The sequence below is a fragment of the Cherax quadricarinatus genome, chromosome 8 (assembly GCF_038502225.1).
Source record: "Cherax quadricarinatus isolate ZL_2023a chromosome 8, ASM3850222v1, whole genome shotgun sequence".
Classification (NCBI taxonomy): Eukaryota; Metazoa; Arthropoda; class Malacostraca; order Decapoda; family Parastacidae; genus Cherax; species Cherax quadricarinatus.
In genome coordinates this window covers 24,979,963-25,124,141 of record NC_091299.1, presented here as the reverse complement: position 1 = coordinate 25,124,141, position 144,179 = coordinate 24,979,963, and the positions used below count along the sequence as shown (strand labels likewise).

Below are 144,179 nucleotides of genomic sequence, written 5' to 3'. Positions count from 1 at the left end.
GGACTCCAATAGCAATAGTGAGGATAAATTACCAAAAACAACTGGTGGGAGCTCCATTGTTGGTGCTAGGGAGGATAGAAGTAAGACAGGGAAACATGCACCAACAGGGAATACAGTCACAGAAACCCAAGGCAAGCGGAAACCAAGCCTGTGCACATACTATGCACTTGGTATCTGCTGGCATGGGAAATCTGGAAAAACAGATGGGACATGCAACTATGACCACCCTAGAAAATGCCATGCCCATATGACAACAGGAAAATGCAAACTCCCTTCCTGTAAGCTTTTTCACCCTGAAATGTGTACCTCTTCAGTACAGGAAAGACTGTGCTATAACTTAAATTGCCAGGCATACCATCTAAAGGGGACAAAAAGATACAAAACATCCAGGCCATGGGAAAACCTGGGTAGCCACAGCCACTCAAGAGGGAGAGGTTTTTTAGTGCCAGGAAGGAAAAAAAACTGGCAGGAAATGGCAGAAATCGTACACCAAATCCAGTCATTCCTGGAGTGGAACCACAGTCGATGGCCTCCACTCCAAACCAACAGATACAGATACTAATGCCGGAAAAAAAATCCCCCCCCCAGTACCAACAATACCACCAGTCCGATAACATTCTTCTTTGCAAATATACAGGGTCTAAAGCCAGCAACAAACAACAAAATACCTTTCATCCGTGGACTGCTTGCAGAGGTAAAGGCAATGTTCGCGGCTTTCACTGAGACCCACATAAAGGATCACTTGGACAACGAAATATGGATCCCAGGTTACAACCTATACAGATGTGACAGAGTGAACAGGCAAAAGGGGGGGGTTGGCCTGTACATTGCAGAGTCACTTGTTTGCACAGAACTGCTTAATGCCTCAAATGACGTAGTGGAAGTTTTAGCAGTAAAGGTCGAGAACCAAAACCTAGTCATTGTGGTAGTCTACAAGCCTCCGGATGCAACATCCCAGCAATTCCAGGAACAGCTGTTAAAAATTGACCACTGTCTGGAAAATCTTCCAGCTCCTGCACCCAACATCTTGCTCCTGGGGGAGTTCAACTTAAGGCACCTAAAATGGAGGAATATAGCAAATAATATTGTTGCAGTAATAACACCAGGAGGCAGCTCTGATGAAAACTCACACTCACACGAGCTTTTAAATCTCTGCACAAAATTCAATTTAAACCAGCAAATAATAGAGCCTACTAGACTGGAGAATACACTAGACCTCATCTTCACTAACAATGATGATCTGATAAGAAATGTCACCATATCAAAAACAATATACTCAGATCACAACATAATTGAGGTTCAGACATGTATGCGTGGAGCCCCAGACCGACAAAATGAGACTAGTCACGAGGGAGCATTCACCAAATTCAACTTCAATAACAAAAACATAAAGTGGGACCAAGTAAACCAAGTCCTAACCGATATAAGCTGGGAAGATATACTAAGCAACACAGACCCAAACTTATGCCTAGAACAGATTAACTCGGTGGCACTCGATGTATGCACAAGGCTTATTCCTCTAAGAAAAAGGAGGAGTAGATGTAAAATAGAAAGAGACAGGCGCTCCCTTTACAGGCGACGGAAAAGAATAACAGAGCGGCTAAAAGAGGTCAATATATCTGAAATGCGCAGGGAGACACTGGTCAGAGACATAGCAAGCATCGAACTTAAGCTAAAAGAATCCTTTAGGAGTCAGGAATCGCGGGAAGAACTAAAAGCTATAAATGAAATCGAAAGAAACCCAAAGTATTTCTTCTCCTATGCCAAATCAAAATCGAGAACAACGTCCAGTATTGGGCCCCTACTTAAACAAGATGGGTCCTACACAGATGACAGCAAGGAAATGAGTGAGCTACTCAAGTCCCAATATGACTCAGTTTTTAGCAAGCCGCTAACCAGACTGAGAGTCGAAGATCAAAATGAATTTTTTATGAGAGAGCCACAAAATTTGATTAACACAAGCCTATCCGATGTTATCCTGACGCCAAATGACTTCGAACAGGCGATAAATGACATGCCCATGCACTCTGCCCCAGGGCCAGACTCATGGAACTCTGTGTTCATCAAGAACTGCAAGAAGCCCCTATCACGAGCCTTTTCCATCCTATGGAGAGGGAGCATGGACATGGGGGTCGTCCCTCAGTTACTAAAAACAACAGACATAGCCCCACTCCACAAAGGGGGCAGTAAAGCAACAGCAAAGAACTACAGACCAATAGCACTAACATCCCATATCATAAAAATCTTTGAAAGGGTCCTAAGAAGCAAGATCACCACCCATCTAGAAACCCACCAGTTACACAACCCAGGGCAACATGGGTTTAGAACAGGTCGCTCCTGTCTGTCTCAACTACTGGATCACTACAAGGTCCTAAATGCACTAGAAGACAAAAAGAATGCAGATGTAATATATACAGACTTTGCAAAAGCCTTCGACAAGTGTGACCATGGCGTAATAGCGCACAAAATGCGCGCTAAAGGAATAACAGGAAAAGTCGGTCGATGGATCTATAATTTCCTCACTAACAGAACACAGAGAGTAGTCGTCAACAGAGTAAAGTCCGAGGCAGCTACTGTGAAAAGCTCTGTTCCACAAGGCACAGTACTAGCTCCCATCTTGTTCCTCATCCTCATATCCGACATAGACAAGGATGTCAGCCACAGCACCGTGTCTTCCTTTGCGGATGACACCCGAATCTGCATGACAGTGTCTTCCATTGCAGACACTGCAAGGCTCCAGGCGGACATCAACCAAATCTTTCAGTGGGCTGCAGAAAACAATATGAAGTTCAACGATGAGAAATTTCAATTACTCAGATATGGTAAACATGAGGAAATTAAATCTTCATCAGAGTACAAAACAAATTCTGGCCACAAAATAGAGCGAAACACCAACGTCAAAGACCTGGGAGTGATTATGTCGGAGGATCTCACCTTCAAGGACCATAACATTGTATCAATCGCATCTGCTAGAAAAATGACAGGATGGATAATGAGAACCTTCAAAACTAGGGAGGCCAAGCCCATGATGACACTCTTCAGGTCACTTGTTCTATCTAGGCTGGAATATTGCTGCACTCTAACAGCACCTTTCAAGGCAGGTGAAATTGCCGACCTAGAAAATGTACAGAGAACTTTCACGGCGCGCATAACGGAGATAAAACACCTCAATTACTGGGAGCACTTGAGGTTTCTAAACCTGTATTCCCTGGAACGCAGGAGGGAGAGATACATGATTATATACACCTGGAAAATCCTAGAGGGACTAGTACCGAACTTGCACACGAAAATCACTCACTACGAAAGCAAAAGACTTGGCAGACGATGCACCATCCCCCCAATGAAAAGCAGGGGTGTCACTAGCACATTAAGAGACCATACAATAAGTGTCAGGGGCCCGAGACTGTTCAACTGCCTCCCAGCACACATAAGGGGGATTACCAACAGACCCCTGGCAGTCTTCAAGCTGGCACTGGACAAGCACCTAAAGTCGGTTCCTGATCAGCCGGGCTGTGGCTCGTACGTTGGTTTGCATGCAGCCAGCAGCAACAGCCTGGTTGATCAGGCGCTGATCCACCAGGAGGCCTGGTCACAGACCAGGCCACGGGGGCGTTGACCCCCGAAACTCTCTCCAGGTAAACTCCAGGTAGTTATAGTAGCTAGGACAGATTTAACCTAGTTATTATTTTCAGGGAATTCTAAAGCTAGGTCAAATTAAGCTATAGCACACTAGCTAGGTTAGGATTTACCTTATCCAACCATCCACGCTAGACAGAGTAAACTGGGCAGTTAGGCCAAGCTATTTACATACATTATTCATTTACTGTTTCACAAGTTGATTTGTTGAATTTATTTGTGTTAACCAAGTGTTTTTTTAATTTGTATACTGCATTTTTATTGTGTGATTTTCATTGTCTTTGATTCATTTTAATGTGGGATTTGTGAATTGTACCTGAGACTAGGTTAAGTCCTGTAATTATTTGCTGGCGTTGTACAGGAAAGTGCTAGGTTAAGCTTTCACATTGATACACATTTTGATTGGGATTTGAGAGCTAACAGTGTACATTTTAAGTCAGAGTAGAGTCAATATAACAAAGGGAATTGTTAAGCTTGTTGAGAAGCCTTAAGACTCGTTCATTCTTGCCTAATACCGTTCGTGCTGGGGGGTGGGCTATTTGAAGTACAAATTAGTACCGTGATCTTAACTAAACCGCAACTATGGTAGGTGAAGATGTAGTACCAGCTGTCCCAGCTCTAAGTCAATTAAAGCGGTCTATGGGAGCCTGTAAGGGGCGCCTGAGCAAAGCATGTGAGGAGTGTCGTATGGTCAGGCAAGATCAGGACGTAGACTGAGAGGAACTAGAGAGTTGCATGAAACCTTTGGAGCAAAGACTGGAGGCCTTTGAGAGATCATTTATCCTTTATGAGACAGAGGCCTATACTACAGGTGAATCTGAATATACAGTCGTAGTAGCACGGATGGACTATGACGAACGAAGGGCAGAGTGTAAAGCAGAGTTGAGACTCTGCAGGCAGTTAACCCTTTGAGGGTCGACAGGCCCTCTCCGAAACTCGTTCTCAGGGTCGGCCAAATTTCAAAAAAAAAAAAAATTATTTTTTCTTATGAAAAAATAGAGTATTTTTTTCTAAACATTATAGGCTAAACAAAAAAATTTTAACGTCAATACTTACCGAGATATGGAGGTGTGAAATTTGCCAAAATAGAACATCATCTGGTAACAGCGCCGACTGCCGTCACCCGGTATTTTTCTATTTACTTTTTTATGTACTATTTTCAATTTTTTTTCAATTTTTCTTTTTCTGAGTAACTTTTATGGCCTCTGAGGCCAACATGATCAGTATTTTGTAAGTTATTTCTTTTTCAATACTACACAATAAGGGCGTAAACACTGTTGTCATTATTTTGTTTACAGAAAATATTTACACAAACAAACAATATGAAATGTTGTTTATTACTATTTTTCTATATTTTATATACACATATACAGTCACAGGACATGTTTCTAGAAGTTCTGCAGCCTGTGGAAGTCTTTGAAACATGGTGTCATGCACAGTGGAGTTTTGCACTCCTCACACATAAAACGAGTGTCTCTGCGTTGTCGTGGGCGTTTTTTTGTATGTGAACAGACGTAACACCTCTTCTGAGCCTTTTTCTTCAAAGCAGTAGCAGGCAGTTTTACCAGGAAGTGATCACCATGCTTCAGACGAGCAGGTAGTTGTTGATAATTTGGTGGGCGGTCAATTGCAGGTGCATTTCCTTGGTACTTGAATACTATTTGTCTGATGACAGACAAACAGAATTCGCCGTACTGTGGTTTGTTTCTGGTGCTCATCTTATACATATTATAAGCATTGAGCATGGAAATGTCCAGAAGATGGAAAAACAGTTTGATGTACCACTTATAACTCTTGCGAACACAATCAGCAAACCCAATCTGCATGTCACATTTGTCCACTGAACGCATGTTGAAGGTGTAATCAATCACAGCTGCAGGTTTTAGAATGGGTTCATTTCTCTCTCTATGCTGCCTGCCACTGTCTGCCATTTCATTAGGGTGAATTGATGACAACAGTGTGACATCTCGTTTGTCATGCCACCGAAATGCCATGATGTCATTGGCAGCAAACGCCTGCACCTCACCTCTGCGAGTGCCAGCATCAAACCTGGGCATATGTTTTCGATTTGCACGCACTGTGCCACACACATCTGTCATGTTCACTCTCAAAAAATCACTGAGTGAGGGGCTTGTGTACCAGTTATCTGTATATAATATATGCCCCTTACCAAGGTATGGTTCTATCATTGTTCGAACCACATCACCTGAGATGCCCAATAACTTCCTGGTATTTTGCAATGTATAACTTCCAGTGTACACAATAATATCCAATACCAGACCACTGTAACAATCACAAAGCACAAACAACTTTATACCAAAGCGTTTCCTCTTGCTTGGTATGTACTGCTTGAAAGAGAGTCTTCCTTTGAACAGAATCAAAGACTCGTCAATTACAAGCTTCCTGAAGGGATAAAAATGAGTACTGAATTTCTGTTTCAGATACACAAACACATTCCTAATCTTATATAACCTGTCAGTTCTGTCAGGCCTGGTTTTATCTGAGAAGTGAAGCATACGTAACATTAGCACAAATCGATTCCCTCACATTATATCACTGAAACCTGGTGTTGCAATCAGGGGGTCTGTTGACCAGTATGATTTCACTTTGTGCTTATACACATGTGGCATAAGCATTATTGTGGCAAAGAAAAGATACAGCTCAGCCACAGTTGCCTCCTTCCATTGGTGTAGACGTGATTTTGGTGAAAGTATTGTGTTTGCCATGGTGTACTCGTAGTATGTGTTGCTTTCCATGACAATACTTTTCATCAGTGGTTCGTCAAAGAATAACTCGAAACATTCCAGTTCAGTGGCATTGTTCCCAAGTGCACAAGATGGCCGTATTCCACTTTGGCTGCCATCAAACTGGTGGGGATTTGGAACAAAATTGACAGCTTCCTGCCAATCCCAGGTGCGGTCTGCTGGTGGGTACTGGACAATGACAGGTGGTTGTGGTTGTGGAGGTTGTGGTTGTGGAGGTTGTGGTTGTGGAGGTTGTGGTTGTGGAGGCTGGTGTGGTGGGTCAGTGGGGGATGGTGGCCTTTGTTCTAGATCAGCTGAGGCAGCGGCGTGGGTGGCAGCGTGGGTGGCAGCATGGCCCACTGCTGGTGCCTCACCGCCGGCACCACTACCACCACGCACATTTTCCATCCCAATTGCAACAGTATCTTCGTCATTTTCACTGTCTGTTCCTGTTGTACAGCCACGGGATGTACTCCGAGATACACTCCTTCCCCTTGGTATAACATATGGCACACTTCCAGAGCGCATATATCGTCGTATATACTGACGCTTCACTGGGGAATATTGCACTTCACTATCACTACTGGAACTAGTTTGAAGAGCTTGTAGTTCATATTCACTATCACTATCATCACCCATGCTCTCATCTGAGTCTGGGATTTGGGAAAATAGAAGTTTCCTCTTGGGTTCTGGAACAACTGAACGTGAACACGAGGGCCCAGCACCAGAGGTGGAAGGCTGAGGGTCGTCTGGGTTTTCTTCACTATTACCGATATTATGGTCATTAGTTTCGGTCAAAACCTCACTAAAACCACGAAACTCATCTTCACTGGCACTTCCATCACTATTAGAACTGTCACTGGGGAACAAAAGTGTCCCAATTCGCCGAGGAGTGAGGAGCTTCTTACCGCGAGGCATGGTGGACATTGTTTACTAAGAGGGCATTCCCACAATGCACCACTGGGTCCCAGATTTTTTTTCTACCGCGCACACTGACCACGCAGACCCATTCTCTCACACCTAGGCCTACGAGCCTTTTCGCGCGAGATTTGAGGCCGCTAGAATTTATGCGTACTAGTACGTCAAAAACCCCTACGCGTAAGACGTACTAGTACGACGAAAACCCTCAAAGGGTTAATAAAGACTTTGAAGGCCGGTACAGCAGGGGCAGCAAATGTTTCAAGGAACATGAACAACAGCACACCTGTTAATGTGTTGCCCAGATTGCCCCAGTTGAATTTACCAACGTTCGACGGAACCTTAACAGAGTACATTGCTTTCTGGGATCAGTTTAAAGCCCAGATAGATGACAGAGACGATTTGTCAGATGCCGTCAAATTACAATATTTATGTTCACAGCTCAAGGGTAAAGCCTTGGACTTGGTCCGGCATTACCAAACCACCGACACCAATTACCAACATGCCAAAGACCAATTAAAGGACATGTTTGGCAACACTGAGGAGATAAAGGTAGCTATACTTTATCGGTTGTTGGATCTAGAGGCTTGTCGCCATGACCATCAGAGCCTAGAGAAGTTCCGAATCGAAGTTATGAGTTTGACGAATAGTCTTAAAGATTTACATGATTGGGGTAAGTCGGAATGGTTCATCAGTCAGGTGATTCAGAGGAAACTGGCTGGCACTACAGTGCACAAGTTGCACTTAAAATATCAGACAAATAGGTTCACGATACAACAGATCGTTTAGGGGGTTTGGAGATCTCGTTTCTCATTTGAGTATAGGTATGAGAGAAGAGTCACCACCATCGCCACATAAAAACCCAGAAAGTCACTCAAAGATCTCGAGAGATCAGTCTAAAGCTCGTACGACTAACGTTGGAGTGTACTATGGTAAAGAGGTGTCTAAGGTAAGAACCTCTAAGCAGAACCTCAGAGGCACTCGTGCCAGAATATGCGTGTTCTGCGAAGGCGAACATGCTAGCACGAGTTGCTCGGAGTATATAACACTGAGTAGTAGGCAACAGAGACTAAGGGAGTTGAGACTCTGCTTCAAGTGTTGTGGGGAACACTTTGCAAGAGACTGTGGCACCCAGCTCAGTGAGTGTCGAGTCTGTTGCAAAGGTAAGCACCATATTGCACTATGTCCCAATAATTTAAGGGAACCCCAAGCTAGTAGGGATATCTCTCAGGTAGAGATAGAAAGTGAGTCAGAGCCTGAAATGGTAGCCAGCGTGATTAGTGGGAGTAAAGTCTCTAATCCGAGTGAGAATCACGGAGGTGCTGCCCTACCTACAGTCATGGCAAAGGTTGTGAATGGGCACAGGTCCGAAACAACCCGATTATTCTTTGACCCAGGAGCACAAGTATCCTTGATAACAAAGAAGTTGGGGGCTAAATTAAAGTTGAAGGCCACAAGGAAAGTTAGTATGATGTTGGGAGGGGCTATAAGTCAGGTCCCACCCAAATCTTATGATGTGGTGGATGTCACAGTCAAATTAGGTGGACATCGCAGAGACATTACAGCCTTGGTGGTAGAGACATTACCCACGGCAATTACAGCGAGAGGTCTTGCTGCAGCAGCTAAGCGATTGAAAGACCTTGATGTGAAGCTGGCAGACCAGGGAATTACCACTGACACAGTCAGAAATGTAGGTATCCTGGTGGGAGCCAATCATATAGATGACTTCCTGTCTACACGACGGACGTTTAAGGAAGGAATTGGTTTATACAGATCCCCAGTAGGATACATCATAGGCGGCATGATTCCACCTGAATTCCCTGCCACGCCAGATAGAGGAGAAGCTGTCCCCATGATAGCTGGGGGAGTAGTGATAATGAATACCAGTATACACTATGAACCGCCAGGGAAGCTGAACCAGGTAGGTAGTGACGAACACTTGGCTGCCTTGGGAAAACACTTTTACAGGGTACGTAAAGAGGGAGATAGATTGCCATTAAATCTAGGGAACCTCGTAACAGTGGGAGGAAAGGCTACCAAGGCATGTGGGCCACTGGGTGGGAAAGTACGGAGCCACTCAGTCAAGGCTAGACATACGAAAGACGCTAAAGTTAAAGGAAAGGGTGCTAAGACCACCGGAACCAACAAGTTTACACCCCCAGAGGTCCACACAGGGGAAACTGGACGGTTGAAGTTAGACCGGAGTCTGCTCGACGAGAGTGGCTGGACGGCACTCGTGTCCAGGGTCCGCTGTGGGGGCTCGCAGAAGGTGAACTTGATTTAGACTTAGCGCCTACCTTCGCCGGCGGGAGGATGTGGAAATTTATTTGGTCCCTAAAGTTCCACAGGACAGATCCAGCATGGCCGTGATGGAATGGCTGAGCTGGATGGCCCTTAAAACCCTCCCAAACAAACAGCATTCTCTTTAGTTGGCGGTGGATTGTTGGTAGGCATTTATTTAATTTATAGATTTACTCTTCAGGGAAGGAGTAGGTAGTTTTACTGTTAGTACACTAATATTAGGTTTACTAAGGCATCTGTAGATAATAATAATGCAGACCTAAGACCTTAACATGGGTAGTAATAGGCCGATAATGTAGGCAAACACTAGGATAAGTTAGCTAGGGAGAACTGGCAGCCCTAGTTTGAATGAAGAGACGAGGGTATGGAAGAGAGACCAGCTCGTTCTTCTTAAGACAGACACCAACTGGACAAGATGTGCTGTGATCAGCAGACGGTGCCCCCCACATGTCTTCACATTTGAGACCTGGGGAAATCTGGTAGAGGCACCTCGATGTACCGTAGATGACCTCCTCCGTCAGGCCCATACAGTAAGACAAGACCTCCACTATTTCTCGTAGATTTCTGGCCAGTGTCTGGGGAGATTGTGAGTTGAGTTTTATCTGTGGGCCCAGTTCGCAACAGGCAGAGCATGCCCAGTAAGTACCAGTGTCTCAAGGCAGTCTGGAAGCTAGTGTCCGTGTCTGCATAGTTATACTAGGGGATACATACCCTCTTGGATATAGGAATTTCTGATGTGCAGGCAGGACACTAATAATGATTGAATATTGCAGGAATTAAGGCTCCCGGTTGCACGTGGTTTCTGAGAGAAAGTCCAGAGGGGCTAAGGCTAAGCTTAGGGAAGTTGAAGATCAGGATATATGCTGCAACACCAAGTAAGTTAGTCCTTTATACGTGCATGCAGGCGAGTTTCTTGCAACATCAATCATTTGTGAAAATCTGTCCTATAAGCCACTTGTGAGGCTGAGGTACCGACCTCAGAGCTCTGTGTCAACAGAGTTTGCCAGGGTAGGCGACTCACTTGGAGGCAGTCCACACAAATTTTCACACCTCTTGACCTCTGCTCTGAGGCCATTGACATTTATCGTTATACACTTGAACTCTCAGGTTAGGTTTTCTCATTGCGTTTTCCCATCACCTTTAAACCTGACTTGGACTTCCCACTGTTACACCTGCCCATCTTCCCCACACTCCCACTTGACTTCTCTAAGGGAAGTCCCTTAACACCCTTGGTTACGTCAGCCCACACCATTTCACAAGACTTTTGACCCAGTGTTAAGACATCGTCCTCCACAGGTGTACTGGGCCTCTTACATGACACTCCCTCATAATCCATAAGCCCATCACCGTCCATCCTATGCACCTCGACATCCATCACCACCACAGTCGTACAAGTCGTACGCCTTTCCTCATTGCCCACACGTCTCGCTAGACCATGGTCAACCACAGGCGACGCTGCCAATGCAGGCGGTAAATTCTGTGTCACCGGGCTGTCGAGGATCCTCTGTATGTCCTCAAAACTGGGCAATACCAATGGCGCATGTGCCTCCTCTTCCACCGGAGGTGACGAGCTGTCAACACACCCAATCGCCTCGATCTCCGACGCTGGTGGTAGCGTCGAGACGATCCCCTCTGCAGCATCCACTGCTGCACTCCACATCCACTGGTAAAACCTGCAGCACATCATCCACCATCGTGGGCTTCCAATGGGCCAACTCATCCTCCTCCATCGTATCTTTGGACACAGTGTCTGTCAGGTCTGATCGTTGATTCCCTCGTCGTTGCTCACAAGATGCCAACATATGACCCGTTGCACTGGTATCTAGTGATACCAGTGAATTGAATACAGTGTTGTAGTAGCAACTAACCAGTAATATAATGATACTTAGTACAGTGGAGTGACTTTCATTAGTTTTTTCTCCATTCTTGAAATACCAGACATATACAGTGAAATTCATATAATCTGTAGTTACCAGCAGTCGCAATATACACAACGAAAAGCAAATATTACTGAAAAATAAAGCGTCTTTCCTCCAATAATTCCACCAGTCAACTATAGTGATAATATAGCATTTGTTGTGGTGGAGATGGAAAAAACCTAGAAAAGCTAGAAACAGTGATCTATAAACAAGGGTTGAGGCCTCGACCATTCATCATTGTAGGAGCTGCCAGCAATCACCAGTTCTTCAGCACGCAAGTTACACTTTTGTATCAATCAAATCACATATTACTCGGTTAGATAATTTCCAGTAGTTCCTTCATGTGATAGCCAAATCACCGACCAGATATGTTTTAAATAAGTGACCTACTGATCAGATCCGACTGGTTCTGAACCCTTGACTGGTCCAAACTCTTGACCGGTTTCAAACAGATTCGTTGGAGAATAAAGCAGACTCTAAACAGATGGGGTTTTAGGCTCCCTTGTCAAACACAAACAATAAATATAAAACAGGAACATACACCGGTAAGCTGTCCTAGTATACAAGTACAGTTAGAAATAGAAATACAAATAGCTAGAGCTTCACTTTAAGGAGGTTATTAGTAGAATATTCAAGAGGTTACTAGTAGAATTACAGTATATCAACCACTCAAATCACATTATGAAGCTCTATGTAGTCTGCAGTCAATCACACAAAAGGGCTTCCACATGGATAAATTGCCATTTTTGTGAAAATTGGTGTCACGCCCCTTGTGCAGATATCCAAGAACTCTCTACAAGCAGTATTAAATCAGGGAAGTGTTTTTGGGTATGCCCAAAGGAGATCAATCTGTGGACTAAAATCACATTGGTATTAAAAGAAGATAACATCAAAGCAGCCTTCATAGAAAACCGGGAAGCATTCTATAACAGATGGGAAAATAAAAAGTCTGGGCTGGATAGTATCGCCCTTGGTGCTGGCCATGTAGTAAGAAACTGTAAGGCTGGAGGTGATGTCCTGGTAGACAGTAAATGTGGGGCTGGAAGTGCTGTCCTGGTAGACAGTAATGGCGAAGCTGGAGGTGCTGTCCTGGAAGACAGTAAATGTACGCATGAGGGAATGCATATAAATGGACTCGAGGGAGACAGGAGATGTAGTGGGGAAACAAGTGTAGTCAAGGACAAGATAAATCCAATATTACAAACTAGTAATACCACAGGAGATAGCAAACAAGGGGACTCCACTAGCAATAGTGAGGATACATTACCAAAAACAACTGGTGAGAGCCCTATTGTTAGTGCTAGTGAGGATAGGAAAGAGACAGGTAAACATGCACCAACAGGGAATACAGTCACAGAAACCCAAGGCAAACGGAAACCAAGCCTGTGCACATACTATGCACTTGGTATCTGCAGGCATGGGAAATCTGGAAAAACAGATGGGACGTGCAACTTTGACCACCCTAGAAATTGCCGTGCCCATATGACAACAGGAAAATGCAAACTCCCTTCCTGTAAGCTTTTTCACCCTGAAATGTGTCCCTCTTCAGTACAGGAAAGACTGTGCTATAACTTAAATTGCCAGGCACACCATCTAAAGGGGACAAAAAGATACAAAACATCCAGACCATGGGAAAACCTGGGTAGCCACAGCCACTCAAGAGGGAGAGGGTTTTTAATGCCAGGAAGGAAAAAAAACTAGCAGGAAATGGCAGAAATCATACACCACATCCAGTCATTCCTGGAGTGGAACCACAGTCGATGGCCTCCACTCCAAACCAACAGATACAGATACTAATGCCAAAAAAAAGGCCACCCCTCCAGTACCACCAATACCACCAGTCCGATGACATTCTTCTTTGCCAATATACAGGGTCTAAAGCCAGCAACAAACAACAAAATACCTTTCATCCATGGAATGCTTGCAGAGGCAAATGCAATGTTCGTGGCTTTTACAGAGACCCACATAAAGGATCACTTGGACAACGAAATATGGATCCCAGGTTACAACCTATACAGATGCGACAGAGTGAACAGGCAAAAGGGGGATGTTGGCCTATATATCGCAGTCACTTGTTTGCGCAGAACTGCTTAATTCCTCAAATGATGTAGTGGAAGTTTTAGCAGTAAAGATCGAGAACCAAAACCTAGTCATTGTGGTAGTCTACAAGCCTCTGGATGCAACATTCCAGCAATTCCAGGAACAGCTGTTAAAAATTGACCACTGTCTGGAAAATCTGCCTGCTCCTGCCCCCAACATCTTGCTCCTGGGGGATTTCAAGTTAAGGCACCTAAAATGGAGGAATATAGCAAATAATGTTGCAGTGATAACACCAGGAGGCAACTGTGACGAAAACACACCCACACACGAGTTTTTAAAACTCTGCACAAAATTCAACTTAAACCAGCAAATAATAGAGCTTACTAGACTGGAAAATACACTAGACCTCATCTTCACTAACAATGATGATCTGATACGAAATGTCACCATATCAAAAACAACATGCTCAGATCACAATATAATCGAGGTTTAGACATGTATGCGCAGAGCCCCAGACCTACATAATGAGATTAGTCACGAGGGAGCCTTCACCAAATTCAACTTCAATAACAAGAACATAAAGTGGGACCAAGTAAACCAAGTCCTAACCGATATAAGCTGGGAAGATAGACTAAGCAATACAGACCCCAACTCATGCCTAGAACAGGTTAACTCGGTGGCACTCGATGTATGTTCAAGGCTTATTCCTTTAAGAAAAAGGAGGAGTAGATGTAAAATAGAGAGAGACAGGGGCTCCCTTTACAGTCGACGAAAAAGAATAACAGAGCGGCTAAAAGAGGCCAATATATCTGAAATGCGTAGGGAGTCACTGGTCAGAGAAATAGCAAACATCGAACTTAAGCTAAAGGAATCTTATAGGAGTCAGGAATCATGAGAAGAACTAAAAGCCATAAATGAAATCGAAAGAAACCCAAAGTATTTCTTTTCCTATCCCAAATCAAAGTTGAGAACAACGTCCAGTATTGGGCCCCTACTTAAACAAGATGGGTCCTACACAGATGTCAGCAAGGAAATTAGTGAACTACTCAAGTCCCAATATGACTCAGTTTTTAGCAAGCCGCTAACCAGACTGAGAGTTAAAGATCAAAATTATTTTTTTATGAGAGAGCCACAGAATTTGGTTGACACAAGCCTATCCAATGTTATCCTGACACCAAATGACTTCGAACAGGCGATAAATGACATGCCCATGCACTCTGCCCCAGGACCAGACTCATGGAACTCCGTGTTCATCAAGAACTGCAAGAAGCCCCTATCACGAGCTTTTACCATCCTATGGAGAGGGAGCATGGACACGGGGGTCGTCCCACAGGTACTAAAAACAACAGATATAGCCCCACTCCACAAAACAGTAGCAAAGCAATAGCAAAGAACTACAGACTGATAGCACTAACATCCCATATCATAAAAATCTTTGAAAGGGTCCTAAGAAGCAAGATCGCCACCCATCTAGAAACCCATAAATTACACAACCCAGGGCAACATGGGTTTAGAGCAGGTCGCTCCTGTCTGTCTCAACTATTGGATCAGTACGACATGGTCCTAGATGCACTAGAAGACAAAAAGAATGCAGATGTAATATATACAGACTTTGCAAAAGCCTTCAACAAGTGTGACTATGGCGTAATAGCGCACAAAATGCGTGCTAAAGGAATAACAGGAAAAGTTGGTAGATGGATCCATAATTTCCTCACAAACAGAACACAAAGAGTAGTAGTCAACAGAATAAAGTCCGAGGCAGCTACTGTGAAAAGCTCTGTTCCACAAGGCACAGTACTCGCTCCCATCTTGTTTCTCATTCTCATTTCTGACACAGACAAGGATGTCAGCCACAGCAACGTGTCTTCCTTTGCAGATGACACCCGAATCTGCATGACAGTGTCTTACATTGCAGACACTGCAAGGCTCCAGGCGGACATCAACCAAATCTTTCATTGGGCTGCAGAAAACAATATGAAGTTCAACGATGAGAAATTTCAATTACTCCGATATGGTAAACACGAGGACATTAAAACTTCATCAGAGTACAAAACAAATTCCAGCCACAAAATTGTATCAATTGCAGCTGCTAGAAAAATGACAGGATGGATAATGAGAACCTTCAAAACTAGGGATGCCAAGCTCATGATGACACTCTTCAATTCGCTTGTTCTGTCTAGGCTGGAATATTGCTGCACACTAACAGCACCTTTCCAGGCAGGAGAAATTGCTGGCCTAGAAAATGTACAGAGAACCTTCACGGCGCGCATAACGGAGATAAAACACCTCAGTTACTGGGAGCGCTTGAAGTTCCTGAACCTGTACTCCCTGGAATGCAGGTGGGAGAGATACATGATTATATACACCTGGAAAATCCTAGAGGGACTAGTACCGAACTTGCACACGAAAATCACTCACTACGAAAGCAAAAGACTTGGCAGACGATGCAACATCCCCCCAATGAAAAGCAGGGGTGTCACTAGCACGTTAAGAGGCCATACAATAAGTGTCAGGGGCCCGAGACTGTTCAACTGCCTCCCAGCATACATAAGGGGGATTACCAACAGACCCCTGGCAGTCTTCAAGCTGGCACTGGACAAGCACCTAAAGTCAGTTCCTGACCAGCTGGGCTGTGGCTCGTACGTTGGTTTGCGCGCAGCCAGCAGTAACAACCTGGTTGATCAGGCTCTGATCCACCAGGAGGCCTGGTCACAGACCGGGCCGCAGGGGCATTGACCCCCGGAACTCTCCAGGTAAACTTCAGGTAAACACAGTCGGCACGTCCGAACCTGGCCCGGGTTGGTTATGTAGACCTGCGTCCAAAAATCCTCCAACATGGCAAACGAGGGAATTTGATGTCTCGGTGTTATTTTCATAGATAAAGAACCCTCGAGCATACCAGCATAAAAACCCTGGGAGTAACGCCAAACTTGGACAGCTTGTATGGTGCCATAGCGCCCAAAAGTCCGACGAATGTCCACCTCGTCTTCCATTGAAGCATATATTATGTAGACGAACCCATGTATAACATGCCGAGACATCACTCAGGCGCACCTCCAGGCCAGCGTTGATGACAATCCATTTTTCTTGAAAGGCGTCCACAACACTCACATATGCAGCAGACGACACAAATTTCACAAAAATTCTTGCGTTGCCGTTCAAAGAAATCCCATATAAATCCTCACTTGGGATTCCATACGTATCTCTTATCACAAGAGGCAGAATGACGTCAGCGGTGTCCTGGTATATTGCACCTTTCAATAATTCCACACAGACAGTGTTAACTCTTCTGCGCTCCGCCATCTTGAGAAAACAAAACTTCTCAAAACAGACACCAGACGGCACAAGCCGCACGCTGCGTCCACCCTCGCCAACAGCTGGAGTTTACCTGGAGAGAGTTCCGGGGGTCAACGCCCCCGCGGCCCGGTCTGTGACCAGGCCTCCTGGTGGATCAGAGCCTGATCAACCAGGCTGTTACTGCTGGCTCCACGCAAACCAACGTACAAGCCACAGCCCGGCTGATCAGGAACCGACTTTAGGTGCTTGTCCAGTGCCAGCTTGAAGACTGCCAGGGGTCTATTGGTAATCCCCCTTATGTATGCTGGGGGGCAGTTGAATAGTCTTGGGCCCCTGACACTTATTGTATGGTCTCTTAACATGCTAGTGACACCCCTGCTTTTCATTGGGGGGATGTTGCATCGTCTGCCAAGTCTTTTGCTTTCGTAGTGAGTGATTTTCGTGTGCAAGTTCGGTACTAATCCCTCTAGGATTTTCCAGGTGTATATAATCATGTATCTCTCCCGCCTGCGTTCCAGGGAATACAGGTTCAGGAACCTCAAGCGCTCCCAGTAATTGAGGTGTTTTATCTCCGTTATGCGCGCCGTGAAAGTTCTCTGTACATTTTCTAGGTCAGCAATTTCACCTGCCTTGGAAGGTGCTGTTAGTGTGCAGCAATATTCCAGCCTAGATAGAACAAGTGACCTGAAGAGTGTCATCATGGGCTTGGCATCCCTAGTTTTGAAGGTTCTCATTATCCATCCTGTCATTTTTCTAGCAGATGCGATTGATACGACATTATGGTCCTTGAAGGTGAGATCCTCTGACGTGATCACTCCCAGGTCTTTGACGTTGGTGTTTCGCTCTATTTTGTGGCCAGAATTTGTTTTGTACTCTGATGAAGATTTAATTTCCTCGTGTTTACCATATCTGAGTAATTGAAATTTCTCATCGTTGAACTTTATATTGTTTTCTGCAGCCCACTGAAAGATTTGGTTGATGTCCGCCTGGAGCCTTGCAGTGTCTGCAATGGAAGACACTATCATGCAGATTCGGGTGTCATCTGCAAAGGAAGACACGGTGCTGTTTACCTGGAGAGAGTTCCGGGGGTCAACGCCCCCGCGGCCCGGTCTGTGACCAGGCCTGACATCCTTGTCTATGTCAGATATGAGGATGAGGAACAAGATGGGAGCGAGTACTGTGCCTTGTGGAACAGAGCTTTTCACCGTAGCTGCCTCGGACTTTACTCTGTTGACTACTACTCTCTGTGTTCTGTTAGTGAGGAAATTATAGATCCATCGACCGACTTTTCCTGTTATTCCTTTAGCACGCATTTTGTGCGCTATAATGCCATGGTCACACTTGTCAAAGGCTTTTGCAAAGTCTGTATATATTACATCTGCATTCTTTTTGTCTTCTAGCGCATCTAGGACCTTGTCGTAGTGATCCAATAGTTGAGACAGACAGTAGCGACCTGTTCTAAACCCATGTTGCCCTGGGTTGTGTAATTTATGGGTTTCTAGATGGGTGGTGATCTTGCTTCTTAGGACCCTTTCAAAGATTTTTATGATATGGGATGTAAGTGCTATCGGTCTGTAGTTCTTTGCTGTTGCTTTACTGCCCCCTTTGTGGAGTGGGGCTATGTCTGTTGTTTTTAGTACCTGTGGGACGACCCCCGTGTCCATGCTCCCTCTCCATAGGATGGTAAAAGCTCGTGATAGGGGCTTCTTGCAGTCCTTGATGAACACGGAGTTCCATGAGTCTGGCCCTGGGGCAGAGTGCATGGGCATGTCATTTATCGCCTGTTCGAAGTCATTTGGCGTCAGGATAACATCAGATAGGCTTGTGTTAACCAAATTCTGTGGCTCTCTCATAAAAAAATAATTTTGATCTTCAACTCTCAGTCTGGTTAGCGGCTTGCTAAAGCCTGAGTCACATTGGGACTTGAGTAGCTCACTCATTTCCTTGCTGTCATTTGTGTAGGACCCATCTTGTTTAAGTAGGGGCCCAATACTGGACATTGTTCTCGACTTTGATTTGGCATAAGAAAAGAAATATTTTGGGTTTCTTTCGATTTCATTTATGGCTTTTAGTTCTTCTCGCAATTCCTGACTCCTATAAGATTCCTTTAGCTTAAGTTCGATGTTTGCTATTTCTCTGACCAGTGACCCCCTACGCATTTCAGATATATTGGCCTCTTGTTTCATCTTCAGCTTATTTCATTTAGACATGGTTTACTTGATCCCATTATATGTTTTTGTTATTGAAATTGAATTTCGTGAAGAGACTTTCATGACTGCTCACATTTTGCTGGTGGCTAAAGCTCTCGCTTCACATACAGAGGGCCCGGGTTCGATTCCCGGCAGGTGGAAACATTTTGACACATTTTCTTACACCTGTTGTCCTGTTCACCTAGCAGCAAATAGGTACCTGGGTGTTAGTCGACTGGTGTGGGTCGCATCCTGGGGGACAAGATTGAGGACTCCAATGGAAACAGGTTAGACAGTCCCCAATGAAGTTTTTCAACATAGGTCGGGGTCAAATTTTTACGCTGACAAGCATCGTAAGTCGGTTTTATCGTAGGTTGAGGCCATCATAAGTCGGGGGTCCACCGTAATTCTGTTTGCTAGGATTTATTATAGCTACGTTTGCTGCTGGTGCATTTATTTTTCCTCTTTCCTCCCTAGAACCCTCTGGAGCACTTTCCTCACACCCCAAGGCAGCCCCGTCACTACCACCCATCGTATTTTCCCATCTGTCATACCATGCTGACATGTCTTTCAAGAAGGATCTTTTATTGGTGTTCTTGTCTTTTAATATAGATGTAATTTTCTCATACAGCTCTATCTCGTTCGGGGAGACCCAAAAACATTTGAGTTTATGTCAAGTGTGGTCACTGGTTTAAAATCCCAGCATATACCATGGGACCATTGACCACAGAGATGGCAAGCAATCCAGGCCTGTTTTCGTCCTTTACCCTTTCTGCAGACTACACAGATCTTCATGGTGGTGGACATCTTACAATACTTGAAAACTCTCCTAGCTAGCTTGTCAATAATTCCTCGAATATTTAATTTTTTTGTAACAGTTCTTCCGATTTGGCTTTATTTCCGCCCGAATGAGGGCGAATCCAGTTAGTGGATCACTGTATATTTTTACTAATAATCACCTTAACAGTAGATCTATCTGTATTGTATCTATTTATTGTAGTTACTGTTTGGGTATTTGATGAGGGAGCATAAAGCCCTGTCAGTTAATGAAACCAGTCAGAGGATACCTAGTTATCAACAAATTCGTTTGAATCCGGTCATTGGACAAATCCAGGCAAATCCGGATTAGTGAATCAATCGGTGATTTTGGACTAGTTCATGAAAAGGACTTCTGGAAAAATATTAAAGAGTAATATGTGCTCAATTTGATACAAAAAGTATAACTTGCGTGGTTGGGCACTGGTGGCTTCTGTAGATGAAGATTACTGGAGGAATATTTGATTTTAGTTGTGTATATTGTGACTGCTGCTAACTACAAGTTTGGTGTATTACCACAAACTGTATATATCACTCCATCACAATAAGTACTAACAATTATACACTGTTTATCGTATTTCTACATTATTATTATTATTATTATAATCAAGGGAGAAGCGCTAAACCCGGAGAATTATACAGCGCCTGGGGGAGGGGGGATGTAGAAGGCATTCAGGCTTAATTCGGGGAACTGGAACACAGACGTATTTCTACAAAACTGTACATTTTTCATGTTTCCTCGAGATTTTGCACCTCTTCGTATTTCAACAGAAATGTTTTACTCCCTGGTATCACTAATTATAGGTCAGGTACACTAGCCGACCTGCGGGGTAGGGTTCTGGCGGCTGCTGGCAACTGTTTAAATCATCAACCTACCTCTTTAGGGTAAGGAGAGTAGAAGTTTGAGGTAATCAGTCCCTCAACCTGGAAACGATGTGTTCAGTCCATCACTCTTGAAGGAAGTGCAGCACAGGGCCAGAGAGGTGGCTTATATACTGCAGTGAGATGAGTTGAAGCAGGAGGAGGCAGGATCACAGTGGGACCTGCCACTAGTGTAAGTAGGTCGTCGTCCATAGATTGGGCAAGCGTTGGAGTCTTTGTACCAAGATCCCATGATGTTGCAGTGTCTGACAGATGTGATGAATGGTTTTGAAAACCGACAAGTTGAAGAATTGAGACACTTGTGCAACACATGGGAATCTTTATTGAAGAAACGTTTCACCACACAGTGGCTTCATCAGTCCATGTGTTGCATAAGTGTCTCAATTCTTCAAATTGTCGGTTTTCAAAACCATTCATCACATCTGTCAGACACTGCAACATCATGGAATCTTGGTACAAAGACTTCAATGCTTGCCCAACCTTTGGACGACGACCTACTTACACTAGTGGCAGGTCCCACTGTGATCCCGCCTCCTCCTGCTTCAACTCATCTCACCGCAGTATATAAGCCACCTCTCTGGCCCTGTGCTTTCTGGCCTTGGGCTTTCCCACAGCCAAGATGATGGTAGACAAGGCTGAGGAGATGTGCCAGTACTGTCAGCATGTTGTTCAGCGGCCCCTAACACTATCTTCTGGAGTGCGAAGTTACCGAGACACTCCGCAAGCAACTAGGAGTGATATTCCTTCCCGAAGAGGACCCAGAGATGACTGCGGCCACACTAGTGTACCACGGAGTCAACGAGCCAGACAAGCTGTTACCTGTGATAACGACATCTCCTCCTCGCTAGTGTCCATAGGAGTACATACGGTGTTGTCGCTTATGAGATGCACCAGTTGAACAGACCAGAAGAGTGCTTGAGCAGCATATGTCGCATCATTGTAGAAATCTTTCTCCCTCGGGAGCCAGAGACGGGTCATCGCAAGATTGAGACCCGTGCCAGGACTACGGTCTTGGCGAACATTATACATACCTGTGCTGCACTTCCTTCAAGAGTGATGGACTAAACACATCGATTCCAGGTTGAGGGACTGATTACCTCTACCTCTTTAGACCTAACACTTCAGTTTTAAATTTCACCTTATCATTTATCTATATACTATGGTACCACTGTGGTATACACTAACATTATGTATATACACTTATCAGGGAGACTGTCTTTCCTCTGACAAAAAAAAAAAATCTTATTATTTTACACCCGCACACCAGGCCTAAAGTTCCCCTCTGAGAGTATGGTTCTTTTTTTGACTCAGTAGATATTCTCTTAGTTCCAAGCACTGGAGGAATATACATGTAAGTTCACTGGTCAGGGCAATGGGATGATAGAGAGAGGTGTCAAGCCCTTAGGCGCTCGGTTTGTGAAACAGTAGTACGACAGCTGATTTTCAGTGTTGTGGGAGAACCCCTCACTCCCAAATTAGACTGAAAAGACGTAAAAGAATGGGAAGGGCTATAGAATGGAGATGGTGTAGCATACTGATGTGGATATCATCAGGTCCCGGTGCCGACTGCCAGCACATCGAAAGCGTGGACTCTTAATTCTAGAAGAGGAAAAAGTATGTTATACGGCTCCAATCCATCGGAGGAGAAATCTAAAGGCAATCGCTCTTTGGTAGGTTTAGCACTAAGAAATGAGGGACAGAGGTGAAACCCTCGGGAGATATGGTCAAAATAGTTCCCAATTTCTATGGCAACTTCTAAAGGTTCTGTGACATCAACTCCATCAACCTGCAAAATGGGAGCTGGGTCCGGAGTGTACTTATCACACAATTTCCACACCTTTTTCCAAATTGCGCATGTAGGGGAAGCCGAGGTAATGGCAGACACGCAATCTCGCCAAAAAGTGTGGTTAGCGTCGCGTATGACGCGGCAAGCAACTGCCCTTGCCCACTTAAAATCCAACAGATGTTCTGCAGCACAGTGCTCCACGCAGCACATTTTAAACACGGGCGCAGGTAGGAGACCACCAAGGTACGCATGTCTGACAATGCCTACCTGAGGCTTGGGGGATAGAACACATCACAGCAGTTAGAACTACAGTCAAAAATTGGTGCACCAGTTCATTAATAAACGAAAAAAGGGGGGTCCTTGCAACAGGTGGTAAGATGGGAGTAAAGTCCCAATCTGCTCGAGCAAACTGCCAACGAGGTTTACGAAAGGAATGGTCAGGCATATGTAGAAGAGATAAGGATAGGCAAGTGATCACTATCATGTAAATCTGGAAGAACAGACCATGTGAAATCAAGTGCAATGGGAGAGGAACATATAGAAAGATTAATGTAGGAGAGAGACTGAGTGCAAGTCAAAATGGGTAGGAGTAACTGTATTTAAAACATGAAGAGGATGAGAAGCAAGAAGTCTCCAACTGATCACCATGAGTCACAGTGGGACCCTCCCCACAGGTGATGGTGAGCGTTAAAATCACCCGACAAGAAAATGGGTAATGGTAGAGAAGAAATGAAAAATGTGATATCAGAGATACAGAATGCAGGGGAGGGAGCAAGATGGAGCAAACTGTAAACCACGTGTAAATAAATCCGAGCTGCAGTATGATGCAGCAGGGAGCAAATAAAAACTTGATGATACAGTACATCAACGCACACAAGAAGTGTGCTTTCATTAAATGATTCGCCAAGTAAAGGATCGAATGCAATAGCCTGTAACAGAGGCGTCACTAGAGTTGGTGTCACCCAGGGCAGAATCTTTGGTGTCACCCCCATGAAATTCAAGGCCGGGGGGATAGGGGGATAAACTCCACTTATGTCACTACTGCATGACCAGTGACAAATGTTTAGCAATGAGGACGTTTAAGGGCCATAAACCGAACAGGAGGATACTTCTCAACTTTGTTAATGATCAAATAAATAAGCATAGTAATATTGAGGAAACAAACTCAAATACCACTTTGAGTACAGGCAACAGATCCTACATTTATTCATCTTCAACAATGCCAAAAAAAAAGAAAAAAAAAAAAAAACTTGAAAAATAAAGAAAAACATTGCAATATCAGAGAAATACTAGTCCCAATTTGATCTTGAGTACAGGTAACATCAGTATATCTTATCTTACATTTCCTTGCCTTCAATTATGCAAAATCTATCACACCATCAAAATCAACGATTTTCCCTATATATGCTTATTTGTACTTTAATATATAATAGGCTATATAGAAATGAATTCTTTTACAGTGGTGCAGCACTGTTTTGGGCATTAGTGTCACCTTTAGAGGCTCTATGGTGTCAGCCCCTAAATGGTGTCACCCGGGGTGGTCTCCCCCCCTTCATGACGCCCCTGGCATGTAGCCCGAAATGGGGCGAATGACAAATTTTAGGCTCTTGCAACCCAACACACACTGGGGACAACTCTTATGTGCTGTACGAGTTTTACCAATTCCGTCATCAGAAAGATAATCAGTTCGAGACGTTGTTTGTCAAGAAAAGAACTTTGTCCATTGCGTACTCTTTAGTCGGGTATGCAAAGGCAGCGAGTGTCCTGTAGGTCGTTTTTGAGCGGTCATCGATGAACTGTTGTCATGGATGCTTACGAGTAGAAAAGGTGTGCTAGCAGCAGCGGCATGAACAAACGGGTGACGCCGCAGCACCTGAAGCAAGTGATGAAGCGTCAACAGCAGAAGGTACAGGGGTATGAGAAGAGTCGAGGGAATGTTCAGACAACGAAGTCCGGTCAGACCAGGGTGTGGGATCAGAATGGTGCCTGGGAGGAGTAAGGGTTTCACAGGGCAAGACTCCATAATAATAGGTGAATCTTCTTTCTTGTAAGAGGAGGGGGGACAGTCGCTAGGAGGCAGAGGAGCTGAAAACTCCTTCCCTCATCCAAGAGGGCCTCGAGCCCAATGGCAGTGAAGATGCACTTCACATAGCAGCCTCACATCCACCGCCCTACCTTGGCGGACAAAAAGGATGGTTGGAAACCCGCCACAAAGCATACCTCCTGCGGCTGCCACCTCCCCAGAACCAACAGGCAGTTTCCAGAAACGCACCCATCATCCTAAGGGCAACCCGCCCACAACCCAGAAATCAGGGAAAGGAGCAAGGGCAACCTCAGACAATTCAGACTCCACGGCAAACCACACCACCCCCTAGGGACCTCAAGGAAGGGAGAAACCCCAGCATACCACCCCCACCTAGAAACCTTAATGCCAGAGGGGAAGACCCTAGAGGCTACGAACAGGATGGAGAAAAAGGGAAGGGTTTGGAGAGGGAAGGGAAACAAGGGGAGGGGGGTATGGGAAGGGAGGATTGGGGGGGGTACTTAAGACTATGTCTAACGAAAGAGACCATAGGATTTGATTCCCAAGACCAAGAGCCTCTTTGCCATGTCAAGGAGTCTCCCCCCCCCCCTGAAGAGGAATGGGGTAATTAGGTTTCATCAGAAGACCAAAGGGTCCAGTTCATCAGATGAACCTCCACCACTGCAAGGAGCCCCCAACCCCTTTCAAGAAGTTTATATAACCAAATATCCCAGGAACCTAAATATTTCGTTACTTAGGGTAACTAAATATAGTCCAATTACCCAGATCTTAGTAATAAACCTTGATATAATTTTGACATATGCATTCTTTGTATATAGTTAAGCAACTTCATAGAAAAAAAAAATATACTGTATATTCAAAGTGGAGCTCTATCTAGCAAAGAATTTCCCCATGTTTGAAGTGCTAAAATACATTGAAACACTGTTAGGCAAAACATGCAACAGTTGGGTATCTATTTCGAAACGTTTCGCCTACACAGTAGGCTTCAGTTGAGTACAGAAAAGTTGATTGAAGAGACGTGAAGACGATGTAATCAGTCCATCATCCTTGAAGTTTTGAGGCTATGGATTATTATTATTATAATCAAAAAGAAGCGCTAAGCCACAAGGACTATACAGCGCTGCAGGGCAGGAAGGAAGCGAGGGCATCAGGTGGCAAAAGGGAGATGGATGAGTAATAGGTTACGGATAACAGCGGGGCAGTGGATGGTGAAAGGGTAAAGGGCAGCAAGAGACTGAACTAGAAAGGGCTGAGGGGAGTGTGAAAAGTATCATCAGAGTTTGTGGAGTAAATCAGTCGTTGTCAAGAAGTCAATGAGAGAGTCAGGATTAAAGGAGGGTCCATCAGCAAGAAGGGAAGGTAAAGAGAGAGTAGTAGAACGAAGACGACGTTGGAGGTAAATTCTGCGTGCTCGTTGATAGAGAGGGCAGTCTAACAGAATGTGGCTAATCGATACTGGAACTTGACACTGCTCACAGAGAGGAACAGGGTGCCTCTCCATGAGATACCCATGAGTAAGACGAGTGTGACCAATGCGAAGGCAGGAGAGAGTGGTCTCCCAACCTCGGCACTGAAGACAAGAAGACGGCCAGTAACCTATGCTCGGTTTAATAGAATGAAGTTTGTTACCGAGCAGAGTTGACCAATGTTGTTGCCAACGGGTGCGAAGGTGGGTAGCTATTGCAGCAAAATAGTCCAGAAATGGAACACCTCGATAGGAAATTGGTAGATCATGTACTGCTGACCGCGCAGCAGTGTCTGCCTGTTCATTGCCCTGTACGTCGACATGACCAGGGACCCAACAAAAAACAATATCTTTATGTTTGGTAGAGATACGGCGTAGCCAAAGTTGGATACGGAGAACTAGGGGATGAGATGTATCAAATTTTCGTATAGCCTGTAGAACACTAAGGGAGTCTGAGACTACTACAAATGATGACACAGGCATAGATGCGATACGAATAAGTGCTGCAAGAATGGCATACAGTTCAGCAGTAAAAATGCTAGCTGAAGATAGTAAATGCCCCCGCACGACGCTGTCCAGAAACACTACTGCGAATCCGATGCCGTCTGAAGACTTAGAGCCATCTGTGTACACAGCGGTGGCATGAGAATGGGAGTGGAAGTGATCAAGAAAAAGAGAGCGGGAAGCCACCGTAGGCAGTTGAGCTTTCGAGCAAGGGAGTGAGAAAGAACAGACCCGAACAGCTGGAACTTCCCAGGGGGGTAGGGAAAAGTGAGATGCTACATGAACATATAAAGGTGGTAACTGAAGGGAAGACGAGTGAATGTAGGTGAAGAGAAAAGGGGCGGAGCAAACAGGGGCGGCGAATGAATAAAGAATGTCTACTAATATCGGTGACCATTCTATAAATGGAAGGATTGTGTAGATCGTGAGAGCGTACATAGTAGCGAAGGCAATGGGCATCACGGCGATCAGACAAGGATGGAACATTCACTTCTGTATAGAGGCTCTCAATAGGGGAAGAGCGAAAAGCACCAAGGCACAAACGTAATCCTTGGTGATGGATAGAGTTAAGGCTAGAGAGAGTAGCAGGAGAGGCCGCGGAATAAATCTGGTCACCATAATCGAGTTTCGATAAAACGAGGGCTGAATGTAGGCGAAGCAGAGTTCGACGATCAGCTCCCCAGGAAAGATGAGCAAGGGTTTTAAGAAGGTTTAGCCAGCTGTGACAACTTGCCTTCAGAGGTTATGTGAGGTTTCCAGGATAACCGACGGTCAAAGAGAAGGCCTAGAAACCTGACTGTATCACGTTCGGGGATACGGGAGCCATAGAGATACAAAGGATGATCGGAGATAACAGAGCATCTAGTGAAAGTAATTTGGCGAGTTTTGGTACTTGAAAATTTAAACCCATGCGTGGTGGCCCAAGTGGAAACACGGTCGACCGCATGCTGGACAGAAACTTCAATAAGATGACAGTCAGCGCCTGCACAAGCAATAGCGAAGTCATCAACATAGAGTGATGACCAAATATTGGGTGGAAGAACAGAGGCCAAATCATTTATAGCAAGGAGAAAAAGTGTTGTGCTTAGAACACATCCCTGAGGGACACCTTCAGCTTGGACGAAGTCCGGGGAAAGAACATCATTGACTCGAACACGGAAATGTCTGTCAGTTAAAAAGTTCTTAAGGAAGGATGGTAGATTGCCTCGGAGGCCTAAGGAATGGGCCTGGGCCAAAATAATATACCTCCAAGTTGTGTCATATGCCTTCTCAAGGTCAAAAAATATGGCAATAACCGAGTGATTATTCGCAAAGGCATTACGAACATATGTATCCAAGCGTAGTAAGGGGTCTATGGTAGAACGACCCTTACGAAAGCCATATTGGCTAGCGGAGAGACAGTTGTGTGTCTCTAAATACCACATTAAACGTCGATTTACGAGACGTTCCATCACTTTGCAAACTGCACTAGTAAGAGCGATGGGGCGATAGTGGGAGGCATCATGTCCTGTAGTACCCGGTTTGCGGAAAGGGAGAACAATGGCAGATTTCCACAGCTGGGGAAGAACTCCTTGTGCCCAAATAAGATTGAAGAGGTGTAAGAGGACTACAAGGGCTGACCGATGTAAATGTTGTAACATACGAATATGAATGTCGTCAGGCCCAGCTGCCGATGATCGGCAAGCTGAGAGCGTTGCCTCCAGTTCTTGAAGTGTAATTATTATTATAATCAAGGGGGAAGCGCTAAACCCGGAGGATTATACAGCGCCTGGGGGGGGGGATGTGGAAGGCATTCAGGCTTAATTCGGGGAACTGGAGCACAGATCCAATTCCCTAAATCAAGAGCCCCTCACCAACATCAAGGAACCTTCCTTGAGGGGTCTTGAAGTGTAAAAGGCACATTATACTGTTCTTCTCTGAGAGAAGAAAAGTCCAAGGGTACTCTCTGGCAGACTTTGAGGAAAGAAACGAGGGGCATAGATGGAGCCCTCGGGAAATACGGACCAGATGTGTGCCAAGTTCAATGGCAACGTCGAGAGGGTTTGCTACATCAACACCAGCGACCCGTAGAACAGGAGCTGGGTCAGGAGAGTATTTACCACTCAATTTCCTCACTTTTTTCCAGACTGCACTCATAGAAGAAGCAGAGGTGATGGTGGAAACATAGTCTCGCCAACAAGTGCGTTTAGCTTCACGGATGACACGGCGAGCGATCGCACGCTTCTGCTTAAAATCAAGAAGTCTCTCAGCGGTTCTATTGTACCGGTACCTGCCCCATGCAGCACGTTACAAATGTACTGCACGAGCACAAGCAGGAGACCACCAAGGCACGCACTATTGAGAATGCCTGCCTGAGGTTTGGGGTATAGAATGAGAAGCTGCAGTATAAACTGACGTCGAGAAGATGTGTAGGAGCTCATCAATGGAGGATGAAGAAGGAACCTCACTAAAAGCAGTGAGGTGTGAGTAAAGATCCCAATTTGCCCGATCAAATTGCCAGCGAGGGCTACGGAAAGGTGGTGAATAGGAAGGAGAAGTAAGAATGATCACTGTCATGTAAGTCTGGTAGAACAGACCAGGTGAAGTCTAGTGCAGTGGAGGAAGAGCAGACTGATAGATCGATGCAAGAGAGAGTATGAGTACGAGGATCAAAATGGGTGGGAGTACCCGTATTTAAAACGTGGAGGGGGTGAGGCGAGAAAAGCCTCCAACTGAATGCCACGTGAGTCACAATGAGACCCTCCCCCCCAGAGGAAATGGTGGGCATTAAAATCACCAAGTAACAGAAGTGGTGGTGGTAAGGATGAAACAAGAAAGGCAAAGCCTGGGATAGAAAATGCTCGAGAAGGAGAGAGAGATATAAAGAACATATTGTAAACCACTTATTCAAGTGGATACGGGCTGCAGTGTAATGCAGCGAGGTATGGACAAATAGTTGACAGTACGGAATATCATTGCATAGAAGAAGGGCACTTTCATTAAAGGTCCCATCTGAGAAAGGATCCGAAGAATGCAATAAATTATAGCCTGAGATAGGTTGGAAAACAGCCGAGTGTAATTTTGGTTCTTGTAAGCAAGCACCAACAGGGGAAAACCTGGAAAGCAACATCTGAAGCTCACCCAGATTACCCGAGGCCCCGGATATTCCACTGTAAATAGGCCACGATTGGCGATGAAGAAAATATCAGGAATCTGTAGGTAAAGGCACCTACGGACTAGAGGGGTTAGAAAAGTCAACGTGTGGTGGCATTGGAAGACGTTCAAGTAGCGAAGGAACGGAGCGTTGTGAAGAATGGGGTTGTGAAGATGGAGGAGAGGGAAGAGAAGGAACATGAAGTGAATCAGTGTCCATTGAAGGTTTAGTCTCTGCAATATATTCTGAAATGGCTTCAAGTGTTTCTGAATTCAAAGATGTATGGGAGACCATATTGGAGATAGGAGGAGGAGGGTGAGTAAAGATTGGGGCAGTAATGGACTGTACCAAAGTAGAGGGGGAGGGAAGAGTGTAAGGGACTGGAGATGAAGTGTGGGGGGGGACAGAAGAGGCAGAAACCTGGGAGGTGGCAGAAGAGGGAGAAACTTGGGAGGGGACAGGGGTGGAAGGCATAGTACGAGGAGGAGGGTGAATCTCCACACTTGTAATAGAGCCAGAGAGAGGGGAAGAACTAGGTACAGACTGGAAAGGTAAAGTGTGGAGGTGGAAGAAGGGAAGGAAGGGGCAAAGAAGATTTGAGCAATGTGGATTTTTTGGACTTCTGAGTAGAGGGGTGATTGGTATTAGGTGTCGTACGAGGTCTTGTCGATACTGGGGCTTGTGAGGAAGGACGCGAAGATGTGAGAACAGACTGAGTTGTAGTCGGGACGTCAGAGCCAAGGACAGCAAAAGGATTAGATGCCGTAGTGGCTATGGGAGGGGTAACAACAGAGGAGGCTGCAGAAGATGGGACCCCAGAAGTGGGGGGGGATGTTTGGAAAGACGAGAATAAGAAACACGGGGTAGTCTCCCTTGGAGGCGGAGATGAGTAACTGCCATAGCATAAGGGAGACCTTCTGCCTCTTTGAGGCAACGGATTTCATGTTCATTTAAGTAGACCTGGCAACGGCGGGAGTACGAAGGGTGAGCTTCATTACAATTAAGGCAAGATGGAGGTTGACTGCAAGATGTATTAGAATGGTCGTCGGCACCACAGACTGGGCATTCGGCCATAGATCTGCAATATTTCGCTGGGTGACCAAAACGCCAGCAATTTCTACGTTGTGGTGGTGTAGGTATCACCTTTCGAACTTGTAACCGATGTCCCGCGACATATACAGAGGACGGGAGTTCTCGGCTGTCAAAAGTTAAACGAGCCACATTGCAAGGGTAACGTCTCCGCTCCCCGGGCAGGAAAGACATAAGTGTCTACTTTGAGGATTGGGAGATCCTGGAGTTCCAGCTGTTCAAAAATGTCATTGCCACATGACTGGAAATTCTGTTGGACTATGGTATGGGGCAGAATGACAGTACCACTACAAGAATTGAGAGAAAGATGTTTTTCAATAGTGATAGTAGTAGTATCGATATTCGAAAGGAGAGAAAGATCATGAGCTTGGGAAGCATTCTGGACAGTGACGATGCGCGTACCGCTCGAGAGCATGAAATGAAATCTCTCTGCCAACATGACGCAGGAGCGCTTTGCCAATACTATGGTCAGAAAGGTAGGCAGAAGAAGTCGCTCTTGAAGTAAAGAATTTAGTCCATTGTGTGGTCCGAAACCGAGCGTGGAGAGGGAGTGCTTGACCTGTCGGTCTTTTCCGAGTAGAATGGCAAGGTAACGAAGGAGCATCATCAGGAGATTGACGTTGGCGTTTAGGAGTAGGACCGGAGTTGGTCCGGCGTGAAATGGGCGGGCAATTCGAAAATTGCCGTACCGTAGAGGGAGAAGCCGGAAGCATAGTCAAAGGAGAGAGGAGTTCAGACAAATCGAAGGAGTCAGTCGAAGCCCCGGTACCTGAAGCGGGTGAGGAAACAGCACCAGCAAGAGGTACAGGGGCATCAGGAGTGTCCGAAGAGTGGTCTAAACACAAGGCAGGGTCAGAATGGGGTGCGGTATCAAGAAGGGGCCCGGGGGTAGTGGGTTCATGGACTAGGGCTGCCATGGTTAGGTTACTCCTTTGCTTTTTGTTTTTAAGAAAAAAAAGAAAGAAAATAAAAATAAAAAAATAAAAAAAGGGGGGAGCGGGGAGGAATGAAAGGGCCGGAAATCTCCCTCCGCGCCCAAGAGGACCTCAACACCGCTAGTAGCGCAGATGCAGCATGGAACCCGTGCCATACCCTACCCTTCATGCCAGTAAACCAGCAATCCGGGATAGCAACCTCACATCTATCGAGCTACCTCAGTGGACAAAAGAGGGCGGCCGGATATCCGCCACAAAGCATACCTCCTTCGGCTACCACCCCCACAATCCGAAAGGTGGCTTCCAGAGATACACCCGTCGCCCGAAAGACACCCAAAGCTACTCCGGGATATCGGAGAGGGATCGGGACATCCCCAGGCAATCCAGATTCCACGGCAAACTACGCCACCGCCAAGAACCTCAACGGAATGGGATGGACCCCGGTGTCCTTTCCCCTACCTAGGAACTAGCGCGCCTGTGGGAGAAATCCCAAAGGCCAAAAAGAGGAAGGGCAAAAGGGAGGGGGTGGGGAGGAGGAGGAGGAATGGAAAAAGGGGAGGATGGGATAGGGGAGGGGAGAATGGGGGGTAATTAGGTTCGGTCTGAGGAAGAAGACCGACAGGGCTAATTCCTCAGACCAAGAGCCTCTTCACCACGCCAAGGAGCCCCCCTTGAAGAGGTTGAGGCTATGGAACGATACTCTCCTCCAGACTGAGGGACTGACCACCTCAAAACTTCAAGGGTGATGGACTGATTACATCGTCTTCACGTCTCTTCTATCACTTTTCTGTACTCAACTGAAGAAGCCTACTGTGTAGGCGAAACATTTCGAAAGATACCTAACTGTTGCAAGTGTCTTACCTAACAACCTGTAGGTATTTTATACCATTTTAATATTCACACTGAAACATTAATACAAAAATCTAGTGTACAGTTAAACCTCAAAAGCATTTAAAAAAAATAATTTGGCATCAATAAATTTAAACTAATATTGCTGCTACTGCCACCAAGTGTCCCTTTTTTCACCCTTGTAACAAGGAAACTCCCTTTCCTCCCCTCAAAGGAGAACCCCCTAAAAGGAGTCTGTTCAAGGCATAATAAATGCAGACAAAATTGAAAGGGCAACCTCCCCCAATTATGCTTAATATGAAATGTAAAGTAATTTTGACTGACTACAGTACCTTGAAATTAAATTCACAGTTGATCATATACTTTATTGAATAATGATTATGTAAAAGTTATATGTTTGAAGATGAATCAGATGGATGTAATAAAAGTAAGAAACCATATGTGTACAACTTCATTGAACCTCGCATATCTCTGGTGAACCAATTAAAGGAGGCCAGCCCAAGTCCTGAGCCTGATCACAATTATGACTTAGCCCAAAGGTCCTACCATCTGCCATGGAGCTAAGTTTCAATAATTACAGAGTTACATATGCTGTTACAAGACTGGAAATCTGATCAAGATATGTATCCCACAACTGTAAAGTCAGTTACCTTTACAGATGTGTATACAATTTAAAATTAAATAATGTAGTCTCTAAAGACAAATTAAAGTAGAAGACTGCATTAAAAACCCGTTTCAGCATACACGAGCAAATTAACTTTCAACCTGGGCATTCCCTAAATGTGCTACAAGCTTAAATCCTGAAATCTGTGGATAGCTACTGTTTACAATATGAAGTCGAACAAAATGAACAGTTTAAAATGCCAAGTAAAAGATTTTGGGGAAAGGCATACAGAATCACAAAGTGCATAAAGTTACTGGTGGATTACTTTAATGAGTTGCATAAAAATTATACATAAATGTTTTCCATCTTTGACTATTAGTATATTACACCTAGGGAAACAAATTCTGGCAAACTTTTTTAAATGTTAGTTACAAAATTAAATTATTGCTTTACTATACATTACATCATTCAAGCATTCTTTATATATGAACCTCTATCCTTCCAGTATTAACCTGACCTAAAACTTTCCTAATAATGAATGTATTTTGCTTCAATAAAGTATTACATACAAATTCAGAAATATAAAATTCACAACATCTGATAACAAGGCCACAAATTTACTAATCACTATATCCCAAATTATACAAAATTAAAATTCTAGGTAGGAGAAAAACAATTAGTGTTCTGTACACCTTTATTGACAAAATTGTATTGAAAAGTTTTTGAATACTGTACTAATGAACCAAACAGCCTTGTATTTCAAGGTACCTGCTTCCCTGGTTTCTTGACAAATTTTTTATATATAATTATTATATATATATATATACATATATAATATATATATATATATATAATATATATACACATACACACGTGTATATATATACGTACACACGTGTATGTGTATATACTATATATATTATATATATATTATTATATTATATAATTATATATATATTATATATTATATATATATTATATATTATTATATATATATTATATATATTTATATATATATATATATATATATATATATATATATATATATATATATATATATATATGTATTATATAATATATATATATATATATATATATATATATATATATATATTATATAATACATATATATATATATATATATATATATATATATAATATATATATATAATATATATATATATAATATATATATATATATAATATATATATATATATATATAATATATATATATACATATATATATATATATATATATATATATATATATATATATATATATATATATATATATATATACATACATACATACATATATAATATATAGAAAAATCCAAATCCATGAGAAGCAGGTAAAGCTGATAATTGTCCCAATGACCACCAGGCTCTTCCATGAAGATGAATCTTGTTCGGGCAGACTAATGACTTAACAGTGATTCCAATGCGTGTTGCTGCAGGCAGGGGACGACTAGCAAGTCACAGAAGAGCCTGGCAGGGTGTGTAAGGAAAGACTTATTGGCCCTATGCAGCTTAAAAACAATAAAAAATTCTGGCTCCCAACATGGAGTCGAATTATTGAATCAAGTCATTTGATCCTCGTAACAAAATATACTGCCAATTCTTTGTAATCCAATTTTAAATAATTCATGATAATATAAGGCTAGGGACATGTAGAGACATTGTAGAGATAATATTAAACAATAGCCTAGCAATGATGATATCTGAGGTGATGTGTTATGGATCGCCTACTTCCCATTCATCTTGTAACAATAGGAAAAATCACACAGGCTGAAAATTGTTGGGATAAGTGAAAGAAGGTGGCGGAGTGAGAAGATACTGGAAAGACAAGGGAAACATTACACAAATCTAACACACAACTGGTCACATGAAAATAATCATAGGGGTTTCCATAGTTGCTGAGAACAAAGCAGGTTGGCTCGGGACAGATGAGAGTAAACAGATGTGTTACAATGGGTGAACTAAGAAGAGAACGTCACAATGGTAAATTAAGTTTCGAGGGCTCCAGTCCCTTGCTGTGTTATCTTTCCCCCAGCCATAGTCAACTGGCCACACACTAGCAAAATAACCCAAGAAATACCCACGATTACAACTACAGAATGCAAGCGTGATCATTTTTAAGGGTGGATGAGGCGGCACTTCCTTGTGTACACATCAAACCTAGGTACAAATTGGAGCCGCTGGTGGCAGTGGCACTTCACTTGGGGTCTAGTGGATTCCGGCCCTGACTAAGTCCACAATACTTTCTGCGCCAAATATGTGGCTGCTGGCCAGAGATGGGTGGTGGTGATAGTGCAGTGATGAACTGTCACAAGTTGACAGTGGTGTGGTCTATCCACCATAGTAGTAAAGTGATGGGTAGTAGTAAAAGTTCTTAAAAAACATAATTAGCAGCAGGATGAATAGTAGTAGTAGAAGTGGTAGCAGCAGCAGCATTCTGGGTGATGGCAGCGGCAGCAGCGGTCAGGGTGGTACTGGTGGTCATTATGGCAGTGGCGGGGGATGGGCATGGGCGCACTCTGCCACTAGGCCACCGGGGGATCACATGGCATACTTCCTGGTCCATTCTCTGGCTAGTTCATTGTACTTTTCCCTATCCGTCTTGTAGACTCTTGCAATTTCGGGCACCAAAGGATCCTCAGGGTTAGGGTCCGTGAGAAGTGAACAAATGGACAGGAGCACTGTGGGAAAAATACGCATTAGAATACATACGAAAAATTGAAAACTAATTATTTATCAATAGTTAGGCAAAAGATCATAACTAGTATGCAGGCAACAAAAAATGTCAAAATTATGGGAACAAAACATGTTCCCAATCTTTTATACAAATGTCATTTAAAAATACTGAATTTTCAAAATAAACAAAAAACCTAACTAAGTGCCATCAGATTACTAAATTAAGTAATGTCTACTTAACCCTTAAACGGTCCAAACAAATCGACGTTCAAATCCGTAGTGCTCCAAAAGTAAATTACGTTTTTTTACACATTTTCAAAAATAAAAAAATGTAGATTTTTTTTTTTTTGCACATTTTTAAATGTAAAGCAAGAAAGAAGATCTACATTTTTTTACATACTTTCAAATGTTGAAAAAACATATATATACATTTGGACCATTTAAGGGTTAAAGAATGTAGAATGCACTAGATGTGGAGGTCAGAGCCACTTAAATTTAAAAGAAAATAAAAGACATGAGTAGTGATTAACTTATCATGACCCGCAATGGCCATGTGGTTCCTGGGGGAATGGGATGCGTTCGCGAGGTAATCAGGTTTTAATCCAATTATTTAGATCAAGTGCCATTTCAACATACATTCAACCCCCCCCCCCCCCCCACATTCTCTTAAAGGTGATACTTTTTTTTTAAGCACTCTTGGCAGGGCCAAGAGAAAGTACTTTGGCCCTGTAAAAAAATGTCATAATAGGTGATGGGATTAGTATAGGTAAATGCCTCACAATGGAAATGGAAGAAATCAAAATGTACACCAACACATTGTGTAACGAAGTACAGTAGGGCCCCACTGCGGGGTAGGTTCCAGGCTACCGCTGTAAAGCGGCATCACTATATACATGTAGGATTAGCTGTAGGTATAAATTTTTAAACAACTGGCTCGTGTGGTAGGATCCTGAAGACTCCTGGGAAACTGAATACACGAAGGGTATCCACTTAGCATATTTCAAGAGACTACACTCTTATTTACCACCACATTTATTTTGTTATCTAAACTATACACTGTACCACTGTGATATACACTGAATTGCTATGCAAGACTTGAGTCTGGCTCTGGCTCTCTCTCTCTCTCTCTCTCTGGCTCTCTCTCTCTCTCTCTCTCTCTCTCTCTCTCTCTCTCTCTGGCTCTCTCTCTCTCTCTCTCTCTGGCTCTCTCTCTCTCTCTCTCTGCCTCTCTCTCTCTCTCTCTCTCTCTCTGCCTCTCTCTCTCTCTCTCTGCCTCTCTCTCTCTCTCTCTCTCTGCCTCTCTCTCTCTCTCTCTCTCTGCCTCTCTCTCTCTCTCTCTCTGCCTCTCTCTCTCTCTCTCTCTGCCTCTCTCTCTCTCTCTCTCTCTGTCTCTGGCTCTCTCTCTGTCTCTGGCTCTCTCTCTGTCTCTGGCTCTCTCTCTGTCTCTGGCTCTCTCTCTGTCTCTGGCTCTCTCTCTGTCTCTGGCTCTCTCTCTGTCTCTGGCTCTCTCTCTGTCTCTGGCTCTCTCTCTGTCTCTGGCTCTCTCTCTGTCTCTGGCTCTCTCTCTGTCTCTGGCTCTCTCTCTGTCTCTCTGAGATTATACTAAGTTAATTTTTTCACACGGCACTTTAGGCTTATAGCTGACCTTGTGTAATGATGGCACCACTACACTGGAGCATGCAGTGCATGAGAAAAAAAAGTTTTTGGATTAAAACACCGATTTTGTGGTGTATTTTCATATGGTTTTTATGGATGTATTCGTGGTTTCTTGGTCTCATTTGATAGAACGGAAAATATATTACAGAAAGGCATTTTGATTGGTTTTAGTATTGAAAATAGCTTGAAATTGAGCTCAAAGTAGCGGAAATGTTCGATTTTTGCCGATGTTTGAGAGTAAACAAATGTAGACACCCTGTACTGTCTGCACAGACAGCCTATGCTGTCTGCCAGCTTAGTTCATATTTTGCGGCACTCAGGTGCTGCCCTCTAGCACCTGAGTATCCAGAGCTGTGTATCCGAGTGCCTGAGGCCACTCGAAGCCACGTGGATCGGCAAGCCACGTGGATCCCGACGCCACGAGGTGTGGATGAAGCCACGTGGATCTACAAGCCACGCGAGTTACTGATGCTGCTGCCAGACTTCATGACGTCATGATGTCTGCTGACGTCACCTTGCGACGTCATGCCTGACATCACATGATGTCACGTCGAGTGTTTCAGTAATTATGTCAGTATTGTCGAGAAGATTGAGAGAAGATATAAGTCGTGTGTTAATTAATTCGTCTCAGTCAGTGTTTTCACACGTTAGTGTACAGCTTAATGTATTTTATGCACAGAAAAGCATCATTTGCTAGTTTAAGCCATGTTGTACCGCGGGTGTGTTTAAAGTTTTCCGTGTCCAGTGTGGTCTGCGGCCAGACCACTGTGTAGCACCACTGTTAGTCACCCGGTGTGACCAGCGCATTTGACTGATATTAGTCAGTCTGAGCATACGAGCCCCTTTGTACAGAAAGCTCTTATGCTCGTCGCTTATAGATGTTCTGCAGAATTGTGCCTGCTACGATTCCCATCGAGACTTGTTTCACTTCACCTCGAGACCTTCAGAGTGCAGTTATATGTAGAGAAACAAGTCTGGGGATGCTTAGACTAACCTCTGATATAACTCCAGCTGTTGAGAGTGACATTCGTCAAGCCGCAGTTAGCCCTGTCGGCAGGCGCTGTGTCAGCCTCGTGTCAAGCTTCAGTGAGCTCATGCACAAAGATGATGTCACTTTGACTGCTAGCTCGTTCACTGCAGTCTTGTGTATGATGTTAAGACTCCCAGATGTTTTGCCCAGTGTCTGCCACGACTTACTCCACGCTCACCGGCAGTGACAGCACCAGTCGAGAAGTGTCCTCCCGAGTCGCTTGCCAGAAGTCCTGCCCAGTTGCCGAGTTTTGACGACGCCTCACTCGAGGGCACCAGTATGTCGTGCCCCAGGCTGAGCGAAACCTGCAGTAACTCCTACGATGTCTGCTTCACCGTTCTAGAGGAGACCGTACCCCATTACGTCACAGCTCAGCCGCAGGGATGTCTCGTGTTGCAGTATCTGTCCAGACGCAGGAAGGCGTGCAGTGATGCCCTTCGACACTCACTGCCTTTGACCACGATGTTTAGCACACCTTGTCATGTGGGTTTTCAATACGTGGACAGGGTAAGAATACTCACGTAGGCTGGTAGTACGTATAATATATAACGGGAAGTATGGAAAGCGCCAACAGCCGACCTGCCTCTCTCTGCTCCCTATCTAGACTGACCCATGAGTGCCTATGGGTGAGGGTGTTTGAAATCCTGCTATGGTCAGCAGCAATATGAACACAGTCAGTGATTCACGCAGAGACGGTTGGTAGTGAGTCACCTACTGGTACACTGGTTACTGGTAACTGGTTACTAGGAACTGGTACTACTACTGAGAACCTTACCTTTTTTTCTTCCATGTCCATATGTATATATATGCTTTTTATTGTGTGTTCTGTGCCCTGTTCCTACGAGAAAGAGACCGAGTTTCTTTTATCACAAGTATTGTCGCGTCGGGACAATGCGAGGTAGGTGGCCGAGCCTATGTAGACAGCCTGTACTGTCTGCACAGAGCCTATGCTGTCTGCAAGCTTAGTTCATATTTCGCAGCACTCAGGTGCTGCCCTCTAGCCAGCCCAAAGTCAGTGGGATGCTGGTCCCACACGCTCACACTCACTCAGCGGCACACAACACACAAGCCTGTGTACCCACCAAGACATTTGCAAATAAAGTAAGAAGCCTCCGAAGACGTATCATTCACCCGCCCCGCTTTCAGCTCACTAAATTATCTGTGTTTCACACAAATGATGTCATGCATCCAATACACGTCAACTGGCGGATCTAATATACGTTCACGAACATGCTGATATTATTTATACATTACAATATTGCATAAAAGTAATTTTCTATTTTTTCGTGTGAATTAAAATTCTTTAGGCAAGTAAAAAAAATCAAAATTAAATTCATCTATAAAGCCTGGAACCATGACTAGTAATAAAGAGGAAATACTATTTAGTGCCAGGAATACTGTACCTGCATTGTTTAGTCTGGACTATTTTGAAAAATATTTTTAACTGCGAAATTGGCCAAATTACCAATTTCTGATCACGTTCCTGGGTAGTTGAAATAGTTGATTGGGCAGTTTCTTGTGCTCAATCAATAAATAGATATAACACTAGCGAAATAGTCAAGAATTTGGTCAACTGGAATAACGTAATTGGTCTAAAATAGTCAAATTTGGTAAAAATCATCAATGCATAAATATCATCAACGCGGTAAAATTCGCAGTAGCATAATTTCGTCAATTTTCCATCAAACTTCACACCGTTTTACCTTCAGCAAAAGATTCTCTACCATTTCATAAGAATTTTTTTGAAAATTCTTGGACCCTCAAAGGGCCATAGTCAGGAACCAGTTCAGTCTTGCAAGAGGCTGAAACATATCTGAATTATTGCATCTTATCTGTATTACCGAGATGCATGACCATTTTAGAATTAATCCAAGATCTCAGTTCCACACACGCCACATCCATATGAATGTGTAAATTCAAGAATTATGTGGATTAAAGTAAAGGTTGGATGCGAAAAGTGGGTCATAATAAGCGTGTACGCACCTGGAAAAGAGAGGAATGCAGAGGAGAGAGAGAGAGATTTTGGGAGATGTTAAGTTAATGTATAGGAGCCTTTGAACCAAGTGAGAGTAATTGAGGTAGGGGACCTGAATTCTAAAGTAGGAGAAACTTTTAGAGAGGGTGTGGTAGGTAAGTTTGGGGTGCCAGGTGTAAATGTTAATGAGAGCCCTTTGATTGGACTTTGTATAGAAAGGGGTTTAGTTATAGGTAATACATATTTTAAGAAAAAGAGGATAAATAAGTATACAAGATATGATGTAGGGCAAAATGACAGTAGTTTGTTGGATTATGTATTGGTAGATAAAAAGACAGTTGAGTAGACTTCAGGATGTACATGTTTATAGAGGGGCCACAGATATATCAGATCACTTTCTAGTTGTAGCTACACAGAGTTAAAGGTAGATGGAATACAAGGAGAATAGAAGCATCAGGGAAGAGAGGTGAAGGTTTATAAACTAAAAGAGGAGGCAGTTAGCGTAAGATATAAACAGCTATTGGAGGATAGATGGGCTAATGAGAGCATAGGCAATGGGGTCGAAGAGGTATGGGGTAGGTTTAAAAATGCAGTGTTAGAGTGTTCAGCAGAAGTTTGTGGTTACAGGAAAGTGGGTGCGGGAGGGAAGAGGAGCGATTGGTGGAATGATGATGTAAAGAGAGTAGTAAGGGAGAAAAAGTTAGCATATGAGAAGTTTTTACGAAGAAGTGATGCAAGGAGGGAAGAGTATATGGAGAAAAAGAGAGGTTAAGAGAGTGGTGAAGCAATGTAAAAAGAGCAAATGAGAGAGTGGGTGAGATGTTATCAACAAATTTTGTTGAAAATAAGAAAAAGTTTTGGAGTGAGATTAACAAGTTAAGGAAGCCTAGAGAACAAATGGATTTGTCAGTTAAAAACAGGAGTTATTAAATGGAGAGTTAGAGGTATTGGGAAGATGGAGGGAATATTTTGAGGAATTGTTAAATGTTGATGAAGATAGGGAAGCTGTGATTTCGTGTATAGGGCAAGGAGGAATAACATCTTGTAGGAGTGAGGAAGAGCCAGTTGTGAGTGTGGGGGAAGTTCGTGAGGCAGTAGGTAAAATGAAAGGGGGTAAGGCAGCCGGGATTGATGGGATAAAGATAGAAATGTTAAAAGCAGGTGGGGATATAGTTTTGGAGTGGTTGGTGCAATTATTTATTTAATAAATTTATGGAAGAGGGTAAGGTACCTAGGGATTGGCAGAGAGCATGCATAATTCCTTTGTATAAAGGCAAAGGGGACAAAAGAGTGCAAAAATTATAGGGAGATAAGTCTGTTGAGTATACCTGGTAAAGTGTATGGTAGAGTTATTATTGAAAGAATTAAGAGTAAGACGGAGAATAGGATAGCAGATGAACAAGGAGGCTTTAGGAAAGGTAGGGGGGTGTGTGGACCAGGTGTTTACAGTGAAACATACAAGTGAACAGTATTTAGATAAGGCAAAGAGGTCTTTGTGGCAGTTATGGATTTGGAAAAGGCGTATGACAGGGTGGATAGGGGGGCAATATGGCAGATGTTGCAGGTGTATGGTGTAGGAGGTAGGTTACTGAAAGCAGTGAAGAGTTTTTACGAGGATAGTGAGGCTCAAGTTAGAGTATGTAGGAAAGAGGGAAATTATTTCCCAGTAAAAGTAGGCCTTAGACAAGGATGTGTGATGTCACTGTGGTTGTTTAATACATTTATAGACGGGGTTGTAAGAGAAGTAAATGCAAGGGTCTTGGCAAGAGGCGTGGAGTTAAAAGATAAAGAATCACACAAAGTGGGAGTTGTCACAGTTCCTCTTTGCTGATGACACTGTGCTCTTGGGAGATTCTGAAGAGAAGTTGCAGAGATTGGTGGATGAATTTGGTAGGGTGTGCAAAAGAAGAAAATTTAAAGTGAATACAGGAAAGAGTAAGGTTATGAGGATAAAAAGATTAGGTGATGAAAGATTGGATATCAGATTGGAGGGAGAGAGTATGGAGGAGGTGAATGTATTCAGATATTTGGGAGTGGACGTGTCAGCGGATGGGTCTATGAAAGATGAGGTGAATCATAGAATTGATGAGGGGAAAAGGGTGAGTGGTGCACTTAGGAGTCTGTGGAGACAAAGAACTTTGTCCTTGGAGGCAAAGAGGGGAATGTATGAGAGTATAGTTTTACCAACGCTCTTATATGGGTGTGAAGCATGGGTGATGAATGTTGCAGCGAGGAGAAGGCTGGAGGCAGTGGAGATGTCATGTCTGAGGGCAATGTGTGGTGTGAATATAATGCAGAGAATTCATAGTTTGGAAGTTAGGAGGAGGTGCGGGATTACCAAAACTGTTGTCCAGAGGGCTGAGGAAGGGTTGTTGAGGTGGTTCGGACATGTAGAGAGAATGGAGCGAAACGGAATGACTTCAAGAGTGTATCAGTCTGTAGTGGAAGGACGGCGGGGTAGGGGTCGGCCTAGGAAAGGTTGGAGGGAGGGGGTAAAGGGGGTTTTGCGTGCGAGGGGCTTGGACTTCCAGCAGGCATGCGTGAGCGTGTTTGATAGGAGTGGATGGAGACAAATGGTTTTTAATACTTGATGTGCTGTTGGAGTGTGAGCAAAGTAACATTTATGAAGGGGTTCAGGGAAACCGGCAGGCCGGACTCGAGTCCTGGAGATGGGAAGTACAGTGCCTGCACTCTGAAGGAGGGGTGTTAATGTTGCAGTTTAAAAACTGTAGTGTAAAGCACCCTTCTGGCAAGACAGTGATGGAGTGAATGATGGTGAAAGTTTTTCTTTTTTGGGCCACCCTGCCTTGGTGGGAATCGGCCAGTGTGATAAAAAAAAAAAAAAAAAAAAAACCAAGGTCACAGAAGAAAAAAAGCTAGAGAAAAATAGCTCGGTACTGAATGTGATCCAGTGGATAGTATATGCTACAACCACTGGAAATTTTTAAAATTACAACACCAAACAAGTTATGACATGTAGACGAGTGGTTCAGAGAACCGACATGTTAAATTAGACACGTGCAGCTCTTGGGCATCTCTGAGGAAACGTTTTGCCACACGGTGGCTTCATCAGTCCATACAAAGGAGAATAGTGAAGAGCAGGAGGATAACGAGGTAATCAGTCCCTCAACCTCGAGTCAATGTGGTCAGTCCATCAATCTTGGATAGAATAAAGCATATGAGCAGAGAAGTGGCTTATATACCGTAGGCAGGAGAGGTGCAGTAGTCGTAGGTGGTGTCACAATTGTCCATGTGTAAGTAGGTCATGCCCAAGGGTTAGGCAAGTTAGACACTGCAACTTCTTGGGATCTTAATACTTGGGAATTCTTCGCTTGCCTAACCCTTGTGGACGACCTACTTCTACATGGACTAACGTGACACCACCTACGACTGCTGCACCTCTCCTGCCTATGGTATACAAGCCACTTCTCTGCTCATATGCTGTATTTTATTCAAGATTGATGGACTGACCACCAACTCAAGGTTGAGACTGATTACCTCATTCTCCTCCTGCTCTTCACGATTCTCCTTTGTATTGACTGGTGAAGCCACTGTATGGTGAAACGTTTCCTCAAAGATACCCAAGAGTTGCACGTGTCTAATTTAACAAGTTATGACATCAAGAAAGTCTGCTCTTTACCATGATATTAATAAAGGTTTATCACTGCTGTTCAAACTCGAGAGCATTTAACACTTGCAGAAAAGTAAGAACCCCCTCCCCTCTCTAATAACTGTTCAAATAAATTTATTCACCACATTTTTACAAATGTGCCAGTTTATGACTGGTGCCTTTTACCACTTGCTCACCTAGAATATATACCTGAAGAGGGTTCCGGGGGTCAATGCCCCCATGGCCCGGTCTGTGACTAAACCGCATCGTGGATCAGGGCCTGATCAACCAGGCTGTTACTGTTGGCCGCACACAACCCGATGTACGAACCACAGACCAGCTGGTCAGGTACTGACTTTAGATGCCTGTCCAGTGCCTTCTTGAAGACAGCCAGGGGTTTATTGGTAATCCCCCTTATGTATTCTGGGAGGAAGTTGAACAGTCTTAGGCCCCCTGACACTTATTGCATTCTCTCTTATCATGCTAGTGGCATCCTGCTTTTCACTGGGTGGGGGGGGGGATGTTGCATCATCTGCCCAGTCTTTTGCTTTCATAGGGAGTGACTTTCGTGTGCAAGTTTGGTACTAATCCCTCTAGGATTTTCAAAGTGTATATAATCATGCATCTCTTCCCACCTGTACTCTAGGGAGTACAGGTTTTAAAACTTAAGCATTCCCAGTAATCTAGGGGTTTTATCAGGTGTGTGAGACAAAGGTTCTCTGTACATTTTCTAGGTCAGCAATTTCACCTGCCTTGAAAGGTGCTGTTAGTGTGCAGCATATAATATTGCAGCCTAGATAGAACAAGCGACCTGAATAGTGTCATGGGCTTGGCATCCCTAGTTTTGAAGGTTCTCATTATCCATCCCGTCCTTTCTAGCAGATGCAATTGATACAATGTTAGGGTCTTTGAAGGCAAGATCCTCCGACATCATCACTTCCAGGTCTTTTACATTAGTTTTTCGCTGTATTGTGTGGTTGGAATTTGTTTTATACTCCGATGTAGTTATAATTTCCTCATTTTTCCATATTGGAGTAATTGAAATTTCTCATAATTGAACTTCATATTGTTTTCTGCAGCTCGCTTAAAGATTTGGTTGATGTCCGCCTGGAGTCTTGCGGTGTTTTCAATGGAGGACACTCGTGCAAATTTGGGCGTCATCTGCAAAGGAAGACACGGCGCTGTGCCTTGTATCCCTGTCTATCAGATATAAGGATGAACAAGATGAAAGCAAGTACTGTGCCTTGTGAAACAGCTTTTCACCATAGCCACCTCAGACTTTACTGTTTACTACTACTGTGTTCTATTGGTTAGGAAATTATAGATCCATCTACCAACTTTTCCTGTATCATGCATTTTGTGCATAACACCATGGTCACACTTGTCAAAAGCTTTTGCAAAGTGTGTATATTACATCTGCATTCTGTTCGTCTTCTAGAGCATCCAGGACCTTGTCATAGTGGTCCAGTGTTGGGACAGACAGGAGCAACCTGCTTTAAACCCATGCTGCCCTGGGTTGTGTAACTGATGGGTATCTAGATAGGTGGCAATCTTGCTTCTCAGAACCCTTTCAAAGATTTTTTTGACATGAAATGTTAGCACTATCAATCTGTAGTTCTTAGCTAATGCTTTACAACCCCCTTTTGGAGTGGGACTGTGTTCTTTTTAGCAGCTGTGGGATGACCCTTGTCCATGCTCCCTCTCCATAGGATGTTAAAAGCACGTGATAGCCCCTATCACGTGCAGTCTATTCTTGCAGTCCTTGATGAACACTGAGTTCCATAAGTCTGGGCCTGGGGCAGAGTGCATGGGCATGTCATTTATCGCCTTTCTGAAGTCATTTGGCAAAAGAATAATATCAGATAGGTTTGTGTCTACCAAATTCTCTCTCATTCTCATAAAATTTGTTTAGGTCTTTGACTCAGTCTCGTTAGCGGCTCACTAAAAACCGAGTCATACTGGGACTAGTAGTTCACTCGTTTCCTTCCTGTCATCCGTGTAGGAGCCACCTCGTTTAAGTAGGGGCCCAATACTGGATGTTGTTCTCAACTTTGATTTGGAAAAACAAAAGAAATACTTTGGGATTCTTTCAATTTCATTTATGGCTTTCAAATCTTCCCACATTTCTTGACTCCTGTAAGATTCCTTTAGCTTTAGTTAGATGTCTGCTATTTCTCTGACCAGTGTCTGATATACCTTTGAAGAGTTTCTAAAGTTTATCTACTCTGAGCCCGGCCATGGGTCAGGCTTGTCTGGTGCTTGCCTGGTCAACCAGGCTGTTGCTGCTGGAGGCCTGCTGTGCCACATATGAACCACAGCCTGGTTGATCTGCCACCTGTTGAAGATACTTGTCCAGTTTCCTTTTGAAGACTTCTACACTTGTTCCAGCCATGTTTCTGATATCTTCTGGTAAGATGTTGAATAGTCTGGCCTCTTTTAGCCACTCTTATTCTTTGCCTTCACCTGTATAGGGAGTGCCTCTTTGTAGTTAAACATCTCCTTTTCCTTAAAGAAATATGCCTTGAGCATACCTAGAGTGCCACAGAGTTAATGTGTTCTAGACATAGGTTGGGATCCATGTTGCTTAGGATATTTTCCCAGTTTATATCATTTAGGACAGTTTACTTGGCCCCACCTAATGTTTTTGTTACTGAAGATGAATTTGGTGAAGGCTCCCTCGTGACTGATCACATTTTGTTGGTCTGGGGCCCTGCGCATACGTCTGAACCTCGATGTTGTGATCCAAGTATGTTTTTTTGATATGGTGACATTTCGTATCAGATAATCTTTGTTATTGAAGATGAGGTCTAGTGTATTCTCCAATCTTGTAGGCTTTATTATTTGCTGGCTTAAGGTGAATTTTGTGCCGAGATTTAAGAGCTTGTTTGTGTGCGAGTTTTCATCTGAGCTGCCTCTTGGCATTATCTCTGCTACATTATTTGCTATATTTCTCCATTTTAGGTACCTTAGGTTGAAATCTCCCAGGAGCAAGATGTTGGGGTCAGGAGCTTGAAGATTTTCCAGACAGTGGTCAATTTTCAAAAAGCTGCTACTGGAATTGTTAGGATGTTGCATCCAGAGGCTTGTATACAAACAATGACCAGGTTTTGCTTCTCGATCCTTACTGCTAAAACTTCAACTACATCATTTGAAGCATTTAGTCGTTCCGAGCATACAAGCGACTGAAATACAGGCCAACCCCCTGCCCCCCTTTTGCCTGTTCACTCTCTCATCTGAATAGGTTGCAACCCAGGATCCACATTTCATTGTCCAAGTGATCCTTTATGCAAGTCTCTGAAAACCTCGAACATTGTGTTCGACTGTAAACAGTCCACAAATGAAAGGTATTTTGTTGTTCGTCACTGGCTTTAGACCCCTCTATGTTTGGAAAGATCAATGTCTTTGGATTGATGGTATGGGGGGGGGGGGTCTTTTTCCTGGCACTAACATCTGTTTTGGAGTGGAGGCCATCGACTGATTCCACTCCAGAAATGATCGGAGTTGGTGTACGATTTCTGTCATTCCCTGCCAGCTTTTTTTCCTTTCTGGTGCTAAAAAAAACCTCTTGAGTGGCTGTGGCTACCCAGGTTTTCCCAAGGTCTGGATGTTTTGTATCTTCTTGTCCCCTTTTGGTGGTGTGCCTGGCAATAAAAGTTACAGGCACCCTTTCCTTAACCCTTTGACTGTCGCGGCCGTATATATACGTCTTATGAGGTACCATGTTTGACGTATATATACACAAATTCTAGCGGCTTCAAATCAAGCAAGAGAAAGCTGGTAGGCCCACATGTGAGAGAATGGGTCTGTGTGGTCAGTGTGCACCATATAAAAAAAATCCTGGAGCACGCAGTGCATAATGAGAAAAAAAAAGTCAGACCATTTTTTTTAATTAAAATGCCGACTTTGTGGTCTATTTTCGTATAATATTTATGGTTGTATTCTCGTTTTCTTGGTCTCATTTTATAGAATGGAAAACATATTACAGAAATAGGTGATTTTGATTGATTTTACTATAAAAAGAACCTGGAAATGGAGCTCAAAGTAGGGGAAATGTTTGATTTTTGCCGATGTTCAAAAGTAAACAAATGATGTCATTGTCCAATAAATGTCCATTAGCCATTCTAATATGCAGTCATGAATGGGTTGATGTTATTTATACAATTATTACAGTAGTCTGCATAATAGTAAGTCTTCTATTTTTTGTTTGAATAAAAATTCAAAATAGGAAGCAAGAGTAATATCAGAGGGGCCTGGAGACATGACTGATGAACAAAGAAAATGTTATTTTAGGGCCAGGAATGTCTGCATTATTCATTCTAGACCTTGTTTTGATATTGTCATTTTTTAATTTTTGTGAAATTGGCCAAATTGCAAATTTTTGACCACATTATTGGGTAGTTGAAATCGGTAAATGGGCAGTTTCTTGTACTCAATTGATAGAAAAAACGGAGTTCTAAAGAAATAGCTACGAGTTTGGTCGACTGGAACAACGGAATTAGCCGAAAATAGGGCTCAAAGTGGGCGAAATCACCGATTTGTAAATATCGCCGAGGTCACTAACTTCACGAGAGCATAATTCCGTCAGTTTTCCATCAAATTTCGTTTTTTTTTGGCGTTATTACAATTGGGAAAAGATTCTCTATCATTTCATAAGAAAAAATATTTTTTTTTTTTTTTAAATTTTGCGACACCAGGAGACACCTCAGGATTGGGGGTTGCGACAATCAAGGGACTAACTGAAGAGTGACATTTCAGGGTGGAAAAGCTTACAGGAAGGGAGGTTGCATTTTCCTGTTTTCATATGGGCAAGGCATTTTCTGGGGTGTTCAGAATTGCACATCCCATTTGTTTTTTCCAGATATTCCATGCCTGCAGATATGTAAGTGCACAGAATTTGAATAGACCTGTTTCAATTTGCCTGTTTTTTTTTTTTTTTTTTTTTTTTTACTATTCCCTACTGGTGTGTGTTTTCCTGTCATTATCTTCAGCACTAGTACTAACAAAGGAGCCTTCACCAGTTATTTCTGGTAATTTATCCTTACTATTTCTTGGAGCATCCCCTTATTTACTATCTCCCATGGTATTGCTAGTTTGTAACATTGGTTTTTGCATGTCCTTGTCTACACCTGTTTCCCCCACTAGAGCTCCTGCCTCCCTCCAGGCAACTAACATTCATTTCTCCATTCTTACAGTTACTATCTACAAGGACAGCATTTGTACCAGGGGCAACAGCACCATTTGGCCTAGACTTTTAATTTTCCCAACTGTTATAGAATGCTGTGAGGTTTTCTATGAATGTCATTTTGATATTTTTTAATACCAATGTGATTTTATTCCACAGTTTGATTTCATTTGGGAATACCCAGAAACACTTCCCTGGTTTAATATCTCTTAGACGATTCCTGAATATCTGCACAAGGTGCGTGGGCCCATTTCCCACAGAAGTTGCACCTAATCCATGCAGTAGCCCATTTGGTTGCAGACTACAAAGGATTTCATGATGTGATTTTATTGGTTGTTTTACTGTATATTCTACTGATAACCTCCTTAAAGTGTAGATCTGTATTTGTATTGTATTTGTACTTTGTGTTTGGGACAATCTTACCACTCTAGTAGTTACTGTTTGGGTGTTCGATAAGGGCGTGTATACCTTGTCAGCTTATGAATCCGGTCAGAGTATACTTTATTTTTTCAAGGAATCCACTTAGGTATTAAGGGCCCCTAGAATCTCTGCTTTTGAAACCAGTCCTTGGTCCTCATTTCTTGGACGAATCCAGATGAATTTGGTCAGTGGATCACTTATTTTGAACAAATCTGGTCACTGATTTTGGACTAGCTCATAAAAGGACTACTGGAATACTATTTAACAGTAATGTGTGTGAAGTTTGACACGAAAAGTATAACTTGCATGTTGGAGAAACCGGTGACGAAGTGAATCTCACACTTTGCCATGGTTGCCAATCTTTCTAAATTAGCTACTATTAATGACAAATTTAATACAATTAATCAATATCGCACTCAAAAAATTATCAATCTGTTGCAACCCAAACCATGTTTGCATGTCATTCCAAGTTACACTATTATTAGCCAAAGCAAACTGAAATTGCGGAAATCTCTAAAGTACAGTAGACCGTCATTTAACACCTTATGAAGAATTGCGGCATATTTTTGTATAACACTTAGTAAAATTAACTTAACATGGATCAGTTCGTGGGAGGGGGGAAAAATTTTGGTGTACATGTCGCCCGCGGAATGCACACTGCTTGGCTGTGGGTTAGACCACCGAGTTGGTTTAGAAAGACACGTAAGCAAACACACATTTATTAGAAAACGTTTTGGTCCTGGGACCTTGATCACTTCTAACATCATGTTAATAGTGATCAAGGTCCCAGGACCAAAACGTTTACTAATAAATATGTCATAGTGTTTGCTTACGTGTCTTTCTAAACCAACTTGTCGGTATTTATTACCAAGGTTTATACCACCAGACCAGAGTCAACGGGGGAGACCTACCGCCATCCCCCGCCACCCTCGTCCCAGTCTTCGGTTCATACGCGTGTAGTATATACCATCCTCTGCTAGGAGTTAAGATCTTTTAACTGCCATATCTTAAATCTGCCAAGCAATCATGGCACCCAGCAGGCATACAAGTGTTGTTGAAAGTGGCAAAAAGAGGTTCAAGCATTTAAGTCTAGGAGTTATGACGAAAATCGAAATACAGTGGTCCCCTGCTTTTCGTAGTTCCCGGCAATTGTAAAATTCGCCAATCATAGGGGTATTTTCGTGTAAACATGGACTCGCTTTTCATAGGTTGACTCGCGAGTCGTAGTTCGCCCGGGACGCGTACGCACAGCGTGGGCCAGGGCGGCTGCCAGTCTGGCATTGTTTACCAGTGAGCGAAGGCCCCCTCGCGTGCTCCAGCGAAATATTTCATAATATTCCATTTATTTTAGTGCTTGCAAGTACTAAATAAGCTACCATGGCTCCAAAGAAAGCTCCTAGTGCCAAGCCTGTGGTAAAGGTGAGAAATATGATTGAATTTAACCCTTTCAGGGTCTGTCCCATAGATCTACGGCTTTACGTTCAGGGTCCAAACCGTAGATCTACGTCATGAGCTCAGCTCACTCTGATAAACTGTGAGTGGTAAATTTGGGCCTAGATATTAGAGAATACATCTATGTGGTATGTGTGCACCACATAAAACAAATCCTGCAGCACACTGTATAATGAGAAAAAAAAAGACCGTGATTTTCGATTAAAACAGCGACTTTGCAGCGTTTTTTCGTATGTTTTTTATAGTTGTATTTGTGATTTCTTGGTCTCATTCGATAGAATGGAAGACATATTACAGAAATAGAGATAATTTTGATTGGTTTTAGCACTGGAAATGGCTTGAAACCGAGCTCAAAGTGGCGGAAATGTCAAATTTTTGCCGATGTTCAAGAGTAAACAAACGACCTCACACGTCTAATACACGCCAGCTGGTGGGTCTAATATGCATTCACAAATGTGGTGATGATATTTATACAATTATTACAATATTGCATAACAGTAAATCTTCTATTTTTTTGTGAATAAAAATTCATTATGCGAATAAAAAATCAAAATGGAATTTATTTGTATAGCCTCAAAACATAATTAATGAACAGAGGAAATGTTAGTTTAGTGCCAGGAATACCTACATTGTTTATTCTGGACCCCATTTTGAAATTGGAATATTTTGAACTTTGTGTTAAATTGGCCAAATTACCAATTTCCGGTCACTATTTTATAGTTGAAACAGTTGACTTGGCGATTTCTTGTGCTCAATCGATAGAATAGAAGTAATGCTAGTGAAATAGCTAAGAATTTGGTCGACTGGAACAATGTAATTGGCCTAAAATGGGAGTCAAAGTCGGCAAAATCGCCGATTCGTAAATATCGCTGACACATCAAAATTCACGAGAGCATAATTTCGTCAATTTTCCATCAAATTTCATACTTTTTGTTTCATTACATTCACAAAAAGATTCTCTACCATTTCATAAGAAAAAATAAATTTTTTTTTTTTTTTAAATTCTTGGACACTGGAGCACCACTTCAGATTTTGGCCTTGGACCCTGAAAGGGTTAAGAAAACCATCATTGAACAATATGAAAGTGGTACAAGTGTAGCCGAACTGTCCAGGATGTATAAGAAACCCTACACAACCTTATGTTCCATAGTGGCCAAGAAAAATGAAATAAAGGATGCTGTTGTTGCAAAGGGAGTAACTATGCTGACAAAAATGAGATCACCAGTACTGGAAGAGGTTGAGAAGTTATTATTGGTGTGGATAAATGAAAAACAATTAGCAGGAGATACTCTTATGACTTCGTTTATTTGTGAAAAGGCTAGGCAGTTGCATGAAGATTTGGTAAAGAAATTGCCTGCAAATAGTGGTGAAGTGAGTGGATTTAAGGCCAGCAAAGGCTGGTTTGAGAGACTTAAGAACCGTACTGGAATACACAGTGTGGTAAGGCATGGTGAAGCTGCCAGTTCGGACCACAAGGCGGCTGAAAAATATGTGCATGAATTCCAGGAGTACATAGAGGCTGAAGGACTGAAACCTGAACAAGTGTTCAATTGTGACAAAACAGGCCTCTTTTGGAAGAAAATGCCAAAGAGGACCTTCATTACACAAGAGGAAAAGGCAATGCCAGGACATAAGCCTATGAAAGACAGGCTGACGCTAATGTTCTGCGCTAATGCTAGTGGGGATTTCAAAGTGAAGCCGCTACTAGTGTACCATTCTGAAAATCCCCGAGTGTTCAGGAAAAACAATGTTATGAAGAGTAAATTGTGTGTGTTTTGGAAATCTAATAGTAAGGCATGGGTCACGAGGGAAATTTTCGTCGAGTGGTTCAATGAAGTGTTTGGCTCTAGTGTGAAGGAGTATCTCCTGGAAAAGAAATTGGATCTCAAGTGCGTGCTAGTAATGGACAATGCACCTGCTCATCCTCCAAACTTGGATGACCTAATTTTCGAGGAGTTTGGGTTCATCACAGTAAAGTTCTTGCCCCCGAATACCACTCCTCTCCTCCAACCCATGGACCAGCAGGTTATTGCAAACTTTAAAAAACTCTACACAAAAGCAATGTTTCACAGGTGCTTGACTGTGACCACAGACACTCACTTGACCCTAAGGGAATTTTGGAGAGAACACTTCAGCATCCTCCACTGCATAACCCTTATAGGTATGGCTTGGGAGGGAGTGACTACCAGGACTTTGAACTCTGCCTGGAGAAAATTGTGGCCAGATTGTGTCAAGAAAGATTTTGAAGGATTTGGGACTGACCCTAATGAGCCTATGTCTGTTGTAAAATCAATTGTGGCACTGGGGAGTTCCATGGGGTTGGATGTGAATTTGGAGGATGTGGAAGACCACAATGAAGAGCTCACCACTGAGGAGCTGCAAGAGCTTCAGCAGGAAGAGCAACACATTGCAGCTCAATCTTGCTGCAGAGGAGGAGGAAGAGAGATGGAAGAAGGTGCCTTCTTCAGAAATTAGAGAGATTTTTACTATGTGGGGTAAGATGGAAAGCTTTATGGAGAAACATCACCCTAACAAGGTTGTTGCAAGCCAGGTTGGCAACATGTACAGTGACAAAGTCTTGGGCCATTTTAGGGAAGTGTTAAAGAGACGCCAGAAACAGAGCTCTCCACAGTTATTTTGCGAGACAGGACTCCAGTGACAAGGTGGTCCTAGTGGCATTAAGAAAGAGAAGAGAAGCAACCCCAGAAAAGCAAATGGTACCTGAGGTGTTGATGGAAGGGGATTCCCCTTCCAAACTATAAACAATCCACTCTCTCTCCAATAAATGAAAGTGTTATGCTGTTAATGTTTCCTTCATCATTTCCCATTGTATTGTTTATGTACACGTATATTTCATGTTAAAAATTTTTGTTTTAATACTTCTGGGTGTCAGGAACGGATTAATTGTATTTACATTATTTCTTACGGGGAAAATTGATTCGTAAATCGTAAATTTCGTTTATAGTAACGGCTCCAGGAATGGATTAATTACGAACAATGAGGGACCACTGTATTAGACAAGCTTAAACCTTTCAGGGTCGGCAGGCCCTTTCCTAAACTTGTTTTCAGGGTCTGCTTTTTTTTCGGGGGGGGGGGGGGGGAATCTTGTGAAATAAGAGAATCTTTTTCTGATCATAATGACACCAAAAGTATGAAATTTGATGGAAAACTCACAGAATTATGCTCTCACGAAGTTAGCAATCTCAACGGTGTTCACGCATCGGCGATTTCGCCCACTTTGAGCCCTATTTTCGGCCAATTCCAATGTACCAGTCGACAAAAATCAACTATTTTGCTAGAACTCCATTTTTTCTATTGGACGAGTACAAGAAACCACCCATTTACTGATTTCGACTATCCAATAAAGAGATCAAACTGGCAATTTTGCCAATTTTTCACAAATTTCAAAAGATGCCAATTTCAAAAGAGAGTCCAGAATAAACAAGAGACATTCCTGGCACTAAAATAACATTTTTCCTGTTCATTAGTCATGTCCCCAGGCCTCTCTTACATTTGTTTTGCTTTCCACTTTGAATTTTTATTCTCACAAAAAAACATAAGATTTACTGTTATGCAGACTACTGCATTAGTGGAGAAATGGTATAAATAATATCAGCGCACCCGTGAAAAAACATTAGACTCGCCAGCTGACGTGTATTGGACATGTGGCATGATTTGTTTACTTTTGAACTTTGGCAAAAATTGAACATTTCTGCTACTTTGACCTCAATTTCAAGGTACTTTTCATTGTGAAACCAATCAAAATAGTCTCAATTTCTGTAATATGTTTTCCATTCTATAAAATGAGACAAGGAAAACTAGAATACAACCATAAATAGCATACAAAAATACACTGCAAAGTCGCTGTTTTAAAGCAAAAATGCGGTCAGATTTTATTTTTCTTGTTATGCACCGTGTGCTCTAGGATTTTTTTTATACTGTGCACACTGACCACAGACCCATTCTTTCATATGTAGGCCTACCAGCTTTCTCGCTAAATTTGAAGGCGCTAGAATTATGCGTACTAGTATGGCACCAACCCTGGTGTGCAAGCCGTACTAGTACGGCACCAACCCTGAAAGTGTTGAGTGGCTCATGTGTGGATATCGTGAGGGCCTATGGCCTTAATGAAGCATCAGTTCATACAATTAAAAAGAACAAGGCAAATATACGAGATTGTGTATTATAATAATCAAAAAGAAGTGCTAAGCCACAAGGGTTATACAGCGCTGCAGGGCAGGAAGGAAGCGAGGCTATCAGGTGGCAAAAGGGAGGTGGATGAGTAATAGGTTATGGAGAACAGCGGGGCAGTGGATGGTGAGAGTATAGGGCAGCAAGATATTGAGGTAGAAAGGGCAGAGGGAAGTGCGAAAGGTATCAGAGTTTGTGGAGTAAATCAGTCATTGTCAAGAAGTCAATAGAGTCAGGATTAAAGGAGGGTCCATCAGCAAGAAGGGAAGGTAAAGAGAGTAGCAGAGCGGAGACGACGACGGAGGTAAATTCAGCATGGTCGTTGATAGAGGGGGCAGTCTAACAGAATGTGGCTAATCGATACTGGAACTTGACACTGCTCACAGAGGAACAGGGTGCCTCTCCATGAGTAAGACGAGTGTGGCCAATGCGAAGGCGGGAGAGAGTAGTCTCCCAACCTCGGCACTGATGACAAGGAGACGGCCAGTAACCTATGCTCGGTTTAATAGAATGAAGTTTGTTACCGAGGAGAGTTGACCAACGTTGTTGCCAACGGGTGTGAAGGTGGGTAGCTATTAAAGCAAAATAGTCCAGAAATGGAACACCTCTATGAAATTGGTAGGTCATGTACTGCTGACCGCGCAGCAGTGTCTGCCTGTTCATTGCCCTGTACGTCGACATGGGCAGGGACCCAACAAAAAACTATCTTTATGCTTGGTAGAGATACAGTGTAGCCAAAGATGGATACGGAGAACTAGGGGGTGAGGCGTATCAAATTTTTATATAGCCTGTAGAGCACTAAGGGAGTCTGAGACAACCACAAATGATGACACAGGCATAGATGCGATACGAATATGTGCTGCAAGAATGGCATACAATTCGGCAGTAAAAATGCTAGCCGAAGATAGTAAATGCCCTCACACGACGCTGTCCGGAAATAATGCTGCGAATCCGACGCCGTCTGAAGACTTAGAGCCATCTGTGTACACTGTGATGGCATGAGAAAGAGTTGAAGTGGTCAAAAAAAAGAGCGGGAAGCCACCGTAGGCAGTTAGGCTTTCGAGCAAGGGAGTGAGAAAGAACAGACCCGAACAGCTGGAACTTCCCAGGGTGGGTAGGGAAAAGTGAGATGCTACATGAACACAAAGGTGGTAACTGAAGGGAAGACGAGCGAATGTAGGCGAAGAGAAAAGGGACGGAGCAAACTGGGGCGGCGAACAAATAAAGAATGTCTACTAATATCGGTGACCATTCTATAAATGGAAGGATTGCGGAAATCGTGAGAGCGTACATAGTAGCGAAGGCAATGGGCAGCATGGCGATCAGACAAGGATAGAACATTCGCTTCTGCATAGAGGCTCTCAACAGGGGAAGAGCGAAAAGCACCAAGGCATAAACGTAATCCTTGGTGATGGATGGGGTTAAGGCTAGAGAGTAGCAGGAGAGGCCGCTGAATAAATCTGGTCACCATAATAGTTTCGATATTATTATAATCAAAAAGAAGCGCTAAGCCACAAGGGCTATACAGCGCTGCAGGGTAGGGAAGGAAGCGAGGGTATTGGATGGCAGAAGGGAGGAGGGATGATCAGTAGGTTACAGAAAACAGCGGGGCAGGGGATAGTACGGGGGTAGAGGGTAGCAAGAGATTGAAGTAGAAAGGGCTGAAGGTATCAGAATTTGTGAAGTCAGTCAGTTGTCAAAAAGTCAATGAGAGAGTCCGGATGAAAGGTGGGTCCATCAGCGAGAAGGGAAGGTAAAGAGAGAGCAGCGGAGCGAAGACGACGACGGAGGTAAATTCTGCGTGCTCGTTGGTAAAGTGGGCAGTCCAACAGAATGTGGCTGACTGATAATGGAGCTTGGCAATTCTCACAGAGAGGAGCAGGGTGCCTCTCCATGAGATATCCATGAGTAAGACGAGTATGGCCAATGCGAAGACGGGAGAGAGTAGTCTCCCAACCTCGACACTGGTGGTAAAAAGACGGCCAGTAACCTATACATGTACTTGGTTTAATAGATTGAAGTTTGTTGCCAAGCACAGTAGACCAACGGTGTTGCCAACGGGTGTGAAGGTGGGAAGATATTGCAGCAAAATAGTCCGTAAATGGAACACCTCTATATGAAACTGGTAGATCATGTACTGCTGACCGCGCAGCAGTGTCTGCCTGTTCATTGCCCTGTACGTCAACATGACCAGGGACCCAACAAAAAACTATCTTTATGCTTGGTAAAGATGCGGCGTAGCCAAAGTTGGATACAGAGGACTAATTGGTGAGGTGTATCAAATTTCTGTATAGCCTGTAAAGCACTAAGGGAGTCTGAGACAACCACAAATGATGACACAGGCATAGATGCAATACGGATAAGTGCTGCAAGGATGGCATACAATTCAGCAGTAAAAATACTAGCCGAACATAGTAAATGCCCTCGTACGACGCTGTCCGGAAACACTGCTGCAAATCCTACGCCGTCAGAAGACAGAGCCATCTGTGTACACAGCAATGGCATGAGAACGAGTGAAAGTGGTCAAGAAAAAGAGCGGGAAGCGACCGTAGACAGTTGGGCTTTCGAGCAAGGGAGAGAGAAAGAACAGACTCGAACTGCTGGAACTTCCCAGGGGGGTAGGGAAAAGTGAGATGCTACATGAACATAGAAAGGTGGTAATTGAAGAGAAGACAAGAGCGAATGAAGGCGAAGAGAGAAGGGATGGAGTAAATAGGGGCGGCAAACAAATAAAGAATGTCTACTAACATCAGTGACCATTCTATAAATGGAAGGATTGCGGAGATCATGAGAGCGTACCTAGTAGCGAAGGCAATGGGCATCACGGCAATCGGATAAGGATGGAACGTTCGCTTCTGCATAGAGGCTCTCGACAGGGAAAGAGCGAAAAGCACCAAGGCATAAACGTAATCCTTGGTGATGAATGGGGTTAAGGCTAGAGTAGCAGGAGATGCCGCTGAATAGATCTGGTCACCATAATCAAGTTTCGATAAAATAAGGGTGGAATGTAGGCGAAGGAGGGTTCGACGATCAGCTCCCCATGAAAGATGAGCAAGGGTTTTAAGAAGGTTCAGCCGGTTTTCAGAGAGGTAATGTGAGGTTTCCAGGATAACCTATGATCAAAGAGGAGGCCCAGAAACTTGACTATCACGTTCAGGGATACGGGAGCCATAAAGGTACAAAGGATGATCTGAGATGACAGAGCGTCTAGTGAAAGTAATTTGGTGGGTTTTAGTGCTGGAAAATTTAAACCCACGTGTGGTGGCCCAATTGGAAACACTGTCGACTGCATGCTGGAGAGAAACTGTAATGAGGTGACAGTCAGCGCCTGCACAGGCAATAGCGAAGTCTTCAACAGAGTGATGACCAAATATTTGATGGAAGACTAGAGGCCAAATCATTAATAGCAAGGAGAAAGTGTTGTGCTCAGAACACATCCCTGGGGGACACCTTCAGCTTGGATAACGTTCGGGGAGAGCACATTAACCCGAAAACGGAAATGCCCGTCAGTTAAAAAGTTCTTAAGGAAGGATGGTAGATTGCCTCGAAGGCCTAAGGAGTGGGCTTGGGCTAAAATATTATACCTCCAAGCTGTGTCATATGCCTTCTCAAGGTCAAAAAATTGGCAATAATCAAGTGATTATTCGCAAAGGCATTACGAACATACATATCCAAGCGTAGTAAGGGGTCTATGGTAGATCGGCCCTTACGAAAGCCATATTGACCAGTGGAGAGACTGTTCTCTCTAAATACCACAGTAAATGTCAATTTACCAGACGTTCCATCACTTTGCAAACTGCACTGGTAAGAGCGATGGGACGATAGTGGGAGGCGTGTCCCGTATTACCTGGCTTGTGGAAAGGGAGAACAATGGTATATTTCCACAGCTGGGGAAGAACTACTTGTGACCAAATAAGATTGAAGAGGTGTAAGAGGACTACAAGGGCGGACTGATGTAAATGTTGTAACATACGAATATGAATGTTGTCAGGCCCAGCTGCCGATGATCGGCAAGCAGTGTGTGTTGCCTCCAGTTCCTGAAGTGTAAAAGGCACATTATACTGTTCTTCTCTGAGAGAAGAAAAGTCCAAGGGTACTAACTCTGTGGCAGACTTTGAGGAAAGAAACGAGGGGCATAGATGGAGCCCCTGGGAAATACGGACCAGACGAGTGCCAATTTCAATGGCAACGTCAAGAGGGTTTGCTACATCAACACCGGCGACCCGTAGAACAGGAGCCGGGTCAGGAGAATATTTACCACTCAATTTCCTCACTTCTTTCCAGACTGCACTCAGAGGAAGCAGAGGTGATGGTGGAAACAATCTCGCCAGCAAGTGCATTTAGAGTCACGGATGACACGGCAAGCGATCGCACGCTTCTGCTTAAAATCAATAACTCTCTCATCGGTTCTATTGTACCAGTACCTGCCCCATGCAGCGCGTTTCAAACATACTGCACGAGAACAAGCAGGAGACCACCAAAGCACGCACTTTTTGAGAATGCCTGCCTGAGGTTTGGGGTATAGAATGAGATGCTGCAGTGAAAACTGACATCGAGAAGAGGTTTAGGAGCTCATCAATGGAGGATGAAGAGAGGATGAAGGAATCTTACTAAAAGTAGCGAGTTGCAAGTAAAGGTCCCAATTTGCCCAATCAAATTAGCAGCGAGGGCTACGGAAAGGTGGCGAATGTGAAGAATGATTGGAAAATGATCGCTGTCATGCAAGTCCGGTAGAACAAACCAGGTGAAGTCTAGTGCAGTGGAGGAAGAGCAGACTGATAGATCGATACAAGGGAGAGTATGAGTACGAGGATCAAAATGGGTGGGAGTACCCGTATTTAAAACATGGAGGGGGTGAGAGGCGAGAAAAGCCTCCAACTGGATGCCACTTGAGTCACAATGAGACCCCCCCCCCCAGAGGAAATGGTGGCCATTAAAATCACCAATTAACAGAAGTGGTGGTGGCAAGGATGAAACAAAGGCAAAATCTGGGATAGAAAATGCTCGAGAAGGAGAGAGATATAAAGAACATATTGTAAACCACTTATTCAAGTGGATACGGGCTGCAGTGTAATGCAGCGAGGTATGGACAAATAGTTGACAGTACGGAATATCATTGCGTAGAATAGCACTTTCATTAAAGGTCCCATCTGAGAAAGGATCCGAAGAATACAATAAATTATAGCCTGAGATAGATTGGAAAACAGCCGAGTAATTTTGATTCTTGTAAGCAAGCACCAACAGGGAAAAACCTGGAAAGCAACATCTGAAGCTCACCCCGATTACCCAAGGCCACGGATATTCCACTGTAAATAGGCCATGATTGGCAATGAAGAAAATAACAGGAATCCGTAGGGAAGGGCACCTATGGACTAGAGGGGTTAGAAAAGTCAACGTGCGGTGGCATCGGAAGACGTTCAAGCAGCAAATGAATGGAGCATTGCGAATAGAGTTGTGGAGATGGAGGAGAGGGAAGAGAAGGAACAGGAGGTGGATCAGTGTCCATTGAAGGTTTAGTCTGCAATATATTCTGAAATGGCTTCAAGTGTTTCTGAAATCAAAGATGTATGGGAGACAATACTGGAGGTAGGAGGAGGGTGAGTAAAGATTGGGACAGTAATGGACTGTACCAAAGTAGAGGGGGACAAAAGAGTAGGGGACTGGAGTAGTGTGGGAAGGGACAGAAGAGGCAGAAACCTGGGAGGTGGCAGAAGAGGGAGAAACTTGGGAGGGGACGGTGGTGGAAGGCATAGTACGAGGAGGGTGAGCCTCCACACTTTTAACATAGCCAGAGAGAGGGGAAGAAGTAGGCACAGAGACTGGAAAGGTAAAATGCGGAGGTGGAAGAAGGGAAGGAGGGGGCAAAGATGATTTGAGCAATGGGGAGTTTTTGGACTTCTGAGAAGTAGAGGCGCGATTGGTATAAGGTGTTGGACGAGGTCTTGTCGATACCGGGGCTTGTGAGGAAGGACGCGAAGATGCGAGAACAGACCGAGTTGTAGTCGGGACGTCAGAGCCCAGGACAGCAAAAAGATTAGATACCGGAGTGGCTATGGGAGGGCTAACAACAAAGGAGGCCACAGAAGATGGGACCCCAGAAGTGGAGGGACGTTTTGAAACACTAGAATAAGAAACACGGGGTAGTCTTCCTTGGAGGTGGATATGAGAAACTGCCATAGCATAAGGGAGACCTTCTGCCTCTGAGGCAACGGATTTCACGCTCGTTTAAGTAGACCTGGCAACGGCAAGAGTACGAAGTGTGAGCCTCATTACAATTAAGGCAAGATGGAGGTTGACTGCAAGACGCATTAGAATGGTCGTCGGCACCACAGACTGGGCATTCGGCTATAGATCTGCAATAAACAGAGGACGGGAGTTCACGGCTGTCGAAAGTTAATCGAGCCACATTGCAAGGGTATTGTCTCCGCCCGTGGGCAGGAAGGACACAAGTGTCTGGAGTTTACCTAGAGAGAGTTCCGGGGGTCAACGCCCCCGCGGCCCGGTCTGTGACCAGGCCTCCTGGTGGATCAGAGCCTGATCAACCAGGCTGTTGCTACTGGCTGCACGCAAACCAACATACGAGCCACAGCCCGGCTGGTCAGGAACCGACTTTAGGTGCTTGTCCAGTGCCAGCTTGAAGACTGCCAGGGGTCTGTTGGTAATCCCCCTTATGTATGCTGGGAGGCAGTTGAACAGTCTCGGGCCCCTGACACTTATTGTATGGTCTCTTAACGTGCTAGTGACACCCCTGCTTTTCATTGGGGAGATGTTGCATCGTCTGCCAAGTCTTTTGCTTTCGTAGTGAGTGATTTCCGTGTGCAAGTTCGGTACTAGTCCCTCTAGGATTTTCCAGGTGTATATAATCATGTATCTCTCCCGCCTGCGTTCCAGGAAATACAGTTTTAGGAACCTCAAACACTCCCAGTAATTGAGGTGTTTTATCTCCGTTATGCGTGCCGTGAAGGTTCTCTGTACATTTTCTAGGTCAGCAATTTCACTTGCCTTGAAAGGTGCTGTTAGTGTGCAGCAATATTCCAGCCTAGATAGGACTGGGAGATCCTGGAGTTCCAGCTGTTCAAGAATGTCATTGCCACATGACTGGAAACTCTGTTGGACTATGGTATGAGGCAGAATGACAGTACCACTACAAGAATTGAGAGAAAGATGTTTTTCAATAGTGATAGTAGTAGTATCGATATGTGAAAGGAGAGAGAGATCATGAGCTTGGGTAGCATTCTGGACAGTGACGATGCGCGTGCCGCTCTTGAGAGCATGAAATGAAATCTCTACCAACGTGGCGCAGGAGCGCTTTGCCAATACTATGGTCAGAAAGATAAGCAGAAGTCGGTCTTAAAGTAAAGAATTTAGTCCATTGTGTGGTCCGAAACTGAGCGTGAAGAGGGAGTGCATGACGTGTTGTCTTTTCCGAGTAGAATGGGAAGGTAACGAAGTAACATCAGGAGATTGTCGTTGGCGTTTAGGAGTAGGACCAGAGTTGGTCCGACGTGAAATGGGCTGGCGATTCGAAAATTGCCGTACCATAGAGGGAGAGGCCGGAAGCATAGTCAAAGGAGAGCAGAGGTCAGACAAATCAAAGGAGTCAGTGGAAGCCCTGGTACCTGAAGAGGGTGAGGAAACAGCACCAGCAAGAGGTACAGGGGCATCAGGAGTGTCCGAGGAGTGGTCAAAAAACAAGGCAGGGTCAGAATGGGGTGCAGTATCAAGAAGGGGCCCAGGAGTAGTAGGTTCATGGACTGGGTTCTCCATGGTTAGGTTACTCCTTTGCTTTTTGTTTTTAAGAAAAAAAAAAAATAAAAAAAAAAAACAATAAAAAAGGGGGGAGCGGGGAGGAATAGTTCCCAGGAGGAATGAAAGGGCCGGAAATCTCCCTCCACGCCCAAGAGGACCTCAACACTGCTAGTAGCGCAGATGCAGCATGGAACCCGTGCCATACCCTACCTTCATGCCAGTAAACCAGCAATACGGGATAGCAACCTCACATCTGCCAAGCTACCTCGGACAAAAGAGGGTGGCCGGATATCCGCCACAAAGCATACCTCCTTCGACCACCACCCCCGGAATCCGAAAGGTGGCTTCCAGAGATACACCCGTCGCCCGAAAGACACCCAAAGCCACACTCCGGGATACTGGAGAGGGATCGAGAGAGGGATCGGGAGAGGGATCGGGAGAGGGATCGGGAGAGGGATCGGGAGAGGGATCGGGACAGCCCCAGGCAATCCAGATTCCATGGCAAACTACGCCACCGCCAAGAACCTCAACGGAATGGGATGGACCCTGGTACCCTTTTCCCTACCTAGGAACTAGCACGCCTGTGGGAAAAATCCCAAAAGCCAAAAAGAGGAAGGACAAAGGGGAGGGGTGGGGAGGAGGAGGAGGAAAGGAAAAGGGGAGGATGGGATAGGAAAGGGGGGGTTGGGGATAATTAGGTTTGGTCTGAGGAAGGAGACCAACAGGTCTAATTCCTCAGACCAAGAGCCTCTTCACCACGACAAGGAGCCCCCCTTGAAAAGGCCGAGCTTGTGTAATAAATAACTCAAGAAGTCACCGTGAAAAGAATAACACATCACAAATAAATACAACAGAAAACTTGTTGCACGAGTGGATCGAACAAAAGAAAGGGGCACCACTTAATTTCATCTTAAATAGGGAAAAGGTCTTACAGTTGTTTAAAGCAGTGTGTGATAAGGCAGCCAGGCTTGAAAAGTACTGTATGTTTAGCATTGGCTGGTTCCACAACCAAGTTGCATAATAAATTACATATTAAGTTTTCTGGTGAAAATGCTTCAGTTGATCATACAGCAGCAAGTAATTTCCCTGCTGAATTGCTGGAAATTATTTCTGAGGGTGGCTATGAGCCACATCAAGTGTTTAATGCTGACAAGTGTTTTTGGAAGAAAATGCCAACACGAACTTTTATCAGTCAGCAAGAAAAGTGCACTGGGCTTCAAGGCAGCAAAGGATCACTTCACCTTGCACCTTTGCGGTAATGCATCAGGCGATTTCAAGTGCAAGCCCATGGTTATTTAATGCTCAAAGAATCCTCATGCTTTGAAAGGGGTAGATAAACACCTTACCAGTAATTTGGAGGTCAAACCAGTCAGCATGGATGACAGAGGAAATACTTATTGACTGGTTTAAGTATCACTATTCCACAAGTCAAGTTTTACCTGCACAGCCAGAACCTTGCATTCCAAGCTCTCTTCATTCTTGATAATTCCCATACTTATCCACAAGCTTTGCTGGACATGACCCCACATGTAAAAGCTGTATTTTTACCTCCAAATACATCCAATACAACCACTGGATTGGGGAGTCAAGTCATTCAAGTGTAACTACAAAAAAAGTTATGTAAAAACTAGTTGCATCATGGACCGACTCCAACCTGGCAGTACCAAGCTTCTGGAATAAATTTAACATTGCAAATGCCATCAGCTATGCTAAAAGTGCATGGTGAAGTGCCTCAATCAACATCAAATGCAGGCTGGGGAAAGTTATGGCCTTCTGTAGTTAAATTCTTTCATTGGTTTTCCCTAGCTTGAGAGTCAGGTTCAGGAAATTGTTCAGCTGGCAAGTAGATTACCAGGTGATGGTTTTGAAGATATGAATGAGCTCCGAAGTAATGGTGATGATGCTGATGAAGCAGGAGTCTAGAGGAAATGTTGGCAGAGCTCAATGCACAGATACAAGAAAGCCGCATAACAGACAAAGAAATTGAAGAAAAACAGGTAAGGGGCCAACATACAAGATATGAGTGATAAAAAAATGAAATTGAAAAATTATGGAAAAACAGTTTTACCAAAAAATAGTGCATAATTCTGGCAAAGTGATGCAATCAGCTCGTTTCTATCATATTTCTAAGCATTTGTCCAAAACTAATTTTTTGGTTTCTGCTGTCACCAAGAAATGACTTTTGTGTGTGTGTGTGTGTGTGTGTGTGTGTGTGTGTGTGTGTGTGTGTGTGTTGTGTGTGTGTGTGTTGTGTGTGTGTGTGTGTTGTGTGTGTGTGTGTGTGTGTGTGTGTGTGTGTGTGTGTGTGTGTGTGTGTGTGTTGTGTGTTGTGTGTGTGTGTGTGTTGTGTGTGTGTGTTGTGTGTGTTGTGTGTGTGTGTTTGTGTGTGTGTGTGTGTGTGTTGTGTGTGTGTGAGTGTGTTGTGTGTGTGTGAGTGTGTTGTGTGTGTGTGTGTGTTGTGTGTGTGTGTGTGTGTTGTGTGTGTTGTGTGTTGTGTGTTGTGTTGTGTGTGTTGTGTGTGTGTGTGTGTGTGTGTGTGTGTGTGTGTGTGTGTGTGTGTGTGTGTGTGTGTGTGTGTGTGTGTGTGTGTGTGTGTGTGTGTGTGTTAGTTTGTGTGTGTGTGTGTGTGTGTGTATGTGTGTGTGTGTGTGTGTTGTGTGTGTGTGTGTGTGTGTGTGTGTGTGTGTGTGTGTGTGTGTGTGTGTGTGTGTGTGTGTGTGTGTGTGTGTGTGTGTGTGTGTGTGTGTGTGTGTGTGTGTTGTGTGTGTGTGTGTGTTGTGTGTGTTGTGTGTGTTGTGTGTGTTGTGTGTGTTGTGTGTGTTTGTACTCACCTATTTGTACTCACCTATTTGTGGTTGCAGGGGTCGAGTCATATCTCCTGGCCCCGCCTCTTCACTGATTGCTACTAGGTCCTCTCTCTCCCTGCTCCATGAGCTTTATCATACCTCGCCTTAAAACTATGTATGGTTCCCGCCTCCACTACTTCACTTTCTAGACTATTCCACGACTTGACTACTCTATGACTGAAGAAATACTTCCTAACATCCCTTTGATTCATCTGAGTCTTCAACTTCCAATTGTGACCTCTTGTGTATGTGTCCCATCTCTGGAACATCCTGTCTTTGTCCACCGTGTCTATTCTGCGCAGTATTTTATATGTCGTTATCATGTCTCCCCTGACCCTCCTGGCCTCCAGTGTCGTCAGGCCGATTTCCCTCAACCTTTCTTCGTACGACAATCCCCGTAGCTCTGGGACTAGTCTTGTTGCAAACCTTTGCACTTTCTCTAATTTCCTGACGTGCTTGACTAGGTGTGGATTCCAAACTGGTGCTGCATACTCCAGTATGGGCCTGACGTAAATGGTATACAGTGTCTTGAACGACTCCTTATTGAGGTATCGGAACGCTATCCGTAGGTTTGCCAGGCGCCCGTATGCTGCAGCAGTTATCTGATTTATGTGCGCCTCAGGAGATATGCTCGGTGTTATACTCACCCCCAGATCTTTTTCCTTGAGTGAGGTTTGCAGTCTTTGGCCATCTAAATTATATTGTGTCTGCGGTCTTCTTTGCCCTTCCCCAATCTTCATGACTTTGCATTTGGCAGGGTTAAACTCAAGGAGCCAGTTTCTGGACCAGGCTTGTAGCCTGTCCAGGTCTCTTTGTAGTCCTGCCTGATCCTCATCCGATTTGATTCTTCTCATTAACTTCACATCATCTGCAAACAAGGACACTTCTGAGTCTATCCCTTCCGTTATGTCGTTCACATATACCAAGAACAGCACAGGTCCTAGGACTGACCCCTGTGGAACCCCGCTTGTCACAAGCGCCCACTCTGACACCTCGTCACGTACCATGACTCGTTGTTGCCTCCCTGTCAGGTATTCTCTGATCCATTGCAGTGCCTTTCCTGTTATGTGTGCCTGATCTTCTAGCTTTTTCAGTAACCTCTTGTGAGGAACTGTGTCGAAGGCCTTTTTGCAGTCCAAAAAAATGCAGTCGATCCATCCCTCTCTCTCTTGTCTTACTTCTGTCACCTTGTCATAAAACTCTAGTAGGTTTGTGACACAGGATTTTCCTTCCCTGAAACCATGCTGGTTGTCAATTATACACTTGTTTCTTTCCAGGTGCTCCACCACTCTTCTCCTGATTATCTTCTCCATGACCTTGCATACTATACACGTTAGTGATACAGGTCTGTAGTTTAGTGCCTCATGTCTGTCTCCCTTTTTAAAAATTGGGACTACATTTGCCATCTTCCATACCTCAGGGAGTTGCCCAGTTTCAAATGATGTGTTGAAGATCTTTGTTAATGGCACACACAATATCTCTGCTCCCTCTTTAAGGACCCACGGAGAGATGTTGTCTGGTCCCACCGCCTTTGAGGTGTCAAGTTCGCATAGCAGCTTCTTCACTTCCTCCTTGGTTATATGTACCTCATCCAGCACTTGCTGGTGTACCCCCCTGTTCTGATTTCCTGGAGTCCTACTGGTTTCCACTGTAAATACTTCTTTAAATCTCGTGTTGAGCTCCTGACATACCTCTCGGTCGTTTCTTGTGAATTCCCCATCACCCTTCCTCAGTCTGATTACCTGGTCCTTGACTGTTGTTTTCCTCCTGATGTGGCTGTACAACAGCTTCGGGTCAGTCTTGACTTTCGATGCTATGTCATTTTCATATTGTCGCTGAGCCTCCCTTCTTATCTGTGCATATTCATTTCTGGCTCTTCGGCTAATCTCTTTATTTTCCTGAGTTCTCTGTCTTCTGTACCTTTTCCATTCTCTAGTACACCTAGTTTTTGCCTCCCTACACCTTTGGGTGAACCAAGGACTCGTTCTGTTCTTCCCATTATTTCTGTTTCCCTTGGGAACAAACCTCTCCTCTGCCTCCTTGCATTTTGTTGCCACATAGTCCATCATTTCTTGTACTGGTTTTCCTGTCAGTTCCCTCTCCCACTGAATGTTTTGAAGGAAGTTCCTCATGCCTGAGTAGTTTCCCCTTTTGTAGTTTGGTTTTTCCCACCCTATTCCTGCTACTCTCTCCACTTGGAGCTCAACTATGTAGTCGAAGCACAGAACCACATGATCACTAGCTCCCAGGGGCCTTTCATACAAGATATCCTCGATGTCTGAACTACTCAAGGTGAATACAAGGTCCAGTCTTGCTGGTTCATCTTCTCTCTCTCTCTGGTAGTGTCTCTAACATGTTGATGCATGAGGTTTTCCAGTACTACATCCATCATCTTGGCTCTCCATGTTTCGGAACCCCCATGGGGCTCCAGGTTTTCCCAGTCAATCTCCTTGTGATTGAAATCACCCATAACTAGTAACTTTGCTCCCCCCACATGTGCTCTCCTGGCCACCTCGGCTAGTGTGTCGACCATGGCTCTGTTGCTCTCATCATATTCTTCTCTTGGTCTCCTGCAGTTCTGTGGTGGGTTGTACATTACTGCAATTATCACCTTATGTCCCTCAGACTGGATTGTTCCTACTAAGTAGTCCCTTTCACCCGTGCCATCCATTCCTTCCATTTTCTCAAAACCCCACTGGCTTTTAATGAGCAGTGCAACTCCTCCTCCCCCTCTCCTCCCTCTGTCTTTCCTGAGGATTTGATATCCGGGTGGAAAGATTGAATCTGTTATTATTCTGGTGAGTTTTGTTTCTGTGAGTGCTATTATGTCTGGGGATGTCTCCTTGATTCTTTCATGCCACTCCTCATACTTATTTGTTATTCCATCTGCATTTGTATACCATACCTTCAACTTCTTTTCTAAGACTGTGGTCTGGGAGGTGTATTGGGGTTGGGGAAGTGGGAGACCTGATAAGGAACTATGGGTGGTTGCTGTGGGGGTGGAGTTTGTAATGTAGTGGGTGGGGGCATTGGATATGACATGGGTGTTTTGGTTTAGAGTGTTTGGCTGCACTGGGGTTGACCTGGTTGGGAGGCTTCTATAGGAAGCTGTGAGGGAGGTTGTATTTGATCTTCTTCCTGTGTCTGGGATCTCCTGTCTGTCTTCTCCATCCCCTCTCTTTCCTCCTTTCGCCTTTGTATCATCTCTCTCAGTTTCCGCCTTTCGTCTTGTGTTCTGTCGCGGTCGAGATACACCTTCCTGTATTCCGGCATGTCCCTTAATCGTGCTTTCTCCCACAGTATCCTGTTCCGAGTCGATTCTGCCTTGAAGGTCACTTTCACTGGCCGGGTTCTTTTTTTTACAAACCCCCCTATTCTCCGAAAATTTTCCAGCTGGGTCATGTCGTCTTCTCCGATTACTTTCATGATGCTTTCAATTGCTTTTTTTTCCCCTTGTTTTCTTGCTTCATATGTTTCCCCTTCAACTTCCTGTAGCCCATACACAAAGACTGACCTCACCCTTTCATTCTCCCACTGCATATCCCTGTGTATCCCCTCATTCAATTTGATTTCCTCCATTGCAGCTTTCCTTTCTTCAGTTTCACTAGCTACTGTACATGGGCTCAGTGGCCTGTCATTTTCCCTTCTCGGCTTTCCCTGGGCTCTGTTGTGGTCTTTTAGGGCCTCCACATATAGCTTAGCTCTTTCATTTACTACAGTCTCCACTGATAGAGCTTCTACATGCAGTTTTGCTCCTTCTGTCCCTACAGTCCCCTTATTTGTGGCTGAGGTAGCGGTCTCTGTTGTCAATCCCAAAATGTTCTTTAGTTCTTTAGTCTGTTTCAGATTTTCCAGTTCCTCTTCTAAGCTCTGTATCCTGGCCTCTGCTGCTTTGACTTTCACCTCCCACTTCCTGCTTTCCATGTCTATCCTCTCTTCCATTCTCATGCTAAGTTCTTCTAGTTTCTTTTCCCATTCTTGTTCCCTTTTTGTGAGCTCTGCTGCCCAATCTTCCTTTGCAGTTCCCTCCTCCTGTCCCTTGGGTTTTCTTGTTGCTCTCTGGCAACCCATTTTTTTTTATCCTGATTGCCTCAGAGTGGGAAACCTATGTAATTCTGTATGTTAGGTTAGTATTGTATATGTCAGAGTGTGGGGGGGAGGTAGAGGAGGAACTGTGGCTATATGGGAGAGTAGTGGGGAGGGGGAGTGGGAAGGAGAGTGAATCAAGTGGGTAAGTGGGAGAGGGGAGAGGTGGGGAGGGGGAGGGTGAAAGAGGGAGGGGAGGGATCAGGTGAAGGAGTGAGATGTCGTTGGGGGAGGGGGGGGGAGTGTATGTGTGAGTCTGGCAATATGTGTGTGTGTGTGTGTGTGTCGTGTGTCGTGTGTGTGTGTGTGTGTGTGTTGTTGTGTGTGTTGTGTGTTGTGTGTGTGTGTTTGTGGGGGGGTGTGGGGGGGGTGTGGGGGGGTGTGGGTGAGTGTGTGGGTGGGTGTGTGGGTGGGTGTGTGGGTGGGTGTGTGGGTGGGTGTGTGGGTGGGTGTGTGGGTGGGTGTGTGGGTGTGTGGGTGGGTGTGTGGGTGGGTGGGTGTGTGGGTGGGTGTGTGTGGGTGTGGGTGTGTGGGTGTGTGTGTGTGGGTGTGTGTGTGGGTGTGTGTGGGTGTGTGTGGGTGTGTGTGGGTGTGTGGGTGTGTGTGGGTGTGTGTGGGTGTGTGTGTGGGGGTGGGTGGGTGGGTGTGTGGGTGGGTGGGTGGGTGTGTGGGTGGGTGGGTGTGTGGGTGGGTGTGTGGGTGTGGGTGGGTGTGTGGGTGTGTGTGGGTGTGTGTGGGTGTGGTGGGTGGGTGGGGGTGTGTGGGGGTGTGTGGGTGGGTGGGGGTGTGTGGGGGTGTGTGTGGGTGGGTGGGGGTGTGTGTGGGTGGGTGGGTGGGGGTGTGTGGGGGTGTGTGGGGGTGGGTGGGTGGGGGTGTGTGGGGGTGTGTGTGGGTGGGTGGGTGGGTGGGGGTGGGTGGGTGTGTGTGGGTGGGTGTGTGTGGGTGTGTGGGTGTGCGTGCGCACACTAGGCTACGCTACTCTTTTGAAGATTATAAAAAAAAATTTTCCCAATCAATTCCTTATTAATATGCACTAATATATACTATATAATATTAATTGCGTACACTTGTGTTTGTGTGTGTGTGTGTTTACTAGCTTGTTCTTTGAAAAAGAGGGGGGGGGGGGTTACGTTAACACTATTTGTTATTGTTGTTGGTTCACCGGTACTCTCCCGGCCCAGATCTCCGCACACTACGCTACTTTACTTTTTGAAGATTATAGGATTATTTTTTCTCACTCAATTCCTTATTAATATATACTGTTTATTATAACAATAATTACGGGTGCACACGTGTGTTTGTATGTGCGTACTTGTTTACTAGCTTGTCCCTCAGAAAAACGGGGGGGGGGGGTTCACTAGGCTACACAACTTCTGGAGTTTACCTGGCGATATTTAGATAATTTACTAACCACTATCTATCTCCTGGTACTGAAATAGGGAGAGAGAGATGGTATAGCATACAACCAGCAGGGCGAGACACTGAGACTTTAGACACTAACCAAAATTAACCACAAATAGGCAAGTGATGTCGTCTGCACAACACTGGAGGTTCCTGCTGGTCGGCTGCTATCAACTCCTTCAATTTGTAACTCCTTCAGGAACTTTATCATACATTCAAGTTTTTATTTTATTTTTCTTTTAATACTTGGTATTCCCTCTTTTTTCTTTAGTACAGTATTATGGTCATAACAAGTCTGATGATGTTAGCTACCTTCACAACACCAACAGCTGGGGATTGACTAATTTTTTCTTACTTTCAGTATTTACTTAATCACTCTTTTATGACCTTATCACTACACTGCTGCTATAATCAACCAACATATGTATTTGTTAATATTTCAGATCACACCGTTAACCCAATTAACTGTTTGGATATTTTGTGTCAACACTGCGGCCAGTAGCCTGATCAGCTCCCTCACTCAAATTTCATTCAAATTTAAATTGTAAAATTCTTGATCCTATCACATTATTCGCACTCTTGAAAGCTATTACACTCTTGTAGGTATGTTCACTGATTCACTCACGTACGATGACCGCTAATAATATCTTAGGACAGCCACTAAAACGCTAAATCCTGGGAGCACTATTTAGCGATACTGCTTCACGTGTGTGTGTGTGTGTGTGTGTGTGTGTGTGTGTGTGTGTGTGTGTGTGTGTGTGTGTGTGTGTGTGTGTGTGTGTGTGTGTGTGTGTTTGTGTGTGTGTGTGTGTGTGTGTGTTTGTGTTTTTACTCCAAAAAATTACAATTTTTACGATTGCTTCTATCCAAATATACTAGTTGGCACCTTCTGAATCAACTACGGATCTCCACACACCGCTAGAACCCCAGTGGCCTGAGGGTCGCTGATCAGAGGTGGTGGGTGTCGGTCGCTGAGATTTGGCATGTGGCGACAATGGAGTTTCACACGCACAAAAAAAAGTAAAATAAATGGTTTATCTCAGGAACAAGTTATTGATGTTTGTAGCCACAATTATCGATAACTACTGGACAGAATGCCATGATTTTTGGACAGCTTACTGAGGAGTGATGGTTCTGCAGAAATACACAAAGGAACTGCGATAAACCTTGCCATTTTGTTTTTATTGATCCCCCCTCCAAGAAAAAAAAAACACTAACTTCAACTTTTTTTAATGCAATCTACTAACATTTTCAAGAAATTGTCATGTAATATTATTTAGGCCTTTATTTTTCATCTCGTGTCGACTAGAACATTTTACGTCTTACCAATTTTGTAGTAGTGGAAAAGTTGAAGCCCTAGAGAATAGAGCACAATATATTTTTCTAACTTCAATGAAAAGTCACTAAAAACACAGTTTCAAATGCTGTTTAATTCAGAGTAAAAATTTCACTGACATTATACAAAAGGAAAAAAACAATCCAAAACGTTCGTCACCCCCTTAACATTGCAGCAGTTATGCGAGCAGTTCCATGTTGCTGCTAAACTAGCAGACTTTCACTGAAGAGGACCCTAACTAATCTAGAAGCAGTGCTCTGAAACAGGGTCCAGACTAGCTGATGATGCCTTACCATCAGCTGTATAATGTACTGCAGGGTAAAAGAGCCCAGAGATCCATTACAGAATTTATGCACACTCCAATACAACCATCGACTTTAGTACCAGAACCTCTACCATCCACTTCTGCTGACAACCAACAACCATCCACCTCAGCCCAGTAGGGCCACACCATTCATATCCACTCTTCACAATCATCTACAAACACCATTACCCACAATTTAACGTAGGAAATACTATTATTTCTAATGCACCTGAAGTCTTGAGCAGTAATATATCACGACAATGACCTACAATTACATACTCATTTATTTTTGTAAGATCTGTTGGTCTAACAAAGTTGTTTGGCTTTTAGGGGGCTCCCAGGACTAACCCTATTTTCCCCCACAAGTTCTTCTAACATGGTTTTCACTAAAACTGCTTACAGAAACGTAACTACCATGTTAAAAGACAGTCTATGGTAATTAGAAAAAATGGAGTAATGGGTGGTAAAGCACTACCTATCATCCTATCACCATAATCAAATTGGAGATGAACTTTCACAAATTAATGAAATTAACATTGAAGACAGTGCAGCACATCATAACTGTGGTCCTGTACATACATACCTTTAGAAATAGTTAAGGCTGGACTCCATTGGCTCCTGAGAATATCCAAACATATGGAACCATTGCTGTTAATATTTGGGTGGTAGATGCGTGTTGTGAAAGCAACCTGTTGTAACAATGAGCAAATTAAGAAATTTTAGCATTAGACAGTCTAGGATTTAACATGCATCTTTAGCCAATAGACATTAATTTCTTGCATGTGCAAGCTCTAAAAAATTAATGTAATACCAAGGTCTTGTTCAATCTGAAATAAGGACATGCATGCTGAAAGCCACATACAGGGGAATAAATTACTCCTCAGTCAACAGGAAATTGGGTAGAATAGCTATGTAGATTAGCTATAACAGTACATATCTGAATAAAGCCTCTCCTCGCTTAACGATGGAGTTCCGTTCCTAAGACCACGCCATTAAACGAATTCACCACTAAGCGAGGGGGCATACTATGATGGTAATGGGTTTGTGACAACCATCTTTGATATTGTTTTAATATCACCTTCGCACCATTTCTGGTATGTTTTAATTGTTTATACAGTAGTGTACTGTACATTGATATAAACAAAATAATGGAAATCAGATCTAATACAGGTCTCCCTCAACATTCGCGTTTTCAATTTTCGCGGGCTTCACACATTCGCGAATCCCAACCGCCAAATTCCCAGCCTCCAAATCATATTTAAGTTTCCCACCACCTGTGAGTCCCTACTACCCTCCCTCCCGACCCCCGCAACTGGAAGCCAGCCCTCCCACCAGTGTGGCGAGTGTTTTGTTTGTTCATAATTTGCAATTAAACTACAGTATAAATTATGTAAACCCAGTCATGACTGCATATTGGAATGGCTATTTGGACAGGTATTGGACGGTGGCATCATGTGTTTAATCTTGAACACAGCAAAGAATCAAACATTTCTGCTACTGCTAATAACAATAATAATAGTAATAATAATAGTAATAATAATAATAATAACTAACAATAACTAACAATAACAATAATAATAAATACGATAGAATTGAAGAAAGAAATTGTACAAAAATAGGAGGGAGTGGTTGACACATCGTCTGTGTGGCTTTGTTTATGCTGGAGTGAGCATTAGTCTCTGTGCTCTTCCAAACATTTCACAATAATTCATTGTTTGGCGCTTGTAGATTGAGTGCGACTGGAGTGGTAGAGGCAGCGGTTGAGGCAGTGGGTGAGGCAGCGGTTGAGGCAGTGGGTGAGGCAGCGGTTGAGGCAGTGGGTGAGGCAGCGGTTGAGGCAGTGGGTGAGGCAGCGGTTGAGGCAGTGGGTGAGGCAGCGGTTGAGGCAGTGGTATTTAATATATATAATAATATATAATAATATATATATAATATAATAATGATATATAATATAATAATGATATAATATAATACTAATATATTAATATATATATAATATAAAATAATAATAATATAATATAATAAAATACTGTTGTTTACAGGTGTTTACAGTGAAACATATAAGTGAACAGTATTTAGATAAGGCTAAAGAGGTCTTTGTGGCATTTATGGATTTGGAAAAGGTGTATGACAGGGTGGATAGGGGGGCAATGTGGCAGATGTTGCAAGTGTATGGTGTAGGAGGTAGGTTACTGAAAGCAGTGAAGAGTTTTTACGAGGATAGTGAGGCTCAAGTTAGAGTATGTAGGAAAGAGGGAAATTTTTTCCCAGTAAAAGTAGGCCTTAGACAAGGATGTGTGATGTCACCGTGGTTGTTTAATATATTTATAGATGGGGTTGTAAGAGAAGTAAATGCGAGGGTCTTGGCAAGAGGCGTGGAGTTAAAAGATAAAGAATCACACAAAGTGGGAGTTGTCACAGCTGCTCTTTGTTGATGACACTGTGCTCTTGGGAGATTCTGAAGAGAAGTTGCAGAGGTTGGTGGATGAATTTGGTAGGGTGTGCAAAAGAAGAAAATTAAAGGTGAATACAGGAAAGAGTAAGGTTATGAGGATAACAAAAAGATTAGGTGATGAAAGATTGAATATCAGATTGGAGGGAGAGAGTATGGAGGAGGTGAATGTATTCAGATATTTGGGAGTGGACGTGTCAGCGGATGGGTCTATGAAAGATGAGGTGAATCATAGAATTGATGAGGGAAAAAGAGTGAGTGGTGCACTTAGGAGTCTGTGGAGACAAAGAACTTTGTCCTTGGAGGCAAAGAGGGGAATGTATGAGAGTATAGTTTTACCAACGCTCTTATATGGGTGTGGAGCATGGGTGATGAATGTTGCAGCGAGGAGAAGGCTGGAGGCAGTGGAGATGTCATGTCTGAGGGCAATGTGTGGTGTGAATATAACGCAGAGAATTCGTAGTTTGGAAGTTAGGAGGAGGTGCGGGATTACCAAAACTGTTGTCCAGAGGGCTGAGGAAGGGTTGTTGAGGTGGTTCGGACATGTAGAGAGAATGGAGCGAAACAGAATGACTTCAAGAGTGTATCAGTCTGTAGTGGAAGGAAGGCAGGGTAGGGATCGGCCTAGGAAAGGTTGGAGGGAGGGGGTAAAGGAGGTTTTGTGTGCGAGGGGCTTGGACTTCCAGCAGGAATGCACGAGCGTGTTTGATAGGAGTGAATGGAGACAAATGGTTTTTAATACTTGACGTGCTGTTGGAGTGTGAGCAAAGTAACATTTATGAAGGGATTCAGGGAAACCGGCAGGCCGGACTTGAGTCCTGGAGATGGGAAGTACAGTGCCTGCACTCTGAAGGAGGGGTGTTAATGTTGCAGTTTAAAAACTGTAGTGTAAAGCACCCTTCTGGCAAGACAGTGATGGAGTGAATGATGGTGAAAGTTTTTCTTTTTCGGGCCACCCTGCCTTGGTGGGAATCGGCCAGTGTGATAATAAAAAAAAAATAATAAAATATAATATAATAATATATTAATATAATAATATAATAATATAATATTAATATAATGATAATATAATAATATAACAATATAATAATATAACATAATAATAATATAATATAAATAATATAATAATAATAATAATATAATAATATAATATAATAATAATATAATATAATAATAATATAATATAATATAAAAATATAATAAATATAATATATAACAATATAACAATATTAACATAATATAACAATAATATATAACAATAATATATAACAATATAACAATATTAACATAATATAACAATAATATATAACAATAATATATAACAATAATAATATATAACATAATATAATATTATATAACATAATATAATAATAATATATAATATAACAATATATAACATAATATAATAATAATATATAACATAATATAATAATAATATATAACATAATATAACAATAATATATAACATAATATAACAATATATAACATAATATAATAATAATATATAACATAATATAATATATAACATAATATAACAATATATATAATATAATAATAATATATAACATAACAATATATAACATAATATAACAATATATAACATAATATAACAATATATAACATAATATAATAATAATATAGAACATAATATAACAATATATAACATAATATAATAATAATGTATAACATAATATAATAATATAACATAATATAACAATATATAACATAATATAATAATAATATATAACATATAATAATAATATAATAGTTATTAATATGTATTATTATTATTTATAACGTTATTAAATACCACTGCCTCTACCACTCCAGTCGCACTCAATCTACAAGCACCAAACAATGAATTATTGTGAAATGTTTGGAAGAGCAGGGAGACTAATGCTCACTCCAACATAAACAAAGCCACACAGACGATGTGTCAACCACTCCCTCCTATTCTTGTACAATTTCCTTCTTCAATTCTATCATATTTATTATTATAATTATTATTATTATTACTACTACTACTACTATTGTTATTATTAGCAGTAGCAGAAATGTTTGATTCTTTGCTGTGTTCAAGAGTAAACACATGAAGCCACCGTCGAATACCTGTCTGAAAAGCCATTCCAACATGAAGTCGTGAATGGGTTTACATTATATATACTGTAGTTTAACAGCAAATAATGAACAAAACACTCACCACACTGGTGGTGTGGGGAGTGTTTTGCACCAAACATTCGCGATTTTTCAACATTCACAAGGCTATTGATCCCCTAACCCTCATGAATGTTGAGGGAGACCTGTATACACTTAGGCATAAATACAGGTCAGAGCCCGTTGTACGTCCAAGGCATCGGTAAATGAGTATCTCGCTAAGTGAGGAGAAACTGTGTTTATAAATAAAATATTCAGTTTAAAATACATTAGCTTCAAAATTGAACGAGTCTAAATATTGACAGGTCAAACTGTCTATACTAGCCTAAGGACAACTGGGCAAGATTAATCTACGGCCACGGTGGGTTCTGGAAAGGCACCCCAAAGGGATTGCCAGGGAGAGGCTGCTGGACATTGTGCTGTTAACAGATAAGTACCGATTGCCATATGTTGCTTCATGCAGTTAAGTGTACTTATCTATCCAGTTCTCCACAAGTGACCTGCTCTAAACCCATGTTGCCCTGGGTTGTGTAACTGATGGGTATCTAGATGAGAGGCAATCTAGCTTCTTAGAACCTTTTCAAAGATTCTCGTGATAAGGGATGTTAGCACTATCAGTCTGTAGTTCTTTGCTATTGCTTTACTGCCCCCTTTGTGGAGTGGGGCTATGTCTGTTTTCTTTTTAGCAGATGTGGGACGACCTCTGTGTCCATGCTCCCTCTCCATAGGATGTTAAAAGTACATGATGCAGGTTTCTTGCAGTTCTTGATGAACATAGAATTCCACAAGTCTGGGCCTGGGGAAGAGTGCATGGGCATGTCATTTATAGCCTTTTCGAAGTCATTTGGTGTCAGGACATCAGGTTTAAATCTACCAAAATTCTGTGTCTTGCTCATTATTAATTATTATAATCAAAAAGAAGCACTAAGCCACAAGGGCTATACAGCGCTGCAGGGTAGGGAAGGAAGCGAGGGTATTGGATGGCAGAAGGGAGGAGGGATGATCAGTAGGTTACAGAAAACAGCGGGGCAGGGGATAGTACGGGGGTAGAGGGTAGCAAGAGATTGAAGTAGAAAGGGCTGAAGGTATCAGAATTTGTGAAGTCAGTCAGTTGTTGTCAAAAAGTCAATGAGAGTGTCCGGATGAAAGGTGGGTCCATCAGCGAGAAGGGAAAGTAAAGAGAGAGCAGCGGAGCGAAGACGACGACGGAGGTAAATTCTGCATGCTCATTGATAAAGTGGGCAGTCCAACAGAATGTGGCTGACTGATAATGGAGCTTGGCAATTCTCACAGAGGAGCAGGGCCCTCTCCATGAGATATCCATGAGTAAGACGAGTATGGCCAATGCGAAGACGGGAGAGAGTAGTCTCCCAACCTCGACACTGGTGATAAGAAGACGGCCAGTAACCTATACATGGTTTAATAGATTGAAGTTTGTTGCCGAGCATAGTAGACCAACGGTGTTGCCAACGGGTGTGAAGGTGGGAAGATATTGCAGCAAAATAGTCCGTAAATGGAATACCTCTATATGAAACTGGTAGGTCATGTACTGCTGACCGCGCAGCAGTGTCTGCCTGTTCATTGCCCTGTACGTCAACATGACCAGGGACCCAACAAAAAACTATCTTTATGCTTGGTAAAGATGCGGCGTAGCCAAAGTTGGATACGGAGGACTAAGGGGCGAGGTGTATCAAATTTCTGTATAGCCTGTAAAGCACTAAGGGAGTGAGACAACCACAAATGATGACACAGGCATAGATGCAATACGGATAAGTGCTGCAAGGATGGCATACAATTCAGCAGTAAAAATACTAGCCGAAGATAGCAAATGCCCTCGTACGACGCTGTCCAGAAACACTGCTGCAAATCCTACGCCGTCAGAAGACTTAGAGCCATCTGTGTACACAGCAATGGCATGAGAATGAGAGTGAAAGTGGTTAAGAAAAAGAGCGGGAAGCGACTGTAGACAGTTGGGCTTTCAAGCAAGGGAGAGAGAGAAAGAACAGACTCGAACAGCTGGAACTTCCCAGGGGGGTAGGGAAAAATGAGATGCTACATGAACATAGAAAGGTGGTAATTGAAGAGAAGACAAGAGCGAATGAAGGTGAAGAGAGAAGGGACGGAGTAAACAGGGGCGGCAAACAAATAAAGAATGTCTACTAATATCAGTGACCATTCTATAAATGGAAGGATTGCGGAGATCATGAGAGCGTACATAGTAGCGAAGGCAATGGGCATCACGGCGATCGGATAAGGATGGAACGTTCGCTTCTGCATAGAGGCTCTCGACAGGGGAAGAGCGAAAAGCACCAAGGCATAAACGTAATCCTTGGTAATGAATGGGGTTAAGGCTAGAGAGTAGCAGGAGATGCCGCTGAATAGATCTGGTCACCATAATCAAGTTTCGATAAAATAAGGGTGGAATGTAGGCGAAGGAGGGTTCGACGATCAGCTCCCCATGAAAGATGAGCAAGGGTTTTAAGAAGGTTCAGCCGGCTGTGACAAGTTGCCTTCAGAGAGGTAATGCGAGGTTTCCAGGATAACCTACGATCAAAGAGGAGGCCCAGAAACTTGACTATCACGTTCAGGGATACGGGAGCCATAAAGGTACAAAGGATGATCTGAGATGACAGAGCGTCTAGTGAAAGTAATTTGGTGGGTTTTAGTGCTGGAAAATTTAAACCCACGTGTGGTGGCCCAATTGGAAACACGGTCGACTGCATGCTGGAGAGAAACTAATGAGGCGACAGTCAGCGCCTGCACAGGCAATAGCGAAGTCATCAACAGAGTGATGACCAAATATTTGATGGAAGACTAGAGGCCAAATCATTAATAGCAAGGAGAAAAAGTGTTGTGCTCAGAACACATCCCTGGGGGACACCTTCAGCTTGGATAAAGTCCGGGGAGAGCACATTACTAACCCTAACACGGAAATGCATGTCAGTTAAAAAGTTCTTAAGGATGGTAGATTGCCTCGAAGGCCTAAGGAGTGGGCTTGGGCTAAAATATTATACCTCCAAGTTGTGTCATATGCCTTCTCAAGGTCAAAAAATATGGCAATAACTGAGTGGTTATTCGCAAAGGCATTACGAACATACGTATCCAAGCGTAGTAAGGGGTCTATGGTAGAACGTCCCTTACGAAAGCCATATTGACGAGTGGAGAGACTGTTATTTCTCTCTAAATACCACACTATACGTCTATTTACTAGGCGTTCCATCACTTTGCAAACTGCACTGGTAAGAGCAATGGGACGATAGTGGGAGGTTTCATGTCCCGTAGTGCCTGGTTTGCGGAAAGGGAGAACAATGGCGGATTTCCACAGCTGTGGAAGAACTCCTTGTGACCAAATAAGATTGTAAAGGCGCAATAGGACTGCAAGGGCTGATTGATGTAAATGTTGTAGCATACGAATATGAATGTCGTCGGGCCCAGCTGCCGATGATCGGCAAGCTGAGAGTGTTGCCTCCAGTTCTTGAAGTGTAAAAGGCACATTATACTGTTCTCTGAGAGAAGAAAAGTCCAAGGGTGCTAACTCTGGCAGACTTTGAGGAAAGAAATGAGGGGCATAGACGGAGTCCCTGAGAAATACGGACCAGATGATTGCCAATTTCATTGGCAACATCTAGTGGGTTTGCTATAACACCGGCAACCCGCAGAACAGGAGCCGGGTCAGGAGAATATTTACCACTCAGTTTTCGTACTTTTTTCCAGACTGCACTCAGAGGAAGCAGAGGTGATGGTGGAGACAATCTCGCCAGCAAGTGCGTTTAGCGTCACTGATGACACGGCGAGCGATCGCACGCTTCTGCTTAAAATCAAGAAGTCTTTCTGTGGTTCTATTGTACCGGTACCTGCCCCATGCAGCGCGTTTCAAACGTACTGCACGAGCACAAGCAGGAGACCACCAAGGCACTCATTTCTGAGAATGTCCGCCCGAAGTTTGGGGTATAGAATGAGAAGCTGCGGTTAAAACGGAGGACGAGAAGAGGTGTAAAAGCTCATCGATGGAGGACGAAGAACCTCTCTAAAAACAGTTAGGTGTGAGTAAAGGTTCCAATTTGCCCGATCAAATTGCCAGCATGGGATGCGAAGAGGTGGTGAATATAAAGGGGAAGTAAGAATGATTGTGAAATGATCACTGTCATGTAAGTCCGGGAGAACAGACCAAGTCTAATGCGGCGGAGGAAGAGCAGGCAGAGATCGATGCAAGAGAGAGTGTGTGTCCGAGGATCAAAATGGGTGTGAGTACCTGTATTTAAAACATGGAGGGGGTGGGTGGCAAGAAAAGCCTCTAACTGAATGGCACGGGAATCACAGTGGGACCCCCCCCCAGAGGAAATGGTGGGCATTAAAATCACCAAGTAACAGAATCGGTGGCGGTAATGACGAAACAAGAAAGGCAATATCCGGAATAGATAATGCTCGAGAAGGAGAGAGATATAAAGAACAGAGCGTATACCACCTATGCAAGTGGATACGGGCTGCTGTGTAATGCAGCGAAGTACGAACAAATAACTGATGGTACGGAATATCAGTGCGTAGAAGAAGGGCACTTTCATTAAAGGTCCCATCAGGAAAAGGATCTGAATAATACAATAAATTATAGCCTGAGATGGGAGAGATAACAGCAGAGTGTAATTTTGGTTCCTGTAAGCAAACACCAACAGGGTACAACTGGGAGAGAAACCTGAAATCCGCAGGTAAGGGTTCCTACAGACTAGAGGGGTTAGAAAAGTCCACATGCAGAGGCAGTGGAAAACGTTCAAGCAGTGAAGGAACGGTGCGCTGTGAAGAAAGGAGTTGCGCAGATGGAGTAGAGGAGAGAGAAGGAGCGGAGGGTGGACCAGTGTCCATTGGTGGTTTGGTCTCTGCAATATATTCAGATTGCTTCAAGTGTTTCAGAATTCAGAGACGTCGTATGGGAGACAATATTGGAAATGGTAGGGGGAGGATGAGTAAAGATTGGAACTGTATTGGACTCTACCAAGGTGGGAGGGGAAGGGGGCAAAAGGGTGGAGGGAACTGGATAAGTGTGGAAGGGGACAGAAGAGGCAGAAACCTGGGAGGTGGCAGAAGAGGAAGAAACTTGGGAGGGAACAGGGGAGGAAGGTACAGTTCGAGGAGGAGGGTGAACCTCTATACTTGTAACAGAGCCAGTGAGAGGGGAACAACCAGGTACAGAGACAGGGAAGGTAAAATGAGGAGGTGGAAGATGGGTAGGAGGTGTTAACGGACCTTTTTTGACTTTTGAGAAGTAGAGGGACGATTGGAAGGAGGTGTCATACGAGATCTCGTCGCTACTGAGGCTTGTGAGAGAACACGAAGTGAGATCAGACTGAGGCGTTGAAGTAGGGACGTCTGAGCCGAGGACAGCAAAAGAATTAGATACAGGAGTGACTATGGGAGAGGCAACCACAGAGGTGGGTGCAGAAGATGGGATACCAGAAGTGGGGGGACGTTTTGAAACACGGGAATAAGGAACACGAGGTAGTCTCCCTTGGAGGCGGAGATGAGAAACTGCCATGGCATAAGTGAGACCTTCTGCCTCTTTGAGGTAACGGATTTCCCGCTCGTTTAAGTAGACTTGACAACGGCGAGAGTACGAAGGGCGAGCCTCATGACAATTAAGGCAAGAGGGAGGTCGATTGCAAGACGTATTAGAATGGTCATCGGCACCACAGACTGGGCATTTGGCTATGGATCTGCAATATTTCGCTGGATGGCCAAATCAAATCGCCAGCAATTTCTACACTTGCGGTGTAGGGATCACCTTTTGAACTTGTAACCGATGTCCTGCTACATAAACTGAGGATGGGAGTTCACGGCTGTCAAAAGTTTAACGAGCCACATTGCTAGGGTATCGTCTCCGCCCACGGGCAGGAAGAGCCTAAGTGTCTACCTTGAGGATTGGGAGATCTTGGAGTTCCAGCTGTTCAAGAATGTCAGTGCCAAATGTCTGGAAATTTTGTTGAACTATGGTATGGGGCAGAATGACGGTACCACTACAAGAATTGAGGGAATGATCTTTTTCAATAGTGACAGGAACAGTATCGATATGGGAAAGACTAGAAAGCTCATGAGCCTGGGTAGCATTCTGTACGGTGATGATGCGCATACCGCTCTTAAGAGCATGAAAAGAAATATCTTTACCAACATGGCGTAGGAGTGCCTTGCCAATACTGTGGTCAGAAAGATAGGCAGTAGAGGAAGTCGGTCGTAAAGTGAAGAATTTAGTCCATTGTGCAGTCTGAAACTGAGCGTGGAAAGGTAGTGAAGGACGTGTCGATCTTTTCTGAGAAGAACGAGAAGGTGGAGAAGTATCAGCAGCAGGTAATTGTCGTTGGCGTTTAGGCGTGGGACCAGAGTTGGTCCGACGTGGAACGGGTTGGCGATTCGAAAATTGCCGCACCGTAGAGGGAGAGGCCGGAAGCATAGTCAGAGGAGAGCGAAGGTCAGATAAATCGAAGGAGTCAGTCGAGGCCTCGGTACCTGAAGCGGGTGAGGAAACGGCACCGGCAAGAGATACAGAGGCATAAGGAGTGTCCAAAGAGTGGTCCAAAGACGAGGTGGGGTCAGAACGGGGTGCGGTATCAAGAAGGGGCCCGGGGGTAGCAGGTTCATGGACTAGGGCTGCCATGGTTAGGTTACTTCTTTCTTTTTGTTTTCAAGAAAAAAAAGAAAAAAAGAAAAATAAAAAGAAAAAAAGGGGGGACCGGGGAGGGATAGTTCCTAGGAGGAATGAAAGGGCCAGAAATCTCCCCCTGCGCCCAAGAGGACCTCAGCACCGCAAGTAGCGCAGATGCAGCATGGAACCCGTGCCATACCCTACCCATCATGCTAGTAAACCGGCAATCCGGGATAGCAACCTCACATCTGCCGAGCTACCTCGGTGGACAAAAGAGGGCGGCCAGAAATCCACCACAAAGCATACCTCCTTCGGCCACCACCCCCGGAATCCGAAAGGTGGCTTCCAGAGATACACCCGTCACCCGAGACACCCAAAGCCACCCTCCGGGATACCGGAGAGGGATCGGGACATCCCCAGGCAATCTAGATTCCACGGCAAACTACGCCACCGCCAAGAACCTCAACGGAATGGGATGGACCCCGGTACCCTTTCCCCTACCTAGGAACTAGCGTGCCTGTGGGGAAAAAAAAAAAAAAGGCCAAAAAGGAAGGGCAAAAGGGAGGGGTGGGGAGGAGGAGGAGGAAAGGAAAAAGGGGAGGATGGGGAGGATGGGATAAGGAACGGGGGATTGGGGGGTAATTAGGTTCGGTCTGAGGAAGGAGACCGACAGGTCTAATTCCTCAGACCAAGAGCCTCTTCACCACGCCAAGGAGCCCCCCTTGAAGAGGTGTCTTGCTCATAAAAAAAAAAATTCATTTAGGTCTTCGACTGAGTCCAGTTAGCAGCTTGCTAAAAAGTGTCGCATTGGGATTTGAGTAGTTCACTCATTTCCTCGCCGTCATCTGTGTAGGACCCATCTCGTCTAAGTAGGGGCCCAATACTGGATGTTCTCTACATAGATCTGGCATAAGAAAAGCAATATTTTGAATTTCTTTCAATTTCATTTATGACTTAGTTCTTCCTACATCTCTTGACTCCTGTAAGATTCCTTTAGCTAAAGTTCGATGTTTGCTATTTCTCTGACCAGTGCCTCCTTTCTATTACAGATATATTGGCCTCTTTTAGCCGCCCTGCTATTCTTCGCCTGTATAGGGAGCATCTTTCTCTTTCTAGTTTACATCTACTCTTCCCTTTTCTTAAAGGAATATTCCTTGAGCATACCTCTAGTACCAGTTAATTATTTCCAGACAGGTTTGGATCCGAGTTGCTTAAGATATCTTCCCAGTTCATATCATTTAGGACCTGGTTTACTTGGTCCCACCTTGTGCTTTTGTTAATGAAGTTGAATTTGGTAAAGGCTCCCATGTGACTAATCACATTTTGGTCTATAAAACACATCCTGGAGCACAGTGCATAATGAGAAAACCGACTATTTTTGGATTAAAACCGACTGTGGTGTAATTACATATGGTTTTTACGGTTGTTTTCAGGTTTTTGGTCTCGCTTGATAGGATGGAAGATATACAGGAGGACCCCACTTATACGGCAGGTTAGGTTCCAGGCTACTGCCGTAAAGCGGAGATCGCCGTAAAGTGGAACACCATATTTTTTTCCCACTTATAAATGTATAAAAATACTAGATATCAAGTTTACACTAACATATATAAAGTTAGCAATAGAACTATGCATTAAAAAAAATTCAAAAAAGTAAAATACACATAGTACACTCATTATTTACCTTAAAATATTTGTAGTCTTAAACTGGGGCGAGACAAGTAGTATTTATTGTAAGAAATCTGGTGTGGTATGTATGGTAGCCAGCCAGACTACCATACCAGGCCATCCCACCTACACAATATTCAATGACATTTAAGTACCCCAGAGTGATAAAATGCATACACAGTTCACTCATTACTTACCTTAAAATATTTGTAGTCTTAATGTGGGGTCGGGGTGAGTAACGAGATAAAACAAATAAATCAGAGAATAAGTACATGAGAGTACAGGCGCAGAGTTATGTAAACAAATCAGTAAATGCAAGTTTTGTAAACAAACCAGGTGTACACATCTGGTTTGCGTACAAGTTGTATACATTGATACGGTAGAATAAATGAAGAGGAACACTCCCACTCTCTAACACCATTTTTAGAAGAAATGCTGCTCTGAGTGAAGGCAATGGAAGTCAGTCACTGTCTGACTTTGGGTTATCCTAGGTACTGTACACATGCTAAGTATGATAATCGATGTAACTATTTGTGTATACCTGAATAAACTTACAAAAGGAATAATTTTCTACAGTTACCCCCAATAACACATTTTCTCTATGTTGGACTAGAGAAAATGTTATTCTTGCTGTCACTTGTACAAGTTGTCTGGCTACCACATCTCATTTATGTTTATTCTACTGTGGGGTGTATTTATCATCTTTATATGTTATGTATCGTGTTTATTATGTAATTCTGAAAAAATATAGATGGATAAAAGAAAATGTGTGTATTAACATATTATTATTATAATCAAAAAGAAGCGCTAAGCCACAAGGGTTATTAACCCTTAAATGGGCCAAACGTATACATACGTTTTTTCAACATTTGAAAGTATGAAAAAAATGTAATCTTTTTGTTTTACATTTGAAAATGTAAAAAAAAGTAGATCTACTTTTGTAGCACTACGAATTTGAACGTCGGTCTGTTTGGACCGTTTAAGGGTTAATATACGACGTTTAATGAGTGATTATCATTATTAATATGGCGTCTCAAGACATAAGACACTTACTGATTTTAGAATGTACCTGTACGCCAGCAGTGTGCAAGTTTATTTAGGTACAAGTATACATAAGTATAATTATCAGAGTACAGTATGCATAAAATATGAAATAACTTAAAAACACTTGAAATTTTGGAGGTTCCAGACATAATGGAGAGACGTAGTGCTTACGGAGCTCACATAGAATGAAAAACCAGGTGGGGCGCGGTGACCGTATTAAAGTCAGGTGGGGGCAGCCATATAGTTTTGGCCATAATTTGAAATGTACTAGCGGAACACCGCAAAGCGAAATGCCGTAAAGCAGGGCCCTACTGTATTACAGAAATTGAGATGATTTTGATTGTTTTTAATACTGAAAGCAGCTTTAAATTGAGCTCAAAGTACCAGAATGTTCAATTTTTGCTGATGTACAAGAGTAAACAAATCACATCATGCATCCAATACACAGCTGATGGGTCTTATGTATGTTCTCGAATGCGCTGATATTTATAAAATTATTACAATATTGCATAACAAATCTAATTTTTTTTTTTTTTGTAAATAAAAATTCTAAACTAAATTCATCTGTAAAGCCTGGAAATGTAACTAATAAACAGGAAATGTTATTTTAGTGCCAGGAATGCCTGCATTGTTTATTCTGGACCTAATTTTGAAATGAATATTTTGAACCGTGTGAAATTGGCCAAACTACCTATTTCTGATCACTAGTAGGTAGTTGTAATAGTTGATTGGGTAGTTTCTTGTGCTCAATTGATAAACTTAAAGTGATACTATCGAAATAGTCAAGAATTTGGTCAACTGGAACAATGCAATTGGCCTAAAATAGGAGTCAGTGGGCAAAATCACCAATGCGTAAATATCATCGACACAGCAAAACTCGCAATAGCTTCATTTCGCTAATTTTCAATCAAATTTCGCAGTTTTATTACCTTAAAAAAAAAAATTCTCCACCATTTCACAAGTTAAATTTTTTTTTAAATTCCTGGACCCTGTGGGCAAGTTTCAGATTGGGGATCTGGACCCTGAAATGGTTAACATTTTTCGGTCAAAATTTTTTATTACACCCATTTCCTACTAGGAATGGTGGAGTGATAATGTAAAGAGTAGTGAGGGAGAAAAAGTTAGCATTTGAGAGGTTTTTACAAAGTGATGCAAGGAGGTAAGAGTACATGGAGAGAGAATATGGAGTGAGTGGGGGAGAGCGGGGGAGAGCGGGGGAGAGCGGGGGAGAGCGGGAGAGAGCGGGAGAGCGAGCGCGAGCGCGAGTGCGAGAGTGAGTGGTAGGTTAAGAGTGGTGAAGCAATGTAAAAAGAGGAAATGAGTGGGCGAGATGTTATAAACAAATTTTGTTGAAAATAATGAAAAGTTTTGGAGAGACATTAATAAGTTGAGGAAGCCTAGGGAACAAATGAATTTGTCAGTTAAAAATAGGAGACGAGAGTTATTAAATGGAGAGTTAGAGGTATCGGGAAGATGGAGGGAATATTTTGAGGAATTGTTAAATGTTGATGAAGATAGGGAAGCAGTGATTTCGTGTATAGGGCAAGGAGGAATAACTTCTTGTAGGAGTGAGGAAGAGCCAGTTGTGAGTGTGGGGAAGTTCATAAGGCAGTAGGCAAAATGAAAGGGGGTAAGGCAGCCGGGATTGATGGGATAACGATAGAAATGTTAAAAGCAGGTGTAGATATAGTTTTGGAATGGTTGGTGCAATTATTTAATAAATGTATGGAAGAGGGCAAGGTACCTAGGGATTGGCAGAAAGCATGCAGAGTTCCTTTGTATAAAGGCAAAGGGGATAAGTGTGCAAAAATTATAGGGGAATAAGTCTGTTCAGTATATCTGGTAAAGTGTATGGTAGAGTTATTATTGAAAGAATTAAAGAGTAAGACAGTAGGATAGATGAAGAACAAGGAGGCTTCAGGAAAGGTAGGGGGTGTGTAGACCAAGTATCTGCAGTGAAACACACAGGTGAACAGTATTTAGGCAAGGCTAAAGAGGTCTTTGTGGCATTTATGGATTTGGAAAAGGCGTATAACAGGGTGGATAGGGAGGCAATGTGGCAGATGTTGCAGGTGTTTGGTATAGGAGGTAGGTTACTGAAAGCAGTGAAGAGCTTTTATGAGGATAGCGAGGCTCACATTAGAGTATGTGGGAGGGGGAGATTATTTCCCAGTAAAAGTGGGCCTTAGACAAAGATGTGTGATGTCACCACGGTTGTTCAATATATTTATAGAGCTGGAGGCAGCAGCGATGTCAAGTCTGAGGGCAATGTGTGGTGTGGATACAATGCAGAGAATTCGTAGTTTGGAAATTAGGAGGTGTGGGATTACCAAAACTATTATCCAGAGGGCTGAGGAGGGGGTTGTTGAGGTGGTTCGAACATTTAGAGAGAATAGAACAAAACAGAATGACTTCGAGTGTATAAATCTATAGTGGAGGGAAGGCGGGGTAGGGGTCGGCCTAGGAAAGGCTGGAGGGAAGGGGGGGTGGTAAAGGAGGTTTTGTGTGCGAGGGGCTTGGACTTCCAGCAAGCATGCATGAGCATATTTGATAGGAGTGAATGGAGAGAGATGATTTTTAATACTTGACATGCTGTTGGAGTGTGAGCAAAGTAACATTTATGAAGGGATTCAAGGAAACCAGCAGGCCAGACTTGAGTCCCGGACATGGGAAGTACAGTGTCTGCACTCTGAAGGAGGGGTGTTAATGTTGCAGTTTTATAAACTGTAGTGTAAAGCACCCTTCTGGCAAGACAGTGATAGAGTGAATGATGAAAGTTCTTTTTCAGGCCACCCTGCCTTGGTGGGAATCGGCCAATGTGTTAATAAAAAAAAAAAATAAAAATGAAGTTGCCATCAATCACTAGCTTGCCATCTTGTCCAATATGAATGCTTTATACCTCAAATGACTAACGGCAACATCCCAACTCCTCCTTCAGAGTGCAGGCACTGTACCTCTCACTCCAATATCAGTTATAAAGAAAAAAAAAAAATCTTTTCTCCGTTATTCAATGCACTCGCACAACCTGTTTAATGTTCAAGCCCCTCAAAACCTCCTTTACCCATACCCCTCCAACCCTGCCTGAAAATCCATACCTCTCCCTCTCCACCCCAAATTTATACACCATCTATCATCCCATTTTAAGTCATCCTCTAAATGCCCTGTAACAACCCCTCCTAAGCCCTCGGAATTATACTTTTGGTAACCCTACCTTTCAATTTATAATCTCCCTGTTAAGACTTTTCAATATTCACACCACACTGCCCTCAAATATCTCCACTACCTCTAGTCTCCTCATTGCCACATTTAACCCTTTAAACAATCCAAACGTAGATCTACGTTTTTCAACATTTGAATGTAAAAAAAACACTTTTTACATTTGAAAAAGTGTAAAAAACTTTGATCTACATTTTTTTGTTATATTTTAAAATATGTAAAAAAACGTAGATCTACTTTTGGAGTACTACGCATGTGAACGTAGATCTGTTTGGACAGTTTAAGGGTTAAAACTCGTGCTTCACATCCATATAGAACTGTTGGTACAATACTCTCATACATAACCCCTTTTTTGCCTCTGTGGATTAAGTTTTGTTTCTACAGATGCTTCAACACACCATCCACCTTTACACGTTCCCTTATCTATGGTTTACCTCATCTTCCATAAACCCATCCACTAACTAGTCCACTCCCAATTGTCTGAACACATTTACTACTTCCATACTCCCTCTAATCTGATTTCCAATCTTTAACTACCTAGATATTTTTTGACTCGTCACCTTGCTCTTCATGTTCACTCGATTTCCTTTCAAGTACCTTCTCAAATTCCTCCAACCTTTGCAATTTCTCTTCAGATTCTCCCTAGAAGAACCAACCATATCAGCAAAAACCAAATAACTCCCACTATCAAATTTGTGCTTTTTTAATCCCACATTTCTCCAAACCCTAAGCATTAACTTTTTTTTTAAACCAATGTATAAATGTTAAACCATGGTAACACCCTCATTAAGGTCTTTTTAATGTAAAATTATCCCATCTGCATATCCTAGCCTGAGCCTAACTAGCTAAATATTGCAAGCATTTTCAACTTCTGCCACATGGGTACCTTATTCACCCTATCACATACAGTGGAACCTCTACTTACGAGTTTAATCTGCTCCGTGACCTTGCTCGCATCTGGATGTGCTCGTTTGTAGTCAATTTTCCTCATTTAAATTAACAGAATTAATCCGTCCCAGTGGAATTCCAGGCACGACAAAATACTTGAATATTTCCCTAGTATCAACTCTACAGCTTATCACAATTCATCTAATATGACATAATAAACAATATTAACCACTTCAGAGTTTCAGACGTACTAGTACGGCTTACACACCAGGGTTACCGACTTACTAGATTATTATTATAATCAAAAAGAAGCGCTAAGCCACAAGGGCTATACAGCGCTGCAGGGTAGGGAAGGAAGCGAGGGTATTGGATGGCAGAAGGGAGGAGGGATGATCAGCAGGTTACAGAAAACAGCGGGGCAGGGGATAGTACGGGGGTAGAGGGTAGCAAGAGATTGAAGTAGAAAGGGCTGAAGGTATCAGAATTTGTGAAGTCAGTCAGTTGTCAAAAAGTCAATAAGAGTCCGGATGAAAGGTGGGTCCATCAGCAAGAAGGGAAGGTAAAGAGAGAGTAGAGGAACGAAGACGACGACAGAGGTAAATTCTGCGTGCTCGTTGATAAAGTGGGCAGTCCAACAGAATGTGGCTGACTGATAATGGAGCTTGGCAATTCTCACAGAGGAGCAGGACGCCTCTCCATGAGATATCCATGAGTAAGACGAGTATGGCCAATGCGAAGACGGGAGAGAGTAGTCTCCCAACCTCGACACTGGTGATAAGAAGACGGCCAGTAACCTATACTCGGTTTAATAGACTGAAGTTTGTTGCCGAGCATAGTAGACCAACGTAGTTGCCAACGGGTGTGAAGGTGGGAAGATATTGCAGCAAAATAGTCCGTAAATGGAATACCTCTAAGAAACTGGTAGGTCATGTACTGCTGACCCCGCAGCAGTGTCTGCCTGTTCATTGCCCTGTACGTCAACATGACCAGGGACCCAACAAAAAATATCTTTATGCTTGGTAAAGATGCGGCGTAGCCAAAGTTGGATACGGAGGACTAAGGAGTGAGGTGTATCAAATTTTTGTATAGCCTGTAAAGCACTAAGGGAGTCTGAGACAACCACAAATGATGACACAGGCATAGATGCAATACGAATAAGTGCTGTAAGGATGGCATACAATTCAGCAGTAAAAATACTAGCCGAAGATAGCAAATGCCCCCAAACGACGCTGTCCGGAAACACTGCTGCGAATCCTACGCCGTCAGAAGACTCAGAGCCATCTGTGTACATGGCAATGGCACGAGAATGAGAGTGAAAGTGGTCAAGAAAAAGAGTGGGAAGCGACCGTAGACAGTTGGGCTCTCGAGCAAGGGAGGGAGAAAGAACAGACTCGAACAGCTGGAACTTCCCATGGGGGTAGGGAAAAGTGAGATGCTACATGTACAAAGAAAGGTGGTAGTTGAAGAGAAGACAAGAGCGAATGAAGGCGAAGAGAGAAGGGACGGAGTAAACAGGGGCGGCGAACAAATAAAGAATGTCTACTAATATCAGTGACCATTCTATAAATGGAAGGATTGCGGAGATCATGAGAGCGTACAAAGTAGCGCAGGCAATGGGCATCACGGCAATCGGATAAGGATGGAACGTTCGCTTCTGTATAGAGGCTCTCGACAGGGGAAGAGCGAAGAGCACCAAGGCATAAACGTAATCCTTGGTGATGAATGGGGTTAAGGCTAGAGAGAGTAGCAGGAGATGCCGCTGAATAGATCTGGTCACCATAATCAAGTTTCGATAAAATAAGGGTGGAAAGTAGGCGGAGGAGGGTTCGACGATCAGCTCCCCATGAAAAATGAGCAAGGGTTTTAAGAAGGTTCAGCCGGCTGTGACAAGTTGCCTTCAGAGAGGTAATGTGAGGTTTCCAAGATAACCCAGAAATTTGACTATCACGTTCAGGGATACGGGAGCCATAGAGGTACAAAGGATGATCGGAGATGACAGAGCGTCTAGTGAAAGTAATTTGGTGGGTTTTAGTGCTGGAAAATTTAAACCCACGTGTGGTGGCCCAATTGGAAACTCGGTCGACTGCATGTTGGAGAGAAACTGTAATGAGGCGACAGTCAGCGCCTACACAGGCAATAGCGAAGTCATCAACATAGAGTGATGACCAAATATTTGATGGAAGACTAGAGGCCAAATCATTAATAGCAACGAGAAAAAGTTTTGTGCTCAGAACACATCCCTGGGGGACACCTTCAGCTTGGATAAAGTCCGGGGAGAGCACATTATTAACCCGAACACGGAAATGCCTGTCAGTTAAAAAGTTCTTAAGGATGGTAGATTGCCTCGAAGGCCTAAGGAGTGGGCTTGGGCTAAAATATTATACCTCCAAGTTGTCATATGCCTTCTCAAGGTCAAAAAACATGGCAAGAACTGAGTGGTTATTCGCAAAGGCATTACGAACATACGTATCCAAGCGTAGTAAGGGGTCTATGGTAGAACGTCCCTTACGAAAGCCATATTGACGAGTGGAGAGACTTGTGTGTCTCTAAATACCACACTAAATGTCTATTTACTAGGCGTTCCATTACTTTGCAAACTGCACTGGTAAGAGCAATGGGACGATAGTGGGAGGTTTCATGTCCCATAGTGCCTGGTTTGCGGAAAGGGAGAACAATGGCGGATTTCCACAGCTGTGGAAGAACTCCTTGTGACCAAATAAGATTGTAAAGGCATAATAGGACTGCAAGGGCTGACTGATGTAAATGTTGTAGCATACGAATATGAATGGTGTCGGGCCCAGCTGCCGATGATCGGCAAGCTGAGAGTGTTGCCTCCAGTTCTTGAAGTGTAAAAGGCACATTATACAGTTCTTCTCTGAGGGAAGAAAAGTCCAAGGGTGCTAACACTCTGGCAGACTTTGAGGAATGAAATGAGGGGCATAGATGGAGTCCCTGAGAAATATGGACCAGATGATTGCCAATTTCATTGGCAACATCTAGTGGGTTTGCTATATCAACACCGGCAACCCGCAGAACAGGAGCCGGGTCAGGAGAATATTTACCACTCAGTTTTCGTACTTTTTTCCAGACTGCACTCAGAGGAAGCAGAGGTGATGGTGGAGACAATCTCGCCAGCAAGTGCGTTTAGCGTCACGGATGACACGGCGAGCGATCGCACGCTTCTGTTTAAAATCAAGGAGTCTCTCTGTGGTTCTATTGTACCGGTACCTGCCCCATGCAGCGCGTTTCAAACGTACTGCACGAGCACAAGCAGGAGACCACCAAGGCACGCATTTCTGAGAATGCCTGCCCGAAGTTTGGGGTATAGAATGAGAAGCTGCGGTTAAAACGGAGGACGAGAAGAGGTGTAAAAGCTCATCGATGGAGGATGAAGAAGGAACCTCTCTAAAAATAGTTAGGTGTGAGTAAAGGTTCCAATTTGCCCGATCAAATTGCCAGCGTGGGATGCGAAGAGGTGGTGAATATGAAGGGGAAGTAAGAATGATTGGGAAATGATCGCTGTCATGTAAGTCCGGGAGAACAGACCAAGTCTAATGCGGTGGAGGAAGAGCAGACCGAGAGATCGATGCAAGAGAGTACGAGTCCGAGGATCAAAATGGGTGTGCGTACCAGTATTTAAAACATGGAGGGGGTGGGTGGCAAGAAAAGCCTTTAACTGAATTCCACGGGAATCACAGTGAGACCCCCCCCCCCCCCCGAGGAAATGGTGGGCATTAAAATCACCAAGTAACAGAATCGGTGGCGGTAATGATGAAACAAGAAAGGCAATATCCGGAATAGATAATGCCCGAGAAGGAGAGAGATATAAAGAACAGAGCATATACCACCTATGCAAGTGGATATGGGCTGCTGTGTAATGCAGCGAAGTATGAACAAATAGCTGATGGTACGGAATATCAGTGCGTAGAAGAAGGGCACTTTCATTAAAGGTCCCATCAGGAAAAGGATCTGAAGAATACAATAAATTATAGCCTGGGATGGGAGAGATAACAGCAGAGTGTAATTTTGGTTCCTGTAAGCAAACACCAACAGGGGCAAACTGGGAGAGTAACATCTGAAGCTCACTCAGATTACCCCTGAGGCTGCATATATTCCACTGTAAATAGGCCATGATTGGCAATGATAAAGATACTTGAAATCCGCAGGTAAGGGTTCCTACGGACTAGAGGGGTTAGAAAAGTCCACATGCGGAGGCAGTGGAAAACATTCAAGCAGCGAAGGAACAGTGCGCTGTGAAGAAAGGAGTTGCGCAGATGGAGGAGAGGAGAGAGAAGGAACAGAGGGTGGATCAGTGTCCATTGATGGTTTGGTCTCTGCAATATATTCAGAGATTGCTTCAAGTGTTTCGGAATTCAGAGACGTCGTATGGGAGACTATGTATTGGAAATGGTAGGGGGAGGATGAGTAAAGATTGGAACTGTATTGGACTGTACCAAGGTAGGGGGGGGGGCGAAAGGGTGGAGGGAACTGGAGAAGCGAGGAAGGGGACAGAAGAGGCAGAAACCTGGGAGGTGGCAGAAGAGGAAGAAACCTGGGAGGGAACAGGGGAGGAAGGTACAGTACGAGGAGGAGGGTGAACCTCTACACTTTTAACAGAGCCAGTGAGAGGGGGAGAACCAGGGACAGAGACAGGGAGGGTAAAATGAGGAGGTGGAAGATGGGTAGGAGGTGTTAACGGACCTTTTTTTTACTTTTGAGAAGTAGAGGGACGATTGGGAGGAGGTGTCATATGAGATCGCGTCGTTACTGAGGCTTGCGAGAGAGAACACGAAGAAGCGAGATCAGACTGAGGCGTTGAAGTAGGGACGTCTGAGCCGAGGACAGCAAAAGGATTAGATACAGGAGTGACTATGGGAGAGGTAACCACAGAGGTGGGTGTAGAATATGGGATACCAGAAATGGGGGGACGTTTTGAAACACGGGAATAAGAAACACGTGGGAGTCTCCCTTGGAGGCGGAGATGAGAAACTGCCATGGCATAAGGGAGACCTTCTGTCTCTGAGGTAACGGATTTCCCGCTCGTTTAAATAGACTTGACAACGGCGAGAGTATGAAGGGTGAGCCTCATGACAGTTAAGGCAAGAGGGAGATCGATTGCAAGACGTATGAGAATGGTCATCGGCACCACAGACTGGGCATTCGGCGACAGATCTGCAATATTTCGCTGGATGGCCAAATCGCCAGCAATTTCTACACTGTTGCGGTGTAGGGATCACCTTTCGGACTTGTAACCGATGTCCTGCTATATAAACTGAGGATGGGAGTTCTCGGCTGTCAAAAGTTAAACGAGCCACATTGCTAGGGTATCGTCTCCGCCCGCGGGCAGGAAGAACGTAAGTGTCTACCTTGAGGATTGGGAGATCTTGGAGTTCCAACTGTTCAAGAATGTCAGTGCCACATGTCTGGAAATTTTGTTGAACTATGGTATGGGGCAGAATGATGGTACCACTACAAGAATTGAGGGAATGATGTTTTTCAAGAGTGACAGGAACAGTATCAATATGGGAAAGACGAGAGAGCTCATGAGCCTGGGTAGCATTCTGTACGGTGATGATGCGCGTACCGCTCTTAAGAGCATGAAAAGAAATATCTTTACCAACATGGAGTAGGAGTGCCTTGCCAATACTGTGGTCAGAAAGATAGGCAGTAGAGGAAGTCGGTCGTAAAGTGAAGAATTTAGTCCATTGTTCAGTCTGAAACCGAGCGTGGAAAGGTAGTGAAGGACGTGTCGATCGTTTCTGAGAAGAACGAGAAGGTGGAGAAGTATCATCAGCAGTTAATTGTCGTTGGCGTTTAGACGTGGGACCAGAGTTGGTCCGACGTGGAACGGGTCGGCGATTTGAAAATTGCCGCACCGTAGAGGGAAAGGCCGGAAGCATAGTCAGAGGAGAGCGAAGGTCCGATAAATCGAAGGAGTCAGTCGAAGCCTCAGTACCTGAAGCGGGTGAGGAAACAGCACCGGCAAGAGGTACAGAGGCATGAGGAGTGTCTGAAGAGTGGTCCAAAGACGAGGTGGGGTCAGAACGGGGTGCGGTATCAAGAAGGGGCCCGGGGGTAGGAGGTTCATGGACTAGGGCTGCCATGGTTAGGTTACTGCTTTCTTTTTGTTTTTAAGAAAAAAAAAAAGGGGGGGGGGGACCGGGGAGGGATAGTTCCTAGGAGGAATGAAAGGGCCAGAAATCTCCCTCCGCGCCCAAGAGGACCTCAGCACCGCAAGTAGCGCAGATGCAGCATGGAACCCGTGCCATACCCTACCCATCATGCTAGTAAACTAACAATCCGGGATAGCAACCTCACATCTGCCGAGCTACCTCGGTGGACAAGAGAGGGCGGCCGGATATCCGCCACAAAGCATACCTCCTTCGGCCACCACCCCCGGAATCCAAAAGGTGGCTTCCAGAGATACACCCATCGCCCGAAAGACACCCAAAGCTACTCCGGGATACCGGAGAGGGATCGGGACATCCCCAGGTGATCCAGATTCCACGGCAAACTACGCCACCGCCAAGAACCTCAACGGAATGGGATGGACCCCGGTATCCTTTCCCCTACCTAGGAACTAGAGCGCCTGTGGGAGAAATCCCAAAGGCCGAAAAGAGGAAGGGCAAAAGGGAGGGGTGGGGAGGAGGAGGAGGAAAGGAAAAAGGGGAGGATGGGATAGGGGAGGGGAGATTGGGGGGTAATTAGGTTCAGTCTGAGGAAGAAGAACGACAGGTCTAATTCCTCAGACCAAGAGCCTCTTCACCACGCCAAGGAGCCCCCCTTGAAGAGGACTGACTTACTAGAATGCCTAAATTTTAGCGCCTTCAAAACTAGCGAGAGAAAGCTGGTAGGCCTACATATGAAAGAATGGGTCTGTGTGGTCAGTGTGCACAGTATAAAAAATAAAAAAAATCCTGCAGCGCAGTGCGTAATGAGAAAAAAAACTTTTTGGATTAAAACAGCGACTTTGCACTATTTTTGTATGGTATTTATGGTTGCATTCTAGTTTTCCTGGTCTCATTTTACAGAATGGAAGACATACAGTGGACCCCTGCATACCGATTTTAATCCGTGCAAGAGGGCTCATTGGTATGCGAAATAATCGGTATGCGAATGAATTTTCCCCATAAGAAATAATGGAAATCAAATTAATCCGTGCAAGACACCCAAAAGTATGAAAAAAAAAATTTACCACATGAAATATACATTTTCCTACACACAAAGAGAAGGATACATGCACAGTAGTAGAGTAGAACATGCACAGTATATATTGTGTATGTACTAGTCTACTAAATGAAGAATAAATGACACCTTTATTGAAGATGCAGCAATGACTGATGAGACACTGTGTCCTGGGAGTGCCTTTTCCTCCTGAGTACTCTAGGTCCTGTTTGGCATTTTCTTCCAGAACAGGCCTTATCACACTGTGTATGTCACTACGATTCTTAAATCTCTCAAACCAACCTTTGCTGGCTTTAAATTCACCAATATGAGCACTAGTTCCAGGCATTTTTCCCTGTTCACCTGGGTGTTAGTCGACTGGTGTGGGTTGCATCCTGGGAGACAAGATTAAGGACCCCAATGGAAATAAGTTAGACAGTCTTCGATGACACTGACTTTTTTGGGTTATCCTGGGTGGCAAATCCTCTTGTGTTAATTGTTTCTTGGTATATTCTCAATAAGCCACACCAACAACAGTGCTACAGCAGCAGCAGACGATGCTACAGCAGCAGCAGACGATGCTACAGCAGCAGCAGACGATGCTACAGCAGCAGCAGACGATGCTACAGCAGCAGCAGACGATGCTACAGCAGCAGCAGACGATGCTACAGCAGCAGCAGACGATGCTACAGCAGCAGCAGACGATGCTACAGCAGCAGCAGACGATGCTACAGCAGCAGCAGACGATGCTACAGCAGCAGCAGACGATGCTACAGCAGCAGCAGACGATGCTACAGCAGCAGCAGACGATGCTACAGCAGCAGCAGACGATGCTACAGCAGCAGCAGACGATGGTACAGCAGCAACAGACGATGCTGCAGCAGACGATGCTACAGCAGCAGCAGCAGCTGACAGTGCAGCAGCAGCAGCAGCTGTACCACCAATAGTAGCGATGGTTGACTGGGGTTCATTATACAACCTGGCCAGCTCGGAGACACGCACTCCACTTTCATACTTATCAATGATCTTTCTTTATCTCTATAGTAATTCTCACCCTTATTGCTGTAGGGTTGGCACTAGAAGCTTTCTTGGGGCCCATGGTCACTTATTTTCCAGATAAAATCACCAAAAACACTAATAATACGAAATGTTAAGATTGTATGCTTGGATGCTACCGCGGAGGCTGGCTGGTAAACAATGCCACCGGCGGAACATGTGAGGCTGGCTAAGGCGCACATTGGACGCGTCTCGGACGAACAGCGGTGAGTGGGTTTTTGAGCGGTATGCGAGGCAAAATTTTTGCGATTAAAGTGAGCGGTATGCGGAATAAACGGTATGTGATGCCAACGGTATGCGGGGGTCCACTGTATTACAGAAATTAAGATGATTTTGATTGGTTTCATGATGAAAAGTACCTTGAAATTGACCTCAAAGTAGCAGAAATGTTCGATTTTTACCAAAGTTCAAAAGTAAACAAATGTCAAGCGTCCAATACACGTCAACTGGCGAGTCTAATATTCTTTCACAAGGGTGCTGATATTATTTATACCATTTCTACACTAATGCAGTAGTCTGCATATCAGTAAATCTTTTATTTTTTGCGAGAAGAAAAATTCAAAGTGGAAAGCAAAAGAAATTTAACCAGGGCCTGGGAACGTGACTAACGAACAGAGAACTTGTTATTTTAGTGCCAGGAATGTGTCTTGTTTATTCTGGACCCTAATTGGAAATTGGCATCTTCTGAAATTTGTGTGAATTTGGCAAAATTGCCAATTTCTAACCACTTCATTGGATAGTTGAAATTGGTAAATGGGCGAGTTCTTGTACTCATTTGATAGAAAAAATGGATTTCTAGTGAAATAAATAGGATTTTTGTCAACTAGTAAACAGGAATTGGCTGAAAATTGGGCTCAAAGTGGGTGAAATCACTGATGCATAAACCATCGCCGAGACCGCTAACTTCGCAAGAGCATAATTCTGTAAGTTTTCCATCAAATTTCATACTTTTGGTGTCATTATGATCGGGAAAAGATTTTCTACGATTTCAAAAAAAAAAAAAAAAAAATCCGAAAAATTTTCGACCCTGAGAACGAGTTTAGGAGAGGGCCTCTCGACCCTGAAAGGGTTAATAACAGAAACCTGATATATACACTAGAATGAATGAAATATGCCATTACATATTTGAGTAGTAGTGGAAGCGGTGGCACAGTGGTCATTTATTATTAGTAGTACATACGTATTATAATAATTTATATTACGTATATTTTATAATTATCAAATACACTTATGAATTTTTATTCACACAAAAAATAGAAGATTTACTGTTATGCAGACTACTGCATTAATGTAATAATTGTATAAATAACGTCAACCCATTCACAACTGCGTATTTGGAATGGCCACTGACAGGTACTGTTTACTCTTGAACATCGGCAAAAATTGAACATTTCTGCCACTTAGAGCTCAATTTCAATGTACTTTTCGTCATGAAATTCAAAATCATATCTATTTATGTAATACATCTTCCATTCTATCAAACGAGACCAAAAAAAAAAACGAAAACAACTTTGATAACCATATGAAAATATACCGCTAGGGGGCAGCTAATGGCTGGGAAGTGAACTCCGTTATTTATGGTCCGATTTCTTTCAATTTTGGTGTATGTTAAGAAACATCTTTCCATCATACATTGCCCAAGTTTCAATAAGATAGTCCAACAAACAAACGAGATCAAATTCCCTAGAGCAAGAGCAAGAACCCCTCACCAGCGTCGAGGAACCGCCCTTGAGGCCTGCTCGCATCTGTAAATTACGCTCGCGTTTGGATGCAAAAAATTGACCGAGCGGCTGCTCGTATCTGGAAAAACTAGTTGTGTGTGTGCACTCGTAAGTAGAGGTTCTACCGTACATTTTCTAATTCCATAAATGCAAAAGAAGTTCCTTACCTCTAAGTATAGTTCACTTTTATGCTTCAATATAAACAGACTACACATACGTTGGACTGCGTGCGGCCAGCAGTAACAGCCTAGTTGATCAGGCCCTGATCCATAGGGAGGCCTGGTCATGGACCGGGCCGCGGGGGCGTTGATCCCCGGAATAACCTCCAGGTAACCAGGTATACCTTGCCATTTTTAAAGCGTTGTTCTGCAATCCTACTTTTGTCTTACCCTAAATTCTTTCAATGACTACTACACACTTTACTCAGTATATCCTCATTCCCCTATAATTCTTACTCTTTTTTTTTCTCCTCTTGCTTATACATACAAGCTATGCTCTGTATCCTTAGGTACCCTCACTTCTTCCATACACCAACCACTCCAGAACAATATTCCCCACCTACTTCAACATTTCTTATCCCAGCAGCCAAATTTCACCCTTACCACTTTCCATTTTACCCGCTCCATCATGCATTCCTCCCCCCCACCCCACTCACCCGATACTTCCTTACTCCTTTAAGGGGTATTTTCGAGATTCTCACGTGCTGACACGGAAACTAGTCCAATTTTATTTCTTTTTGGTGTACGTTTAGAAGCATATATGTAATGAAACATGACAGTTTCAATAAGATCGGCAAACAAACAACCGAGAAAAAAATAATTATGACATGGCAGCATCTTGTTCCGGTCTGGTGGTACGAGCGGCGCTGCGGACACTCCCCACTCGTAGAACACATCTAACCTGAATTAATTACGTTCAAAATGAACAAGACTACTTATCTTCATGCCAAAAAAAAAAAAAAAAATACATTTGGTACGTTTGTGACACTCGCCAAAATATCACCCTTTTATCCCCCCCCCCCCAAATAAATATACAAGATTCCAAAAGGCCGTTTATAATAAGTTCAAACACTGCTTTATATTGTCTGAAAATCATTTCAATCTAATCATTAACCCTTTCAGGGTCCGTCCCGTAGATCTACGGCTTTACGTTCAGGGTCCAAACCGTAGATCTATGCCATGAGCTCAGCTCACTCTGATAAACTGAGTGGTACATTTGGGCCTAGATATGAGAGAATACATCTATGTGGTATGTGTGCACCACATAAAACAGATCCTGCAGCACACTGTATAATGAGAGAAAAAACTTAAATCATGATTTTCGATTAAAACAGCAACTTTGCAGTGTTTTTTCGTATGTTTTTTATAGTTGTATTTGCGATTTCTTTGTCTCATTTGATAGAATGGAAGACATATTACAGAAAGAGAGATGATTTTGATTGGTTTTAGCACTGGAAATGGCTTGAAACTGAGCTCAAAGTAGCGGAAATGTTAAATTTTTGCCGATATTCAAGAGTAAACAAACGACCTCACACGTCTAATACACGTCAGCTGGTGGGTCTAATATACATTCACAAATATGGTGATGATATTTATACAATTATTACAGTATTGCATAACAGTAAATCTTCTATTTTTTGGTGTGAATAAAAATTCATTATGTGAATAAAAAATCAAAATGGAATTTATTTGTAAAGCCTCAAAACATAACTAATGAACAGAGGAAACGTTAGTTTAGTGCCAGGAATGCCTACATTGTTTATTCTGGACCCTATTTTGAAATTGGAATATTTTGAACTTTGTGTTAAATTGGCCAAATTAACAATTTCCGATCACTTTATTTTGTAGTTGAAACAGTTGACTTGGCGATTTCTTGTGCTCAATCGATAGAATAGAAGTAATACTAGTGAAATAGCTAAGAATTTGGTTGATTGGAATAATGTAATTGGCCTAAAATGGGAGTCAAAGTTGGCAAAATCGCCGATTCGTAAATATCGCTGACACATCAAAATTCGCGAGAGCATAATTTCGTCAATTTTCCATCAAATTTCTTACTTTTTGTTTTATTACCTTCACAAAAAGATTCTCTACCATTTCATAAGAAAAAATATTTTTTTTTTTTTAAATTCTTGGACACTGGGGCACCACTTCAGATTTGGGCCTTGGACCCTGAAGGGGCTAATTAATGATATAAGCAAATAGAGCTTATTAGTAAATATAGCGTCAGTAGTATAAGATACTGATCACCAACCAGACTGCTGAACAAGCAATACTCATCCTTACTGCTTCTTGGCCCCTCCCACCTCTGCAATAAGCTCCTCCCACACTGCAATGATGTCGAGTGGTATTAGAACAAAAAATAGAAAAAATTAAGGAAAAATATCATCTCGCAGTCATGAGGTTTTTTTTTTACACGATGCATCGCAAGATATGTTTCAAATACCTATAATTTGCTTTAGAAATGTATTTCAATGGGACATTCACCAAAATGTTGCCAGATTCTTGAAGTATTTTTCTGTAAACAAAACCCATTCTCTTAATTTTTCGAATAATTCTCATATCTGTGTACGAGGACCTCACTCACGCTCCTTAAGATGGTACATCTCTGCCTAATGCACAAAATCACTGCCTACCTGACTCCCTTCAACAATATTCCTTCCATCTTGCCTAAAATCTCACCTCTGTTTTTAACTGCTAAAGCAATTTGTTTCCTAGGCTTTCAACTTCTTAATCTCACTCCAGAACTTTTCTTAGTAGTGGCAAAATTTGTTGAAGCCTCACCCACTGACTCTCCACTCAACCTACCTTACTCCCTCTCCATATACTCTGCCCTCCATGTATCATTTCTACACTGTAAATACTAATGCATTTCACCCTATCCCCAATTTACAACTGAAGCAAAACAGGCTTATGCCATACATAAATATTACCTGTACCAGTATGAAGCCTAGTAAGCTTCATACTGGTTTTGGGGAATAAATTACTGCAAGAGAACTAAACAGTATTGTTGTACTGAACAAGTACAGAAGCAACATACTCGATCCTCACCCAGATCTTCAAGTGTCTGCCACAAACACTGGCAGTTATCCAAAAGCACAAAAATAGTTAAATGTCACCCCTGATTTCTGTGTGAAGAATATCAAACTTTCCTTCCAAAGACTTGAGCATTACCCATTCCACAATTTATATTTTAAAAATTGTCTCAGATATTTATTATATTCTATAATTCACCATTATTTAATCTTCCATTGCAAATTTTCAACTTTTAAGATCTGAAAGAAAGTATTTCTAAATTATATACTATTACAAGAAAAATTATACCATTCTTTGGCTACCCATTAACCATTTCAGGGTCCAAGGCCCAAATCTGAAGTGGTGCCCCAGTGTCCAAGAATTTTCAAAAAAAAAAAAAAACAAATTTTATTTTTTCTTATGAAATGGTAGAGAATCTTTTTGTGAAGGTAATAAAACAAAGTACAAAATTTGATGGAAAATTGACGAAATTATGCTCTCACGAATTTTGATGTGTCAGTGATATTTACAAATCGGCGATTTTGCCGACTTTGACTCCCATTTTAGGCCAATTATATTATTCCAGTCGACCAAATTCTTAGCTATTTCACTAGTATTACTTCTATTCTATCGATTGAGCACAAGAATTCGCCAAGTCAACTGTTTCAACTACAAATTAAAGTGATCGGAAATTGTTAATTTGGCCAATTTAACACAAAGTTCAAAATATTCCAATTTCAAAATAGGGTCCAGAATAAACAATGTAGGTATTCCTGGAACTAAACTAACATTTCCTCTGTTCATTAGTTACGTTTTGAGGCTTTACAAATAAATTTCATTTTGATTTTTTATTCACAATTTTTATTCACACCAAAAAATAGAAGATTTACTGTTATGCAATACTGTAATAATTGTATAAATATCATCACCATATTTGTGAATGCATATTAGACCCACCAGCTGGTGTGTATTAGACGTGTGAGGTCATTTGTTTACTCTTGAATATCGGCAAAAATTTAACATTTCTGCTACTTTGAGCTCAGTTTCAAGCCATTTCCAGTGCTAAAACCAATCAAAATCATCTCTATTTCTGTAATATGTCTTCCATTCTATCAAATGAGACCAAGAAATCGCAAATACAACTATAAAAAACATACGAAAAAACACTGCAAAGTCGCTGTTTTAATCGAAAAATCATGATTTCAGTTTTTTCTTATTATACACAGTGTGCTGCAGGATCTGTTTTATGTGGTGCACACATACCACAGATGTATTCTCTCATATCTAGGCCCAAATGTACCACTCAGTTTATCAGAGTGAGCTGAGCTCATGACGTAGATCTACGGTTTGGACCCTGAACGTAAAGCCGTAGATCTACGGGACGGACCCTGAAAGGGTTAAAACTATTACCCTTGGGAGACAAGACCCAAAGCATTAAAGGAACAAACCAAAATTTCACATCTAATGCTTATGAGAAGCACTAGAGGACATCTTGAACATACTTCTACAGCACTTTCACTAAGTTGTTTCAACTTCAAACTCATGCTAAATTGCATCTGTCACAATTTCCATCTATTTTCAAGTCTCTAAAGACCAAGTAAAAACGGAAAGTTAAAGTAATATTATTCAATGTTTCAATTCTGTTCACAATAAAGCAAACAGAATCCTTGGCTTCATATCAATAAGCATAAATAATAGGAGTCCTCAGGTTGTTCTTCAACTCTATATCTCTCTGGTTAAGCCTCATTTGTATTATGCTGCACAGTTTTGGTCACCATATTACAGAATGGATATAAATGCACTGGAAAACCATACTGAGGAGGATGAAGTTGATCCCGTGTATCAGAAATCTTCCCCATGAGGATAGACTGAGGGCTCTGAATCTGCATTCTCTAGAAAAGCATAAAATTAAGGAGGATATGATTGAGGTGTATAAATGGAAAACAAGAATAAAGGGAATTAAATAGCGTGGTAAAAATATCTAGCCAACACAGGACTTGCAGCAATGGTTTTAAGTTGGAAAAATTCAGATTCAAGAAGGATATAGGAAAGCACTGGTTTGGTACGAGTTGTGGATGAGTGGAACAAACTCCCAAGTACCATCATAGAAGTTAAGACGATGTGTAGTTCTAAAAATAGGTTGGATAAATACACGAGTGGATGTGGGTGCATGCGAGTTGGACCTCGCTAGCTTGTGCTAATAGGTCTGATGCCGTGCTCCTTAAGTGGATGTGACCTGACCAGGTAGGTCATTGGTTTAACCCGAGAGGTGACGTGGGCTTGCGTCGCATGGGCCAATAGGCCTGGGCAGTATTTCTTTCTTATGTTCGTGTTCAATCTTTTCACTTCGACACTTACAAATTCAAAACTACCATTTTTCCTTTAGTTGTCATTCCTGTACAGCTCATGCAGACACTACATATACACAAATAACCCACAAATAGGACAGGAGCTTACGACGGCTTTTTGTTCCGATTTTGACCATTCACAAAGTCGGTGTATAGACAAGGGGTTCTTAACACCTTTGCTTTTATGGGGATTCCCCCCCCCCTTTTTGTCATCTCAAATTTCAGACCATCTCCCCATGCCAATACATTGGAGATATACTTCAAACAAAGCTTCTCAGATCCCTATGAATATCCAAGCCCCTCCCTTCCCTCATATCTAGAGCTCAACAGGTTCTAGAATCGTCTTGCACAGTATTTAGCCTTATTAATATTGACCTTTTCAATACCTCATCTCTGGACTTTAACCATGACACCCAGGAAGAATAAAGAGTGAAACTTCGGTGCCAAGAATAGGCTTGAAGCTCTAGTGGTACCAAAGAAAAAGGAGGTTTTCCCTATGCTTATTGTGATGGACAATCTCTCATTCATACCATCAGAAGCTCAGAAAATAAAGAGTTCTTACAGGTATTCATACAGACTGGAAAACACCATAATTCGTGACAGAGGTCAGAACACCTAAACAAGACAAAAGGTGATGAATGGGTGGATTAAGAAAATGAAAAGCATCCATTTATTTTTCATAACACAGAACAAAACCTAATCATACCATAAAACAGAAGGAGCCTTCACGAGTATGTCTATTAGTGGGGGTTAAGAAATTTTTAAGTGTGCAATAGGCTATTGACATTGTGGAGAGTCAGCCAATCATATATGCTGTGTGAAATTTTCCTGATGACTCTGCCAAATGATTTCCAAGAATAGTTAATCCTCATCAAGTGTTTCATGCCAACAGTATTTTGAAGAATACACCAAGAACTTCCCTTTGCTCAAGGGAAGGTTCATCTGGCTTCTTTGTACCAAAGCAACATGCAATTTCAAGGGCAAGCCTATGATATTTATCTTGCAGAGAATCCCTAGGCTCTCAGGGTCAAGGAATTTTGGAAAAAAAAAAAAAAAAAACCTTACAGAATGATAGGTAATTTTTTTTTTACCAAAGATAATGAAACCAAAAGTACAAAATTTGATGGAAAACTTAGAATTATGCTCCCACAAAGTTAGTGGTCTTGGCAATATTTATGCAATGGTGACTTCACCCATTAAGTCCTATTTTAGGCCAATCCCATTGTTCCAGTCAACCAAACTTAGCTATTTTGCTAGTGTTCCTGCCATTCTATCAATTGAATACAAAAATTGCCCATTTACCCCTTTTAACTACTCGATAGTGATCAGAAATCTAATTTGGCCAATTTTACACAAATTAAAAAAATTGCCAATTTATAGAGGCCAGAAACAATGTAGACATTCCTGGCACTAAAGAAAAAAAAACATTTCCTCCATTCATTAATGTCCCCAGGCCTCTCCTATATTATGCTTGCTTTCCATTTTGAGTTTATTCACAAACAGAACACTTACTATAACATTATGCAGACTACTAAATTATTGTAATATGTAGTTGTATAAATAATGTCAGCACATTCCTGAATGCATATCTGACTGACCAGTTGGATGCATAATGGACAAGTGACTTAATTTGTGTACTCTGTAATATTGGCAAAAATCAAATATTTCTCCTACTTTCAGCTCAATTTCAAACTACATTCAGTCCTGAAACTAATCAAAATTCTTAATTTCTATAATACATTTTCCATTCTAGCAAACGAGACCAAGAAACCAAGAACGCAACCATAAAAACAATATGAAAACACTGCAAAGTCCCTATTTTAAACCAAAAATATGGTCAGCCTTTTTTTTTTAATCTATTACCCACTGCATGGGGCAGACTTTTATATAGTGCACACTTACTGCATAGACCCATTCTCTCACATTTAGGCCCAAATTTACCACTCACAGCTCATCTGAGTGAGCTGAGGTCATCACATAGCTCTATGGCACTGACCCAGAGCTCAAAGCCATAGCACCACAGCAGACCTTGAAAGGGGTTAAACAGCACCCTCCAACATGGCGACAGTTGTAAATTTTGGCACAGACAAGATAACGAGTGAACATTAAAAAAAATCCTGCCCCAAGAAGTGCTTGATGAGAATAAACCTATGACCTTGGCATTTGGTTTTACCCTTTTAGTGGCTGTTACATAGAACTACATTACCAAGGCCAGGGTTCCTCATGTAGTTCTATGTCATGTGCTCAGCCTACTCAAACTTCAAGCTGAAAATTTTCACCTAGACATGAAATAATGGGTTTGAGTGGCGAGTGTGAACAGTATACATAAGAAAAAAAAAAACCTTGCCCCCACACAAAGCACGTGTTTGGTTTAAAATAACAGGAGTTTTCTAGACTATGATTTTATTGGCTATTTCTTGGCATCATTTGACAGAATGGAAGACATACTACTGAGATATTTTTTTTCAGGACCATAAGTAGCATGAATCTGCTTGTAGTAAAAAATTTTTTTTTTTTTCAGATTTTCCTGAGGATGGATAAGGGCATCCCCAACTCCCCAATCAGTTTCATGGGTTTTTAATGGGTATTATTCAATTTACTAGTTCTTCAAAAACCATGAGTAATAACTCCTGGTTATATTTTATTATCCGAGAAATGGTAAATCTTCTGTGATTACAAATTCAAAATGGAGAGCAAGTGTAATATATGAGAAGCCTGAGGATGTTATTAATGAACAGAGGAAAGGTTTTAGTGCCAGGAATGTCTACACTGTTTTGGACTATTTTCAAATTTATATTTTTTAATTGTGTAAATTTGCCCACCCAAACTAACAACTTAGTGTAGTTGTAATAGTTGAATGGGAGATTTCTTTTGCTCAATCGATCGTGAAATAGCCATGAATTTGGTTGAATGGAGGAATGGAACTGGCTTAAAAACAGGACTCAAAGGGATGAAATCGCATTTGCGTAAATTGCACCCAGACTGCTTTGCACCTATGTAATTATGAAAGTTTCCCATCAAATTTTGTACTTTTGGTATCATTACCTTTAGAAAAAGATCCCCTACCATTTCAATTGTTTTTAAAGTGGAAAGAGCAATGTTAATTTCAGAGGGTCTGGAAAATGAAAGGGTTAAAATAATAACTAATAAAGGGTAAGTCTGCTTCAATTATTGGGACAGCCTAAACATGACCAATGATGGTCATAATTTATAATCCAAGAAACAGCACAAGATCTCAGTTTTTGTGTGATTAATTCAAAATGGAGGGTGTGTGTTACAGAGGAAATGTTGCTTTAATAACAAATACAGTGGTCCCTCAATAATCGTCCATAATCTGTTCCTGGAAGTGGGACTATTATCGAAATGGACGATTTACGAATCAATTTTCCCCATAAGAAATAATGTAAATTCAATTAATCCGTTCCTGACACCCAGAAGTATTAAAACAAAAATATTTTTTACATGAAATATAGATGTACATAAACAATACAGTGGCACATGATGAATTAAACATTAACAGAATAACGCTTACCTTTATTGGCAATTCTTCTTTGTGTATGGAAGGCTGGAGAAGGAGACTGATTGGACGATTTATTGTTTGGAAGGGGAATCCCCTTCCATCAACACCTCGGGTACCAATTGCTTTTCTGGGGGTTACTTCTCTTCTCTGTTTCTTAATGCCACTAGGACCACCTTGAGAGTCACTGGAGTCCTGTCTCACAAAAAAACTGTCCAGAGAGCTCTGTTTCTGGCGTCTCTTTAAAACTACCCTAAAATGGGCCAAGACACTGTCACTGTACAAGTTGCCGATATGGCTTGCAACATCCTTCTCTGGGTGATGTTTCTCCATAAATCTTTCCATCCTACCCCACATTTCAAAAATCTCCTTAATTTCTGAAGAAGGCACCTTCCTCCATCTCTCTTCCTCCTCCTCTGCAGCAAGATTCTGAGCTGCGATCTGTTGCTCTTCCTGCTGAAGCTCTTGCAGCTCCTCAGTGGTTAGCTCTTCGTTGTGGTCCTCCATCAACTCTTCCACATCCTCCAAACTCACATCCAACCCCATGGAACTCCCCAGTGCCACAATGGATTTAACAAATGACATAGGCTCATCAGGGTCAGCCCCAAACCCTTCAAAATCCCTCTTGTGGACACAATCTGGCCACAATTTTCTCCAAGCAGAGTTCAAAGTCCTGGTAGTCACTCCCTCCCAAGCCTTACCTATAAGGCTTACGCAATGGAGAATACTGAGGTGTTCTTTCCAAAAATCTCGTAGGGTCAAGCGAGTGTGAGGTCACATTCAAGCACCTTTCAAACATTGCTTTGGTGTAGAGTTTTTTAAAGTTTGCAATGACCTGCTGGTCCATGGGCTGGAGGAGAGGAGTGGTATTCGGGGGCAAGAACTTTACTGTGATGAACCCAAACTCCTTCAGAATTAGGTCATCCAAGTTTGGAGGATGAGCAGGTGCATTGTCCATTACTAGGAGGCACTTGAGATACAATTTCTTTTCCAGGAGGTAATTCTTCACACTAGGGCCAAACACTTCATTGAACCACTCTACAAAAATTTCCCTCGTGACCCATGCCTTACTATTAGATTTCCAAAACACAATTTACTCTTCATAACAGTTTTTCTTGAACACACTGGGATTTTCAGAATGGTACACTAGTAACGGCTTCACTTTGAAATCCCCACTAGCATTAGCACAGAACATTAGCGTCAGCCTGTCTTTCATAACTTGTGTCCTGGCAGCGCCTTTTCTTCCTGAGTAATGTAGGTCCTCTTTGGCATTTTCTTCCAAAAAGAGGCCTGTTTCATCACAATTGAACACTTGTTCAGGTTTCAGTCCTTCACTGTTTATGTACTCCTTGAATTCATGCACATATTTTTCAGCCGCCTTGTGGTCCGAACTGGCAGCCTCACCATGCCTTACCACACTGTGTATGCCAGTATGCTTCTTCAATCTCTCAAACCAGCCTTTGCTGACCTTAAATTCACTCACATCACTAGTTGCAGGCATTTTCTAACTGCCTAGCCTTTTCACATATAAGCGACGTCATAAGACTATCTCCTGCTAATTGTTTCTTATTTATCCACACCAATAATAACTTCTCAACATCTTCAAGTACTGGTGTTCTCATTTTTGTCAGCATATTTACCCCCTTTGCAACAACAGCGTCCTTGATTTCCTTTTTCTTGGCTATGATGGAAGATATGGTTGTACGGGATTTGTTATACATCCTGGCCAGTTCGCCTACACGTACGCCACTATCACATTATTCAATGATGTTTTTCTTGAATTCAATCGTATTTCTCACCTTTACCAAAGGCTTGGCACTAGGAGCTTTCTTTGGAGCCATGGTAGCTTATTTAGCACTTAACCCTTTGACTGTCGCAACCCCCAATCCTGAGGTGTCTCCTGGTGTTGCAAAATTTAAAAAAAAAAAAAAAATTTTTTATGAAATGATAGAGAATCTTTTTCCGATTGTAAAGACACAAAAAAAAAAAACGAAATTTGATGGAAAACTGACGGAATTACGCTCTCGCGAAGTTAGCGACCTCGGCGATATTTACAAATCGGCGATTTCGCCCACTTTGAGCCCCATTTTCGGCTAATTCCATTATTCCAGTCGACCAAACTCATAGCTATTTCTTCAGAACTCCATTTTTTCCATCGATTGAGTACAAGAAACTGCCCATTTACCGATTTCAACTACCCAATAACATGGTCAGAAATTTGCAATTTGGCCAATTTCACGAAAATTAAAAAATGACAATTTCAAAATAAGGACCAGAATGAACAATGCAGACATTCCTGGCTCTAAAATAACATTTTCTTTGTTCATCAGTCATGTCTCCAGGCCCCTGTGATATTACTCTTGCTTTTTATTTTGAAATTTTATTCAAACAAAAAATAGAAGATTTACTGTTATGCAGACTACTGCAATACTGTAATAATTGTAAAAATTACATCAACCCATTCATGACTGCATATTAGAATGGCTATTTGGACATTTATTGGACAATGACATCACTTGTTTACTTTTGAACATTGGCAAAAATCAAACATTTCCCGTACTTTGTGCTCCATTTCCAGGTTCTTTTTATAGTAAAATTAATCAAAATCACCTCTATTTCTATAATATAGTTTCCATTCTATCAAATGAGACCAAGAAAACGAGAATACAACCACAAATACTATATGAAAATAAACCACAAAGTCGGCATTTTAATTAAAAAAAAAAAAAAAAAAAAAAAAAAAAAGGTCGGAGTTTTTTTTTCTCATGCACTGCATGCTCCAGGATTTTTTTATATGGTGCACACTGACCACACAGACCCATTCTCTCACATGTGGGCCTACCAGCTTTCTCCTGCTTGATTGGAAGCCGCTAGAATTTATGAGTATACGTATATACGTCAAACACGGTACCTCGTAAACGTATATATACGGCTGCGACAGTCAAAGGGTTAAATAACTTGCAAGCACTAAAATAAATGGAATATTATGAAATATTTCGCTGGAGCACATGAGGGGACCGTCGCTCACTGGTAAACAATGGCACACTGGCTGGGAAGGAAAGGCCGAGGCGGCTCGAGGCGGCTTAGAGCGTGAGTACGCATCCGGGACGAAGGACTATTAGCGAGTTACCGGACCATTTGCAAGCCAATATTTTGACGAAAAAACAGGACTATTTCCGAAATGGACGACTTTCAGGCCTGACGATTATTGAGGGGCCGCTGTACCTACAATGTTTATTTTTGACTTTTAAATTGGAATTTATTGAATTGTGTAAAACTGGCCATATTAACAATTTGTACACTTTATAGGGAGGCTGACAGTGGAAAGGGCAGTTTGTGCTCAATTAACAGAATGGACAATTCCTAGATACGTATTTCACTAGGAACTGCATCGAACTGAGCAATGAAGTTTGCTTAAAAATAAGACTGGTGGGAAAAATTGCCAATGCATAAACTGCACCAAAACCACCAACCTTGCACCTGCATAATTCCACAAGTTTTCTATCATTTCACATTTTTGCCTTCAGAAAGATTCTCCACCATTTCAGAAAAAAAAAACAATTTTGAAAAATTGCAATACTCAGCCATTTCAGGGGTCACAACAGTATCAGGATTAAAGGATAAAAACTACTGGCCCATTATTTGGCACCAACATGGCAGCCTGGGTAACTGGGGATCTGTTTGAATGGTTTAAGCATTATTTTATTCCTGCATTTAAAATGTACCTGGCCACAAAACCTAGCATTCAAGATTCTCCTGACAATTTCCCTAGTTATCGTATGTTGCATTCTATGAATCCAAATGTTGAGGTTGTCTCTTTACTACTATCATCTTCGATAGTCACTGGAAAACTTGTCAGACTGGAGTCAAGATAGTTCTGGCATAACTAACCCTTTAAGGGCCAAGACTCCTGCTCAAAAACTTGTTCCCAGGGCCAAACAATGAAAAAAAAAGTTATGAAATTATAGAGAATCATTTTGATATACCTTTGAAGAGTTTCACTCCTCTCAGAGCCTGGCCATGGGCCAGACTAGTCTGGTGCTTGCCTGGTCAACCAGGCTGTTGGAGGCCCACTGCCCAACAAAAAATAGAAGGTTTACTGTTGTTCAGACTACTACATATGGGAATATAGTTGTATAAATAATGTCAGTGCATTCGTGAGTGCATATTAGATTTGCCAGTTGACTTATTTGATGCATGTAATTTATTTACTCTTGAACATTGGTAAAACCGAACATTTCTGCTACTTTGAACTCAATTTCAAGCTACTTTTAGTCTGTAAACCATTCAAATTCATTTTTCTATAATATATCTTCCATTCTATCAAACGAGACCAAGAAACCAAGAATACAACCATAAAAACCATACAAAAATACACCAAAAGTCACCATTTTACACCAAGAACACAGTCGCAGTTTCTCATTATGCACTGCATTCTGCAGGATTTTTCTTTATATTCCACATACTGACCATGCAGACCCATTATCTTGTATGTAGGCCTATCAGCTTTCTCCTGCAAGATATGAAGCCGCTAGAATTTGGGTGTAGTTTTAAGAGACCGACGCTGGCTGAAAAGCCGTAATTTTACGGGACTGACCTCGAAAGGGTTAATGTTTAAATGGCAAATAGTGTTACCCCCTCCCCTCATTACACCAGTCAGTGAAATTATGACTCTGCATGGGCAGACCAGAAGGCATTCCAAGATGCACACAAACTTGTTAAACAAAATGGCTGTAGAATCAATGCTGGAGGACCTATTCTCAGGAGAGGCAGATAAGACAGGATAAACTATGATACAAACGGTTAACAGTGCAGGAGTTATGCAAGAAATTGTTATTGTTAACTTGCCTAACTTTAATTGGATAGGACACATCTACAAGAATTACTGTATTTGTGAAGTTTACAGAGCACCGACTGCTAGAATCTGCTGTAAAAGCAGATCTGGATCAGATGGTAATGACCTACAGGCACCTATGCAAGTGTTGCAGGAAAAAAAGCAAAAGAGCATTACAGAATTGAGCACAACCATTGGCTACTAGCACCCCTGCATCCACAAGCAAGAACCATAGCCAGCTACCCCTATCCCAGTAGGGCCACAACCTTTACACATTTCAAAGTCAACAAGCAATATCTACAATGCAAGAAAAGATAATCATGTTGTCACAATCTAAAAAGAAAATCTTTCAGCCTCAGGAACTAACCCTAGTTTCACACGTGTCTTTCAGATTACTTAGTGCTAAATTTTATTACAATGATTTTCATTAATGTAATTCATACTCTGATAGTTTACTATTTACATACAGAAAAAAGAAATCCAGAAAGCATAAAACTACAACTTACTTTTGGAGGTTTGAAAGGATAATCAGTGGGAAAGTGAATAGTGAGGAAAAATACTCCTCCTTGGAATGGACTCTCTGGTGGGCCCATGATTGTGGCTTGCCAATGGAATAAATCATCACCTACTGGACCTGCTGAGCACTGTGCTGGTGGATCCCGCCCCAGGTCCTGCAGCTCCTGTAATATCAAATAGGAATTTTAATTAAAATAGCATTTATTATTAGTACTTTGTTCAGAAACATTGCTAAAACACATTACCCATGACTAGCTCAATGCCATACAAAATTTGTACAAATGAACTGGTCAAATACTGTATGACATTATAGTATCTTTTTCATTGAGGGTCCAAGAATTTAAAAATAAAAAAATTATGAAATGGTAGAGATTCTTTCTGAAGGTAATAAAACAAAAAGTACAAAATTTGATGAAAAATTTATGAAATTATGCTATCATGAATTTTACTGTCAGCGATATTTACACACCACCGATTTTGCCCACCGACTCCTATTTTAGGCCAATTACATTATTCCAGTCGACCAAATTCTCAGCTATTTCACTAGTATTACTTTACTTTATTGGCTGAGCACAAGAAACTGCCCAATCAACTATTTCAACTACCCAATAGTGATCAGAAATTGATTATTTGGCCAATTTCACAAAGTTCAAAATATTCCAATTTCAAAACAGATTCCAGAATAAACAATGCAGGCATTCCTGGCACTAAAATAACATTTCCTCTGTTTATTAGTTACATTTCCAGGCTTTACAAATGAATTCCAATTTGATTTTTTATTTATATAAAGAATTTTTTTCCACACCAAAAACTAGAAGATTTACCGTTATGCAATATTGTAATAATTGTATAAATAACATCAGTGCATTCGTGAACATATATTAGACCCACCAGTTGATGAGTATTGGACGCATCATGTCATTTGTTTACTCTTGAACATTGGCAAAAATCAAATATTTCTGCTACTTTGAGTTCAATTTCAAGCTATTTTCATTACTAAAGCCAGTCAAAATCATCTCTATTTCTGTAATATATCTTCCATTCTATCAAACGATATGAAGAAACCACAAATACAACCATAAAAACCATGCAAAAATACACTGCAAAATCAGTGGTTTAATCCAAAAACTTTTATGCACTGCATGCTGCAGGATTTTTTTATATGGTGCACACTTACTATAGATGCATTCTCTCATATCTAGGCCCAAATTTATCACTCAAAGCTTACCTAAGTGAGCTGAGCTCATGACGTAGATCTATGGCACGGACCCTCAACATTAGCAAAAAATTTGTAAGCACATCTGCATTATCAACAACCAGGGCTCAAGACAACTTAATTTACAAATTACACTATTTTACACTTAAAAATTTCCACATTTGTGCTGTAGTTTAAAAGCCAATTATAAAAATTTATAAACAGTTTTTAAATTAAAAAAAAAAAAAAAAGTCAAATAAACATCCTTTGCAATTTGTCATTACTGTACTAAAATACAGTAAAATTAAGAGTTCAGTAAAACACTTATTGCAATTATGTTAAGCTCTTTTAATCAGACAAATTTCATGTTACGTTGCAATAAATGGAGAGAAAAAAAGTCAATAGAATTTACAGACTTTCTTGCAGATCCTACCCAAACCCCCACATCACCAGTACAAATTCAGTTTTAAGTCCAGACTCAAATTTCATAGAAACAAACAACTTATAAAATATAGGAAAGGAAGGGATGCCTAGACAGCAAGGCCTTTGACACATTGATCCAGACTTACACTACCTGGAGATGTAGGCCAAGATGACAAGAAGGATGCTTTCATGGATTAGGGAATATCTTTAAAGACAGAAGAGACCACGAGGAATGAAGGGTAAACTCAACTAGTAGTCTCAAAGGATTAGTCCTAGGGCCTATACCTTATCAACTCATGAGCATATGAATGACTGATCAGTGTGAACTGTTTCCTCACATCTGTCTGGATAATGCAGAAGTAATAAAGGACAAACAAGACTGCAAAATATTGCAGAAGGACCTGAGCCAGGCTGCACAATGATGAAGCAAGAGTACTGGAATACAACCTCAGTAAAGTGCATAAAAGCCTGGATGATAAAGGTGGCAACTCCATGTTAACAGGCAAAGAAGCTGACAACAGAACACACAGCATATACAAAGCTAGGAAAAGATAAGCATTAAGAAAACACTTAAAACTTCACAGTATGTGCACTACAATAGTGAACACTCCAAGCTGGGGTTATGGTGCCCACCTAGAAAAAAAAAAAACTACAAAATGGTTGGTTACAAAAAGTTATGACAAAAGGGTGAGGAGAGATATCTATGGTGCCTGAAAGGAGGAAGAGAACCACAAATAAGACCATAAAGAACATGAAAGATTATTTTAAAGAACATCCTAGTACCTGCAACTGGAACAGACCCCAGTCATAGAGGAAAAGTGCAAGAAATAGGGACAAGATCAATGAACTGAAATAAAATGGAAAGTTTATTATAAGTGGCTACAACCAAAAGTGAAGTGGGTGTAATAAACATAAGAATGGCCAGGGACTACCTGTGGTCCATGCAGTAAAAAGGCATTACCACTTAGCCACACAGCTTACAATAGGATAATTTAACAACTAGCACCAACTGTGACCCCGCTGTCAAATCCCACAGCCCCCGGTTTTCTTGTAGGGGTGTGCCAAAGTACTGGCAGGTATTGGCCCAAAAGAGCATCACAGTATTGGTTAATTTTGAGGGCATCTGCAACTCTAAAATTTAGTATCTGTATTGTCAAAAATTTCGGTACCTTCCCAGCATAATTTTCATGATGCATCTAGTCTCGTATCCCTCAAGGTTATGCAAGTCATATTGCTGTTAATAGACTACTGGATGGTGACTAATCATGGTTAGTGCCACTGATACAACTATACAACATCCATGAATGGGACCCATGATGTCACTAAGACTAACCACTATTGAGCCAGCTCATTAAAGCAGCCTTTACCCCAACATCTTCCTGGGACACCAACTTGGCCTGGCCTAGCACAGCAGAACTACACATCCATGTATCAAGTGGAGAAGAGCTAATTACTCTTGGATCGGTTGGGCAACACTGAACAAAAGCATACTATGTCAGGGCAAACAGAACATACTGTAATCGGTACAAAGAGCTCTGATCCAACTACGTCAGTTATTAGGACAAGTGATGAGTACCACAGAGCTATGCAATGCACACAAGACTGTGCAGGAAGCACACCAGTACCAAGGTAAGACAATGAATGGTTGCCTGAAAGCAATTCTGGGTTCCAAGAGGGTTCATTATAACACTGGAGTAGGTAGTGTCATGGTCATTTGGATCCAGGAGAGAGAGCCTGTTTTACTAAATCAATAAATTGAGGGAAGGGGGGCAGCAGTACCTTGGCTAAACAAAAAGAAACCAAGTAATCACTGAACCACAGTCACCTCCACTGTGACAGGTCATTATGTCCCCTGAAACTACCTCTTACTTTTACCTAGAGCACAACACTAGGATGGCACCTTCAAAAAACGATAGCTAGACTTAGCAAAACTGCCCATTAGATAAAAGTAACTGAAATTGTCCTAGCGCTAATAATGGTGGCGGAGGGCTAAGCTGGCAACAATGCCTGGAGTCCCACCTTCAGTTTCTACTACCAGCTCCACAGGCAACCTCCAGTAGTGCTTACATCAGAGAGCAAGCCAGAGACCACCCAGTGTCTTGCCGGAGGGTCATCTGACATACCCTAAAAAAATTTACATCAGGTAGTGACCCAACCACCACAGCACTTCCTACAGAAGCTACATTAGAATATGGTCAACAGCTGTTTCCTTCTGTCTAGAAGATGAAGTGTTCAAATGGGGACATATCAGAGCCCAAAAGTGGGGGGGGGTGTATTTAGATTCACTCTAAAGAGAATAAAGAGCCCCTTTGTGACAAAACATGCCTTAAGGAGTCTTCTCATGAAGTAGTGACCTCAACAATTCTCTTGCTAAACATCCTCCCTAGCAGGCCATGAAGCACACAACAAACATTTGGCACACTACAGTATCAATTGTTAAAAGCTACCTGAACCTGTTAGAAATTAAATACTTCTCCCCACACAGCTGTATACAGCAAACAATCTTTTTAGGACATTTTGCTCCATGTAAAGTAAGTATTATCACTACATAACACAGGGTCAATGAAAGCATGATCTGCATGTCTTCAGTACTGTTGCCAGCAGGTCTTTGTAGCCACCAATCTAAAGAAATGGAATTTGAAGACAATGAAGAGGATAAATTATTAACGAACTACAGTAAACCTTCCATTTAATGGACCTCCGTAAAACAGACATCAAAAACATGGAATAAAATCTGCTGGGTCAATAGATTTGGAAACTCTGGATAGTACTTTGGTCATACAATTGTTTATTGTTGTTACAATCACAGCAAAACAATCTTTTATCCACAATTGCTACTGCTGGGCATCTGCTCCCCCCCCCCCCATTAGACCACTATATAGAAGGTTTACTGTATTCATACAATTAACTTCTAAGATGAAGGATGCACCACACTAAACACTAAACATTACAGCCTTTATCTTAGGCAGGTTAAGATAAATTATGCTATGAATAGAAACAGAGTGCATGTTAACCAGTTAGAGATGCCAGGAATATTGGCAGAGCAGGGCACTGACATCAGGCTCACCAAGCATGTGCCAAAAGAACTTTAGATTCTTTGCATTGCCTTTATCTGTGAGAGTCATTATTACATTGACCTTTCATTTTAAATTGTGGTAACCATTAATGTACCCTACAAATGGGATTGAAAATACTGCTAAATACTTAAATATTTTCAATCATTACAGTTCAATTCTCATGATTTGAAAGTCTGAATGATACATATTAGATCTTCTAGCACATTCATTAAAGTTCTAACAACTTAAGCTTTTTCAGTTTCACATTTACATTTATTACAGAGCAGGATTCTCAATCTTGAGTGCCAACACCTATGAACAGATTGCTGTTATCTAAAATTAGGATTTAACATTTCTTTTCTCCCCTTAACATACAATTACCTATTTGTGATTAGGGTATCAAGGTTAATTTGGGTAGCAGAACCAGGTTCATGGTGTCTGTTTTTAGTATTTAGTCTAAGTTCTTTCATCTTAATGGTGGATGTAGAACTATTTTAACCCTTTGAGGGTCGAGACCCCCAATCCTGAACTCTCACTCAAGGGTCGAAAAATTAAAAAAAAAAAAAAATTCTTATGAAATGATAGAGAATCCTTTCCCCGATGGTAATGCCACCAAAAGTGTGAAATTTAATGGAAGACTTACGGAATTATGCTCTCGCGAAGTTAGCAGTCTCGACGATATTTAAGCATTGGCGATTTTGCCCACTTTGAGCCCTATTTTCAGCCAATTCCAATGTTCCAGTCAACTAAAATCATAATATTTCACTAGAATTCCATTTGTTCTATCAACTGAGTACAAGAAACCACCCATTTACCAATTTCAATTACCCAATAAGGTGGCCAGAAATTGGCAATTTGGCCAATTTCACACAAATTTCTAAAGAGGCCAATTTCAAAATAGTCCAAAACAAACAAGACATTCTTGGCACTAAAATAACATTTTCTCTGTTCATTGGTCACATCTTCAGGACCCTCTTATATTACTCTTTCCATTTTGAATTTTTAGTCTCACAAAATATTGTAAAAATGGTATAAATAATATCAGCACACTTGTGAAAGAATATTAGACTCGCCAGTTGACGTGTATTGAACGCGTGGCGTGATTTGTTTACTCTTAACATTGGCAAAAATTTAACATTTCCACTACTTTGAGCTCAATTTCAAGGTACTTTTCATCGTGAAACCAATCAAAATAATGTAATATATCTTCCATTCTATCAAATGAGACCAAGGAAACAAGAATACAACCATAAATACCATAAGAAAATACACTGCAAAGTCGCCATTTTAAACCAAAAAGGTTTTTTTTTCTCATTATGCACTGCGTGCTGCAGGATTTTTTTTTTTATACTGTGCACATTGACCATGCAGACCCATTCTTTCATATGTAGGCCTACCAGCTTTCTTCCACCAGATTTGAAGGCACTAGAATTTTGTCGTACAAGTACAGGACTGACCCTGGTTGTTAAACTGTACATGTATGGGACCAACCCTAAAAGGGTTAAAAACATATCCATTGAATGTGTACAACAAAGATGTAAGCAACTTAAGTCAAAACATCTTAGTAAGGATATATACAGTATGCTGAAATATTTTGCACTTTCCAGAAAACCAGTGTGATTACAAATTTTTATGACCTGTGTTAACCCTTTCAGGGTCCAGGGGCCAAATTTCAAAGTGTGTAAAGGGTCCAAGAAAAAAAAAAAAGTCATTTTTTCTTATGAAATGGTCAAGAATCTTTGAGGGTAATAAAACCAAAGGTATGAAATTTGATGGAAAACTGATGAAAGTATGCTCTCACAAATTTTGATGTGTCAGCGATACTTACAGAGCGGCAATTTTGCAGACTGATTCATTTTAAGCCAATTACATCATTCCAGTCTACCAAATTCTTAGCTATTTCACTAGTATTACTTCTATCAACTGAGCACAAGAAATCGCCAAGTCAACTGTTTCAACTACAAAATAGTGATTGAAAATTGGTAATTTGGCCAATTTAATGCAAGCTCAAAATACTATTACAATTGCATAATAGGGTCCAGAATAAACAATGCAGGCATTCCTGGCACTAAACTAACATTTCTTCTGTTCATTAGTTACATTTTCAGGCTTTACAAATTAATTCCATTTTGATTTTTTATTCACAATGAATTTTTATTCAAACCAAAATAGAAAATTTACTATTATGCAATATTGTAATATTGGTCTAAATAATATCACCATATTTCTAAACGTATACAGTGGACCCCCGGTTTACGATATTTCATTCCAGAAGTATGTTCAGGTGCCAGTACTGAACAAATTTGTTCCCATAAGGAATATTGTGAATTAGATTAGTCCATTTCAGACCCCCAAACATACACGTACAAATGCGCTTTCATAAATACTTACATAATTGGTTGCATTGGGAGGTGATCGTAAAGCGGGGGTCCACTGTATTAGACCCACCAGCTGGTGTATATTAGGCATGTGAGGTCATTTGTTTACTCTTGAACATCGGCAGAATTTTACCATTTCCGCTACTTTGAGCTCAGTTTCAAACCATTTCCAATACTAAAGCCAATCAAAACCATCTCTATTTCTGTGATATATCTTCCATTCTATCAAATGAGACCAAGAAATCACAAATGCAACTAAAAAAAAGTATGAATTCACTGCAGTCACTGTTTTAATCGAAAATTTTTTTTTTTTCTCTCATTATGCACTGTGTGCTGCAGGATTTGTTCTATGTGGTGCACACATACCACAGATGTACTCTCATATACAGGCCCAAATTTACCGCTCACAGCTTATCAGTGAGCTGAGCTCATGGCATAGAACTACAGTTTGGTCCCTCAACTCAAAGCCGTAGAACTACAGCATGGACCCTGAAAGGGTTAACCCTTTGACTGTTTCAGGCCCCTCTCTGAAACTGTCATTCTATGTCGCTCAATTTTTGAAAAAAAAAAAATTATTTTTTCTTATGAAATGATAGAGAATCTTTTCCCGATGGTAATGACACCAAAAGTTCTAAATTTGGTCGAAAACTCGTGGAATTATGCTCCCGCGAAGTTAGCGGTCTCGGCGACATATGCGTATCGGCGATTTCGCCGACTTTGAGCCCAATTTTCAGCCAATTCCATTGTTCCAGTTGACCAAACTCATAGCTATTTCTTTAGAACTCCATTTTATCTATCAGCTGAGTACAAGAAACCTCCCATTTACTAATTTGGACTACCCAATATGGTGGTCAGAAATTGGCAATTTGGCCAATTTCACGCAAAATAAAAAACGATGCCAATTTCAAAATAGGGTCCAGAATAAACAAGGTAGACATTCGTGGCACTAAAATATCATATGCTCTGTTCATTAGTCACATCTCTAGGCCCCTCTTATATTATTATTGCTTTCTATTTTGATTTTTTATTCATACAAAAAAATACAAAATTTACTGTTATGCAGACGACTGCATTATTGTAAAAATGGTATAAATAATATCAGTGCACTAGTGAAAGAATATTAGACTCCCCAGTTGACGTGTATTGGACGTGTGGTGTGATTTATGTACTCTTGAACATTGGTAAAAATCGAACATTTCCGCTACTTTGAGCTCAGTTTCAAGGTCGTTTTCATCGTAAAAGTAATGAAAATCATCTCTATTTCTGTAATATGTTTTCCATTTTATCACCTAAGACCATGAAAACGCGAATACAACGATAAATACTATACGAAAATACACCTCAAAGTCGGCGTTTTATTCCAAAAAAACGATCAGAGTTTTTTTTTTCTCATTACGCAATGTGTGCTGCAGGATTTTTTTTATGTGGTGCACACTGACCACACAGACCCATTCTCTCACATGTGGGCCTACCAGCTTTCTCCCACTTGATTTGAAGCCGCTAGAATTATTGAGTATATATACGTCAGAAACATTGGCTCGTAAGACGTATTTATACGTCGAAAACAGTCAAAGGGTTAATGCATGTATTAGCATAGACTTTGTAAATATTTTTTGAAATCGGCACTTAAAATGGGCACAGAGCAATGTTACAAGTCCTGTATTTTACTCTGCAATCTTACAAAATTACAGAGCAAAACTATTATTACTGCTACTTTAAGCCTAATTTCAAGCTATTTTTGGACCTGAAACCAACTAAAATCTTTTACATTTCAGAATGCTTTTCATTCTAAAATATCTATCAAATACAACAGGCAGTAAAACCATAAAAACCATCCTAGAAAGCTATTCTAACCCATTCAGGGTCCAGAGGCCAAATTTCAAAGTGTGCACCAGGGTCCAAGAATTATCAAAAAATAATTTTTTTTTCTTATGAAATGGTAGAGAATCTTTCTGAAGGTAATAAAACAAAAAGTACGAAATTTGATGGAAAATTTACGAAATTATACTCTCGCAAATTTTGATGTTTCAGAGATATTTACACATCGGCGATTTTTCTGACTGACTCCCATTTTAGGCCAATTACAGTATTCCAGTCAACCAAATTCTTAGCTATTTCACTAGTATTACTTCTATCGACTGAGCACAAGAAATCGCCAAGTCAACTGTTTCAACAAAATAAAGTGACTGGAAATTGGTCATTTAGCCAATTTAATGTAAAGTTCAAAATATTCCCATTTCAAAAGAGGGTCCAGAATAAACAATGCAGGCATTCCTGGCACTAAACTAACATTTCTTCTGTTCATTAGTTACATTTTCAGGCTTTACAAATGAATTCCATTTTGATTTTTTATTCAATGAATTTTTATTCAAACCAAAAAAAAGATTTACTGTTATGCAATACTGTAATAATTGTATAAATAATATCACCACATTTGTGAATGTATATTAGACCCACCAGCTGTCATGCATTAGACTTGCAAGGTCATTTGTTTACTCTTGAACATAGGCAAAAATTTAACATTTCTGTTACATTGAGCTTAGTTTCAAGCCATTTCCAGTACTAAAACCAATCAAAATCAAATCTATTTCTGTAGTATATCTTCTATTCTATCAAGCGAGACCAAGAAATTGCAAATACAACTATAAAAAAAATACAAAAACACACTGCAAAGTCGCTGTTTTAATCTAAAATTACGGTCTTAGTTTTTTCTCTCATTATGCACTGTGTGCTGCAGGATTTGTTTTATGTGGTGCACACATACCACATATGTATTCTCTCATATCTAGGTCAAAATTTACTGCTCACAGCTTATCAGAGCGAGCTGAGCTCATGGCGTACATCTACAGTTTGGACCCTGAACGTAAAGCCATAGATCTACGGCACGGACCCTGAAAGGGTTAAACCAAACACATGGTCAGTTTTATTTATCTCATCCCCCAACATGAGGAAAGATTTTTGTCATACTGTGCACTCACCATGCAGACCCATTCTCTCATATCTGGGCTATTTAAGGTACAAACTACTAGTGCCAAGGACAATCTTGGACAAGCCTTAACCATTTGACTGTCAACCCCAAATCCTGAGGCATCTCCTGGTGTTGCAAAAATTAAAAAAATATTTATTTTTTCTTATGAAATGACAGAGAATCTTCTCCCGATGGTAATGACACGAAAAGTACGAAATTTGATGGAAAACTTACGGAATTATGCTCTCGTGAAGTTAGCGACCTCAGCGATATTTACAAATCGGCAATTTCCCCCACTTTGACCCCAATTTTCGGCTAATTCCATTGTTCCAGTCAACCAAACTCGTAGCTTTCTTTAGAACCCCATTTATTCTATCGACCGAGTACAAGAAACTGCCCATTGACTGATTTCAACTACCCAATAGTGGTCAGAAATTGGCAATTTAGCCAATTTCACGAAAATTAAAAAATATGCCGATTTCAAAATAGGGTCCAGAATGAACAATGTAGACATTCCTGGCTCTAAAGTAACATTTTCTTTGTTCATCAGTCATCTCCAGGCTCCTCTGATGCTACTCTTGCTTTCTATTTTGAATTTTTATTCAGGAGGCCTGGTCACAGACCGGGCCGCGGGGGCGTTGACCCCCGAAACTCTCTCCAGGTAAACTCCAGGTAAACGAAAAATAGAAGATTTATTGTTATGCAGACTACTGCAATATTAATTTTATAAATAATGTCAACCCATTCATGACTGCATATTAGAATGGCTAGTTGGACATTGGATAATGACATCTGTTTACTTTTGAACACTGGCAAAAATCAAACATGTCCCCTACTTTGAGCTCCATTTCAAGGTTCTTTTCAAAGCAAAACCAATCAAAATCACCTCTATTTCTATAATATGTTTTCCATTCTATCAATTGAGACCAAGAAAATGAGAATACAACCATAAATACTATACAAAAATGGACCACAAAACCGGCGTTTTAATTAAAAAAAAAAACCCGGTCAGTTTTTTTTTTCTCACGCACTGAATGCTGCAGGATTTTTTTTATATGGTGCACACTGACTACACAGACCCATTCTCTCACATGTTGGACTACCAGCTTTCTTCTGCTCGATTTGAAGCCACTAGAATTTATGAGTATATATACGTCAAACACGATGGCTCCTAAGACGTGTATATATGACCGAAACAGTCAAAGAGTTAATTTACTTTCATTAAAAAATAGTTTCAAAAAAGGTCAAATTAAATGGTTATGCATCAGCACTGTAAAAGGGGTGAGTATTTTGAAATTAAAACAAGCATGCAAAGATGTTTAATATAAAAAGCAATCAACCATGAAATGTAGAACAGTAATTATTTAATGACCAATAAACAAGCAACAATATTTGGAACAGAGGAATGGTTGGATAAACAAATTACTGGGCTATATAACTTGTCAGTACAGTAGCAGCTTGCAAGTTTATGATTTTAGCAAAAGTTATTACATGTATTAGTAAATGCAAAATTAAATTATACAAGTGCAGAAACAACTTTCAAACAAAAACTTCTGGACAACTTTCACTGAACAGTATACCATTTACCATTTAAATCTTTTAAATGGGTAATTACGTGTCAATAAATACCACAAGTCGGCAATTATTTAAAGTGATGAGGGCATCATGTTATTTGGGATTATTCTACAACACCAAATTTATACAAGTGTATACATTACATCATGACAGGAACCTAGTAGCTAACCTGATCAAAAGAATATCAAAAACCAACTATTGTATTTTATCAAAATTGAATTCTAGCACAGGGGCACTTGAGAAAAAATTCTCAATTATTAAAGGTACTTAATCAAAAAAATATGCCAGTAATGGGGGGGAAAAAAAAAAAAGTACAGTGGGACCTCGGTATGCGACCTTAATTCATTCCAGAAGGCCGTTAGTGCCGCTCCGTTTGAGTATCAAAAGTTTTTTCCGAACTAATTTTCTGTTTGGTTGGCTGTTATCATTAATCGTCATAGGCCCCATGGTGAATAATTTATACAAATACAAAAAAAACACCAAAAAAAAATGCGAACACAAAATAGCTTACAGCAAAGTTCTGGTAAGTTATACTTGTTTAGTCGAGTGCTGAGCTGCACTCGAGTAGGGAGCTGGTCGTATACTAAGGTTTCACTGTACTATGATAATTCACCTAACAGCAGTAGACAAACCACCTTAATAAAAAAAAAAGTCAAACTGTGACCCAGCCAAGAGCATAGTTAATAAATTACCTTACAGGTTCTCAAAAAATTACAAATTTAAATTTACTGGCGCTTGAGGTTTCCGAGAATCAAAACTTTTATCCAGAGAAACTCCAGTTACTCCCACTCCCCCACAAAAATATCAAAATTAATCTCTAATATACAGTCATAATGATTTCTTACAGCATACACTGTTTTGGTGCATTCATAGAGTGAGCAGATTTATAAAAGTGTGATTTATAACAATTAGAAATATATTTACAAAAGTTAATCTTCAACCAATTTTAGATGAAATGGTATGTAAAGTTGGAGCAAAATGAAATTAATGCAGCACGGAAACTCAGTTTTATTTTCTTAAAGCTTTGAAAGCAAGTAAAATACTGTTATATACAGTAAAGTTTACATACTGCATTAAAGTTCTCATTCAAAGGCTAAAGCAAATTATAAAATAAAACCATCCTTTTATGTCAAAAATTTTGGGATCAATAAGTGCCACATCACTTAAAAATATTCATCTAATGTGATGAGATACATTTTCTGCCTAAACCAAATGCTCCTAATGTCATGTTTAGAATGTGTATATATCTACAAGAAACCACAAACAAATATTTCAGCCCTTTACACTAATCAACCACTATACTACTGAATGTCAGGTTCATGACAAAAATAAATTCTATAGCTGTCACACTAGCCAGGACACCATACACTGCTAAATTATAATAGTAATGACAAACATTACAGCACTATTTACTATATATTAAATTTAATTCTTTTTGCCTTCAGGCAGAAAGAATCAACTTCATGGGGGACAGATTAAACAAAGGAAAATAAATAGGCCAACAAAATTAGGAAGCGCTTTTGCAGTACTGATGTGGTGGTTAAAGTTTCAGACCCAGCTTCAACAGTGATCTACCAATAAAGCTTGGGGTAAAAGCAATTGTCAGAATCAAATTGGAACCTCATTAAGTATTAATGAAGTAAAGAGGTTTTATAAAACTGTCAATTCAACAGATGAACATAACCAAATTTCACAACACAGTACTAAGGTAGAATTTTATTCAAATCTTTCACACGTTCTTTAAATTAAAATACATTAAGCAAGGACGAACTGAGCACATTAACCGATTCATGATGCCTTCCATGAAATGGTAGATATATCTATTTTGGTGAAAGCTTACTCAACATTACATAATTTTAAATTACCTGTGAAGTGTCAAAGCTTTACCCACCATCACAATAGGTTAATTTCCAATTTCCAAGATACATTAGGTAAAGATTAGTAAGCTAAGTGAGGATCTGAAGGTTAGGCGAGGGTTTATTGGCTCAAACTGACCATCCCATCTAACCTTTTTTAGAAGACGTGTAGCAATCATGAAGACAACTAGAATCGGTCAAGTTCGGGCATCTATGATGTCACTGGGTGGAGTCAAAACAAAGCTGCATCAGCACTTATTTACTCAAATCCTTATTACATTATATGAATATCTCCATTGAATAAAAATACACAAAACCTTACTAAATATTACTAAAATACTGAATTTATATATAAATTATAGGACTTATCAGTGTATTGAAAGCAAGTTTAGACTTGAGTGCCTGATGTGTAATTTTTTCCCCTTTAATCACAGGAAACAGTTTTATAGAATGGTCAATACTTTTTTTTTTTTTTTTTTTTTTGCAATACTGAATTACAATTAACTAAGCTAATGACTCAAAATCATAACACGACTGCAAACAAATCATGGTACTGGTAGGGTTTGAACCCATGGTAAGCACTAAAATTCACAGGTCAGTGGTTAACACAGTGGCCTGAGTTATAGAACTCACTCACCGTGTGTTCAAACCCTTTCCATTCCATGATCTGCAAACTAATTTTTGAACTAGAGGAGACATTAACCTTCCAATCCTGTTACTTCAATAAGTTTGCTTAGTCTGCATATAAATATATGGAGATTTGGGCATAAGGCATAACAGCAAATTAACACCTTCAAATACTACTGTGTTCATAACTTTTATAAATTTATGAAACTAGTTAAAAACATATTGACTGACCATATCAATTTCATGATTGCTAACAGATGCTTATGCTCATGCAAGGGAAGTCATTCATCCAATCATCCTAATAAAACAAGATTAATTTTTAACCCAAGGTTAGTTATCAAGTTTCCAGGGTTAATTTCCAATTTATTCAAGTTAAAATAACTATTGTCTGCCAACTTACAATTTATCCACCTTTAAACACTATGATGAAAGACCACAGGAACTATACTTACATTCTTGCAAGTGGTATAGCAAGAAGAGTAGGCAGGTGAATGTTCAATTTTCTGGCAGAAGACAACAGTAAACAAAACAAAACCTAATCTTTGCTATGTAAAAAGCTTAGTATGATAAGACATTAGCTTGGCACTTTCAACATTTCATCTTCACAGTAGACGGATAAAAAGCCACTTGCCACAGTTTTGTATCATACAAGGATACAAAAATAAGCATGGAAGTCACCTCAGTAGAAGACAATGGCAAGAGGGTACAAGAGGTCTTACAATCAGCAGTAGAGAGAACTGTTCCATAGTGATGAAGTCTTCAGATATAGAAGAATGAGAATCTCCAAGTGAACAGTATACAAAATGCAGGACCACCACAAACAACAAAAAAAGAACACTTGCAAGACCTGGGTGCAATAATTACGGGTGTGCCAAAGTATCAGTGGGTATCAGCTAATTTTGAGGGTATAGGCATCTGCCTAAAGATGAATCTATGTTGGCAAAAATGGTGGTATTGTCCCATCCATAGAAGTAATGTCAACAAACATGTCATAGTAAACAAGGTATATATTGCCAAAGCTAGAAAAATGTTGGATTTAATGATAACTTCCAAAACACATACTATTACTACCTAGAGACCTGGAGAGAGTTCCGGGAGTCAACGCCCCCGCGGCCCAGTCTGTGACCAGGCCTCCTGGTGGATCAGTAACACTGTAAATCACTTGTGCTCTCCTAGAGTATTGTTTTGGCGTTCAACTCCATCAGACAAAAATAAAAAAATTTTCTTTGCAAAGGTTACAACGTGTGATTACACTTTATAAATTAAGGATAAAGAAAGCTGCTGACAAGCCAGGGCATATCAGGCAGGATAGAGCCAAGTAGAATGAGAATTTAAAAGCCCACTGAACCAGTTAAACATTTAAACTACTGGAAATGCCTGAAAGTATTTAACATGTATTTAGAACAAAGGAGACGCACGACAACACAATATAGGGGGGAAATTATTGGATGGCCTGGTCCCAAATCTGCACACTATTATAATGTTCTTAAGTCAGAGGAATGAGAGGAATTGTAAATTAAACCCTGCAAGAAGCAGAAGCCCTTGGATAGCACTACCAATGTCAATGGACCCAGGCTATTCAACACTCCTGGGAGAAAAAAGTAGAAAAAAGTGAAGATCACTACCTCCACCCGTGTCGTCAACCAGGCTGCGATTGATATATGGGCCAGAGGGCAAAAAACAGTGGTTGGCTAAGCAACCACCAAAAAAGCCTGGCCTCAGGGGAGGCTGTGGGAGATTAAACTGATCACATCACAGAACCTATACCAAGCACATTTCAGGCATTTAAATGCCATTTAAACAATGTATATACTGTATGCTGAAAACAAGCTGCATACAAGACAGCTAAACAAAAATTTCAAAAAACACTTTTTAGCTACAGTACATTGATGTAGTCTATATACCATATTAAGCTTTATTACTGGCACAATTATTTCTTAAATTAACAATATATGTACCTCTTCAGTCAAGATCATGTAGTAAATCATGAACTAGCTCCAGTGGTAACTGAAGACATTTATTTTTGCCCCAAAAGTTTATTAAAGAATTTACATTTGTTTCATAGTCATATTTATAGAAATTTATTTTTAAGTGTACTATACAAACACTATAGGCCATTGTACAAATATAATGTATTTCAAGACATACAGTATGTACCTTAAAACTGTAAACATTTCACAAATGGCTTCTTCACCCCTGATTGAAACTTTTCAATTTCTAACTGTACACATGTTAACTACATACAGTGGACCCTTGGTTTTCAAGAGTCTCAGTTTTCATGAATTTTAGTTATCAGTAACTTTTTTCATCAAAATATAGCCTTGGTTTTCGTGATTTCCCCTGGATTTTGGCAGTCATATGGAAAGTGTCCCAGTGGTCCCGCGCACACAGAGCCTCCCACAGACGCAGTCAGTCAGTCTGGCATAGTTTCTCGGCGAGTGAACATCACCCCCCGCATTCATACGAAACATTTCGAAATAACCCATTGTTTTTGGTACTTGCAACTGCTAAATAAGCCACTATGGGCCCCATGGAGGAGGAAGAGGAAAATGTGCCTTCTTCAGTGATTCTACGATATGTACGATACTAAAGCAGGAGTCTATAAAGGCTATAGTGCCAGCCAGCGATAAAATGTAGCATTAATGGTATAGCAAGCAAGTTAAGTGATTAAGCGATAGAAAAAGGACAACATGAAACTTAACTCCTCCAATGTTATTGGAGGTATATAGCGCCACTGACAACACCGCCGCTGCCGCCACCACCACTATTCGGCTTATGCTGCCAGTGGCCCTGATAACCCCCCACCACCATTCCTCACATACGTAATGACATTTTATTCATTCTAGAGTATATATTATATTTATGTTATTAATATTGTTTATGTCATATTAGATGAATTGTGATGGATAAATAAACAAGAGTTGATATCAGCGTCATATTCAAGCATTTGTCCTGTCTCTAAACAAACTCACCTCCCTCTCCCTTCCTCCCTGTCTTCCACACACCAACACGAGTCTTCAATAAAGGTAAGTGATATTAAATATTCATTTATAATAAATTATAATAAAATGTACATCTTTATTTACAACAAGTACAAGGTAGTATACGTAGTCCTAGCTGACGTTAATGATGTACTACATGTATATAGACAGCCACTCGTTATGCAGAGGATTTCAGGCAAATTAGGTGTCTTGTCCCAGGATGTGACCCACACGTCGACTGACACCCAGGTACCCATTTTACTGATGGGTGAACAGACAACCAGTGCAAAGAAACGCACCCAAAGTTTCTACCCTCGCCGGGAATCGAACACTGACCCTCACCGTGTAAATCTATATTTAATCTCAAAAAAAAAAAAAAAAAAAAAAAAAAAAAAAAAAATCCTAATACATGTACTGTTGGGTGTCTGGAACGGATTAATTGGATTTACATTCTTATGGGGAAAATGGTTTTGGTTTTTTTCGTGAATTTTGGTTTTCAGCAGGAAATAACCTGCTTGACTTGGTTCCTGCCAGCAGTGAATCGCTAATTAATAATCTTGAGGTTAATGATGAGCTTGAGGAAAGTGATCACAAATCACTCAGTTTTAATATATCATGGAATTACCCTAATAATGATAATAGTCTCTACCCGACTTCCGCTTGGCTGATTTCATAGGAGTGAGACATTACCTGGGTGGGCTGAACTGGAATGACCTGACTATGGGTCAGGTAGGTGGTGATGGTTGCCAATGATGTTTTCCAGAGCATAGTTCTAGATGCTCAGACAACTTATGTTCCAAATAGGGAAATCAGATCAAAAAAATGATTCTAAATGGATGAACAAGATTAAATGTCATTAGTCAAAAGAGGCGCATATATAGGCGAATCAAAAGAGGGGCAGTTAAGAAATCAGTATTTTCAGTTAGAAATAAAAGGAACTATAAAAGCAAACATTAGGAGGTTAAAGTTGCAAGAGAATCAAAGAGACTAACCCAAAAGGATTCTTTCAGGTATACAGAAGTAAGATTAGGGACAAGATAGGCCCACTCAAAGTTACTCGGGTTAGCTCACAATCAGTGATAAGGAAACTTGTAGAATTTTTAACACTTACTTCCTCTCAGTTTTTACACAGGAAGATACTAGTGATATTCCAAAAAATAATAAATTATGCAGAACAGGTTGATAAACTATGCACGATTAGGGTCACAAGTGACATGGTCCTTAGACAAATAGATAAATTAAAACCAAAGAAATCCCCAGGCCCTGATGAACCGTACGCAAGGGTCCTACAGGAATGTAAAGTGGAGCTTAGCAAACCTTTTGCAAATTTTTTCAACATATCACTACAAACTCAGTGCCAGATAAGTGGAAAATGGCAAATGCAATACCTATTTTCAAAGAAAGTGACAAGTGCTTGGCTTCAAACTATAGACCAATAAGCCTAACCTCCATAGTGGGTAAATTTATGGAATCAATAATTGCCGAGGCAATTCGTAGCTATCTTGAAAAGTATAAATTGATCAAAGACTCTCAGGAATGTTTTACAAAGGAGCGTTCCCATCTTACGAATTTGTTGACTTTTTTCAATAAGGTATTTGAGGAGGTAGATTATGGTAATGAATATGATATTGTGCATATGGGCTTCAGTAAGGTTTTTGATAGTCCCATAGAGGCATGATTGACAAATAGGTAGCCGTTTGTTTGCATAAATGGGGAGAAATCAGAGTGGGAAAGGGTCACGAGCAGTGTTTCACAGGGGTCAGTGTTGGGCCCCTTGTTGTTCACAATCTACATAAAACAGATGAGGGAATAGATAGCGACATAAGTTTGCTGATGACACCAAAATAGACCATCCAATTAATTCTGGCGAGGACATTAGAGCACTCCAGGATCATTTGAATACACTGATGCAGTGGCTGGAGAAGTGGCAGATGCAGTCTGATACAGGCAAATGCAAAGTTCTAAACATTGGACAGGAAAATAACCATGCTACATATAATTTAAATGTAGATCTTAATATTACTGATTGCAAAAAAATTTGGGAGTTCTGGTTAACAGTAATCTAAAACCAAAACAGTGCATAAATGTTCACAATAGAGAACAATCCTTGGCTTCATACCAAGAAGCACAAATAATAGGAGTCCTCAGGTTGTTCAACTCTATATATCCTTGGTTAGGCTTCATCTAGATTATGCTGCAAAGTTTTAGTCAAAATATTACAGAACGGATATAAATGCTCTGGAAAATGTACAAAGCAGGATGACAAAGCTGATCCCATCCATCAGAAATCTTCCCTATGAAGATAGACAGAGCCCTGAATCTGCACTCTAGAAAGGCATAGAATTAGGAGGGATATGACCGAGGTGTATAAATGGAAAACAGGAATAAATTAAGGGGATGTAAATAGTGTACTAAAAGTATCTAGCTTAAACAGAACTCGCAGCAATGGCTTTAAGTTGGAAAAATTCAGATTCAGGAAGAATATAGGAAAGCACCGGTTTGGTAATAGAGTTGTGGATGAGTGGAACAAACTTCAAAGTACAGTTATAAAGACTAAAACATTGTGTAGTTTTAAAAATAGGTTAGATAAATACACGAGTGGATGCAAGTTAGACTCCACTAGCTTTTGCTACTAGGTCAGATGCTGTGCTCCTTAAGTGAATGTGACCCGACCTGACTAGGTTAAGGCATTGGCTTAAGCCGGTGGGAGACCTGAACCTGCCTTGCATGGGCCAGTAGGCCTGCTGCAGTGTTCGTGTTAAAAACCAAGGGTCCACTACTGTATCATCACACCTCCCAGCTAGTAAAATCACCGTCTACCACTTTTAACAACTTCAAATTACCATTACCTAGAAACTTAAATTGCAATTGTTTGGAGAGAGCAACTTGCTAAAATCTAAGGCTGGCTAAAGTTTTAAATAGCCAAACCCCACCTCCAGAGGTAACCATAATTAAAAAGAGGGTGGCCCCCTCCCCCCCCAGGCAAAACTATAAAAAGAATATTTTTCAAATAAATATGCATTCAGTTTAAACAAACTTATCAAAGGCTAGCTTCACCGCATTCTAACCAAGAAATCTAAATCTTAGTTTTAACCTTTAACCATATCAATGCTATAACTTTTCTTTACCATCATGCAAATGACCATAAAAATTTTTTTTAGCAGAGTACAGAGTACAAAACAAATTCTGGCCACAAAATAGAGCGAAACGCCAACGTCAAAGACCTGGGAGTGATCATGTCGGAGGATCTCACCTTCAAGGACCATAACATTGTATAAATCACATCTGCTAGAAAAATGACAGGATGGATAATGAGAACCTTCAAAACTAGGGAGGCCAAGCCCATGATGACACTCTTCAGGTCACTTGTTCTATCTAGGCTGGAATATTGCTGCACACTAACAGCACCTTTCAAGGCAGGTGAAATTGCCGACCTAGAAAATGTACAGAGAACTTTCACGGCACGCATAACGGAGATAAAACACCTCAATTATTGGGAGCGCTTGAGGTTCCTAAACCTGTATTCCCTGGAACGCAGGAGGGAGAGATACACGATTATATACACCTGGAAAATCCTAGAGGGACTAGTACCGAACTTGCACACGAAAATCACTCACTACGAAAGCAAAAGACTTGGCAGACGATGCTCCATCCCCCCAATGAAAAGCAGGGGTGTCACTAGCACGTTAAGGGACCATACAATAAGTGTCAGGGGCCCGAGACTGTTCAACTGCCTCCCAGCACACATAAGGGGGATTACCAACAGACCCCTGGCAGTCTTCAAGCTGGCACTGGACAAGCACCTAAAGTCAGTTCCGGATCAGCCGGGCTGTGGCTCGTACGTTGGTTTGCGTGCAGCCAGCAGCAACAGCCTGGTTGATCAGGCTCTGATCCACCAGGAGGCCTGGTCACAGACCGGGCCGCGGGGGCGCTGACCCTCGGAACTCTCTCCAGGTAAACTCCAGGTAAACATTAATTAAAGATTATACCCACTCAAGAGCCCAATTAGGTACTGTAGTCCCATCTGGCATATACAGAGTGGCATATCCCTACTTACCACTCCTTCAGGTTTCACATATATGACCAATAATACCCCATTCAAGTTTTGTACCATAAAAATTTATGACAGTACAATTACAAATTGAAGTTCCATAGAGTGAAATACAAAATATGGAAGTCAGTTAATTTATCACTTGTGTTCAGCAATTTTTTCCCTTGGTAATGAATTTTAATCAAAATGATGTAAATAACAATGTGCACTAAAAATATACTGAAGTGACAAACACCTATATACTGTAATTTTTTTTTCAACAATTTTCCAAACAAGCCAAACTACCCTAAAATAAAAACTTATTCTTATGCACCAACATTTGTGAATTAACACAGTATGTAACATTTAGGTTTTGCACTAAAACATCTCAGCCTTACAACCTTCCTAGGATTAACATTAGAGTAATATTTAGCTTAATTTTACCTTGAACACCTTTTGCCAGACAAACTAATTTATTACATTGCTGACCTGGAGAAAATACAAAGGACTTTCATGGCACAAGCAAGTATGATAAGGCCCCTAAATTACTGGGAACAGTTTCAGTCCCTCAATTTGTATTCCCTGAAATGCAGGCAAGAGAGGGATGCATGATAGTATACACTTGGAAAATCCTAGAGGGATTAGTACCCAACTTATACACGAAAATCACTCCCTACAAAAGCAAAAGACTGAGGGAGATGCAACATTCCCCCAATGAAAAGTAGGGGTGCCACAAGTACCCTGAGACAACACATTAAGTGTCAGGGGCCCAAAACTATCCAACTGCCTCCCAGCATACATAAGGGGGATTACCAATAGACCCCTGGCTGTCTTCAAGAATGCACTGGACAGGCACCTAAATTCAGTACCTGACCAGCCAGGCTGTGGTTTGTATGCCAGTTTGCATGCGGCCAGTAGTAACAACCTGGTTGAACATACCCTGATCCACAACAAAGCCTGGTCTCAGACCGAGCCATGGGGGTGTGGCCCCCGAAATCCTCTCCAGGTATATGTAAGAGCTGATTTGAAAGGATCACAGTGTACTGCATTAAAAGAAACTGCTTAATAAGCATATTTACATGGTAGAGCATACTACTACTCAACCATAAAGGCCTGGATCAAATTCTCACGAGGTAATCCACATGGGAAGCGCGTCTACCCATTACTGGTTTGCCTAATATTAAACGGGTACCTAGCAGTTAGTATAATTTTAGTTCATATTCAAATAGAAGTGCTCTAAGAAAAACTAAGCAGTGTCATTTGGTTTTCTCATTATAACCAAGCCCATGGTCTGGTCGAAAAAGTTCTCGCTTCACACGGACCCTGTTGAGGGTCCGTGGTTTGATTCCCGGCAAGGGTGGAATCATGGGTGTGTTTCCTTACACCTGTTGTCCCTGTTCACCCATCAGTAAAATGAGTACACCTGAGTGTTAGGAGACTAGTGTGGGTTGCATCCTGGGGACAAAATTTACCTAATTTATCCTGAAATGCTCTGCATAAAAATGGGCTTTCTATATACTAGTAGTATGTCATTGATGTCAGCTTGGTCTGTATACCTTGTACATGTATATACTTGTAGAAATAAAGATTATGATTTATAAGTAGATAGTTTTTTAAAAAGTGCCATGTTAAAACCTGTGATCAAAATACTATTTAGTAAAACTGATCTTCACTGATTAAATTATGGTAATTTTACGTAAACTCCCCAAAATATTTTTATATGAAGACCGATCCCCCATCCAGGAGGGGGGGGGGGGTTAAAGTGCAATATGTCTGCAGTCTCTTGCATAAAATTTTAACAAACACTGGTAATAACCGAATTTTTTCCTACACTCAATACTAGTGTAGATGAAATACGGTCTTAAATTTAAATGGTGCAATATATTAAGAGAAAAAAAAAAGTATCCTGAAATGACCTATTTTAATCTCTTCTTACTGTTGTCAAGTTCACCTATTATAGCAAACACTGTTGGAAAATTGTGTGGTAGAAACTAAGTTACAAAGTTTAAAGGGTATTTATGAGTTTTGTAATGTTATGAGTGAGTTACCATAGTGGCGGATGTGACGTCTTGCCTCACGCCTCACCTTCCTTATACCCTCCACACACACTTATTTCCTCAAATACACCTTAAATACTACTTGGTAGAATGTATACGAGGGCGGGGTGGGCGTGCGGGCGTGGGGGGCAGGTGTGCACACGCCTGCGCCGCCGCACGCCCATAGTACCTCATTATGATCTCACTGCCATAACCCATCACCACTACCATATACCACACACTACACTACCAATACCACCTTAAACAACCTCTCCATTACCTGCAAAGTCCTCCAGGATCAAGAGAAAATTCCAGAATCACTGACAAAATACACCATACACTTACTTCAGCCGTCAATTCTCATTTGATGTTTTCCCAGATATAAAAACCCCATCTACGGTCACAAGCGAGCTGTAGAGGTGCACATAGGCGCCCAGAAACCGATCTCGGGCCGGGAGCTTACCTTATTAATTCTTTTTAGTGCCATAACTGTGTGTAAATGTGGGGTTTGAGGAGAGACTGTGGCCTTGCCTCACACTGCACCAAGATGGTAGATGGCGGCCACCACGCGGAGGAATACACTCTCTCTCAACCACCACATTAACCAACAACCACATATCTAACTACCACCTTTTCTAATGCCTTGCTAACCACGGTTGTGTGTAATGCGACTCCACCGTTACGGTGGAAAGTTCAGCCTTCCGGGGGAGAGTCCAGGGGAGGAGGGAAAAAGGAAATTTTGTGTGTTGGGGACTACTTTGTTGAAGGCTGGCGGCAGCTATCTCAGCTGACGATATCATTTCCTGTGAAAATTAACTCCAGCAGCAATGAATGATTCACTGCCACACGACTACTCCACTTTTTTAATATTTCCCCACTCTCTACCCTCAGTCTGGGACTTTTACTTGGGTGCTGTTAAGCTATTATGGCGGGCATGACAAGAATATACTGTGAGGGATTTTTAAGGATAATTATGTCATGGCAGAGCGGCAAGTTTAAATAACCAGTGACGTCTTGTGACGTCATTATTCCCACTAGTAAGACCTTCACTCAATCATTAATACTACTCTCACGTTACTCTCACATACCCACCGTTCACACAATATACCTGTGTTATCCTACACGCGTTCCTTCTTAAATAAAACTTATTTACAATGTTCCTTCCGGGTGTCTAGCGTCTTGCACCACCACTGATGCAATAATATATATATTTTTTCTTACACCTATTGTCCCTCTTAACTTAGAAGGCAAATGTAGGTGTCTGGGTGTTAGTCGACTGTTGTGACTCACATTGTATGTGTGTGTGGGGGGTGAAATGTTATGTAAATCTGCCAGGAACTTCAGTTCTGTTGGAAATATTGACTATTAACATTGTTGGGTGCCAAGGCTGTGTGCGGCTACCTTGATCTATGTGACTTTTACAAGGTTAAAGTAGCTGCTATGTTTGCTTGCACTCCTTCACATAGCATGGTTTGTCATACTCCATCACATAACATGGTTTAATTGTCATGCTGCATCACATAGCATGGTTTTATTGTCATATCCTATAACATAGCATGGTTTGTCATATCCCATTACGTAACACGGTTTTATTGTCATACTGCATCACATAGCTTGGGTTGTCATACTGCATCACATAGCATGGTTTGTCATACTGCATCACATAGCATGGTTTGTCATACTGCATCACATAGCATGGTTTGTCATACTCCATCACATAACATGGTTTAATTGTCATGCTGCATCACATAGCATGGTTTGTCATACTCCATCACATAACATGGTTTAATTGTCATGCTGCATCACATAGCATGGTTTGTCATACTCCATCACAACATGGTTTAATTGTCATGCTGCATCACATAGCATGGTTTTATTGACATATCCTATAACATAGCATGGTTTGTCATATCCCATTACGTAACACGGTTTTATTGTCATACTGCATCACATACTCACCTAGTTGTGGTTGCAGGGGTCGATTCACAGCTCCTGGCCCCGCCTCTTCACTGGTGCTACTTAGTCACTCCTCCCGCTCCATGAGCTTTATCATACCTCATACACACTACATACATTGCATGCTTTTGTCATATTCTATTACATAACATGGTTTTATTGTTATACTACATCACATAGGATGCCGTTATCCTATTTCATTACATACTAGTTTTTTCTTGTCAATGTCTATCATGTATGGGTATTTTCATACTCTATCACAAATAATGGTTTCATTGACATAATCCATCACACATGATTTTCCTGCCATACTCCACCATGGGATGGTTTTATTATATTATTAGATCAAGGTTATAATACAGACAGCAATGCTCGGGTATTAACCCCGAGGGTCATTAACCCAGGATAACTCAATAAATTAAATATCATCAGATTGCCTTATTTCTGCTAGGATTCTTTAATTCTCTTCCCCAGGATGCGACCCACAACAGTCGGCTAATACCCAGTTACCTGTTTATTACTAAGTGAATAAGGACAGCTGATGTAAGGAAACACGCCCGTCTCTACTCCTCATGGGACCGAACCCTGGTTCCTCATTGTGTGAGCTGAGTCAGCTACCAGTTGAGCCACGAGCACTCGACCAATTACTGATAAAAGAACATGTGTAACACCTGGGTATGTTCGTTGAGAGACGATTCACTTGAATAAAAGAAACACTACCTGTTTATAAATTCAAGTCTCTTCTCAAAGTTCACTTACTCACTCAAAACCAAATAAATACTGAATAACTGAACCATATAAATTGTATATCGTAAATGTTACTCACAATTATATCACACAAATGGTAAACCCAACTTTGTTATTTTTTTAAATACACTACCTAACAGAATACTCCATTCTACTGAATGAACAGCAATGCATGCAACCATATGACCTGTCTTTGTAATACTCATTTGTATTTTATAGTTATCTGTTTACAATAATGTCTTATCACTGATTTCATCATTGCTTAGTTAATCTTAAGTTAATTTTAAGCCAGCCCGTAATGCTATGCATATAAGTGGCTTTGGCATGCTGCTCTTACCTGTATTTTTTGTACCTCTGTTTGTATGCTAAAATTTCTAAATAAATAAATAAATAAATAAATAAATAAATAAATAAAATGCTTTATCAATCTAATATGGCGGAGCATGATGGCGGAGGACCCCGTGGAATATGTGGTAAGATGCAGCAGTTGAAGACGTGGTCATATGTAGGCGGGGCCCACTAGTGGGAGTAGGTCACGTTCATAAGTTCAGCTCCAGTATAAAAGGCTCTGTCCTCTGTACTAGACTGACTAAGTCTGCTGTGCTGGCGAAATATCCTTTATTCAATGACACTCAAGTGTTACAGTCAAGGGTTTCCCACAACACTGCATCACAAAGGATGACTTTCCTGCCATACTCCCTCACAAGGTCATTGTCCTAAATTCCCTACTTATGTAATAAATTAATGGAAGCTATGAAGAACAAAATTCACAATTTTGTGGTCGGAATAATTTATAACTCACGAACTGAAGGTAAATTTAGAAGACGTTTCGGAACTTTGACTCGTGACATGATAATGGTCCAAGAAAGACCGAAATGCTGTCTAGTTTTATCACTAGAACAAATTGGGTGAAAAAAAAAAAGATAAAAGGGATAGGAGTTTGAATGAGGAATATATATATATATATATATATATATATATATATATATATATATATATATATATATATATATATATATATATATATATATATATATATATATATACACTTCAGTTCACTTCTGACCTCAGTTCGCTCCTGACCTCAGTTCATTTCTGACCTCTGGCTGCTCTTGACCTCAGTTCGCTCCTGATCTCAGTTCGCTCCTGACCTCTGACCTCAGTTCATTCCTGACCTCTGGCTGCTCTTGACCTCAGTTCGCTCCTGACCTCAGTTCGAGCCTGATGTTACTTATATCCTACACGGTCCTGACTTCTATTTTGTGAATACATGCTGAGTGTTAGCTGAATGTTAGGCAACGGTGTTTTGCCAGTGTCAGGAACAACTCTCTCGCCTCTCACACTGAATGTTCGTGATTCGATCCCCGACGCAGGTGGAAATGCTGGTCGTGTTTCCTTACTCCTGTTGTCCCTGTTCACTTAGCAGTAAGTAGGTACCTGGGTGTTAGTCGACTGGTGTGGCTGTCATCATGGAAGACAAGATTGAAGGACACCAGTGGAAATAAGACAGTCCTTGATGATGCATCGACTTTCTTGGGTTATCCTGGATGGGTAACCCTCTGGGGTTAGCCATCCAGGATAACCCAAGAATTATCTTAGTAAAGGAAGTAGGAGGGATATATGTGTCTGAAAGACGACGAGAATTTCATGTGAACAATGAAGAGTTGTAAAATAGTTATAATTATAATGCAGCCAAGAAAAGCCAAGTTAGTTTAACATGTTTATTATGCACACCATACCATCCTGTGGGCGGTAGTCAATAGATTACAAAGGTACATAATGTTGGTCCAGGGACTGGGCCCCAAAGTTTTGATAGCAGAGCAAGTTACAAAGGTAATGAACTCCAAGGCAAACAGAAATCAGACCTATGCAAATTATATGCATTAAGTATCTGCAGGTAATGAATATCTGGAAAAACAGATGGGAAGTGAAACTTTGACCACCCCAGAAAATGTCGTGCCCCTATTTCAACAGGAAAATTCAACATTCCTTCCTGTAAGCTTTTGCACCCTGAAATGTCACTCTTCAGTTCAGGAAAGACAGTGCTATAACTTTTATTGCCAGGCACACCATCTAAAGGGTACAAGAAGACACAGAACATCCAGATCATGTGAAAACCTGGGTAGCCACAGCCACTCCAGGGAGAGAGGTTTTTTCAGAGCCAGCAGGAAATGGCAGAAATCGTACACCAACTCGGATCATTTCTGGAGTGGAATCAGAGCCAATGGCCTCCACTCCAAAACAACAGATATTAGCGCCAGGAAAAAGTACCCCCACACATACCACCAGTACCACCAATACAACATTCATCTTGGCAAATATACAGAGTCTAAAACCAGCAACGAACAACAAAATACCTTTCATCCGTGGACTGCTTGCAGAGTCAAACGCAATGTTCCCAGTGTTCACAGAGACCCACAAAAAGGATCACCTTGACAATGAAATATGGATCCCGGGTTTATAACCTATGCAAATGTGACAGAGTAAACAGGCAAGAGGGAGAGGTTGGCCTGTACGTCACAGACTAGCTGATATGCTCGGAACTACTAAATGCCTCTAATGATGTAGTTGAAGTTTTGGCAGTAAAGATGGAGAACCGAAACCTAGTCATTGTGGTTGTATACAAGACTCCGGATGCAAGTTCCCCACAATTCCAGGAACAGCTTTTGAAAATAGACCGTTATCTGGAAAATCTTCCAGCTCTTGACCCAACATCTTGCTCCTGAGGGATTTCAACCTAAGGCACCTAAAATGGAGGAGTGTAGCAAATAATGCTGTAGCAGAGATAACCCCAGGAAGCAGCTCAGAAGAAAACTCGCACCCACACAAGCTTTTAAATTTCTGAACCAAATTTACCTTAAACCGGCAAATAAAAGAGCCTACAAGAATAGAGAGTACACTGGACCTCATCTTCACTAACAATGATGATCTGATACGAAATATTACCATATCAAAAACAATAAATATACTCAGATCACAATATAATAGAGGTGTAGACATGTATGCGGGGGGCCCCAGACCAACAAAATGTGTTCAGTCACGAGGGAGCCTTC

The 144,179-nt window shown here is 41.9% G+C and overlaps 1 protein-coding gene across 2 annotated transcripts; it reads right to left on the bottom strand.

The window, feature by feature from the left end:
* Nucleotides 1–34,507: 34,507 nt before the first annotated feature.
* Nucleotides 34,508–139,061, bottom strand: eff (ubiquitin-conjugating enzyme E2 eff). Of its 2 annotated transcripts, XM_053772003.2 has the most exons (5): nucleotides 138,887–139,061; nucleotides 128,902–128,971; nucleotides 115,289–115,462; nucleotides 73,668–73,773; nucleotides 34,508–35,851 (listed from the first exon to the last, which is right to left on the bottom strand). In XM_053772003.2, exons 2-5 carry the CDS (start codon nucleotides 128,926–128,928, stop codon nucleotides 35,712–35,714), a joined length of 447 nt encoding a protein of 148 aa, XP_053627978.1. In that variant the 5' UTR covers nucleotides 128,929–128,971; nucleotides 138,887–139,061; the 3' UTR covers nucleotides 34,508–35,711. The 2 variants fall into 2 exon arrangements, with proteins under 2 accessions (XP_053627978.1, XP_053627979.1); XM_053772004.1 differs by lacking the exon at nucleotides 128,902–128,971 and having other exon boundaries at nucleotides 138,887–139,044.
* Nucleotides 139,062–144,179: the final 5,118 nt, after the last annotated feature.

Coding starts and splice junctions, on each gene's coding strand:
- eff (XM_053772003.2), bottom strand. CDS start 128,928: ATGATTGCTACACGTCTTCTAAAAAAG. Junction 115,463..128,901: donor CTACACGTCTTCTAAAAAAG/GTTAGATGGGAT, acceptor TTGATATTACAG/GAGCTGCAGGACCTGGGGCG. Junction 73,774..115,288: donor ATCCTTTCAAACCTCCAAAA/GTAAGTTGTAGT, acceptor TTGTTACAACAG/GTTGCTTTCACAACACGCAT.